The sequence below is a fragment of the Pongo abelii genome, chromosome 21 (genome assembly GCF_028885655.2).
Source record: "Pongo abelii isolate AG06213 chromosome 21, NHGRI_mPonAbe1-v2.0_pri, whole genome shotgun sequence".
In the NCBI taxonomy this organism is placed as follows: Eukaryota; Metazoa; Chordata; class Mammalia; order Primates; family Hominidae; genus Pongo; species Pongo abelii.
The window spans coordinates 18,769,276-18,913,454 of record NC_072006.2 but is presented as its reverse complement, the minus strand read 5'-3'; the positions used below and the strand labels follow the sequence as shown (position 1 = coordinate 18,913,454).

At 43.6% G+C, this 144,179-nt stretch overlaps 3 protein-coding genes and 3 long non-coding RNA genes across 6 annotated transcripts; 3 read left to right on the top strand and 3 right to left on the bottom strand.

Moving 5' to 3' along the window:
* Positions 1–574: 574 nt before the first annotated feature.
* On the top strand, positions 575–3,651 carry LOC129052278 (cystatin-SA-like). The gene is made up of 3 exons (XM_054542380.1): positions 575–802; positions 2,339–2,452; positions 3,568–3,651. Exons 1-3 carry the CDS (start codon positions 575–577, stop codon positions 3,649–3,651), a joined length of 426 nt encoding a protein of 141 aa, XP_054398355.1.
* A 2,304-nt stretch (positions 3,652–5,955) lies between these two features.
* Positions 5,956–7,404, bottom strand: LOC134760800 (uncharacterized). Its single transcript, XR_010138779.1, has 2 exons — positions 7,191–7,404; positions 5,956–6,616 (listed from the first exon to the last, which is right to left on the bottom strand). It is a non-coding gene; the product is annotated as an uncharacterized LOC134760800 (long non-coding RNA).
* A 960-nt stretch (positions 7,405–8,364) lies between these two features.
* LOC112131465 (uncharacterized) lies at positions 8,365–51,794 on the bottom strand. The gene is made up of 6 exons (XR_010138778.1): positions 51,550–51,794; positions 22,554–22,676; positions 21,737–21,862; positions 20,986–21,138; positions 9,382–9,444; positions 8,365–8,412 (listed from the first exon to the last, which is right to left on the bottom strand). It is a non-coding gene; the product is annotated as an uncharacterized LOC112131465 (long non-coding RNA).
* An 18,854-nt stretch (positions 51,795–70,648) lies between these two features.
* On the top strand, positions 70,649–74,047 carry LOC100440716 (cystatin-SN). Its single transcript, XM_054542379.2, has 3 exons — positions 70,649–70,938; positions 72,471–72,584; positions 73,700–74,047. The coding sequence occupies exons 1-3, from the start codon at positions 70,714–70,716 to the stop codon at positions 73,781–73,783; spliced, it is 423 nt and encodes a 140-aa protein (XP_054398354.1). The 5' UTR covers positions 70,649–70,713; the 3' UTR covers positions 73,784–74,047.
* An 837-nt stretch (positions 74,048–74,884) lies between these two features.
* Positions 74,885–126,267, bottom strand: LOC134760785 (uncharacterized). The gene is made up of 5 exons (XR_010138759.1): positions 126,067–126,267; positions 87,190–87,311; positions 78,396–78,605; positions 77,754–77,826; positions 74,885–77,129 (listed from the first exon to the last, which is right to left on the bottom strand). It is a non-coding gene; the product is annotated as an uncharacterized LOC134760785 (long non-coding RNA).
* A 4,266-nt stretch (positions 126,268–130,533) lies between these two features.
* Positions 130,534–133,703, top strand: LOC100451744 (cystatin-SA-like). Its single transcript, XM_054542378.1, has 3 exons — positions 130,534–130,761; positions 132,298–132,411; positions 133,527–133,703. Exons 1-3 carry the CDS (start codon positions 130,534–130,536, stop codon positions 133,608–133,610), a joined length of 426 nt encoding a protein of 141 aa, XP_054398353.1. The 3' UTR covers positions 133,611–133,703.
* The last annotated feature ends 10,476 nt before the right edge of the window (positions 133,704–144,179 follow it).

Here is a 144,179-nt window from a genome sequence, read left to right as displayed (position 1 = left end):
AAATTTGGCAAAGAAATTCTCCATATTAGGGTGTGGATAGGGTCTTCTGGAACCTTCTGAAATAACCTCTCTGCTCCAGAGATTTGGAGACCGTGACCAAGTGCTCCTGGATGCCTCTGATATCTGAAGACCCCGGGAGGCCAAACCCTGTATTTTTCCCTTTTCTGAGCAAACAGGAAGTCACATTGCTTTCACATTCAAAGGACCAGTGTCACCTCTGTGGAGACCCGGTGACTGAAGCTTGGAAGCACTGGGGAAGAGAGGCATGGCTCGGGGAGGCTGCAGTGAGGACAGGAGTGGGAAGGAGGGGGAGATGGAGGAGGAGGACTGGGAGGGGCAGGGGCAACTGAGGCAGGGAGGGAGCTTGTGTTGGCATAGGAGTGAAAGGAGAGATGGAGAAAGAGGGGATGGGCAGAAAGAGGAGGAGGAGTCAGGGGCGGGGCATGGAGGTGGGTGAGGCTGGGCTGCCAAAGCAGGATAAATGCACAGCTGCTTGCTGGTCTGGGCTCTCCGCCTCAGGCTCTCACCCTCATCTCCTGCAGCTCCAGCTCTGTGCTCTGCCTCTGAGGAGACCATGGCCTGGCCCCTGTGTACCCTGCTGCTCCTGCTGGCTGCCCTGGCTGGGGCCCTGGCCTGGAGCCCCAAGGAGGAGGATAGGATAATCCTGGGTCGCGTCTATGACCCAGACATCAATGATGAGTGGGTACAGCGTGCCCTTCACTTTGCCATCAGTGAGTACAACAAGGCGACCGAAGATGAGTACTACAGACGCCCGCTGCGGGTACTGAGAGCCAGGCAGCAGGTGGGTGCTGCCTCCACCCGAGGGGTCCTGAGTCTGTTTGTTGCCCGACCCCCAAGATCATTCCCAGCAAATCAACACTGACACATTCATGATGTAGTGCTCAAATTCATTCAGATTTCCCTGACTCTCCGCTGATGGCCTTCATGCCTAAGCATGCTCCCGGGCCATATACTGCAGCCACTGTCTGTCCTCTCAGCTTCCTTTAACCTGCAGCAGCCACTGTGTCTGTACCATGACCGTGGCATTTCCCACGGTCCAGCAGGTGTGGATGGAGACTGTGCTGACTCTGGGTGGGCTTGATGCTGCTCAGGATGAGATCCAGGCCCTGAGGCTCATCCTCATCCCTGAGTCCCATCCACAGGGGCCACACAGGAACCTGGCTCCCTGTTCTGTAGAGCCCTGCTTCCCTCCCCAAGTCATGCCCTTGGGCACAGCCCCTTAAGGCTAGTGGCCTTCACACTCAGGCGGGCTGACCACCCCCTACAGCCCAGGGCGGCTGAGTCCCTGCTTGGGTGGAACACACCTGACCCTTCCTCTAACAGCTGATGCAGAGTTAGACCTCAGCAAGATGAGGACAGCAGTCCCCCAGCAGAGCTGAGGAGGGTGTCAGGTCAGGAGGGAGCTTCAGCAGGGCTACTGGGCCCAGCTTCACCTGCATCCCATGGCAGAGCAGCAAATAGTGACACAGCCTTTAGAGCTCCTCCACCTTCTCCTGGAAATTCAAAGGAATCTCCATCAGCCCCATTTCTCCTCCTGTAGCTGTCAGCTGGGGCTCTCTCCCTGCATACGAGGCACACTCCCTGGTGCCGTGGTCCCCGCTGGCCTGCATCTCCCACTCAAGCAGGACAGTAACTTGGAGTGAAGCACAGGGCATTGCAGACCATCAGGCCTGGAAGCCTATTTTATACATGGGTAAACTGATACTTGAGGGATCTCAGCAGTTCCTCCTTGTTCCAAAGAATCCCTCATCCCAGGTTTCTCCACAGCTCTGCCATGTTGTGTCTGGGAGAGGCCCTGTGCAGGGAAAGGGTTCAATTCTAGTCTGCAATTGTAAGACACGCAGGTGTGCTGCTGACTTGAGAAATGTATCTTGAATCTCACACTTGAAATGGTGGCATCTGGGAGGCCCCATTGACCCAAAATATCTGTGTGTGTGAAGCATCTGATTTCCTACTCTAAGTGAAGTAATAAATCTAGGTTAAATGGAGGGAATGAGATTTTTGGAAGTTAGCTGAAATTTTGTCATCAGACAGACTTCCTAGTAAAGATTCAGTGTTCCCTCACCCCTGAGCCACAGGTAGCAGAATTCAATGAATTATTTTACCCAGCACACAGAAAACAATGTTTAAGGGCGGGCATGAGGCTCAGCACCCTGCCAGCTCACAGGAAGACGGGGCTTGTGTGCCTTGTAGTGACATGTGGACAGCTCAGGAAGCCCCTAAGCAAGTCCAGTGACTCAGCCACAGTGAAGTGCTTCTGAGTGCATGAAACTGATGGAGAGCGCTGTCCGTGTGTCCTGTTTTCTCATGTGTGTAGATCGTGGCCAGGACGAATTACTTCTTCGACATAGAGGTGGGCCGAACCATGTGTACCAAGTCCCAGCCCAACTTGGACACTTGTGCCTTCCATGAACAGCCAGAACTGCAGAAGGTACATTCCTGATGTGGGTCCTGGGCCACTCATGCACTGCAGAGGGGTGCATATGTGTCAGCCTCTGCCCTACACAAGTTTGGAGGGTGTGTGTGTGTGCAGGTGGGTATGTGGGGAGCCATGTATGCATGGATGTGTACGTGTTCATGTACTTGTGAGGGGGTGTACACGTAGGTGGGCGTGTGGAAAGGTGAACATGTATACACACATGTGCCATTGTATGCGGGGAGATCTATGGGAGAATGTGTGCCTGTGTGTGGGTGTGTGGGGGGAGTATGGGGCTTTGTACATAGATTCATGGTGATGAGGGGTCCAAGTGAGTTTACGTAGTTCTCTATGTATGTCCTTCCATGGTGAGGGAGGGGAGCAATGTGTTTGATTTACTAGGAAGGCTTTAGCTTGGGAATGGTTACTAGAAGGTCAACTCTGCCTGCTTTGGGGTGTTGCCTGTTGGACGGGAAGAAGCAGCTGTGGGGCTGTGTCCTAGGCAGGGAGAAGGGGCTCTGTCTAATCCCAGGCAGAGGCACCTGCATGCAGCCACAACCTTGATGATCACATTAGTGGGATCTAGAGGCCTGTTAGCTGGGAAGCCCTGGACCTGCGCCCCTCACCCAACACCAGCCTCTCCAAGGACCTGCTGGTTCTTGTGAAGTCTCCACTCAGGGGAGAGCCGCACTCTCCTTGTTGCCCTTTCCACATGCCCCAGCTCTTTGAGGGGGAGCTGCCCTGCCCTGGGTTCTTCCCTCTGGCCCCTCTTAGTGCTGGCCTGAGTGCTGGAGGTGGAAGGAGCTGGGGGAAGTGAGCCACCTCCCCATGTCCTGCACCCTTGCGGCTCCCAAGGCCTTGCACAGGCTGCTCCTCACAGGGTTGTGCTGGGACAGGACCCTGCAGGCTGGGGTGGGGGCCCAATTCCACCTGGTGGCTTGGAGCCTTGGGAGGGGCAATGGAACAGTCACTATTCATTCTAGTTCAGTGCTCTGGGACTCAGCAGGGGTGGGTGAGGGCCCAGTGTCTCACCTCCATCCTCCTCACCCAGGCTCTGACATTTCATGCCTGGGCATCTTCCCCTTTAACTGTAACCCACAGTGATTGGTGTTCTCTCTTCCCTTTCACAGAAACAGTTGTGTTCTTTCACGATCTATGAAGTTCCCTGGAATAAAAGAAGGTCCCTTGTGAAATCCAGGTGTCAAGAAGCCTAGGGATCTGTGCCAGGCCATTTGCACTGGCCACCTCCAACTCCTACCCCCTGTAGTGCTTCCACCCCTGCACTGGTGGCCCCCACCCTGCGGGAGGCCTCCCCATGCACCTGTGCCAGGAGACAGACAGAGAAGGCCGCAGGAGGCCTTTGTTGCTCAGCAGGGGGTTCTGCCCTCCCGCCTTCCTTCTTGCTTCTCATAGCCCTGGTACATGGTACACACACCCCCACCTCCTGCAATTAAACAGTAGCATCGCCTCTCTCTGAGTTCTTGGCTGTCTGCGGATGTGCACACAGGCAGGGTTTCTGCAGTTCCTTTATGAAGCCTCCTTATTCTGCTGGTGTGGAGATCAGAGGAGTATCTGGGTGCTGACGCCACAGCAAGGTCACCAGGGGAGCTGCTGCCACTTTCGGAGACCTGAGCTTCAGAACAGGGAGACAGCAGCCAGGGGCTGGGAACCCAGGCCTTCAGCTGCAGCAGCCCCTAGTGAGGGGGTCAGGGCGAGGAGGGTGGCCCAGGCAGCTGCCCCAGAAGCTGGATTGCTGCTTTGGTCTGAGGTCCTGGTCCGACCAGGAGGAGGGGGCTGGCTGTGTCCACAGGCAGGGGCCAGGCCTCGGTGGAGCTCGCCAGGCTGTAGATTCCATCTGTGCTTGCAGAGTGGAGCAAAGTCCAGGGACTGAGCTGCTCTCATGAAATCCCCTAGACACTAAATAGATAGCGATCGAAGTGTAGTTCTTTCCACAGGAGACTTTAGGCCCCTACATGGAAAGAAAGTCCAAAAGTGTGTGTGTGTGTGTGTGTGTGTGTGTGTGTGTGTGTGTGTGTGTGTAACTGGGAAAAATGCCACCCAAACCAAAGACGGGCAAGATTACCCAGAGGAAGCAGCGCCTGCTGGCATCCATCCTGGGAGGTTGCGCCCCAGGCTGGGAGGTTGTCTCCTACGCTAGGAAGCTGTGCCCTAGAAGAGTTTTACACTTTTTCATCCAGACGCCCTTTCGCTGGACTTGGGTTTAAAACGAGCACTCAGGTTAGGCTTCTTGACAGGGATGGAGAAGCTAAAACACAAATGGATGTGACATGCACTGGACACTCGATTTTTTCACAAAGGATATTTTAGTTAATAAATAACATCACCTTAGTGTCAAAACCATTCTGTAGAATAGTGGGTAGTTGCGCTGCAAACAAGAGGCTACAGTCCTAAGACCCCGCCCATTGCACCGCCTTTCCCATTGCCATTTCAGGGCAGAGGGGTGCAGCCCTCAGGGCAGTACCACTGGGAAGGGTTCTCAACTGTCTTCCATGCCTAGAGCTGTGTTGACCAAGAGTGGCTGCCATGAACACCGAGGGGGAAATGACAAAGGGGAAACTGCCCAAACAGCCCTGAGGCCAGCACCCCATGTGCCGCACATAGAAAGCCAGGAGGAGCATGGTTTGTTAGGGAGAGTGGGGAGCACCTGCTTCATTTCCCCTCCACCCCCACGGGATTTAACCAAGGTTTTGGGTTGAAAAAAGTGAAGCAGCGCCCAGGAGGCCATCACCTGAGGAGATTTGAGTTTGGGCCTTACCCGGTGTCGGGGGTTCGGGGGGTGCACACACTGATTTAGGCTTCTGTTGGAAGAGAGGGGCTGAGAGCAGAGCAGCATGTGCCCAGGAATCGTGGTCAGGAGCGCAGTCTTCCCTGCATGGAGATCCTCATGGTTCTCTACCTGGTGTAGGGTCTGTCTTCACATAAGCAACCACCATCCAAGGACAGAAGGAACAGGTGATTTTGTGTAAACCAGTAACTTTTCTGACAACTCTCTTCCCGGGGAAGTGGAGGGGGAAGTCTGGCCCTGTAGAGGGCTCCTTCCACCATCTCCCTGTGTGTCTGTACCCTAGGAGGGGAGCAGGGGACAGGGAAGCTTAAAGGTGAGCATATGGGTCTTCGTCTTCTGGACCAAGCTGAGAGTCTGGGCTCTCTCTGGAAGCTACCAGGTTTTGGGAGTAAAAAAGCCTCCTAGGGGTCATGTTTTGGAAATATTGCACCCCTTCTAAGAGTTTCTTTAGCAAAAATAATGTCACACATTCTTGCTAAAAGAGTAAAAACCACAGAGGTTAGAAACTCCACCTTCAGCCTAGACAAATCACTCTGGAAGGAGAGATAAGTCCATTGGAGGCCTGGGAAGTAGGAATCAGTGCGGTCATTCCTTGGGCAGGTGGATTCTCAACACTATGACCACAAGCAACCCAGGTTCCAAGAGGTCTAAGGCTTACATAATACAGACGGTTATCTGCATGAAAAATAGCACAATATAACCAAACAGAAACTAAGCACAAAAGTTAGTGTTTATTTAGGAAGAGGAAATAAGTCACAACAAATTAGTCACTTTAAAATCCTGAAAAATACTACAATCATCCCAAATTCTGGAAAATAATATACATCTTAGTGCGTTCAGTCACTAAAACAGATTTTGCAGTCAACAGACTCAGGATTATGGGCTTGTAGCAAAAAGGGAATAAATTCACATCAAGAAACCTGGGATGACTCAAAAAACAAAGCAAAGAGGTTATTATAAGACTATAGGGAGGGATTTTTAAGGCTGTAGTGATGGACTCACAGCATAGCAGTCGTTAGTGTAAAGCAGCCAGTGTCAAATCTGGTCTGCAAAGTGGACCTAGGTCCTGTGTCTCTAGAACCTATAAAGTCCAGCCAGATGTGGAATATTCCATCCAGAAACCCCTTCTCTGTAGCTCTGTGCTTCTGTGTAAAGCTGGATAGAGATCCTCCAGGCAGTGGGATATTCTTCTTACTGATAAGCAAAGTTCCTGACAGCCCATGATACTAGAGAACAAGGTCTTCCATTGAGTCAGAAAGCAGTCATCAGCCAAGGAAGAGGCTGCTTGACATTTCAAACCTGCAGCTTGAGAAAATCTTTGTTTCCAGTTCATGATGCCATCGACTTTGACCCCATCAGTCAATCCATTCATACTGCAGATGAAAGGGCAGATTTGCTCTTCCTAAATTTGTGTTCTTTTTACTTGCTAACATAACATTTGTATTAATTAACTACTTGACACAACAGTGTAACAAGTTATTTCTATGTCTTCATACTCAACTATTGAGTCACTATTTGCTTCATCACGACATTGATTTTATAATAGAATTTAATTTAAATATAGCAGAAAGATAAACCACTAATCACATTCCACTAAGTTTAATCACTTTAAAGTTCTGATAAACACTACAATCATCCAAAATTATGAAATACTACAGTTAATCCTACTTGTGGAAATCATGGTTTATAACATTGTCTTTCTGCTTCAAAACTCACATTGGTAATATTATGCAAATTTGTGTGATTCTTGTCTAATTTGGAAAAGCTTCCAGTTTTATTTTATGTGAGCACTAAGATTTTAGTATTTTCTAAATTTTCTTGACTTAAGATTGATGATCTTAAAGACTCTATTGACAGTGCTCACTAAACACAGCAATTTTAAAACTCTCACTTTTGCAGGGGGCTTCAAAATTGGGCAAATGTATAATTATATACTATATCAATTACCTTATGAATGTGCAGAAAGAGTTTGTCCTGAAAGAATTATTTCTTCAATCCATTTAGTGTTGGTCAAGGTTTTACACCTGTGTTGTCGTTGTCTGGAGATGTGAGATTTCATCAGGATAAGAGGAGGATGGAGGCCAAGTCTGATCCACTGGGTTTGTGCCACCTCACAGGCATACATCCTTGCTGTGAGTAGTTCACTACACAGGTCTGTACCCTACAAATGTGAAAATCAAGAAATTCTATCTCATTAAATTCCCATAAAAAATAAAACAATTTGGGTCTCACTTGGGTAAAATGAAAAACAAAATAACATAAAATAAAAACAAATTGCATGGTACACTAACTATTGTACCTACCATTTTAGTGAGTACATTTTCAGGAGGATGACACTTTCATTTTTGACTAGGTGTCAAAAAGAACCCAATCTTTTGCGGCCGATTTTCAGCCTTCTTAAAGACAATACATTCCAAACCAAATTTACTATCCCATCAAACTGAGCTTCATAAGAAAGTAGAAAAAAAAATCTTTTCCAGACAAGCAGTAATGAGAAAATATGTTACCACTAGACTAGCTTTACAAGAGATGCTTAAGGAATTTCTAAACATGAAAATAAGAGAATAATACCTACTGTTGCAAAAATACAGTTAAATACATAGCTCAGAGACAGTATATAGCAACAACACAATAGATACTACAAGGAAACCAGCTGTCACCTTCATGGTAGGATCAAAAACTCACATATAAATATTAACCTTGGCTGGGCACAGTGGCTCGCACCTGTAATCTCAGCACTTTGAGTGGCCGAGGCAGGCAGATCACAAGGTCAAGTGTTTGAGACCAGCCTGGCCAGCATGTTGAAACCCAGTCCCTACTAAAAATACAAAAAAAAAATGGCTGGGCATGGTGGTGCACGCCTGTAATACCAGCTACTTGGGAGGCTGAGGCAGGAGAATCACTTGAACCCAGGAGGCAGAGGTTGCAGTAAGCCGAGATCGTGCCATTGTACTCCAGCCTAGATGATAGAGCAAGACTCTGTCTCAAACAAACAAACAAACAAAGAAATATATTAACTTTGACTATAAACAGCCTAAATGCCCCACTTAAAAGGCACAGATTACAAGTTGTATTTAAAAATCCTGACCCATCCATCTGCTGTCTTCAAAAACATCCATCTCACTCATAATGACACCCATAGTCTCAATATAAAGGGTTGGAGGTAGATCTATCACACAAATGGAAAACAAAAAAGGGAGAGGTTTGTTATTTTTACATCAGATGAAACAGACTTTAAACCCAAAACAGCAATTTAAACAGTACAAAGGAGGGCATTACATGATGAGAAAGGGTTCAATTAATTGAGAAGACTTAATTATTCTTAAACATACATGCACCCAACATTGCAGCCCCCAGATTCATAAGCAAGTATGCCCAGGCCTACAAAGATAATTAGCCACAGAATAATAATGGGATACTTCAACATCCCACTGGCAGTGTTAGATAGATCATCGATGTAGAAAACTAACAAAGAAATTCTGGATTTAAATTTGATACTTGATCAATTAGACCTAATAGACATGTACAGAATACTCCACCCATCAAACACAGAACATACATTCTCCTCATGGGACCACAGAGCATACTCTAAGACAGACCACATGCTCAGCCATAAAACAAGTCTCAATAAACTAAAATAAGAAAATCATACTAACTGCACTCTCAGACCACAGTGGAATAAAAATAGAAATCAATACCAATAAGACAAAATGAAATAAAAATAGAAATCCATATCGAAGAGAGTTGCTGAAGCCACAATATTTCCTGAGTGATAGGAACTATGGCCAGGAACTGCTTTGCAGACTTGGACTTCTGTGTGGGTGTCATTTCTGGGTGCCCCAGCCTACCCCCTTTGTCAGTTGGGAGGTGTGTCCCAGCAGTTTTGAGCTGCTGGTCTGAATGGGGAGTGTGGGCCATAGCTCCCTTATCTTGCAAATAATTGGCAAAGCAACAACCCCCCTCAAGTCCAAGCCTCGGCATATTTCCCAGCATTCAACACTTCCACTTGCCTGAAATAAGGGCCTGGCACCCCTCCCATGCAAAGACCTTGTTGCAACAGCCATTTCTCCACTCTGCAGCAAATTTTTTTGTTCCTCACTGAGGGACATATTTCCAGGCATTTGGCCTATCTGCTCACCTAGATTAAGATCCTGGGTCACACCTCCATTGCTGTGAAGACATCTTGCTGCAGAAGCACCCTCTTCACTCCACAACCAGGCATAATTTCAAGAATTTGTAGGGAAAAGAAAGAGCGATCAGACTGTTACTGTGTCTATGTGGAAAGGGAAGACATAAGAAACTCCATGTTGACCTCTACTGTGAACAATTGCTTTGCCCTCAGATGCTGTTAATCTGTAACTTTGCCCCAACCTCTTTGCCCCAACCTTGAGCTCACAAAAGCAAGTGTTGTATGGAATCAAGATTTAAGGGATCTAGGGCTGTGCAGTATGTGCCTTGTTAACAAAGTATTCACAAGAAGTATGCTTGGTAAAAGTCATCGCCATTCTGCAGTCTCAATATACCAGGGGCACAATGCACTGCAGAAAGCCACAAGGACCTCTGCCCTGGAAAGCTGGGTATTGTCCAAGGTTTCTCCCCATGTGATAGTCTGAAATATGGCCTCGTGGAATGGGAAAGACCTGACAGTGCCCCAGCCTGACACCTGTGAAGGGTCTGTGCTGAGGAGGATTAGTAAAAGAGGAATGCCTCTTGCAGTTGAGATAGAGGAGGGCCACTGTCTCCTGCCTGCCCCTGGGAACTGAATGTCTTGGTATAAAACCCAGTTGTACATTTGTTGAATTCTGAGATAGGAGAAAAACCGCCCTATGGCGGGAGGTGAGACATGTTGGCAGAAATGCTGCTCTGTTACTCTTTACTCCACTGAGATGTTTAGGTGGAGAGAAACATTAATCTGGTCTATGTGCACATCCAGGCATAGTACCTCCACTTGAACTTATTTGTGACACAGATTTCTTTGCTTACATATTTTCTTGCTGACCTTCTCCCTAATATCACCCTGCTCTCCTACTGCATTCCTCTTGCTGACAGAGTGAAAACAGTGATCATTAAAACCTGAGGGAACTCAAGAGACCGGTGCTGGTGCAGGTCCTCTGTATGCTGAGCGCTGGTCTCCTGGGCCCACTTTTGTTTCTCTATACTTTGTCTCTGTGTCTTATTTCTTTTCTCAGTCTCTCATCCCACCTGACAAGAAATAACCACAGGTGTGGAGGGGCAGGCCCCCTTCAGAATTCAGTGCACACCCTCACATGGATTAGGAGCATAAATTGCCTTTTGCTTCTAATGCAGAGATCTTGGTGCATCTGTACTTTTCTACTCCTCTCCAGGACAGAGTTTCAAGCATTCAGCACACCTGCTCTACTGAACTGGAACCCTGAGTCACTTCTCTTGTCCTGTGCAGAAATCTTGGAACAGCAGTGCCCTCTCTGTCATGATCAGGGATATTTCCAGGCATGCTGACTACCCACTTAGCTGGAAAAGGAACCTGAGCTGCCCCTCCCTTTATATGAAGAGATCTTGGTGCAGCAGCAGCCTCTCCATTCCATGCTGTACACATTCCCAGGCATTTGGAGAACCTTCTCACCTGGATAAGGAGCCTCAGCCACCCCTCCCTTCAGGTGCATAGGTCTTGAATCAGCAGCACCCACTGTGCCCCATGCCTGGACATATCTTCAGGCATGTGGAGTATTGGCTTTTCTAGATTATGAGGGTAGGTTACCACTTCCTTTCCAGATAAAGAACACTGGGCAGCAGAGGATTATCCCCCCCATAACCAGGCACATCTCTGGACGTTTTGCAGCTGTCTTTTTATCTGCCCTCAGAGCTAGTGCTTTCACCTACCACTGGTGTACATGTAGACAAGTCTGCATTCTCTGGCCCAAGCCAGCTTGGTCCCTCAGTCCAGGAGTGTACAGGGAGCTCACACCACTGTGCATTCCACAACATAGCCCATTGCCTGAGTCAACAGAAAGCATCTTACCATAAACAAAGATAAAATATTATGCCCCATCTGAATCAACCTTAGCTGGTTCTTATCCATAAGCACCACCCACTGGCTTGCAAAATAAATGGCACAATCTAATAGAAAATCTACAGACAGAAATGCATTGCACTGGAGAATGAGATAAGCATCCTGAGACCTCGGCCATACTGGACTTGTAGGAGGCAGTGAACCCACTCATTCATCCCTACACCACTACTACAACCAACACCTAAGAAAGCCAGCATACAAAGACTATCTATAATCAAGGAACATACACAGAATCTTTGACAATGAAAGCACCCAGAACCAAAGTTGAACCCTACACAGCACACATTATACACATCCTCAAGGGAGAAAAGGAAAAAACCAAAACATCCCTTCCAAATGAAAGTAAATTTAAAAATTAGAAACAGAGATAGCCTTTGCAGATGAGAAGGAACCAGTGAAAAAATTCCAAAAGTATGGAAAAGCAGAGTGTAGCAATACCTCAAAAGGACCACACTAACTCTCCAGCAATTGTTCTTCATGAAAATAATTTTTTTGAAATGCCTGATAAAGAATTTAAAATACTGATTTTTAAAAAGCACAAAATAATCCAAGAGAAAGTTGAAAACCAACATAAATCAGAAATACAATTCAAGATATGAAAGAGGAGACAGATTTTTTAAAACCCATACAACTACTAGAAATAAAAAATGTATTGGTAAAATTAAAAAAATTCAGTTAAAAGCATCAGTAGCAGGCTTAATCAAAGCAGAAGAAATTATTTCAGAGATGGAAAGTAGGTCTTTCAAATTAACCCAGTCAGAAAAAAATAAAGGAAAACAAATTTTAATGATTAAAGCTTTCAAGAAATATGGAACCACATAAAAAGCATGTAAAACTAGGAGACATAGGTATTCCAGAGACAGAAGGAAAGGTAAAAAATATAGAAAAATCTATAAATGAGACAAAGAAGGTAATTATATAATGATAAAGAAATTTATTTGAGAAGATCTAACAATTCCAAATACATTTGCACCAAACATTGGAACACCTAGATTCATAAAACAGATACTACTTCACCTAAAAAAGAGATAGATACCAATACAGTATTAGTAGGGGACTTCAATATCCCACTGACAGAACTAGACAGTTCATTGAGGCAGAAAATCCACAAAAAAAATTGTGGAATTAAGTTGAACTCTAAAGCAAATGGACCTAACAGATGTTTACAGAATATTCTACCCTACAAACTCAGAATAAACAGTCTTATCACATATACATAAAACATTCTCAAAAGTATACCATATGCTAGGCCACAAGTAAAATCTCAATATATATAAAAAATTGAAATAACATCAAGTACCTTCTTGAACCACAGTGAGATAAAAATACAGATCAACACTAAACAGAATACTCAAAACTATACAAATACATGAAAAGTAAATGATCTGCTTCTGAATGACTGTTCGGTCAATGATGAAATTAAGACCCACATCAAAAAAATTGTAAATGAATAAAAGCAAAGATATGGCTTTCAAAAATATCTGAAAAACAACCAGATCAGTGCTAAGTGGGAAGTTTATAACATTAACTGCCTATATGAAAAAGATAGAAAGATCTCAAATAACCAACTTAAGGTTATAGGTGAAGAAACTTGAGAAAAAAGTGCTTAAAAGAGCTGATGGAGCTGAAAACCAAGGCTCGAGAACTATGTGAAGAATGCAGAAGCCTCAGGAGCTGATGCGATCAAATGGAAGAAAGGGTATCAATGATGAAAGATGAATTGAATGAAATGAATCAAGAAGGGAAGTTTAGAGAAAAAAGAATGAAAAGAAATGAGCAAAGCCTCCAAGAAATATGGGACTATGTGAAAAGACCAAATCTACGTCTGATTGGTGTACCTGAAAGTAACGGGGAGAATGGAACCAAGTTGGAAAACACTCTGCAGGATATTATCCAGGAGAACTTCCCCAATCTAGCAAGGCAGGCCAACATTCAGATTCAGGAAATACAGAGAACGCCACAAAGATACTCCTCGAGAAGAGCAACTCCAAGACACATAATTGTCAGATTCACCAAAGTTGAAATGAAGGAAAAAATGTTAAGGGCAGCCAGAGAGGAAGATCGGGTTACCCTCAAAGGGAAGCCCATCAGAATGACAGTGGATCTCTTGGCAGAAACTCTAGAAGCCAGAAGAGAGTGGGGGCCAATATTCAACATTCTTAAAGAAAAGAATTTTCAACCCAAAATTTCATATCCAGCCAAACTAAACTTCATAAGTGAAGGAGAAATAAAATCCTTTACAGACAAGCAAATGCTGAGAGATTTTGTCACCAGCAGGCCTGCCCTAAAAGAGCTCCTGAAGGAAGCACTAAACATGGAAAGGCACAACCCGTACCAGCCACTGCAAAATCATGCCAAAATATAAAGACCATCGAGACTAGGAAGAGACTGCATCAACTAACGAGCAAGATAACCAGCTAACATCATAATGACAGGATCAAATTCACACATAACAATATTATCTTTAAATGTAAATGGACTAAATGCTCCAATTAAAAGACACAGACTGGCAAATTGGATAAAGACTCAAGACCCATCAATGTGCTGTATTCAGGAAACCCATCTCATGTGCAGAGACACACATAGGCTCAAAATAAAAGGATGGAGGAAGATCTCCAAGAAAATGGAAAGCAAAAAAAGGCAGGGGTTGCAATCCTAGTCTCTGATAAAATAGAATTTAAACCAACAAAGATCAAAAGAGACAAAGAAGGCCATTACATAATGGTAAAGGGATCAATTCAACAAGAAGAGCTAACTATCCTAAATATATATGCACCCAATACAGGAGCACCCAGATTCATAAAGCAAGTCCTGAGTGACCTACAAAGAGACTTAGAGTCCCACACATTAATAATGGGAGATTTTAACACCCCACGGTCAACATTAGACAGATCAATGAGACAGAACGTCAACAAGGATACCCAGGAATGGAACGCAGCTCTGCACCAAGCGGACCTAATAGACATCTACAGAACTCTCCACCCCAAATCAACAGAATATACATTCTTCTCAGCATCACACTGAACTTACTCCAAAATTGACCATATAGTTGGAAGTAAAGCATTCCTCAGCAAATGTAAAAGAACAGAAATTATAACAAACTGTCTCAGGCCACAGTGCAATCAAGCTAGAACTCAGGATTAAGAATCTCACTCAAAACCACTCAACTACCTGGAAACTGAACAACCTGCTCCTGAGTGAACTACTGGGTACAAAAAGAAATGAAGGCAGAAATAAAGATGTTCTTTGAAACCAATGAGAACCAAGACATGACATACCAGAATCTCTGGGATGCATTCAAAGCAGTGTGTAGAGGGAAATTTATAGCACTAAATACCCACAAGAGAAAGCAGGAAAGATCCAAAATTGACACCCTAACATCACAATTAAAAGAACTAGAAAAGCAAGAGCAAACACATTCAAAAGCTAGCAGAAGGCAAGAAATAACTAAAATCAGAGCAGAACTGAAGGAAATAGAGACACAAAAAACCCTTCAAAAAATTAATGAATCCAGGGGCTGGTTTTTTGGAAGGATCAACAAAATTGATAGACCGCTAGCAAGATTAATAAACAAAAAAAGAGAGAAGAATCAAATAGATGCAATAAAAAATGATAAAGGGGATATCACCACCGATCCCACAGAAATACAAACTACCATCAGAGAATATTACAAACACCTCTATGCAAATAAATTAGAAAATCTAGAAGAAAAGGATAAATTCCTTGACACATACACTCTCCCAAGACTAAATCAGGAAGAAGTTGAATCTCTGAATAGACCAATAACAGGAGCTGAAATTGTGGCAATAATCAATAGCTTACCAACCAAAAAGAGTCCAGGACCAGATGGATTCACAGCCGAATTCTACCAGAGGTACAAGGAGGAACTAGTACCATTCCTTCTGAAACTATTCCAATCAATAGGAAAAGAGGGAATCCTCCCTAACTCATTTTATGAGGCCAGCATCATCCTGATACCAAAGTCTGGCAGAGACACAACAAAAAAAGAGAATTTTAGACCAATATCCTTGATGAACATTGATGCAAAAATCCTCAATAAAATACTGGCAAACAGAATCCAGCAGCACATCAAAAAGCTTATCCACCATGATCAAGTGGGCTTCATCCCTGGGATGCAAGGCTGGTTCAATATACGCAAATCAATAAATGTAATCCAGCATAGAAATAGAACCAAAGACGAAAACCCCATGATTATGTCAATAGATGCAGAAAAGGCCTTTGACAAAATTCAACAATGCTTCATGCTAAAAACTCTCAATAAATTAGGTATTGATGGGACGTATCTCAAAATAATAAGAGCTATCTATGACAAACCCACAGCCAATATCATACCAAATGGACAAAAACTAGAAGCATTCCCTTTGAAAATTGGCACAAGACAGGGATGCCCTCTCTCACCACTCCTACTCAACATAGTGTTGGAAGATCTGGCCAGGGCAATTAGGCAGGAGAAGGAAATAAAGGGTATTCAATTAGGAAAAGAGGAAGTCAAATTGTCCCTGTTTGCAGATGACATGATAGTATATCTAGAAAACCCCATTGTCTCAGCCCAAAATCTCCTTAGCTGATAAGCAACTTCAGCAAAGTCTCAGGATACAAAATCAATGTAGAAAAATCACAAGCATTCTTATACACCAAAAACAGACAAACAGAGAGCCAAATCATGAGTCAACTCCCATTCACAATTGCTTCAAAGAGAATAAAATACCTAGGAATCCAACTTACAAGGGATGTGAAGGACCTCTTCAAGGAGAACTACAAACCACTGCTCAAGGAAATAAAAGAGGATACAAACAAATGGGAGAACATTCCATGCTCATGGGTAGGAAGAATCAATATCGTGAAATGGCCATACTGCTCAAGGTAATTTATAGATTCAATGCCATCCCCATCAAGTTACCAATGACTTTCTTCACAGAATTGGAAAAAACTACTTCAAAGTTCATATGGAACCAAAAAACAGCCCGCATCGCCAAGTCAATCCTAAGCCAAAAGAACAAAGCTGGAGGCATCACACTACCTGACTTCAAACTATACTAAAAGGCTACAGTAACCAAAACAGCATGGTACTGGTACCGAAACAGAGATATAGATCAATGGAACAGAACAGAGCCCTCAGAAATAACTCTGCATATCTACAACTATCTGATCTTTGACAAACCTGAGAAAAACAAGCAATGGGGAAAGGACCCCCTATTTATTAAATGGTGTTGGGAAAACTGGCTAGCCATATGTAGAAAGCTGAAACTGGATGCCTTCCTTACACCTTATACAAAAATCAATTCAAGATGGATTAAAGACTTAAACGTTAGACTTAAAACCATAAAAACCCTAGAAGAAAACCTAGGCATTACCATTCAGGACATAGGCATGGGCAAGTACTTCATGTCTAAAACACCAAAAGCAATGGCAACAAAAGCCAAAATTGACAAATGGGATCTAATTAAACTAAAGAGCTTCTGCACAGCAAAAGAAGCTACCATCAGAGTGAACAGGCAACCTACAAAATGGGAGAAAATTTTCACAACCTACTCATCTGACAAAGGGCTACTATTCAGAATCTACAATGACCTCAAACAAATTTACAAGAAAAAAACAAACAACCCCATCAAAAAGTGGGCGAAGGACATGAACAGACACTTCTCAAAAGAAGACATTTATGCAGCCAAAAAACTCATGAAACAATGCTCACCGTCACTGGCCATCAGAGAAATGCAAATCAAAACCACAATGAGATACCATCTCACAACAGTTAGAATGGCAATCATTAAAAAATCAGGAAACAACAGGTGCTGGAGAGGATGTGGGGAACTAGGAACACTTTTACACTGTTGGTGGGACTCTAAACTAGTTCAACCATTGTGGAAGTCAATGTGGCAATTCCTCAGGGATCTAGAACTAGAAATACCATTTGTCCCATCCATGCCATTACTGAGTATATACCCAAAGGACAATAAATCATGCTGCTATAAAGACACATGCACACATATGTTTATTGAGGCATTATTCACAATAGCAAAGACTTGGAACCAACCCAAATGTCCAACAATGATAGACTGGATTAAGAAAATATGGCACATATACACCATGGAATATTATGCAGCCATAGTATTCATCAAAAATGATGAGTTCATGTCCTTTGTAGGGATATGGATGAAATTGGAAATCATCATTCTCAGTAAACTATCGCAAGAACAAAAAACCAAACACCACATATTCTCACTCATAGGTGGGAAGTGAACAATGAGAACACATGGACACAGGAAGGGGAACATCACACTCTGGGGACTGTTGTGGGGTGGGGGGAGGGGAGCGATAGCATTGGGAGATATCCCTAAAGTATAATAATAATAAATTTAAAAAAAGAAATTGAGATTAAAAAAAAGAATCAATGAAATGAAGTTGGTTGTTTGAAAAGATCAACAAAATCAATAAACCACTAGCTAGATTAACCAACAAAAAAAGAAGATTCAAACAAGTGTAAGCAGAACAGATAAAGGTGTCATTACAACTGATACAACAGGAATACAGAAGATTATCAAAGATTACTCTGAGCATCTCTATGTGATTAAATGAGAAAATCTAGAAGAAATAGATGGATTTTTGGAAATATACAACCCCCTAAGGTTGAACCCGGAAGAAATAGAAATTTTGAATAATAATGAGTAATAAAATTGAATTAATAAGATAATAAAACCTCCCAAAAACAACATAAAAGCCTAGGACCAGATGAGTTCATAGCCAAATTCTATCAGACGTACAAGACAGAACTGATGCCAGTCTTACTGGAATTATTCCAAAAAGGGAATCTTCTCTAATTTATTCTATGCAGCCAGCATTGCAATGATACCAAAGATATAGAAAGACACAACCAAAAACAACAGCAACAAAAAACTACAAACCAATATCACTAATAAACATAGAAGCGAAAAGCCTAAAGAAAATACTGCCACTCAAAATCCAACAGCGTAGAAAAGACATAATACACCAAGATTGAATGGGTTTTATTCCAGAGATGCAAGATTGATTCATCACATAAAAAACAAAAAATAGGATTCCCAAATAAACAGAATTAAAAACAAAAATCATGTGATCATATCAAAAGATTCAGAAAAAGGCATTCAACAAAATCGAGCATCTCTTCATAGTAAAGACCCTTACCAAACTATGGCATAGAAGGAACATACCTCAAAACAATAAATGCCTTATATGACAAACCCAAAGCCAACATCATTCTGAATGAAGAAAAGTTGAAACATTTTCCCTATGAATAGGAACAAAGCAAGGATAGCCACTATGACTGCTCCTATTCAACATACTACTGGAAGTTCTAGCTAAAGCAATGAGGCAGAAGAAAGGAATAAATTACATCCAAATTGTAAAAGAGGAAGTCAAATTTTCTGGTTTATTTATGATACGATCTTATACCTAGAAAATCCAACAGATTTGCCCAAAAGACTCTTCGATTTGATAAATTTCTTCATGAAAGTTTCAGGATACAAAATTATGTACAAATCAGTAGCACTTCTACATAACAATAAGGAGTAAGCTGAGAACCAAATCAGGAACTCAATCCAATTCATAATAGCTACAAAAAGTAATAAAATACCTGAAATACATTTAACCAAGGTGGTGAAAGATCTCCACAAAGAGAACTACAAAACACTGAAGAAGTAATAGATGGCAAAAAGAAATTTTTAAAATCCCATGCTTATAGATTGGGAGAATCAATATCATTAAAATAACCATACCACCCAAGCTATCTACAGATTCAATTGAATTACTATCAAACTACCAATGTCATTCTTCATAGAATTAGAAAAAAAATCCTAAAATTTACATGGAACCAAAAAAAGATCCTGAATACACAAAGTAAGGCTAAGCACAGAGAATAAAATTGGAGAGATCACATTATATTGCAAGGCTGTAGTAACCAAAACAGCATGGTCATGTTATAGAAATAGACACACACAGAAAAATAAAGCCACAAAGCTACAATCAACTGATCTTGACAAAGCTGACAAAATTATATAAAGGGAAATCACATTCTACTCGACAAATGGTGCTGGGATAATTGCTGAGCCATATGTAGATTCATGAAACTAGCCTCTTACCTTCCATCACATACAAAAATGAACTCGAGGTGGATTAAAGACTGAATTGTAAGAACTGAAACTTAAAAATCTTAGAAGACAACATAGGAAAAACTCTTCTAAATATTTGTCTAAGCAAAGAATTTATGATGAAGTCCTCAAAATAAAATACAACAAAAACCAAAACAGAGAAATGGGACTTAATAAAACTGAAAAGCTACTGCATAGCAAAAGAAATAATTCTCAGTAAACAAACAATCTACAGAATGGGAGAAAAGTTTTGCCAACAGTGTATCTGACAAAGAGCTAATATCCAGACTCTACAAGGAACTCAAACAACTCAACAAGTAAAACAAGAATGAACCCATTAAAAAGTGGGCATAGGGTATGAACAGACATTTTTAAATAAAAGACATACAAATGGCAAACATATGAAAATGCTCAACATAATTAAATATCAGAGAAATGAAAATTAAAGCCGCAATGCCATACCATCTTATACTAGTCAGAATGGCTATTATTAAAGAGTCAAAAAATGGCCAAGTGCAGGTTCATGCTTGTCATCACAGTATTTTGAGAGGCTGAGGTGGGTGGATCACTTGAGCCCAGGCATTCAAGATAAGCCTGGGCAACATAGTGAGACCTCGTGTCAACAAACAAGAAAAAAAAATCCAGGTGTGGTGGTGTGGGCCTGTAGTCCTTGCTACTCAGGAGGCAGAGCCGGGAGGATGCCTTGAGCCCAAGAGGTTGGGGCTGCAGTGATCTATGATCATGCCACTGCACTTCAGCCTGGGCAACAGAGGAAGACCCTGTCTCAATAAAGGTCAAAAAGCAAGATGTTGGAAAAGATGTATTGGTTGGTGTGTAATTAGTATGACCTCTATGGAAAACAGTATCATAATTTCTAGAAAACTAAAAATAAAACTACCCTTCAATCCAGCAATTCCATTAATGCATATGAATGCCCCAAAAAGAAAGAAATCATTATCTTAAAAAGCCTTCTGCATTTGTATGTTTTGTAGCACAATTCAGAATAGCAAAGATGTGAAATCGACTTAAGTGTCCATCAACGCATCATCGAATAAAACAATCTGGTAGATATATACCACGGAATACTATTCAGCCATAAAAGTGAATGAAATTATGACTTTTGCAGTAATGTGTATGGAACTGGAGGCCATTACCCTTAGTGAAATGACTCAGAAACAGAAAATCAAGAACTGCAGGTTCCCATTTATACATGGGCGCTAAACCATGGACATGGACTTACTGAGTGGAATGATAGACATTGGAGGCTCCAAACAGTGGGAGGATAGAATGAGTGTGAAAGTGAAATGCCACCTGTTGTGTACAATGTATATTATTGGGGTAATGTTATGCTAAAAGCCCAGATATCACTCTACACAATATATCCATGTAACACAACTGCACCTGTACCCCTAAATCCATCAAAAATCTAAAAAAAAAATTAGTTTTAAATAAATATATTTTTAAATGCTATGCATCCTATAATTCAACAATGTATAGCCGATCATTAGCCACTGTTATTTCTGCAAACCAATGAGAATTACTGACTAACAATTTTGTAATCATGCCTTCTCTTCATTTCTACAGTTTTTCCTTAAAAACTTGAGTTTCTTTTTTTTCTACAGAGCAGTCTCCAAGGCAACTTGAAAGTGTGTCCTGTACTCCACTCTGCTTGATCTCTTCATTTAAATAAACACTTGTTCAACTGGAAAAAAATTAAGAGAAATGAATGAATGAATGAATAAAAAAATAATTTCAAAACAAACTGTACAGTGTACACAGAAGCCTAAAGCAAGACTCAATGCTTATCTTATTATTAGTTATTAAAGTCTCTTCTTGGTTGTTTTCTTTTTCAGAATATAGGAGATCAAACTGAAACCAATAGGTATTCAGACAATACTTGGCTATAAATCTATAAAATGAATGTTGACAAATTATACCTTTTTAAATAAGGATAATTATGCAGAACAAAAGTCAATGTATAGTCTATAGTAGATGGGCAATATATTTGTATTTAGTGGAAAATGAATAAAACTCTGTTTTACAAAAAGCATGAGATATCCTGCAAAATTAATAGAAGATCCTCCTGCATTTTTTAAAATAAAACAAAGTTTTAAAAGGGAAGAAAATTCCAAGAAATTATAAAGATTACATGTGCTTGGTTCCTAGTTTATTTCTATTCCTCCTTACATATCTTCTTCCTCTCTGTTCAATTCTTTCTCCTTCTCTTGCTCTTAGTAAATAATCAAATGTTTCTGCCCTCATTTTGTCTGTATCTTAATTGTCAAAACTAGAACACATACCTATAAGGCAAGCACCATGGGTAGGAACACAATGTCCAATCTTGGGAAAATATCTTAATCTTTCTCAGTCTCATTCATTTCTTTTATCTTGAAATGGTGGCATCAGTCAGGATGAGCTGGGTTATGCTGTGGTAACAAAAAAAGTATCAGGGACTTAAGAAAGCAGTATACCATTCCATTATTTTGACTGTTATTTGTATAGATGCACTGCATGTGTGTTGGGGGTGCTGAACTATGTTGTACTCACTCTGGACCCCAAGATGATGGAGGAGACACCCTCACAATAGTATCAGGGGCCAAGCAATGAGCACCAGCTTTCCCCAACTGCAACTGGAAGTAACAGATGCCACTTATTCTTCTATTATGTTGACCAAAGCAGGTCATGACTACAACAAACTCAAAGGAAGGGGAAGGACAATCCCATCTTGTACCTATAAGAAACAGAAGCACTCAAGGGACAGCCCTAATGACTACCACAAATACCCACCCAATCACACCAGGCAGATGTCTGTGCTTCTGCCCGCAGCACCTGGGTACCAGGCAAGCAATAGCACAGCTCACATCCCGCTTTGTCCCTGCTCACCACCTCCGCTTCCCCAGACATTTTGGACATAGTGACCCTGAAACCAAATAACAGAAGTATAATAAAATATAGTAACCTCACAAGGGGGATGGCTCACGCCTACAATCCCAGCACTTTGGGAGGCCAAGGCAGGGGGATCACTTGATGTCAGGAGTTCGAGATCAGCCTGGCCAACATAGAGAAACCCTCTCTCTACCAAAAATACAAAAATTAGCCCGGCATGGTAGCACATACCTGCGGTCCCAGCTACTTGGGAGGCAGAGGCAGGAGAATCACCTGAATCTAGGAGGCGGAGATTGTAGTTAGCTGAGATCGCACGACTGTACTGCAGCCTGGGTAACAGAGTTGAGACTCCATCTCAAAAAAAAAAAAATATATATATATATGTATATTATATATATATTTTATATATATAAATATTATATATATCTTTTATATATATATTTTATATATATATAAAATATATATATCATCACCTAAGCAGAGTACCTTGATGATCATTTGTTCTTTCCACCCACTAAGTTCACCAAGATGCCAAGATTATTTTGCCCTGAACCCACTTGGAATTGTCTGGGTGCTGGCACATGGCTTTGGGTTGCCTCTCTTACCCAATTCCTTGTTTCATGGAAGGGAATGAGCTTCATAGCACCTGTGATTCATTTTCACCTTTACCTTATTTTACTTTTGGGCCTCCAAGCTAGTGATTACAATTTTCCTTGTCTCACATTTCCTTTATAGACATTTTAACTTTTCTGTGCGATTTTTTTTAAATGACATAAAGCTATTTACTTGTTGTTCCTGCAACCTTTATAAAATGTTTCTCTCTTAATTACTCCATAAATTAAAGTTGTTAAATAATGATTTATGGAAAATTTTCAGGCTTGTCCTAAAATGGGCCTAATTTTGCCCTCCTCCTGTATTCTTGAGCATGTGTTGTATGGTAGATGCTCAATTATGTGCTGGAGAAATCAAGGAGGAAGATCTGATTCTTCCACCCTCAATGGGTGTCAGGTCGGTGAGACAGGGAAGTGGAAATCAGAGGAGAGAATAGGGCACTGGAGAGCACAGAAAAGGGCACCAAACCCAAAGAGCGGCTGGGGAGGACGACAAGCTGCCCACATTCCTGGGTCCTCTCTACTTGAGCACCTATCAGCCCACCTGCCAATTGCCAGCATCTGTACCCATTTACCTGTACAAATAGGCCAAGTAAGTGCAAGATAACTAATTCCCTGGCACATTCTCCAACAAGGACTGACACCAGCTGACATGTTAAGCACTACCTCCCAGAAGTTCCCAGCAGAAATGAGCCACATAGCAGTAGCCTGACAACTCACACTCATACTATTGACCACCTTCTCATCCCTGCTTCATTTCCTCACTGTCCTAGGAGTGTACCCTGGGACTGCCTTCCAAATAAGCCACTTGCAATTGAAATCCGATTACAAGGTCTCCCTCTCAGTAGCTCAATCTAGACAGTCATCTTTATGGAGAATGTAATTTCTGTGGAATCACAAAAGTTGAAAAGGAATCAATAATGTGACATAGGGGAAGGGAATTCCAAAACAAAGGGTCTGGGCCAAAACACATTGGTATGTATAAATGTCAAGTACCATATGAGGAGAGATGACCCTGGAGTTTCAAACACTGAGCTCCAGCTCAAAAGCTGTCAAACTGGGCCCACGATAGAATTTGCCAAGTATCCAAAGGTATTGAGGAGTGAGGATTGCTGGGACATCTAACCTCATGCTGAAAGCATGAAACCAGACTACATGGGTTAAAAAGCCTGCTTCTTCCATTTCTAAGCTGCGCAGCTTTGTAATACCTAACTCTCTGTGGTTCCATTTCTTCATCTGTAAAATGGAGACAGTAATAGTAACTACTAAGTAGTTATGTGATGCTATAATAAATTATTGAATGTTAAGTTCATTGTAAGGTGATATTATGATTATTAGCTAGTTTTTGTTTGTGATTATCTCAGTGATCCCTGAAAGGTAAACCACATGGAGAAGAAACTCAGTCCTTGCTCTCCAGGACTTCTTGGACTGGTGGGGGACAGAAATAGACACACAAGTAAGAAAGACCATGCAAGGAGGATGATAAATGCCTATAGTGAACATAAAAGTGCTGTAGGAGACCAAAATCAAAAGGTTCACACCTGATTACATGGATCAGAGAAGGATTTATAGAAAAGGTTTGTGTAGAACTTGAGAAGCATGTTATATTTGAAGAGGCAAAGATCTAGGGTGGATGGGGAGCTACAGGTGCACTTCCCAGAAGGGCAAATTCATGTAAGCTTCGACAGGATGTGTCTGAGAACATCAAGGAAGTCCAGCTTCTCTAGATGCCAAGCTACATGATGGGCAAAAGTTGGAGAGCAGCCACAGAGGGCAAGTTTCCAAGGCCTCATGGGGCAGGGGATGTGGCTTTCAGAACATTTGAGAACCAAAGAAACAGAATCTAAGGGTGGAGACCAGTGGACCAGTGAGGGCTTCACTGTGGACGTCCAGACCAGACCTATCTAGACAGGATCCAGCAATGTGGGAAATGGGAAATAAAATGTCTTCTCTTTTATTGATTTCAAAACAGTTCTAAGAATAGAAGGCAGTTATAATTTTACAAAGCCAATTACCACCTTCTTTTGCTGTATAAAATATAGAATCAGAGTGACTGTAAAATCACACGAGGTTGATAAAAGGCAGAACACAATGTCCAATGCAGAGTAACTGCTGACACCTGGCAGTGACAGTGATAACGATGATGGTGATGATGATAGTATTGTGGAGATGGAGATGGTGATGGTGGTGAAGATGTTAATGATGATGCTATACCAGCAGTGGTGATTGTGATGATGATGATAGTAGTGGTGGTGATAGTGACAGTGATGATGGGGATTGTAGTGGTCATGTAGGTGATAATGGTCATAGCGTGGTGATGGTCGTGATGATGGTGGTGATAATGTTGGTGATGGTGGTGGTAGTGGTTATGACGTGGCAAAAGTGAGAATGGTGACGGTGATGGCAGTAATGGTGATGGTGATGATGATAATGGAGAAGGTGGTGCTGATGGTAGTGATGATGGTGGTGACATTGGCAGGGATTATGGTGATGATGATGGTAATGTAGATAGTGATGTGGTGATGATGGTGCTTATGGTGGTCATGTTGTTACTGGTAATGGTAGTCATGATGATGATGGTGTTACTGATGAGTATTCCCATGGTGATTGTTGTGGTGATGGTGATGGCAATGGTGGTGGTGATGGTAGCGATGATGATAATGGTGGTGTTTGTGGTGATAGAGGTGATGGTGATGTTAGTAGTAATAGTGATGGCAGTGGCAATGGTGTTGATAACGATGATGATGGTGGTAATGGTGATAGGGGCTGATAGTTATGGTAATAGTGGTGATGGGGGTGTTGATGACAATGGGGATAATGGTGCTGATGGTACTGATGGTGATGTTGGTGATATTGATGGAGATAGTGATGGTGATACTAATGATGATGGTTAGAGCAGTGGTGATAACGGTGATGGTAATGGGACAGTGGTGATTGTGGTGATGATAATGGTGATGTCTTGGATGGAGATGGTGGTGATATTATGTTTTATGGGAGAGGATGAAGCTGTTTGGAGCAGAATGTAAGCACCAGGCCTGAGCAGGTACCCGTAAGAGAGTTCTACTCTCTAGAGATTTATCAGGTCGGGACTCAGGTGAATCTTCTCCTTAGACTCCTCATCGTGGATGGAAAACTGTCTGTCACAAATGGATCATGTGTTCCTGATAACCACAGGAACAAAAGTAGATTTTTCCTGGCATTCATGCCTCTGACCTCCAGAATGGACCATGAACAAGAAGGAGATGGGAGATTGGTAGCTATAGTAAAGGGGGAGGTGAGGAAGAGAGTGAACAGGGAGATCAGCGGAAGGGGGAAGATTCAAAGAGAGGAAAGAAACCAGACTTGTCCACAGCGGTGTCAACGTGTCCGTCACCCACCCTGAGAGAGTCTCTGTCTTCTGAGAGGGTACATTCTGGGCTTGTCCAGCAGGGGCCGTGGGGACAGCTGCAGAAACAGGAGGCTGTGCCATCTACTGGCCATTGCTCTGATGGATAAAATCCTGCACACCCACGTAGCCAAGAGCAGCAAGGACAGAGCCAAGCAGAGGGGACTCTGCAGAACCCGTACAGCGCTAGGGATTATTTAGTCTGTAGAGTTTCTTCCTTCAAGGCAGACCCTATGTCTAACCCAGGGCCTATGTCAGACTCAGGGCCACCTTCAGAGCCTGCTCCCCAGGGTGAAGCTGGAGTAGAAGGCGCCTGAGGGGCTGGTCATCCGTGGGTGAATGTTGCCCTCTGGTGTTCAATGTGGTGAAGTGGAGGATGCAGGCTCCACCTTACAGAGGTTCTCTGCAAACTCATGAACCCAGCAGGATATACAGGGCAGGTGGCTGTGGGCACAGGAATTACCTTGTAGCTTTTGGTTTATCTGCCACCTTGGAGGAGTCTCTTCATGATGTCTTCATTTTCACTTGTCACATTTCAATATATTGTCTTCTTTTTCGTGGGGTTGGATGATTGTCACTCTGCGAACGTCTTCCCACCTTAGTTCCTGTCAGATGCCCTCTGTCTCTCAGAAATCAGCCAGCCACCCTGCCTGCCAACACTGACACAGCCCAGGATCCCTCTCAAACACCTTCCATGCCGTGGGTTAAAGACTCTGGGTTCCTGTAATCCATGTTTTTCTAGATTAAGAATTGCTAATGTTGATTTTCCAAATATGGTTGGCAAAGATTAAAACTATCACTATTTCACAATGGAAAACCATGTGGTACTGCCCCAAATGAAGGCCATGATCAAAATTGAGAGGTGCTCTCCCCTGCACTCTCATAAAACCTGAACCTCTAGGCTGGATCCAAGGAGTAGCATTTGAGATCCACAGTCCTACATGCATGACGTCCCAACACTCTGTGGAAACAGCTCTGGATTCCTCCCCAAAGCCCCAGCTCTGACAATCTGCTCATCCTCACCTCTGCCTTGACTCAGTAACCATCCTGTGACTTACTCAGGCCTGGGTTGGAGTTCTGTTTTTTCCTCCCCACTGCACCCTCAACCCAGCCCTCATCAAGTCCTGCACTGCCAACTCTCACAGGCATCCTGAGTCTCCTGTGCTCCACCTCCCGACCACTGCACAGGCCCAGGTCACTGACTTCTCTTTCCTGAGCAACTGCAATGTCCTCCTGACTGTTCTCTGCCCTCCCATTCTCACTGACTAGAAGCCTGTTTCTTCCCTGTGGCTATGCCAGCTTTCTAATGGTATAAATGGTGTCTGGTCATGTCCTAACATTTGAAAGACTTCTCATTTCATTTGGAGTAAAATAGAAATTCTTCAGCAGGGTGTGCAAGGTCTGGCAGAATTTATGTCCGCTCATCCACCAAACCCAGTCTTCTCACCTCTCCTGCCGGACGGTCCCTCACTCAATTTAGGAGATTCCACAGGTTAGGATCATTTCCAGCTAGGGGTCAGTTTATGATTTTTTTTTTTTTTTTGCTTTAAACACCCCTCTTGTTGGCCTTCTGCAGCTGGCTCTTTCTCTTCCTTAAAAGTCTGGCTCACATGTTATTTCCTCAAACCCGTTCTTCCTGATCATGCTCTGCAGTTAGAATTGGACTTGGCCACCAGTTCGTTTAAGGCAATGTTGTATCCATCTCATTCTCTGTAATGTGTCTGCACTTCTCAGAATTCTTGGAATGTGGAGGACACTCAGTGTGCATAGTGGATGAACATGCCTTTATGTGTGTGTCAGAGACTTTCCTAGTATGGATAAGATGATTCCATGTGGATAGCTTGCTGGCATCCCCCATGTGGTGATGATGACTACTTGTTAGAACGTTGTTTCAATGGCTAGTGTTTTAATTACTTTTGGATCTTTTGAAAAATAGTGAAATCCAAGAAGGAAATATCAAAATGCAACTGGGGAAGGATAAGAAATGAATCTGCAGAGGGTGGCAGGAAGCACAGGGTGTCCCAGAAGAAGAGTCCTGGAACCCAGCAAGAAAAGCCCCCACCAACAACACTGTCACCCTTTCTCCAGGGCTTCTCTGTGCCGTGCAGATTGTCAAACACCTCTTACACATCATCATTTTTTCTTCATGTATTCCCAAAATAAAGAGAGATTCTTTTTCTGATGAGAAGATAGTTCCTAGCATAAAATAGGCACACCATAACCTTATTTTGATGGAATGCATGGAGGCATCCCACATCCACTCTTAAGGAGAGGAGATGGCTGGAGAGTTCCAAGATTCCAGGCAGAGCTCAGCAGTGATGAGATCACAGTGTGGGGTCTGACAGTTTTTGTTGCAGTTTCCTGGTCTGAAAAATGTGGAAAACACATTTTATAAAGATTGTTGGAGAATGCATTCATTCACTCAACTAATTCCTTACTGAGTCCAGTGCTAGGGCTGAGACCACAGCATTGAGCAAGTAGACAGTGTGCCATGTGCATAGAACAAAGGAGGCAGAGAGGAACAGGCATGGCAGCTGATAGACACCCCCTTCTTTCCTTCTTGGCTTGTGAGTCTCAAGAGAACAGCATGCCTTGGAGTAGGGTGTGCCCACTGGTAGGAAGCACAGGAGGAAAAGTGAGTGCATCTCCAATGTGATGCTAGCCTAGGAAAATGCCAGGCTTCTGCTGAACTCTGACAGTCATAACAATTGGTGCAGTGTGACCCCAGAGACCTCAGAAAACAGCAATGAGGGGTTCTGGGGGAACACAAGAGCTGCTGAATGGAGTGAGTCATCAGCGGACCCATAGTGGGCAGCTCTGAGGCTCTTGAGGGATTGGTGCCTTTTTCAGGGACATGCACACACACACAGTCTCAAACACACATACACAGTCTCATGCAAGAGTGTACTAGTATATAGAAAGCCTACTGTATAAATATTTCTCAGTAATGAATTTCCTCACAAACACGAAACTCTTTATGTTCATGCAAAAATCTAGAAAAACTCCTTGCAGGGTGCAAAAAATCTAAAACAGTGTTTGCAAAGTGTTGCACACAGCACAAATGTGGCTATGAGTTAATACATGCTACTAATTACATTTTCAAAGATTCCCTGAAAAATATGTTGAAATTATTCTGTATACTAAAGCCTCCATTCAGAGATACCAATGCACATTAGAATATTCACTAAAACATAAAATACTTGCAATAAGAATCTGATTAATTCTCTTCCAAACTTCCTAGTCGATTCTGTTCCTCATACCCTTTGTATTTTGTGGGGAAGGGCTAATACGTATCAGCAACCATGAGAAAGAGTGTCCTGTGAAGATAAATTGGGAAACACTGATCTAGAAGTATGTTTCACTTTCTGTGAATTCTAACACACAGAAAACAAGTAAATATATTGATGATAATGGAATTAAGGTTTATAATTGTCCAAGAAAGGAGTCACAACTATAGAAAGGTGGGGACTGGAAAGAATCTCATTGCTTTCGGTTTGGTATCAATAATAACTCAGAGTTTTTAATACCTAAACAGGTAATAGAACAATAGCTATCTACACGTGGGTATGTTTTTGTGAGTTTTTTCTTAGCACTGACTAACAGGCAAGGCCAAGAACCAGGTTCCTCATCTTCTGCGCTGTGGCCATTTGAGACCTAGGAATTCTTTTTCTGGAAATGTCCTGTGCATTGCAGAATGTTGATCAGCATCCGTGCCCTCTCTCCCTAAATGCCAGTAGCACCTGCCTTACAAATTGGAAGAATCAAAAACATCCCTAGACATTACAAAATGTGCCCTGGGAAGCAAAACTGCCCCAGGTTGAGAACCACTGACTGAGGCCTCACGGCATTCCAGGAGCGGTGAGTACAGGCAGCACGCGGGAATTGCTTTCCACATTCACTGCGGATTCCAACCACTGATTTTCAGCTTGGATCAAGTAAGTAAAACACAAATCTGGAACTTCTTGTTATATCAGAAAGTAAGGACAGGCTCAAATAATGATGGAAATATGTCAAGAGGACACAGGAAGCAGCTTAAAGGGGCTCCCACTAGCCTACTCTGAGATAATTTTCACATTCTAATAAACAAGAGCAATAGATTCTAACTCACTGAGTAAAATAAGAAACTATGAGTTGGATAGACCTATAAAGGTTAGATGACTAACAGATATTTGGTTAGGTAGGTAAAAGAGAAAAGTGTTTCCTTGCAGTAGAATGAATGCCATTTATAAGTATTTTTTAAAAATGAAGTTAGGAATACAATTTGAACGCAATCATAATAACAATTGATACAAACAGGAATTATTATCATATGCTAAAGCTAGAAAGCAAAAGTGAAAACTTGATAAGTGAGACATAAATATATATTTCAAAGTATTACTCCATGAAACACTTACTAACTATAAAGGAGAGAAAAGTAAACTGTACTGTGGAGAGACCTCTCACATATCATCTGAACCTAGAGATCAAAGTTAGTGTCTATCAGCCATGGGACAGCATTGTTATAGCCTCCTGGTACGAGGTACTGAGGGACACAAGATCACATCTACAGTTCTCCTCTGAAAATCTGCATAGCCTGAATCTCATCTATTGACAAAGACTAGCTGAGGACATTCTATGAAATAGTTAGCCAGTTATCTTCAAAAATGACAAGATCACAAAAGATAAGAAAGACTGGGAAACGGTTTCAGATGAGAGGAGACTGAGGCAACCTGACAACGACACACGGTTGATGAATTGCATGGACGACAGATTAGAAGACAGTGTTGGCCCATGCTAGTGCTGTGATTCCTCTCACTGCACTGAGGCTGTGCTGGAGAATGTCCTTGGCCTTAGGGGACACACATGAGAATGTCTAAGGACAAAAGGAGTCATGCCTGCAACTTCCTCTGAAATGGCTCAGGAAACGCTGTAACAGTGCGTACACATACAGAAATAAGGAAAAGCGCACGAGACAGAATGTGAGGAGTGGGAGAGTCTGGGTGTGTACAGTAGCTCTTTATATTACTCTTGCTGCTTTTTGTAAGTTTGAAGTCACTTCAAAACTACAACTAAGAAGTTTATCATTACTTTTCTAATAAATGTAGAAAAATAAAATTGCTCCATTTTTTCTATATTTATTAATGGCATTATTTTTACTCCAAGGAAGAACTTTTCTCCTTTATCTGTATCTGTCTTTCCATCTCTCTATTTGTTAATCATCTATTTATCCATAGATCTAGATGATTCTTGGTTTCTTATTTTATTCAATGAGTTGTAATTTGTTACTATCGTTCATTTGAATGTTTAAATTATCTCACAGTTGGCTAGAGAGAGCTCCTTTAAGCTGCTTCCTGTGTCCTCCTGACATATTTTCATCATCTTTTATCTTTTACAAAAAATTAAAAATTAAATTACAGCAAAGTGCTGCCTCAGCACTGAGACCCCAGCCCCACCCAACATGCACATGCCTGTGGGCTCAGCTTGCTGGAAGATCCCAGCTCATGCTTCCAAGCCTAGCACAGACTTCCCAGCTAAGCCACAGAACCATGAAGCTACAGGCCAGCTGGTTACTAAGGATGTGCTTCACCAGTGTCCACACCCTGTACTGTTCCCTGGAGCAGAGAAATGGGGTGTGAGATGGCAGGGACTGGGGCAATGGAGAGAATGCATGGGCAGAGGCTGAGGAAGAAGCTCCCTCTGCTTCCACCAGATGTGTTGTTTCACAAGGGACAGCCACGTTCCCCAATCCTCACTCTACCTGCAACTTCTTCTGCAGTGCAGAGGGGTCACTACTGTTTGCCAGGCCCCTTCTTCTGTTTCCTACTAGGTTGTCACCATTAGCCCCCTCTCCAACATGCACAGCCCCACCAGGATGGGTTTATGAGCCTGGTATAACATTGCCAGCAGTGAGTAGAGGTGGGAATGGAGGTAAAGAGGGTGAATTCTTCATCCGGAGTAACACAGTAATCAACGGATCACAGACTATAGGCCAAAAAAGGACTCTCTGAAGCCATGGCCTTTGACCTGCTCACTTTTATAGAGAAGAAAGAGAGGTCTTGAAAAGGGAGCTGTCTCCACTTGGAGGACTCCTTAGAAGCCAATAATTCCCAGAAATCCTAGGATGGAAGAGAGGAGACAGAGAAAAGTCAGCCTCTATAGCAGGAGTTCAGCCAACCACTGCCAGCATGAAATCCACCAGCTTCCTGGGCACATATGTGCCATGTCACAGCAGGGTTTTTCCAAGATTCAGGGATGTGTGGCAGGATGGATGGACAGCTGGCTCCCTCGCTGGAACTAAAGTATACATGCATGCCCTCTGCCATGCGGTTAGCAGCGCCTCTCTCCAGAAAATGCAGAGTAGACACCCATTGCCATTGTGCATGGTCATGGGTCTTGCTTGGCCCATAGGATGTTAACACATGGGACAAGCACAGAGCCCTTAAACCTGCATGCGTGAGAGGCTGGTCCTCCTGCTCTCCTCTGAGCCTCCGTGAGAAGAACCTGACCCAGACAGGCACCACCCCTTCAGCATGGGCCCCAGCATGAAGACACAAGCCAAGCCAGCCCCAGACCCACTGACCACCAGCCCATGTGCAGGTTGCAGAGCAAGACAGGAATAGCTTGTTGCTGTCAGTCCCTGAGCATCCCTTGAGTCCCACATCTTCCCTGTGACACAGCTCACCCAAATGAGAAAGAAACAAAAAAAAATTCTGGTAATATGACAAAATAAGGTTATATAACACCCGTAAAATATTACATCAGCTCACCAGCCACGGATCCAAACCAAGATGAAATCTTTGAATTGCCAGAAAAGGAATTCAGAAGGTCAATTATTAAACCAACCAAGGAGGCACCTGAGAAAGGTGAAGTCCAACTTAAAGAAATTAAAAAAAAAAAAAAGTTGCGGCACATGAATGGAAAAATCTCTAGTGAAAATAGATGGAATAAACAAAATACAATCACAACTTTTGGAAATCAAAGACACACTTAGAGAAATGCAAAATCCACTGGAAAATCTCAGCAATAGAATCAAACAAGAAGAAAGAATTTCAGAACCCAAAGACAAAGTTTTCAAACTAAATCAGACCAACAAAGATAAAGAAAATATAATTTAAAAATAAACAAATCCTCCAACAGGTTTGGGATTGCGTTAAATGACCAAACTTAAGAATAATTTGTTTTCCCAAGGAAGAAGAGAAATCTAAAAGTTTGAAAAATATTATTTGGGGGAATGTTTGAGGAAATCTTCTTTGGCCTTGCTGGAGAACTAGACACACAAATACAAGAAGCTGATAGAAAACTTGAGAAATTCATTGCAAAAAGATCATCACCTAGGCAAATAGTTATCAGGTTAACTAAAGTCGAGATGAAGAGAAGAATCTTAAGAGCTGTGAGGCAAATCATCAGGTCACCGATAAAGGAAAACCTATCAGATTAACAGCAGATTTCTCAGCAGAAACCTTACAAGCTAGAAGGGATTACGGTCTTATCTTTAGCCTCTTTAAATAACAACAAAATATCAGCCAAGAATTTTGTATCAGTGAAACTAAGTTTATAAATGAATGAAAGATACAGTCTTTTTTAGACAAATGTTGAGAGAATTTGCCACTACCAGGCCAACACTAGGAACACTGCTAAAAGGAGCACTACATCTTGAAACAAATCCTCTAAATACACAAAATAGAATCTCCTGAAAGCATAAATCTCCAGGACCTATAAAAGAATACTACAATGAAAAACAAAGCACATGATATTCAGGAGAGAACTAGCATGATGACTAGACATCTCACTTCTTCTTCATGATCACAGCAAGTCATGACCACACCAAACTGAAAGGAAGAAGAAGGACAATCCTGCCTTGCACTTATGAAAAGAAACTGAAATACTCAGAAGATAGCCCTAATAATGACCACAAATGCCCATCTAACAGCACCAGGTAGATGTTTGTGCTTCTTCAGGCAGCACTAGGCTACCAGACAGGCACAAGCAGAACTCAGACCCCACTTTGTATCTGCTCACCTCTTCCTCTTTTCTGGATATCTTGGACATAGGGGTCCTAAAACCACATAAAGAAGTATAATGAAATGCAGGATCTTAACAATTCCTTAAACTACACAGAGAAATATTTTATCCATCTTTGGACAGTCAAGTATTCCTGGACAGGGTACCTGAGTGATCACTCACACTTTTCATCCTTTCACTTATCAAATTCACCGAAGTACCAAGAGGATCATTTTGCCTCGAACCCACTTGGAACTGCTCGGGTGCCAGCACATGGCTTCTGGTAGCATTTCTTACCCCATATCTTGTTCAGTGGAAGAGAATGAGCTTTGTAGCACCTGTGATTCATTTTCATTTCTACCTTATTTTACTTTTGGGACTCTAGGCTGATGATTACATTTTCTCTCTCTCACTTCCTTTTTATGCATTTTACATTTGGGGATGATTTTTCAAATTACACAAAGAAATTTTCTTTTTGTTCTTGGAAACTTATATAAAATATTTTTCTTTTAATTATTCAAGAGAATTTCTCCATAAATTAATGTTTCTAAATAAATATCTTTGAAGTTTTTCGTACTTTTCAAAAAATGGGTTTAATTTCAACACCCCTACTGTCTTTGTTGAGTATACATTTTATGCTAGAAACAAAATCTGGTGCTGGAGAAAAGAAAGTGAAAGAGCCAAGTCCTCCATCCTCAATGAATGTTCAGTATAGAATTCTGGGTTGTAGACAGGCAAGTGGAAATCAGAGGAAAAAAATATGGCAATGGAGAGTACAGAGAAGGGCTCAAAATGCACAGAAAGAGCTGGGGGAGGGGGAGAAGCTGCCCACATCCCTTGATTGGTCCTCACTGCCTTACCTCACTGCACTTACCAGTCCACATTCCAATTGCCACCATCCCCACCAATTTACCTGTGCACATGGCACAAGAAAGTATGAGAGAACTAATAGTCCTGTACATTCTTCATCCAAGGAATGACACCAGCAGACATGTTCTATGAAATCTCCCAGAAGTTTCCAGCAGAATTGAGCCCTAGGTGACCATAGCAGTAGCCTGAAAGTTCACACTCACTGTATTGAGCACCTTCTCTTCCCTGTATCATTTCCTCAATGCCCCAGGAGTGTGTCCTGGGACTACCATCCAAATAAATCACTTTCACTTGCATAATCTTGTCAGGGTTTTCTTCTGTCAATCTAGACAGTCACCTTTATGGAATATGTAATATCTACAGAATCACAAATGATGAAGAGAAATCAATGAGGTGACGTAGGAGATGGGAATTCCAAAAAGGAGAGTCTGGACCAAGACACATGGGTGGGAACTGTTCTCAAGTTCCATATGAGATGGTGATGACCTTGGCATATTAAATAACCCCATCCTCTGAGCTCCAGTTCAAAAGCAGCATAACTGTGGCTCGACATGAAATTTCTCAAATGTACAAAGTTTCAAGGACAGCAGACTGCTGAGGCATCTCACATCATGGCAATGACATGGAGTCAGACTACATGGGTAAAAATCCTGATTCTTCCATTTACAAGCTGTGTAAATTTGACATATTTCCCTAAACTCTCTGTGGCTCAGTTATTTCATCTATAAAATGAAGACAGTAATAGCACCTACTAAGTAGTTATTATGATGTTATAGCACATTACTGAGCAATATGTTCATTATTAGTGTTAGCTAGTTTTTATTTGTGATTATCTCAGTGATCTCTGAGAGGCAAATTACATGGGGAAGGGGACTCAGTCTTTATCTTCTAGGACCTCATGGCCTGGTGGGTGACAGAATTAGACACACAAGTAAGAACGACCCTAAGAGGAGGAGAGAAAATTCCTCTTGTGCACAAAAAAGTGCTATCAGACCCCAAAATCAAAAGGGTCACACCTGGCTGGCTACATGGACCAGAGAGGGATTCATAGACAGGGTTTGTGTAGACCTAAACCTGAAAAGCAGGTAGCAGTTGTGGAGGCAAAGATCTACGGTGGAGTGGGTATCTACAGGTAAACATTTGAGAAAGAATTATGTGAGCCTGGACAGTTCTGTGTCTGGAGAACATCAGAGTCCAGTTTCTCTAGGGGCCAGGCTATGTCATGGGCAAAAGCAAGAGTGCAGCCACAGAGAGCAAGATACCAATGCTTCATGTGGGAGGGGATATGAGTTTCTAAACATTTTAGAACCAGAGAAACAAAATCTGAGGGTGGAGACCAGAAAACCAGTGAAGACTTCACTGTGGATGTCCACATCAGACCCCTCTAGCGAAGATCCAGCAACGTGGGAGCTGAGAAATAAAGTGAGTCTTCTTTTCCATTGATTGCAGATAGTTCTGAGAGGAGAAAGCAGGTTCTCACACTCTTCTATCATGTTACGAAGCCAATTACCACCTTCTTTTTTTCCATAAAATACAGAATCAGCATGACTATGTAATCACATGAGGTTTATAAAGGGTGTGGCACAATGTCCTATGCAGAATGGCTACTGACAGACACCTGGCAGTGGTGCTGAAGATGATGATGGTGATGAGAATGGTATGCTGGAGATGAAACTGGAGATGGTGATGATGGTTTTGAAGGTGATGATGATGGTATGATGGTAATGCTGGTACTAGTAATGATGGTGATGGTGTTGATGATGATAGCGGTTCTCATGATGAGTATAATGATGGTGAGTATACTGATGGTGATAGCAGTAGTGGTGATGGTGACGTTGATGACAGCAGTAATGTTGATATTGTTAATGGTGATGGTGATTGTGATAATAGTGATGATGGTGGTGGTGGTGGTGGTTATAATGGTGGTGATGATGGTAGCTCTTGTAGTAATAATAGTGGTGATGGTAATAGTGGTGAAGTTGGTGATAGTGATAGTAGTAATAGTGGTGGTGGTGATGATGATGCACAGAGATGGTGGTATTGTTAATGATGGTGGTGGTGATGATAGTGATGATGACGGTGATAATGGTGTTGGTGGTAATGATGGTAGTGATGGTGGGGATTACGGTGGTACTGGTGTTGATGGTGATGGTCTTGGTGGTGGCAGTAATGGTGACAGTGATCATAATAGTGATGGTGATGGTAGTGATGATTATGGTGATGGTGATGATGATGGTGATGACCATGATGTTGAGGTTATGGTGATGGTAAACATGGTGGTGATGGTGATGATGCTGCTGATGATGATGGTGATCATGGGGGTGGTATCTATGTTGAGAGTGGTAAAGATAAGGGTGATAGTGGTAGTGATGATTGTGGGGATGGTGGTGGTGATGCTGGTGATAGTCGTTATGGAAGTGGCAATAGTTGTGAAGATTATGGTGATATTGATGATATAGTGGCGATGGTGGTGATATGATATTTGTGTGAAAAGATAAAGCTCTTTGGTGCAGAATAAAATCAGGAAGGCAGAGCAGCTATGATTAAGAGTTTTCCTCTGTTTGCAGGCTCATCAGATCTGGACTCAGGTGAATCTTGTCTTCAGACACCTTGCCTTGGATGGGAAACTGTTTTTCAGTAATAGATCATGTGTTCTTCCTAACCACAGCAGCAAAGGTGGTTTTTCCATGGTATTCATGCCACCGACTGAATTAAGTTGACCATGAAAAAGAAGGAGACGGGTAGTTTGAGAAAGGGGCAGGAAGCAAGAGAGGGAGCACCAGGAAATGTGTGAGGAGGCAGAGACTGGAAGAGAGGATAGAAACCAGACTTGTCCACAGGGGTGTCCACATGTTCATTGTCACCTGCCTTCAGAAGGACCCTGTCTTCCAAGAGAGTCAGTTCTGGGCCTGTCTCTCCTTCCTGGAAATATCCAGCAAGGGCCATGCGGAAAGCTGCAGAAACAGGAGGCTGTGCCATCTACTGGCCATCGCTCTGATCAATAAAACCACACATGCCCAGGTAGCCCAGGGCAGCGAGGACAGAGCCAAGCAGATGGGCCTCTGCAGAACTCGTACGGCACTCAGGGAGTGCTTAGTTTACAAAACCCCTTTCTCCAAGGCACATGCTATGACAACCCCAGGATTACCTTCAGAGCCTGCTTCCCAGGGTGAGGCTGGAGTACAGGCACACAAAGGGCTGGTCATCCATGGGTGAATGCTTCCCTCTGGTGGGCACCGTGGTGAAGTGGAACATGCAGAACCAGAGGTTCTCTGCAAACTCATGAACTGAGAAGGATTTACAGAGCAGGTGGCTGTGGGCACAAGAATTGCCCTGTAGCTTTGTGGTTTATCTGCCACATTTGAGCATTTTCCTTGTGATGTGTTCATCTTCACATGTTATGTTTCAGCATATCATTCCCTCCTTTATCATGGGTGAGGAGGTTGCCAACTCTGCAAGCCTCTTCCCACTTAGTACCCGTCAGATACTCTCCATATCTTAGGGCCCCAAAGCCCACCATTCCTGCCAACTCTGACATGGCTCAGGCATCCTTCTCAGACACCCCAAATGGCATGCACACCTGTGCATAAACACATTCATAAACTTCAGAGTACAATGGAGTTTCTACAAGCTCTCGATGAACACTCATATAAGTGACTTTGTTCTGGAGACCAGCCATTGTCAGTTCCTTTCCTCTTGACTGTCCCTGAGTGCAAACAGTGAAAGTATCAGGCAATGGATTTCCAGGCCTTCCTCACCCCTGGGGAAGTAGAGCTCAGGTCCAGCCAGCAACTGCTAAGCACTTGGCCAGGTTACTACTAAGAGAGTATCTGCTGGATAAACAGAGAAAAACCCCCTGAGGAGAGTTCTCTCTCTCTCTCTATCTTTCTCTCTCTCTCTCTCTATCTCTTTCTCTCTCTCTCCCCCAACCCTCCTCTCATGCCCTGTGACCTCCTCCTGCTCCGACTCCTCACCTTTCAGGTGTAGTGTGGGACAGGATGTGTAGGGCTATGGTGTCCACCTTTCACTCATGAGCCATGTGCCCAAGAACAAAAGCCCAAGGAATGATGGAGAAGATGGAATGAAACCACCTGGGCCCCTGCTGAGGATGCTGCAACTCTCTGAACACCACCCCCACAGCCTTTGTTAAATAACCAGTGTCATTTTGGGAGAGGCGGAAAGTGATTCTCAGGACTCCTGCTACCTGCGGCCAGGGTGCTCCTAGGAGCGATGGAGCTGACACATTACTTAGTGTCAGTCCCAGAGCCAGGGTGGCAAATGAAGCTTACTGTTTGACAAGAACATAATTAAGCTGAAAATTACATGACCTGACACTTTATCCTCAAACTACCTCCTACTTATTTTCTTAAGAATACAAAGGGTTTCTGGTACCTGCCCAACCTTCCTCAGCAGGTGGATCAAATGAAATTATATGATTGAAAATATTTCAGCAAGTCCAATATAGATGGACACTTTGGTTTGCATTTCACTAGGGATGAAGAGGGGAAAAAAAGACCCAGCTGAGTAAGAGATTTTTGGGAACAAGTAACTTTCGAGATGAAGCATTGGTTTTCTTCAGCAGGTCTCATGGGTGTGAAAACATTGGGATCATCTGTTGAAGGGAGATATCCAATCTCCTAGACAAAAATGTTCCAAACTTTCACAGACCTAACACCCACTGTGGTTTAAAAGTCAGGATATTTGTGGTGTGGGTCCTGACTCCACCATCTCTTGGTTAGGGTTCCTGGGAACCAACTCAGATGGAGATTCACAGGCAACAGCCTCACTGAGGCATGTGCTGGGAAGGCAGGGGCCCTCCCAACACTTTGAGAGGCTGAGGTGGGCAGATGATGAGGTCAAAAGTTTGAGACCAGCCTGACCAAAATGGTGAAATTCCGTCTCTACTAAAAAAAAAAATACAAAATTAGCTGGGCCTCGTGGCACATGCCTGTAATCCCAGCTACTCAGGAGGCTGAGGCAGGAGAATCACTTGAACCTGAGAGGTGGAGGTTGCAGTGAGCCAAGATCATGCCATTGCACTCCAGCCTGTGCAACAGAGTGAGACTCCATCTCAAAAAAAGTGGGCATAGAATGCCTAGGAATAAAACTTACAAGGGTGCTAAAGGACCTCTTCAGGCAGAACCTACAAACAGCTGCTCAAGGAAATAAGGCAGGACACAAACAAATGGAAAAAAATTCATGCTCATGAATAGGAAGAATCAATATCATGAAAATGGCCATACCGCCCAAAGTAATTTATCGATTCAATGCTATTCCCATCAAGCTATCATTGATTTTCTTTGCAGAATTACAAAAAAAACTACTTTAAATTTCATATGAAATAAAAAAAAATCCAATATAGACAAGCCAATACCAAGCAAAAAGAACAAAACTGCAGACATCATGCTACCTGACTTCAAACTATACTACAAGGCTGCAGTAACCAAAACAGCATGGTACTGGTACCAAAACAGAGATATACATCAAGGGAACAGAACAGAGGCCTCAGAAATAACATCAAACATCTACAACCATCTGATCTTTGACAAATCTGACAAAAAAAAGCAATGGGAAAGGATTCCCTATTTAATAAATGGTGCTGGGAAAATTGGCTAGCCATATGCAGAAAACAGAAACTGGGCCCCTTCCTTATATCTTATGCAAAAATTAACTAAAGGTGGATTAAAGACTTAAATGTAAAACCTAAAACCATGAAAACCCTAGAAGGAAACCTAGGCAATACCATTGAAGACATAGGGAAGGGCAAATACTTCATGACTAAAACATCAAAAGCAATTGCAACAAATGTCAAAATTGACAAATGGGATCTATTTAAACTAAAGAGCTTCTGCACACCAAAAGAAACTACCATTGGAGTGAACAGGCCACCTACAGAAAGGGAGAAAAATTTTGCAATCTATCCATCTGACAAAGATCTAATATCCAGAATCTACAAGGAACTGCAAGAGAAAACAACCCCAGCAAAAACTGTGCAAAGGATATGATGAGACACATCTCAAGACATTTATGCAACCAATAAACACATGAAAAAAACTCATCAGCATTGGTCATTAGAGAAATGTAAATCAAAACCACAATGAGATACCATCTCATGCCAGTTAGAATGGCAATCATTAATAAGTCAGGAAACAACAGATGCTGGCGAGGCTGTGGAGAAATAGGAATGCTTTTACACTGTTGGTGGGAATGTAAATTACTTCAACCATTGGGAAGACAGTGTGGTGATTCCTCAAGGATCTAAAACCAGAAATGCCATTTGACCGAGCAATCCAATTACTGGGTACATATCCAAAGGATTATAAACCATTCTACTATGAAGACACATGCACACATATGTTTATTGCACCACTATTTACAATAGCAAAGACTTGGAACCCAAATGCCCATCAGTGATAGACTGGATAAAGAAAATGTGACACATACACTATGCAGCCATAAAAGAGAGTGCATTCATGTCCTTTGCAGGGACATAGATGAAGCTGGAAACCATCATTCTCAGCAAACTAACACAGGAACAGAAAAACAAACACCACATGTTCTCACTCACAAGTGGGAGTTGACCAGGGAGAACACATGGACACAGGGAGGGGAAAATCACACATTGGGGCCTGTCAGAGACTGGGGGACAAGTGGAGGGAAAGCATTAAGACAAACACCTAAAGCATGTGGGGCTTAAAACCTAGATGACAGGTTGATAGGTGCAGCAAAACACCATGGCACATGTACACCTATGTAACAAACCTGCACATTCTGCACATGTATTCAAGAACTTAAGTAAAATTTTTAAAAGTGGGCATAGGACATAAACAGGTAATTTTCAAAAGAAGACATACAAGTGGCAAACAAGCATGTGAAATAATGCTCAACGTCACTAAATATCTGAAAAATGCAGATTAAAATCACAATGAAATATCATTGTACACCAGGGAGAAAGGGTGTTATTAAATGTCAAAAGACAGCAGAGTGCAGTGGTTCATGTCTATAATCAGAGCACTTTGAGAGACCAAAATGGGAGGATTGCTCGGGGCCAGGATTTCAAGACCAGCCTGGACAAAATAGTGAATCCCTGTCTCTACGAAAAATAAAAATGTCTTGCTATGGGCCTGCAGTACTAGCTACTCAGGAGGCTGAGGCAGGTGGATCATTTGAGCTCCGAAGTTTGAGGCTATAGTTAGGTATGATCGTGCCACTGCCTTTCAGCCCAGGTAAGAGTGTGAGACCCTGTCTCAAAAGAAAGTCAAAAAACAACAGACATTGGAGAAGATGTGGGGAAAAGAAAAAAATTATGCACTGTTTGTGGAAGCGTACAATAGTGCAACCTCTATAGAAAACTGATGATTTCTCAAACAACTAAAAGCAGAACTGCCCTGTGATCCAGCAGTTCCACTACTGGATAGGTACCCCCTAAAAAGAAATCATTATGTAAAAATGACACCTTCACTTGCATGTTTCTTGCGGCACTTTTCACAATTGAAAAGTCATGGTATCAATGGACAGATGGACAGTTGGATAAAACAAGGTGGTTTGTGTGTGTGTGTATGAATACTACTCCATATATATATACATACATACATACACACACACACACACCATGGAGTACTACTCAGCCACAAAAATGAATGAAATTACGTTTTTTTGCAGCAACATATATGGAACTGGAGGCCATTATCCTTATTGAAGTGATTCAAACTGAAAATCAAAAACTGCATGCTCTCACTTGTAAGTGGGAGCTAAACAAAGGGTACTCACGGACATGCAGAGTGGAATGATAGACAGTGGAGGCTCAAAGGTGGGAGAGTGTGATGGTGGTGAATGTGAAATAGCACCTAGTGGATATAATGTGCATTATCTGGTAATGGGTACCCTAAAAACCCAGATTTCACCTCTCTGCTATATATCCACATAACACAACTACATCTGTACCCTGAAATCCATAAAAATAAACAAATCCCCTAGGTTTGATATACATAATTAGGCATTTTATTGTATGTAAATTCTACCTCATTCAAGGCAATTTTTAAAAATCAAGTGAGTTTTCCAAGTAGTGCACAGAGGACCAGCGCCGGCAGCACGGCTCCCTGAGGGGAGGAGCAAGAGACACCCGTGGGTTCCCACATTCATCCCGCGGCTGCTGCTCCATTTCCTGACACCCCCACCACCAGCCAGCAGTCTCCCTGCACCTCCCACTGGGCCCCACCGACAGTTACCCTGAGACTCCAGGTCATTCCCTTCCCTGCTCACACCCCCTCCAGGAGCTTCCTCTTCTTGGAGCAGGCATGCTCAGCCCCACCTCAGGGCCTTTGCACTGGCTGTTCCTGCTGCCTGGAGCTCTGTTTCCTGTCTAGACAGGGCTTCTCACCTTTCCAATCTCCCTGACCAGGGTCCAGTGGCTCCATCTGTCTCTATCTCATACTCTTTCACTTCCAACAGAAAGACTAATTTCCTGCTATTAATTATTGATTATCGCTTTCTCATCCTCCTTACCCTAAGGAGCAGAACCACTGCCACCAGCCACATGTGGCCATGGGTCACTTAAAATGAGGCCAGTCCAAAATGACATTTGGTCTAAGTGTAAAAAAAAACACAGGGAATTTCAAAGACTTAAACACATTGAAAAGAATGTAAACTATCTCTTTAACAACTGTTCCCATGTGTTGAAATAATATTTTGGATACATTAGGTTAAACAAGAAATATTATCAAAATCACTCCCTCTGTTTCTTTTTCCTTTTCTAACGTGTCTACTATAAAGCTGAAAAGTGCTCATGGGTTTGTGTCGCATCTCTGTCCATGGCTCAGTCACCCATGCTCCCTCTCCTGGTCCTAGACCACCTGGTACCAGGAGGAGCTGGTGAAGGGTTTGTGTATTGAATAATGAGGACTCATGAAAAAAGAACCTAATGACCTTTTGCAAAACATTAATTCTTTTATGTCTGGCAAAGAAATTCCCCAGAGCAGGATGTGGAATAAGCCTTCCAGGAGCTCCTGAAATCATCTCTCTGTTTCATGGATTCCCAGACCGTGACCAAGCTCTCACTGATGCCTCTGAAAACTGAAGATCCCAGGAGGGCCCTGCACTTTTCCCTTTTCTGAGGAAACAGGATGTCATGTTGCTTTCACAGCCCAGGGAGCAGTGTCCCCTCTCTGGAGACAACTGTGAGCCAGCTTGGGAGCAATGGGGAGAAGGGTCAGGGCTGGAAAAGGGGTGGGAGTGAGGAGAGTAGTGAGGAGGAGGGGGAGATGGAGGAGCCGACTGGGGGATGGAGGGGCAGGGGCAGAGGGGCAGGGAGAACTTAGGCAGGGAGGGAGGATGTGGGGGGTGGTGTGGCAGGGTCGGGTAGTAGTGAAATGAGAGATGGAGAACGAGGGGGCTGGGCAGAAACAGGAGGAGGAGCCAAGGGCAGGCATGGAGTGGGTTGGGCTGGGGCTGCCGAAGCAGGATAAATGCACGGCTGCCTGCTGGTCTGAGCTCCCTACCTTAGGCTCTCACCCTCATCTCCTGCAGCTCCAGCTCTGTGCTCTGCCTCTGAGGAGCCCATGGCCCGGCCCCTGTGCACCCTCTGCTGCTCCTGCTGGCTGACCTGGCAGTGGCCCTGTCCTGGAGCCCTGAGGAGGAGGATAGGACAATTGGGGTGACATCTATGACACACACCTCAATGATGAGTGGGTACAGCGTGCCCTTCACTTCGCCATTAGCCAGTAAAACAAGGCCAACAAAGATCAGTACTACAGACACCCGCTGGGGGTGCTGCAAGCCAGAGAGCAGGTGGGTGCTGCCGCCACACCTAGGGATGCCATAGCCTCTGCTTTGCCCCTCTGAGAGCATTCCCAGCAAATCAGCACTGACACATTCATGATCTAAGGCTCAGACTCATTCAGCTTTCCGACAGTCCACTGATGGCCTTCAAGCCCAAGGACGCTCCCGGGTCGTGAGTGCTTGAGTTCAGCATTGTCGTGTCCACTTGGCCACCTTTAACCTGCAGCAGCCACTGGGTCTGTGCCATGATGTTAGCATTTCCCAGGGTCCAGCAGGTGTGAATGGAGACTGTGCAGACTCTGGGTGGGCTTGGTGCTGCTCAGGATGAGATCCAGGCCATGAGGCTCATCCTCCTCTCTGCAGGGGGCACAAAGGAGCCTGGCTCCTTGTCCTGCAAAGCCCTGCTTCCCTCCCCAAGTCACGCCCTGAGTACAGACCCTTAGGGCTACCAGCCTTCACCCTCAGACTGGCTGACTACCTCCTGCAGCCCAGGACTGCTGAGTTCCTGCTTGGGTGGAACACTCCTGATGACCCTCCCTCTGCCAGCTGACACAGAGTTAGACTCAGCCAGTGAGGACAGCAGTCACCCAGCAGAGCGGAGGAGGGAGTCAGGTCACGAGGGAGATTCAGCAGGTCTACCAGGCCCAGCTTGACTTGCATCCCGTGGCAGAGCAGCAAACAGTGACATAGACTTCAGAGCTCCTCCACCTTCTCTTGGAAATTCAAAGGAGTCCAGACCAGCCCCATTTCTCCCCCTGCAGCCATCAGCTGGTGCTCTCTGCCCGCACCTGAGGTGCATTCTCTTGTGTCACAGTTCCTCCTGGCCTGCACGTCTCTCTGAAATGTGACAGTAACTCAGAGTGAAGCAGTGGATGGTGTGAATTATTGGGCCCAGGATCCTAATTTACAGATGGGGAGACTGATGCCCTAGAGAACACACAACTTCCTCTTGGTTCCGCAGCCTGGTTCCCAGGGCACCTTCTCCTGTGCTTTCCCCCAGTTCTGACAACTTGCGCCTCCATGATGCCCTGTGCAGGGAAAGTATTCAATTCTCTTCTGCAATAGCAAGTTTAACACAAGTAGGTGTGTGACTCTAGAAATACTGGAGCCAAAAACCCACTCAGAATGGAGGCATTAGAGAGGAAGTCCCTTATTGGCCTAAAACATCCACTCAGAATGGAGGCATTAGAGAAGAAGTCTCTTATTGGCCTAAAATACACTCAGATTGGAGGCACTAGAGAGGAGGTGTCTTGTTGGCCTAAAACATCCATTTGTATGAAGTTTCTCATCTCCTACTGATAAATGAGGGAATAAACAAATCTGAGTTAAATGGAGGAAATAAGATGCTCAATGGGCTGAATGCTAGAAACTGGAAGTTAGCTGAAATTTCATCATCAGATGACAGCCTTCCTAGAAGAAATACTGTGTCCCTGTCCCTTGGGTCAGCAGAAGTCAGTTAATCCTTTGCACTGGCACAGAGAAAACAAGTTACCAGGGAGGCCTGGGGCATATCACCCCTGTCAGCTGGCAGGAGGTGACTGTGTGCCTTGCAGGTGGCAGTGTGGGCAGCTCATGAAGGCAGGAATGAAGCCCCAGGCAACTCCAGTGGCTCAGTCACAGTGAAGTGCCTGTGTGTGCATGAAACTGATGGAGAGCATTGTCCCTGCATCCTGCTCCTTCCCGTGTGTAGGTCGTGGCTGCGATGAACTAAATCTTTGATGTGGAGATGGGGCAAATCATACGTACCATGTCCCAGCCCAACTTGGAAAAGTGTCTGTTCCATGACCAGCCAAAACTTCAGGAGGTATGTGCATGATGTGGGTCAGGGGACAGTTGTGTGCTGCAGAGTGGTGTGTGTGTCTGTGTGTGCTCCTTCATATGTTTTGAAGGGTATGTGTGTAAGCGCATCGGTATGCCTAGAGCATGACATGCAGCCATGGGTACATTTACCCCATGTGTGTTTATGCACACATGGGCAGATGTGTGTTGGGAGAGACATGAATGTGTGTGCATATGAAGTTATATGTCTTTGCATGTACATGTGAGTAGGTGTGCAGGTGTTGTGTTGCTCATGGAAAGGGGCTTGTGTACACACACATGTGCAAGTGTGTGGGGAAGGTGCATGGGAGTGTGTGTGTGCATGTGGTTGTGTGTGGGAAGTATGGACGTTTGTGCATAGAACCATGTGGGTGAGGGTTGGGGTGAGTTCATGTAGATGAATATGTGTGTGCATGTAGGTGGGGTGGTGTGGAGAGGAGTGATGGATTTGATTTGCTAAGAGGGCTTTAGCTTGGGAATGGGGCTACTGGGAGCTCCACCTTGTGTGCTTAGTGTTGTTGCCTGTTGAACCATAGGAAGCAGCTGCAGGGCTGGGTGCTGGGCATGGAGATGGGGCTCTGTCTAATCCCAGCCTCAGGCACCTGCCCACAGCCACAGCCACACTGAGCACATTAGAGGGACCTAAAGGCCTGTTAGCTGCAAAGCCCTGGACCTGCCAAGCTCACCCAAAACCAGCCTCTCCAAAGACCTGCTTGTTCTTGTGAGGTCTCCAATCAAAGAAGACCCACACTCCCTTACTTGCCCACTCTCTATGCCCCAGCTCCTTGAAGGAGAACTGCCCTGCCCTGGCTTCCTACCTCTGGCCCCTCATAGTGCTGGCCTAGGCACAGGAGGTGGAAGGAGCTGGGGGCAGTGTGCTGCCTCCCCCTGTCCTGCACCCTCAGGGCTTCCGAGACCTTGCACAGGCTGCTCCTCCCAGGCTGTGCTGGGGCAGGAACCCTGCAGGCTGGAAATGGGGGCAATGCCACATGGTGAACTGGAGCCTTCCATCCCCGCCTGGGAGGGTGAATGGAGTCATCACTGCACAGTTTGGTTCAGTGTTCTGGGTCTCAGCAGGAGCAGTTGGGGACACAGTGTCTCACCTCCACCCATCCTTGCCCCCATCTGATGCCTCATGCCTGGGCATCTCTCTCTTTAACTGCAGCCCACACTGATAGTCCGTCTCTCTTTCCTTTCGCAGAAACAGTTCTGCTCTTTCCAGATCTATGAAGTTCCTTGGGAGGACAGAATGTCCTTGGTGAAATCCACATGTCAGAATGTCTAGGGGTTTGTACCAGGCCAGCTGCACAAACCACCTTCTACTCCCATGCCACTGTAGTGCTCTCACCCTTGAATTGGTGGTTTCTGCCGTGGGGGAGGTCTCCTCTGAGGGTCTGCACCAGGAGACAGGCAGAGAAGACATCAGGAGGCTTTTCTTCACAGCAGGGGTTTCTGCCCTGGCTCCTTGCTTCTTACAGCCCCGGTGTATGGTGCACATTCCCCCTTCTCCTGCAACTAAACAGTAGCATCGTCTCCCTCTGAGTTCTTGGCTGTCCAGGGCTGTGCAAACCAGAAGGGTTTTGGCAGACCCTTTATGAAGCTCTCCTTGTCCACCAGCCCCCTCCTCCAAGTCTGACCTCTTCCAAAGGGAGCAGCCCAGGTTCTAGTGTGAGAGTAGTGCCTCCTTTCATCAGTTCTATGTGGGTGTGCCCTATGCAGGGAGGTCATATCCTATGCTGGACAGGGAGATTGTGCATTACACTGGGAGGTAGGGCCCTGTGCTGGGAGGCTATGTGCTATGATGAGAGGTGGTGTCTTACGCTGAGAGATGGAACCCTATGCTGGGAGGCTGTGTCCTATGCTAACAGGTGGTGTCCTATCCTGGGAGATTTCGCCCTATGCTTGGAGGTTATGCCCTATGCTGAGAGACAGTACCCTGTGCTGAGAGGTTGCACCCTAGCAGCATTGTTCACATTCACACCCACTACTCCTTTCTCTGGACCTGAATTTAAAGCAAGTCGTCATGTCAAGCTTAACATAAACTATGTAGAAATTAAAACATTCAGGACTGTAAAGCAGTGGACGCTCTTCAGGTTTCAAGAAGGACATTTTCATTAATAAAGAACATCACTTCATTGTCACTAGCATTCCAAAGAACAGTGGGTATTTCTGCCCTGAACAGGAGACTACAGTCCTAAGTCACACAGCCCACCCTGCACAGCCCCCTTTGCCATTTCAGGGTACAGGGGGAAGCCTCATGGCCGGTGCCCTGGGCAGGGCTCTCCAATACCTTCCATGCGCAGAGTCACATTGAGCAAGGGCTGCTGCCATGAACACCGTGGAGGGCAGGGGCGCAAAATGATAAGAGGAAATCTGCCCAAATTTTCCAGAGGCCAACACCCATGCACCACACCAAGAAATCCAGAGTGGGAAACAGATGGACAGGGAGAGTGGAGAGCATCTACATCAATTTCATTTCCACTTGGACTTGATTTTACAGAAGTCTTTGGTATCTGGAAAGTGAAGCACCACCCAGAAGGCCATGACATGGGGGGACTTGAGTCTGGGCCTCATCCTCTTGGGGATAGGCAGGTGTAGTCACTCAGGCTTCTGGTGGGAGAGAGGGGTTGCATGCAGAGTAGGAGGTGCTCAGAGTGGTGACTGGGGTGAAGACATCTCTGCAGGGAGTTGCTCATGATTTTCCACCTGAATGGAAGATCTTTGACACAAGCAACCACCATCAAGACACACAATGAAGAGAAGATTTTGTGTAAACTAAGCCACTTCTCAGACACAATTCTCTCTCCCTTGAGAAAGTTGGGAGTAAAGTGGGGGCTGTATACTGGGCTCCCCCCAATTTCTCCCAGTGTGTCTGCTCTGTAGGAGGGAGGAAGTGGATAGGGATGCTGAGGGTGAGCAGGTATATCTTCTGAGCCAAATGAATTGTCTGAACTGTGTCCTGAAGCCACTAGATCTTTGTAAGAGAGTAAGACAGGGATTCACTAGACTGATATTTGCCTACAAATATCAAAAATTACAAAGTCCATATCACTGAATTTCCATTTTGGGTATTTTGTGCCTTTTCTAAGACTTTCTCTCCCAAAAATGATCTCACAAATCAGTGGTAAAAGATTGAAAATGAAGAGGTTAGAAAGGATTTTGAGGTGATACTGATGCACTCAGAGCATGGCAGGCCTTTGTGTAAAGCAGCCAGTGTCAAGCCTGGTCTGCAAAGTGGACCTAGGTCCTGTGTCCTTAGAAACCATAAAGTCCAGCCAGATGTGGAATGTTATGTCCATAAACCCCTTCTCTGTAGCTCAGTGCTTCTGTGTAAAGTTGGATAGAGATCCTCCAGGCAGTGGGATGTTCTTCTTACTGATAAGTGAAGTTTCTGACAGCCCCTGACTCTAGAGGATGAGGTCTTCCATTGAGTCAGAAAGCAGTCTTGTGTTGACCTCCTATCTCATCCTGTGACTTAGAATGCCTTAACCATCTGGGAATGCAGCACAGTAAGTCTCAGCCTCATTTTACCCAGACCCTACTCAAGATGGAGTTGCTCTGGTTCAAATGCCTCTGACATGCGCATGTAGATGGGATGGTGGGGAACAAATGTGATGAATTTGATTTGTTAAGTGGGATTTAACTTGGCAATGGGGGTACTGGGAGCTCCACCCTGCATCCTTTGAGATGTTGCCTGTTGGACTGGAGGAAGCAGCTGCAGGGTTGCGTGCTGGGCAGGGAGAATGGGCTCTGTCTAACCCCAGCCTCAGGCACCTGCCCAGAGTCAGAAATCAGTCATCAGCCAAGAAGAGGCTGTTTGACATTTCAAAGCTACATATTGAGAGAAACATTGTGTCCTGCTCATGATGCCACTGGCTTTGTTAACATCAGTCCATCTCTCCACTCTGCAGATGAAAGGGCAGATTTGCCCTTCTTAATCCACATGATTTTTACTTCCTCATATGATATTTTTATTAATTAGCTACTGACACATCTCATAATTTCATTCAATGTTTTTATACTCAACTAATGAATCACTATTTGCCTCATTGTAAGACATTTAATTTATCATAGGATTTTGTCATGTATAACAGAAGAATAAGTCATTCTTTCCACTAAAAGTTTTGATCACTTGTAAAATTGATGACACATAGCATCCTGATTCAAAACTCATACTTGGTCATATTGTGCACATTTTTCTGATTGTTTTCTAATTTGGAAAAGCCTCTTTCATTTTCCTTTCATCTGCAAGCTCTAAGATTTTAATACCTCTAAATTTTCTTGACTTAAAATTGAGGACCTTAACAAATCTTTCTATTGACAATACACACAAACACAGCATTTTAAAACTCTCATGGTTGTACTGAGCTTCAGAATTATCTAAAAATGTCGTTATGTGCTATATTTATTAGCTCATTGCATGTGCAGGAGGAGTTTGTCCTGAAGCAAGTATTTCTTTGAGCTGTCTTTCTGCTGGTCACAATTATATATCTGTGTTATGTGGAGCTCCCAGACTTGATCAGGATAAGAAGAGGTGGGAGGTCAGCCCCATTCATCAGTTCTGTCCTGCTTCACACACATATGTCCTTACCATGGGTGGTTTCACCACACAGATCTGTGCCCTACAAATGTCAAAAACTGAGACATTCTGTCTCATTCAATTCCTACAAAAAATAAAACAACTGCAAGATGCACTAATTATGCTTTATGCCATGTTACCAAATACATTTTCAATAGAATAAAACTTCCTTTTTTGACTAGGGTCAAAAAGAACCAAAACACTCACTTGAAATTTTCCATGTTTCTGCTGGGAATCATTATCCACAGATGGGCTTCTGGCTCCACACATTGCAAACCTTCTTTCCTCTCTGCTAATCACAGGCTTCCAATGTGAGTTGCTGGGGACATTTCTGATCAAGCTTCTACCCGTCCTCAATGCTTTAGGTAAAAACCAAGATGGTGGTAGGGCCTTGTCTGGGGCCTCTCCTACACCAGGACAGTTTGAGGCAACATGACTATGCACAGGAGTGACTGAGAATCATAGGAATGTGTTACGCTCACCCCAAGTTAAATGCATCCCAACACAACTTCCTGTTAGCCAGATCCCAAAATGCCTGTGTCCACCCTACACCATCAAGAGGGTGGTGAATGGGAAGAAGAAAGCCAGAGTAGAAAAAGCCAATGTTCGTAGCTGACTACAGTGAAAATACCACACATTTTTTACTGTACAAAACATCCAGCCAAGTAAACCTGTTGCTCAGGCCCACTTGGAGCCTTTTGTGGGGTTTTTGAAAAGCTCTGTATTTAAATGTCATTAGCATCATTGAAGATCTTCTGGATTTTTATGAGAAGACTTTACTATTTTTGTAAGAGTGGATGGGCCAAGAGGAAATGGGAAGGAGGCAAATCCACCAGCCACAAAAGTAGGAAGAGACATGGAGAAGAAGTGAGGGAAGGAGAAACTCATGCAAAGGAAACCTGCACGTGCATCGGGACCTGGCAAGAGGCTTTCCACTGCATGTAAGAAAGGCCCCAGTTAAAAATGGCTTGAATGCAAAAGGAGTGCTCTACCTTTCATGGTAACAAGGCCCTGGGTGAGACGGGCTTTAGGAACAGAACTCCAAGCATCTAGCTCTGCTTCCCTGGGATTCTCTCATCCTTACCACTCTGTTCATGATGCTTCAGCCTCAAGCTGGTAGCAAGGTGGTTGCCACAGCTCCAGACATCACATCATCAACACCAACATTCAGAGACAGAAAGATCCTAGGGAAAAGCCTCTGTTCCACCCGTCCTTCCTGAATGTGAGTAAGCTCCTCCTATGCACTCCTTAGCTCACTCCTTCTCATGCCTCATAGGCCAGGTCTGGATCACAGGCCCATCTCCTACACCAATCATACACTTAACAGATGTTAATGCATCTACAATTAAAAGATTTTAAGAATCTATTAATACATCATTGATAGTGTCACTAACACTCAGTGAAACCTGTGGATGACCATGGCAATTTCCCGGTAATAGCACAAACTTTAACATGATCAAAATGATGTCATCACTAGAGACTGCTCAAATAAATTATAGAGCACACACATGATGGAAGAGTGGTTAAGAATTAGATAGCAATATATGCATTAAACTGGAAATAATTTTAATATATCTTGAATATATTATTTTATTGAAAGCAAGGTATATATGAGTGGTTAATATAAAGCTTGTAAAAACAAAGTAAGCACACATGTGTTTGAGTGGCTATATAGACATTTAGACACACATTTACACATATGGATATACACATAAACATCTAAAATATGGGAAAGGACAGAGGCCAGCAGTCATCTGTATTTATTAACATTGGATATCACCAAAGAGAGGTGGTAGTATGGGTACGGAGATGGATAATTTGGCTTTTGCTTTTTTATATTTAGAATCTTTCTGTTCCATTTGAATATTACAAAAATATGTGTGTGTTCTTTCTCCCTCTTTTTTAGTGTCAGCTAGGAGTGTGTGTGTGATGAGATTGCAGGTTATTTCCCCTTGGATCCTCCTTATGTCTCTATTTTTAAAACTAACAAATACTATGGCTGAATGACCTATTGGTGTGGTTAATATGCCCACATATGCCTAACAGCTTATCAACTATGAGTTAATCAGCAGTTTATTTTCAGAAGAAGGTGTTCTCACAGGTGGGTACAGTGGCTCATGCCTGTATTCCCAGAACTTTGGAAGGTCGAGGCGGGTGGATGATTTGAGGTTGAGAGTTCAAGACCAGTCTGGCCTACATGGTGAAACCCCATCTGGCACGTGCCTGTAATCCCAGCTACTCAGGAGGCTGAGGCAGGAGAATCACTTGAACCTTGGAGGTGGAGGTTTCAGTGAGCCAAGATCATGCCATTGCACTGTAGCCTGGGCAAAAAGAGTGAAACTGCTTCCCAAGGGGGAAAAAAATTGTTCTCACATGCTCCCTGATTTATGAAAGCCACTTAGTATTTAAAAAGTGTTTCCTTGTTTTTCATGGCACTGAATGTTTTCAGATATATCCTCTGCCAGCTATACTCTGAACTTCTGGTGAAGAGAAGGTGTCTTAGGTCACATTCCCTACAAAGCCTTCACCACCAGAAAATACATCACTGCTATGGACTCAGTGACTGTGATTAGCAAGTGGACTTTGGCTTTGCTTTAGTGTGCTCGATTTCACCCTCTTTCATTCTCCTATATTCTACTTTCATTGAATGTAAAGAGGAGGCAGCCTGCTGCCCAGTTCAGTTGAAAGTAATGGACGTCTGAAGCTCAAGAGGTGAGTCTGCATTTAATTTCAGTGCAAACTCATGGCATTGCATTTACATCTCAGCATCGATACTTCAACATTAGAATGGTGTACCAGTCACTGATCCCATTAGGAATCAGATGAGTATTGTAGAAATGGTGTGTATGTATGTATAGGCACACCCCTGCACAAATGCACTTGTAACCTTTTAGTACCATGGAGTTTCTACAAACTCTTTGTGGACTCATATTAAGAAACTTTGTTCCAAAAATCACACCAGCCATTCCCTACTCCCTTTCTTCTGCCTGCCCCTGAGTGCAAAGGCTGAAAGCATCAGCCAATAAACTTCCAGGCCTTCCTCACCCCAGGAGGCATAGTACCCAAGTCCAGGCAATAACATCTAAGAAGGCAGCCAGGTCATTACAAAAAAAAAAAAAAAAGCAACCCTATACTGAAGAGAAAAGACCGAGGCCTTGGAAAGAAACTTCTCTCTCTCTTTCTCTCTCTCTCTCTCTCTCACACACACACACACACACATTCTCTCTCTCACTCACTCTCCACACCCTCCTCTCACCACCTGTGACCTCCTCCTGCTCCTACTCCTCTTCTTTCAGGCTGTAGTGTGGGACAGAATGTCCCAACTATGGTGTCTGCCTTTCTCTTATGAGCTGTGTGTCCAACAACAAGAGCCCAATGAATGATGAAGATGGAAGAAAACCACCTGGGCCACTGCTACGGATGCTGCAGCAACTCCGTGAACACCATCCCCATGGCCTTTGGTAAAGGACAAGTGTCATCACGGGAGAGGCAGCCAGTGTTTCTCAGGACTCCTGCTGTCTGCAGCCAGGATACTTCCAGGAATGATGGAGCTGACACATCACTAAGTGCCAGTCCCAGAGCCAGGGTAGCAAATGAAGCTTATTGTGCAATGTGAACAAAATGTATCTGAAAATTACATGACCTGGCTTATTGTCCCCAAATTCACTTCTACATATTTCCTCAAAATTACAAACGGTTTGTGTTACTTGCCTAGCCTTCCCCATCAGGTAGATCCAAAGAAATTTGGTAAGTGAAATATTTCACCAAGACCAATACAAATGGAAGCTTTGGTTTTCATTTTACTAAGGAGTAAGGAGGGAAAAATAGTCCTGCTGAGTAAGAGATTTTCAAGAACAGGTAACTTTCCAGATAAAACACCATTTTTCCAAACAAGTCTCAGGTCTGAATACATTTGGAACATCCTACCCTCGAATCCTGAGAAGTGAGACATCCAGTGTCCTAGACAAGAATTGCCCCATCCTCCAAACATTCACAGATCTAACACCCACTGTAGTTTAAAAGGCAGGATATTTGTGGTGTGGATCCTGACTCTAACATCTCTTGGTTAGGGTTCCTGGAAACAGACCCAGATGAAGATTCATGTGCAAGAGGTTCACTGAGGCATGTGCTGGGGAGGCAGGGGCATGGGGTGGGGCAGAGGGAGAAGTCAGGCAGGGGTGCAGCTCAGCAGATACCACAGCCAGGCCCATGGAGAGCTCTGCAATGGGGATGGCCTGAGAGCGGTAGCATATTAGGGCAAAAGAGTCAACATTTTGTACCCCCATATAGACCTATTATTTAAAATAGGCAATTCCAGGAGGGGCATGAACTTGGACAAAGCAGCTTCCTTTGACTCAGATCAATGCCCACAGAAAGACTCAGCTGTGAGCCATCAGTGGTGACACTCCCAGTAGCCGAGAGAATGAAGTCTCACTGGTAAAGGGGAATCTGGTGGATGGAGCCCCTACAGAGAGAGTGAGGGATGTCATCTTGAGGAGACTCAGTTAACTCATCTGTACAATGGGAAGAATTATAACTATGACTACATATGGTCATTTAAGAAATAAGTGAAATTTTGATCCTCTCATGAAGTTATTAGCTGGTTGCTTTGTAGTTTCTATGGCATAGTTGCTTTACAAGGTCTGTAGACTATGTACTTAAGTTTGTTTTTATGGTAGCAGGGATCTTTTGTTTCCATGTGTAGTACTTCCTTAAGAATCTCATGTAAGGCTGGTCTAGTGTTAACAAATTTCCTTAGTGATTGTTTGCCTGAAAAAGATTTTATTTCTCTTTGCTTATAAAGCTTAGTTTGACAGGATATGAAATTCTTGGTTGAATTTTCTTGTCTTTAAAAATGCTGAAAATAGGCTCCCATCACTTCTGACTTGTACAGTTTCCACTGAGATCTTTGCAGTTAACCGGATGGGGCTTCCTTTGTACATTATCTGACATTTTTCTCTAGATGCTTTTAAGATTTTTTATTTAATTGACTTTGAAAAGCCTGGTGACTATAGGCATTGATGTTCATTTTGTGTAGTATCTTTCATGCGCGTCTGTGTGAAGAGACCACTAAACAGGCTTTGTGTGAGCGATAAAGCTTTTAATCACCTGGGTGCAGACAGACGGGCTGAGTCTGAAAACAGAGTCAGCAAAGAGAGATAGGGGCAGGGCCGTTTTATAAGATTTGGGTAGGTAAAGGAAAATTACAGTCAAAGGGAGGTTGTTCTCTGGTGGGCTGGAGTGGGGTGGTCACATGGTGCTCAGTAGGGGAGCTTTTGAGCCAGGATGAGCCAGGAGAAGGAATTTCACAAGACAATGTCATCAGTTAAGGCAGGAACAGGCCATTTTCACTTCTTTTGTGGTGGAATGTCACCAGTTAAGGCAGAAACCAGCCATCTGGATGTGTACCTGCAGGTCACAGAGGATATGATGGCTTATATTTGGCTCAGAGCCCTGATAGTATCTTGCAGGTGTTCTCTGAATTTTTTGTGTCTGGATGTCTACGACACTAGCAAGACTAGGGAAATTTTCTTGGATTACCTCAAATATGTTTTCCACATTGTTTATGTTTTCTCTTTGTCTCTCAGGAATGCTAACAATTCAGAGGTTTGGTCATTTTATATAATCTCATATTTCTCAAAGACTGTTCATTTTTTTGTCTGACTGGGTTAGTTCAAAGTACCAATCTTCAAGCTCTGAAGTGGAGTGTTTTGTTTGGTCTAGTCTAATAATAAAGCTTTCAATTGTATCTTGAAATTCCTTAAGTGGAGTTTATCAATTACACAGGCTCTGATTGATTTCTTTTTAAAATGTGTATCTCTTTCTTCATCTCCTGGATTGCTTAAGAAATTTGTTTTTGTTGATTTTCAGTATTGTCTTGGATCTCATTGAGCTTCCTGGCAATGTATGCTTTGAATTATTTATCTGTCATTTTTGAGTTTTCACTTTGGTTAGGAACCATTGCTGGAGAGATAATGAGATCCTTTGATGGTGTCACAACATTCAGATATTTCATGATGCCAGGATTCTTGTGCTGCTTGTTTCTCATCTGGACACATAGGTACTTATAATTTTTGAAATTATATTCATGCAGACAGAATTTTTTTCTATCTTTCTCCATGTCATTGTTTTTCTTTCCACTTCTACCCCTTCCTAGGGTGTGTGACTATAGGGTTTTTGGCTTTGCTTCTATAACCCTATGCACTTTTGTCAGCATGTTTTATATTGGGCCATGCTGTTTGTCCACAGGCCAATAGATGGTGCTTGTCTGTAAGAGTCAGCTGTGGCTGATGCAGGTGGGTATATACTTGATTCTTGTTTACTGGGAGAAGCTTTCTGTTGCCTCTGGCATTGGGCTGATCCTGAAGTGCACCATGGTGTGAGCTCCCTGCTTATCCCTCGATGAGGGGACCAAGATGGGCAGGTATAACTACAGGTGAACCAATAGCAGGTACAAGCACCAGCATTGAGTGGGAGTCCAGTGGGCATCAATTGAGCAGGCAGACATATGCCTAGGCCTGGATGTGAGAAACCTCCTTAGACTCAAATTCTCTGCAGGGGGTAGAATGCCTCAATTCCTCATCCAGGGGAGTCAGTGCTCCAGATGCCTGGATAACTGCCTGAGCATGGAGTGCAGCGGGTGCTGCTAAACCACAATCTCTGCACAGGAATGTTGGTGCAGCTCAGGATGTTGTTCCAGGTGAGCAGGTGCTATACATGTCTGGAGGTCTGCCTGGGCATGGAGAAGAGAGGGCCCTGCTTCACCACTGTCTCTGCACAGGAAGGGTAGGGCAGAAAAGGCTGCTGATTTAGGCACATGTGTGCTCTGAATGCCTGGAGATCTACCTGGGTATGGAGTACAGAGGGCCCTGCTACACCACAGTCTATACATAGGAAGGGTGGGGGTGTTTAGGCTGCTGATCTAAGTGAGCAGGTGCTCTGAATGCCTAGAGATCAGCCCGTGTATGGGGCAGAGAAGATCCAGCTGCTCCATGATCTCAAGGAAGAAGTCTGGTGCATCCAGCATCGATACACAGAGACCAGTTCCAGGTACCAAGATGACCTTGGCGGCAAGTCTCATCACCCAGGAGAAATCATGGCTGCAGCAACCCTCCTGTGGCTGCAGACTTGCAACAAGGGTGAACAGAATTCCAATACCTATTACTAGGGCATTTTTCACAGTCACTATTCAGTTCTAATATGGAGAACCCTACCCCATTCTAGCACAAGCACTCCAATCTGGCCGAAGACTAAAATGAGTTTGTGGGCAAGCTGCAGGGTCACCTAAGAATGACTGACTTATGAGCCCAGATTAAAAATAGCATACTGCTCTTAGTCCTAGGTCTAAGAAAATGGCAGCAGTTTTTCCAGTGTCTTTCCCACTCAGAGTGTCCAAGCATCTCCCCAAGTTAGCTCCAGGGCTTGGGAGAAACAAAGTGCTCTCCCTTGGCCTGGTTCCATGGAATCCCCAGTGGAAGGGTACATCACAGAGGAAGACTCTCTGCCCCCTCACATTCTGGGACATCACTCACTTTTATCAGGTACACATTGTCTTAGGGGCTATTGGCCTACATTCTCCTCCTCAGAATCTGAGGTGTCCTTCAGGATTCCAGTGGATTCCCACTCTCCTTCTTGAGTTAAAACTCGCAGAGCTGATCACTCTGTACTATTTTGCTATTTCCACGTGCTTGAGGCACACCAAAAGCTTCTAATCTACCACTGCGGGGAAAAATGCACAATGTTTATCAGAATCCCTGACCTCTGTCCACTAAATGCCAGTAGCATGTCCTCCCAAGTAGAAACAACCAAAAATGTCCTAGAACTTACCAGTGTGCCCTGGGAAGCAAAATTGCCCCAGGTGAATAACTACCAACAGAGGCAATATGGCCTCCCTGTAGCAATGAATAAGCACAGGCACCACTCGGAATTGCTTTCTGAACTCACCACAGATTTCAGCCAATACTTCTAGAGTTGGATGAAGGAAAGTATAAAATAGATCTAGAACTTCTTGTTATTAATACATGAGAAGGTAAGGATAGGCTCCAATAATAATGGAAACATGTCAAGGGAACAGAAGAAGCTGCTTAAAGGAGCTCTCGGTAGCCAACTGTGAGATAATCTACACATTTAAATAATAGTGGTAACAGATTATAACTTCTTCAATAAAATAAGTAACCATGAGTTAGATCTATCGAGAGACAGAAGCTAGGTAGGTAGGTAAGTAGATAAACAGACAGATGAGAAAAGCAAGCTTTCCTTACAGTGGAATGAATGCCATTAATAAATATAGAAGAAATGATGAAGTGGGAAAAAAATAGTCACAATAATCATAATAACAATTGATTCAGGAAAGAATTATCATTATATGCTAATGGTAGAAAGTAAAAGTTTAATAAGAAGTAGAACATAAAGCTATTTTCTAAGTATTGCTCCCTGAAATACTTATTAATTATATAACAAATAAAGTAACTTTAGAGTGGAGAAAGCTGGAAGATGCTATCTAAATCTAGAGATTAATATTAACATCTATCAGCAATTAGACAACGGTATCGTGGCCTCCTGGAATGATGTACTGAGGGACTCGATATCACTTCTATAATTTTCATCTAAAAAATGCATAACCTGAATCAAATCCATTGATGACCCCAACAGAAAAATTTCATTCTACAAAACAGCCAGTTATTGTCAAAAATGACAGGATAACAAAGACAAGAGAGAATGAAGAGCTTTACGAGATTAAAGGAGACTAAAGAAGCTTGGCAAATAAACACCATTGATAAACTGTCTGAACAATAGACTAGACAAAAGCATGTATCCACACAAGCATCATGGTTTTGCTCATTGTGCTGAGGTTGTGTTAGAGAATGTCTTTGTCCTTAGGACACACACAAGAAAGTATCTGAGGACAAAAGAGGTCATGTGTGCAATTTGCACTCAAATGACTTGGAAAAACCTATAATACCTTGTACACACATAGAAAGAGAATGAAAAAGCATGAGATACAATGTTATGATTGGGAGAATCTGAGTGTATACAAGTGCTCTTTATATTACTCTTCCCACGTTTTGTAAGTTTGAAATCACTAGGCCGGGCGTGGTGGCTCACACCTGTGATCCCAGCACTTTGGGAAGCCAAGGCAGGTGGATCATGAGGTTCAGAGATCGAGACCATCCTGGCTAACACGGTGAAACCCCGTCTCTACTAAAAAAAATACAAAAAATCAGCCGGACGTGGTGGCGGGCCCCTGTAGTCCCAGCTACTCAGGAAGAAGGAGAATGGCGTGAACCCGGGAGGTGGAGCTTGCAGTGAGCCGAGATCTTGCCACTGCACTCCAGCCTGGGCAACAGAGCAAGACTGTGTCTCAAAAAAAATAAAATAAAATAATAAAATCACTACAAAATAAAAGGTGCAAAAAATAAAAATTCAAAATACAGCAAAGTTCTATGTAAGGATCACCTGGCATGCACAGCCCTGTGTTGTCAGCTAGTTGGGAAGTCATGGAAACACCTAACTTCTCAGCCTAGCATAAATGTGTCCGGGGAATGGCCAAGCCATCGCGTGATGCAGCTGCAGGCGGGCTGGTTACTAAGAACACGTTTCACCAGCATCCACAATTTACTGTTCCTTAGAGCAGAGACAGAGTGTGAGACAGAAGGGACTGGCTCACTGGAGGGGATGCAGGGACAGAGGCTGAGGAGGAAGTTCCCTCCACTTCCCCCAGATGTTGTCAGCTCACAAGAGATGGCCACGTTCCCCACCTAATCCTACCTGCACCTCCCTTTGCAGTTCAGGGGGTCACTGTTGTTTCCCAGCCCCCTTCTTCTATTTCATCTTGAGTTTTCCTCATAAAACACTATCCTGCACATTGCACACCTTCACAATTATTTGGCTATGATTTTGATACTATGTGAACCACACTGGGTGGGAGTAGAAATGAATTCTCTATTAGTAAGAACTCAGCAATTAGTATATAACAAAATGTAGGCCAAAAAAGGCTCTACCAGGCCATACCTTTTGAGCAGCCTGTTTTTATAGAGAATAAACACGGGCTTTTGGAGTAGAGCTTTCCTCATATGGAGGATCCCTTCTAGGGAGCCAGCATTTCCCAGATACCCCAGGAGGAACTCAGGAGACTGAAAAAATCACCCTTGTTAGCAAAAGTTTAGACAGCCAATGGCAGCACGAAAGCCACAGGCTTCCTGGAAGCATGTGCCATGTCATGGCACAGAGAAGAGGGGTTTTCCTAGATTCAAGGGGGTATTCCAGGATTGATGGACAGCTGTCTCCCTTTCTGGAACAAAACTGTACATGCATGCCCCCTCTGCCATGTGGCTAGCAACAACTCTCTCCAAAAATTGTAGCATAAACCCCCATTGCCTTTGTGTATGGTCATGGGTATTGCTTGGGCCTTAACAGATGTGACAAGGACAGAAACCTTAACCCTGCATATGTGAGAGTTGGGTCCTCCTGCTCCCCTCCTCACCATCATGAAGAAAACCTGATCCAAGCAGACACTGCCCCTTCAGCTTGGGCCCCAGAATGAAGACACAAGGCAAGCCAGACCATATCTGCTAAGCCCCAGCCCATCTGCAGGCTCCAGAGCATGAAAGGAACAGTTCCTTGCTTTTAGAGCCTAAGATGTTAAGGGTTTTTCCTGTGGAACAGAAACTGACTCATACATGATTTATTCCATTTTCCGCTGTACTCCTTCTCCCCTGTGTTCCCAAATGAACTCTTTACTGCCCCCATGACAACCTACATCACATAAGTAACGAAGCTGCTGGCTGTAAAGAAACAGAAGCTTTAAAAGTTTCCTTTTGGCAAATCCTAAGAGCCGCCCATATATCAGGGATCCAGGACAGCACTTAACTCTTCCCAGATACAAATAAGCCATCCAGGAGGTCTGTGGGGCACAGAATGCTGGTCCTCCACACTGCCCGGCTTCTGGCTCTTTACTGTAAGTCAAGACAGCACCTCGGTGAGGAAAGGGGAGGATCCCAGTTCACCCTGTCAAACAGCACCCTAACACTCAAGTGATATGCTGAAGAGAGGCAAAGGAGAATGCAAACGACCACTGAATGGTCCTTCCTTTAGAGCAAAACAGAATAATCACAGAGGCTGGAATCCACTTTTAGCTTTTATAATCTGAGGCACACGACAAACAACACAAGTACACAGGTAGGACTGGGGACTCCCAGGTTGGCTACCCTATTTTGGTTTGATTATTTCTCAGATATTTAGAACTTTCTCTTTCTTTTTTTAGACTTTAAGTTCTAGGGTACATGTGCACAATGTGCAGCAGTTTTCTTACATAAGTTTACATGTGCCTTATTGGTTTGCTGCACCCATTAACTCATCATTTACACTAGGTTTTCTCCTAATGCTATCCCTCCACCATACCACCACCCCATGACAGGCCCCAGTGTGTGATGATCCCCGCCCAGTGACCAAGTGTTCTCATTGTTCAATTGTCTCTCTGTTGGTCTGTTATCGGTGTATGGGAATTCTTGTGATTTTTACACATGGATTTTGTATCCTGAGACCTTGCTGAACTTACTTTTCAGCTTAAGGAGATTTTGGGCTGAGATAATGGGGTTTTCTAAATATATAATCATGCCGTCTGCAAACAGGGTCAATTTGACTTCCTCTTTTCCTCATTGAATACCCTTTATTGCCTTCTCCTGCCTGATTGCCCTGGCCAGAACTTCCAACACTATGTTGAATAGGAGTGGTGAGAGAGGGCATCCCCGTCTTGTGCCAGTTTTCAAAGGGAATGCTTCCAGTTTTTGCCCATTCAGTATGATATTGGCTGTGGGTTTGTCATAAATAGTTCTTATTATTTTGAGACACGTTCCATCAATACCTAGTTTATGGAGACTTTTTAGCATGCAGCACTGTCGAATTTTGTTGAAGGCCTTTTCTGCATCTATTGAGATAATCATGTGGTTTTTGTCTTTTGTTCTGATTATGTGTTGGATTACACTCATTGATTTGTGTATGCTGAACCAGCCTTGCATCCCAGGGATGAAGCCAACTTGATCTTGGTGGATAAGCTTTTTGATGTGCTGCTGGATTCGGCTTACAGTATTTTATTGAGGAGTTTTGCGTTGATGTTCATCAGGGATACTGGTCTAAACTTCTCCTTTTTTTGTTGTGTGTCTGCCAGGCTTTGGTATCAGGATGATGCTGGCCTCATAAAATGAGTTAGGGAGGATTCCCTCTTTTTCTGTTGTTTGAATAGTTTCAGAAGGAATGGTACCAGCTCCTCTTTGTACCACTGGTAGAATTCGGCTGTGAATCTGTCTGGTCCTGGACTTTTTTTGGTTAGTAGGCTCGATTTCAGAGCCTGTTATTGGTCTATTCAGCAATTCGACTTCTTCCTGGTTTTGTCTTGGGAGGGTGTATGTATCCAGGAACGTATCCATTTCTTCTAGATTTTCTGGTTTATTTGCGTAAAGCTGTTTATAGTATTCTCTGATGGTAGTTTGTATTTCCATGGGATCACTGGTGATATCCCCTTTATCATTTTTTATTGGGTCTATTGATTCTTCTCTCTTTTCTTCTTTATTAGTCTTGCTAGTGGTCTATCAATTTTGTTGATCTTAAAAAAAAAAAACAGCTCCTGGATTCATTGATTTTTTGAAGGGTTCTTTTGTGTCTCTGTCTCCTTCAGTTCTGCTCTGATCGTAGTTACTTGTTGCCTTCTGCTAGCTTTTGAACTTGTTTGCTCTTGCTTTTCTAGTTCTTTTAACTGTGATGTTAGGGTGTCAATTTTAGGTCTTTCCTGCTTTCTCTTGTGAGCATTTAGTGCTATAAATTTCTCTCTACACACTGCTTTAAATGTGTCCCAGAGATTCTGGTACGTTGTGTCTGTTCTCATTGGCTTCAAGGAACATCTTTATTTTTGTCTTCATTTTATTATTCACCCAGTAATCATTTAGGAGCAGGTTGTTCAGTTTCCATGTAGTTGCGTGTGGGGAAAAGAAAGAGACTTCAGACTGTTACTGTGTCTATGTAGAAAGAAGTAGACATAAGAGACTCCATTTTTTTCTGTACTAAGAAAAATTCTTCTGACTTGAGATGCTGTTAATCTGTAACCCTACCCCCAACCCTGTGCTGGCAGAAACATGTTCTGTGTTGACTCAAGGTTTAATGGATTTAGGGCTATGCAGGATATGCTTTGCTAAACAAATGCTTGAAAGCAGCATGCTTGTTAAAAGTCATCACCTCTCCCTAATCTCAAGTACCCAGGGACACAAATCACTGCAGGAGGCCGCAGGGACCTCTTCCTAGAAAAGCAAGGTATTGTAAAAGGTTTCTCTCCATGTGAAAGTCTGAAATATGGCCTCCTGGGAAGGGAAAGACCTGACCATCCCGTAACCCCACACCTGTAAAGGGTCTTTGCTCAGGAGGATTAGTAAAAGAGGAAGACCTCTTTGCAGTTGAGATAAGAGGAAGGCATCTGTCCCCTGCTCCTCCCTAGGCAATGGAATGTCTCGGTGTAAAACCCAATTGTATGTTCCATCTACTGAGATAGGAGAAAACCACCTTCAGGCTGGAGGTGAGACATGCTGGTGGCAATACTGCTCTTTAATGCACCAGATATGTTTATGTATGTGCACATCAAAGCACAGCACATTTTCTAACCTTGTTTATGACACAGAGACATTTGTTCACATGTTTTCCTTCTGACCCTCTCCCCACTATTACCCTATTGTCCTGCCACAGCCCCCTCTCTGAGATGGCAGAGATAATGATCAATAAATACTGAAGGAACTCAGAGACCTGTGCCAGCGCACGTCCTCCCTATGCTAAGTACCGGTCCTCTGGGCCCACTTTTCTTACTCTATACTTTGTCTCTGTGTCTCTTTGTTTTCTCAGTCTCTTATCCCACCCAATGAGAAATGCCCACAGGTGTGGAGGGGCTGGCCACGCTTTCATCTGGTGAACATCGTGGGTGCTTTCCTCTAGGGTGAAGGTATGCTCGAGTGTGGTCACTGAGGACAAGTCGATGAGAGATTCCTGAGTACGTCTACAGTCAGCCTTGAAGTAAGCTTGTATGGTCGGAAGAAGCCAGGGTAACAATGGGGCAAACTAAAAGTAAATATGCCTCTTATCTCAGCTCTATTAAAATTCTTGTAAAAAGAGGGGGAGTTAGAGTCTCTACAAAAAATCTAATCACGCTTTTTCGAACAATAGAACAATTCTGCCCATAGTTTCTAGAACAGGGATCTTTAGATCTAAAAGACTGGAGAAAAATGGGCACAAAATTAAAACAAGTAAGTAGGGAGGGTAAAATAATCTCACTTACAGTATGGAATGATTGGGTCATTATTAAAGTACCTTTGGAACCATTTCAAACAGAAATACTAAGCAGAAACATCAAAGGTAGGAAGTTCTAGATAAACTGACCTAAAAATATTGTTGCTAAAGGCAGGACAAAGCCTTAGACATTAAAGTTAAGGAATGAAGAACTTGGTCAGATGTTGAGGGTGATCAGATACCAAGGGTGTGGGAGTCTTTCTAAACTGACTTAGCAGGATTCTTTCCTAAAACTGGGCAATGCAGCACTCACAAGAACAGGAGGTCCAGGGCTGGGGACTAGGGTGGAGGATTAGGGCAGAGGAAGGCTCAGAGGAGCCTAACAAGGATTTGGTCAAGGTGAGTCTTGTCACTGGATCCAGCTCCTCTGTGACAGGAGGAGAGGGCAGGCAGGGCCACAGGAGGGAGCAGGGCTGTCCTGATGGCCTCTGGCACCAGTTCCAGCACTCAGTGATTGAGTTGAACAGGATTCCAACCAGGAAGAGGAACCACTCTCCAGAGTCACTGCACTTTGCTAAAGGAATTGATATTTAAGATTACACAAACAGTGACAGGGAAGTCCCAGCAGTGACCCAAACAGGATAAGAAAGTCTGACCACCCAGAGATGTCAAGGAGATGACTCACCTCCTCAGAGTCATCTGTTTTCCTCATTACCAGGCCTTTGCAAACTGAAGCCCAGGGAATCAGATGGATCTCTGGCTGCAGCAGCCAGCAGCCTGAGTTCCGGAGGCCGCCCCTACTCCCCTCCATTCATACGTGGTTCTTCAGTCAGTGAATCTGCACTGACAAATGCTCTTTTTGAAAAATAAATGTTAACTTGCACTCCAAAACCATGAATACCGTTCACATTCTGGTCCCTGATAGAAAGGATTCTCTTTCTCCCCATGGAGTGCAAAACAATCAGACCTCAGACACTGGGCTCTGCCATCTCTCGCCTTTCCTAGTTGGGGCTACCAGCAGGATTCCCCATGAGTATCACAGTTTCCTAATGATGTGGAAGAGCCAAATGTGTTATCAACATGGGCCCATAGTTTAGAAGCATCCACATGTTCTAGCAGGGCCAAATGTGTTACCAACATTGGCCCATAGTTTAGAAGCATCCACGTGTCCACCATGTTTGAGGAAAGGGAGAAAAGAAGGAGGGATAGAGTGTGAAAGTGATGAGTTTGACCCCAGAGAATTCCAGGCGCTCCATAAAGGAGGCTCATGGGCTTCCCATTTGAGAAGCCACCAAATCCTGTGGCTGCTCAGTCCCAGCTCCTACCATAGACCAAAGTGTTAGTTGCTCAAAACCCAGTTGTGCAGAATCTCAACTCTTGGCCAGCTTGTCCTCACCACTTGCACTTTTACGTGATGTTTTCTGTGCTTGGTCATTTATTATGGTATTGTTTAGTGTTCACTTATTATTGGTCATTTATTGCAGAGAACTTCTGCCACTCACATAATTTCTCATCCTACTAATTCAGATAATCGGATCAGTAGTCACCCATGCAGCCTAGGGGAACACAGCTTTCTCTTTTGTCACCTGGCAGAAGGAAAACATGCCCCCTCCTGGGCAGCTGGACTCCTCCAGGTTACATGGGTGCTGGAAGGCCCAAGCTTGTTCCTCAGTCCATGGTTGCTATCTGGCCCCTTCCTAGTGTGTCCTTAAAACTGTGGACTATAGAAATCAGGGAACAAAGTGATCTGTCCTTTTTTTTTTTAGATGGGGGTTTCACTGTGTTGCACAGGCTGAAATTGAACTTCTGGACTGAAGGAATCTTCCTGACTCACTCTCCAAATTAGCTAGGATTACATGTGCACCACCACATCTGGCTACTCCATCATTTTTAACCATGTTGATACATCACTGCAGACGTCTGCTCATCTCTGCTGGTCTGAACTCCTAGATACTATGCTTTAGAAAGTAGCCTCTTTCTCCAGATGCGTGACAGACACAACATTTGCCTAAGGTCATTAAACATCGGGAGGAGCTGCCCAGCTACCTCAACCTGCCACTTCCTATCACTACATTCTGGACATCACACTTGTACCTCCTCCTAAGAGCAACCTACACTGGTATCTTTCCTACTGGGATTAGAGAGCTTGCTGCATCAGAACAGCTGACCCTCCCTGCAGTGCATGCCAGTGTCCTGACAGAAGATGACCACTGGTCGTGTCATCACATACAGGGCACAGGTCAGCACTCTGGCATCCCTTCCTCACACTCCACCCACCAGCACATTCTCGCTATTTGGGTTACCTGCATCTCGTTTCTGATGATTCAAAACAAAACAAAACAAAACAAAACAAAACAAAACAAAACAAACAAACAAAAAAAAGAAACAAGAGGATTGCTTGACCTTCAGCTTACCCTCTGCACAGCATGTCTTCCTGAGTCTGGACTCCCACCTATCCCAGGAAGGTGGAAGCCACAGAGAAGAACTAACTCCTACCTTTTGAAATGAACATTCTGCTCACAAACACCTGGTAAGGGACTTCCCTCTCTTTCCCTTCTCTGGGAATCTCCCACCATTTCCTGTCTAACTAGGAGGCATATATGTAGCTCTGTTTGAAGACCTTTCCTCCATCACCCAGCAGTAAACACCATTGGGACACCTGCTGTATCTGCTGGGCTACACGGCTATTCTAGGGGTGCCAGATTCACAGTGGGGTGAGATGGTCACCAGGCCTCAGGTAACAAGGTCCCCTGTCCTAATACTGAACATGAGCACCCATGAATAATATGGTTCCCGCTGCCAGGTTCCTGCTGATCCAGCCCTAGCCATGTCCAAGCCCAGGATGACTCTCGGCCAGGTTGTCCTCATCACTTGCACTTTTATGTGATGCTTTCTGCACTTGATCATTTGTTTATTATAGTATTGTTCAGTGTTGTAAACTAGTCTGGGCTGACACTGGCCTACCCTCACCTCCACCACTCCCAGGAGAGTCCTCTGGGTATCCTGCTAAGGCCCAGGGTTTCCTGGTGCTTCTGGCCAAGCCTGCCACCTCACCATAAGGGCATTTGCCACAGGGTCACCATCAGGCATGGAGGGTGGGGTTGAGAGAACAAAGGGAGCAGCTCTCTGTTCAGAGCCTCCTTTCACCCTCCCCACTACTGGAATCACATTCCAGCCCGGGCTCTCAGCATCCCGAGCTGGGGGCTTTGTCAGCCCACAGGGCACCCAACGGACCACATCCTCTCAGTCTGTGGAGAAGGAGAACTCACAATCCTGGCAATTAAGCAACTCGGGGGCCACTGGAAAGCCACACTGAGCAAAGGACGAAGACACACCAGGGCTCGATCTGCAGGACTCCATTCCTGGGAAGCTCAAGGACAGGCAACAAAGGAATCTGTGGGCTGCCAGGGTGGGGTGGGCACGAGGGTGGCTGGAGAGGCAGGAGGATACCGTCTGGGGCAAGGCAGATGTCACAGGTCTGGACAAAATGGTAACACAAGTGTATGCATTTATGAAATCCCTCAGATTGGGCACATACTATTAGGCATTTTATTGTATGTAAATTCGACCTCATTTAAGGCAATTTTTAAAGTATCAGGTGAGTCTTCCAAGCAGTGCACGGAGCAAAGGAGCCCGAAGCATGACTGCCTAGGAGAGAAGCAAGAGAGGCCTGTGTGTTCCCACATTCCTACCGCAGCTGCTGCTCCCTCTCCTGACATTCCCACTGCCTCCCAGGAATCTCTGTGCACCTTCCACCGGGCCCCACACACACTTTCCGTGAGACTCCAGGTCATTCCCTTCCCTGCTCACATCCCCTCCAGGAACTTCCTGTTCCTGGAGAAGGCATGCCCAACCCCAATTCAGGGCCTTTGCACTGGCTGTTCCCCTCTGCCTGGGGCTTCTCAACCTCTCCAGTCTCATAGAGAACTCCCTGACCAGGATCCAGTGGTCTCTCTCTAGTCCCTGTTCTATTTCACTTCCAACAGAGTGAGTATAACTCCCTGATCCTAATTGTTGATCATAACCTACCATCCCCTACACACACTGTGTAGGAATTTACTGTGCATTTCCGTAGCCGCCTGCCACATGTGTGCAACAGGACACTTGAAATGGGGCCAGTCCAAAATGACTTCTGGTCCAAGTTTAAAAAATACACAGGGAACTTCAGAGAATTACAAACCAAAAAAAACAAACAAACAAACGCATAAACGATCTCGTTAATAATTGTTCCCATTAGCTGAAATAATATTGTGGCTATATTAGGTTAAATAAATCTTTTAAACATTACCTTCACCCATTTATTCGCATCTTTTAAAATGCATCTACTAGAAATTTTCAATTGCTCATGGGTTGGTGTCACATCTCTGTTGGGCAGCAGCTCTCCAATGTCACCTTCATGGCTCATCATCCAGGTTCCATCTTCAAGCCCTAGACCTCCTGGCACAGGGAGTAGCTGGTGATAGGTTTGCTTATTGAACAATGAATTATGAAAAGAGAAGCCAGTGACCTTTTCCAAAAAGGTTAATTCCCTTAAATTTGGCAAAGAAATTCTCCATAGTAGGGTGTGGACAGGTTCTTCTGGCACCTTCTGAAATAACCTCTCTGCTCCAGATATTCAGAAACTGTGATCAAGTGCTCCTGGATGCCCCTGATATCTGAAGACCCCGGGAGGTCAAACCCTGTATTTTTCCCTTTTCTGAGCAAACAGGAAGTCACATTGCTTTCACAGTCAAAGGACCAGTGTCACCTCTGTGGAGACCCGGTGACTCAAGCTTGGGAGCACGGGGGAAGAGAGGCATGGCTCGGGGAGGCTGCAGTGAGGACAGGAGTGGGGAGGAGGGGGAGATGGAGGAGGAGGCCTGGGAGGGGCAGGGGGAACTGAGGCAGGGAGGGAGCTTGTAGTGGCTGGGGAGTGAAAAAAGAGATGTTGTAAGAGGGGAAGGGCAGAAACAGGAGGAGGAGTCAGGGAGTGGCGAGCATGGAGGGGGGCGGGGCTGGGCTGCCGAAGCAGGATAAATGCACAGCTGCCTGCAGGTGTGGGCTACCTGTCTCAGGCCCTCACCCTCCTCTCCTGCAGCTCCAGCTCTGTGCTCTGCCTCTGAGGAGACCATGGCCCGGCCCCTGTGTACCTTGCTGCTCCTGCTGGTTACCCTGGCTGTGGCCCTGTCCTGGAGCCCTGAGGAGGACAGGATAATCCCGGGTGGCATCTATAAAGCAGACCTCAATGATGAGTGGGTACAGCGTGCCCTTGACTTCGCCATCAGCGAGTATAACAAGGCCACTGAAGATGACTACTACAGACGCCCGCTGCGGGTACTGAGAGCCAGGCAACAGGTGGGTGCTGCCTCCACCCGAGGGGTCCTGAGTCCCAGCCGATTTGTTGCCCAACCCTCAAGAGCATTCCCAGCAAATCAACACGGACACATTCATGATCTAGTGCTCAGATTCATTCAGATTTCCCTGATTCTCTGCTGATGGCCTTCATGCCTAAGCATGCTCCTGGGCCATATACTGCAGCCACCGTCTGTCCTCTCAGCTTCCTTTAACCTGCAGCAGCCCCTGTGTCTGTACCATGATCATGGCATTTCCCAGGGTCCAGCAGGTGTGGATGGAGACTGTGCTGACTCTGGGTGGGCTTGATGCTGCTCAGGATGAGATCCAGGCCATGAGGCTCATCCTCCTCCCTGAGACCTCTCCGCAGGGGCCACATAGGAACCTGGCTCCCTGTTCTGCAGAGCCCTGCTTCCCCAAGTCACACCCCTGGGCACAGACCCTTAGGGCTAGCGGCCTTCACACTCAGGCAGGCTGACCAACCCCTACATCCCAGGGTGGCTGAGTCCCTGATGGGGTGGAGAACGCCTGACCCTGCCTCTACCAGCTGATGGAGAGTTAGACCTCCACCAGATGAGGACAGTGGTCACCCTGCAGAGCGGAGGAGGGGTCAGGTTGGGAGGGAGCTTCAGCAGGGCTACCGGGCCCAGATTGACCTGCATCCCATGGCAGAGCAGCAAATAGTGACACAGCCTTTAGAGCTCCTCCACCTTCTCCTGGAAAATCAAAGGAATCCCCACCAGCCCTGTTTCCCCTGCAGCTGTCAGCTGGGGCCCTCTCCCTGCACAGGAGGTACACTCCCTGGTGCCATGGTCCCCGCTGGCCTGCATCTCCCTCTTAAACATGACAGTAACTTGGAGTGAAGCACAGGACATTGCAGACCGTCAGGCCTGGAAGCCTATTTTAGACAGGGTAAACTGATACTTGAGGGACCTCAGCAGTTCCTCCTGGTTCCCATGAATCCCTCATCCTAGGTTTCTCCACAGCTCTGCCACGTTGTGTCTGGGAGAGGCCTTGTGCAGGGAAAGGGTTCAATTCAGGTCTGTAATTGTAAAACACATAGGTGAGCTGCTGACTTTAGAAATGTAGCTTGATTCTCACGCTTGAAATGGTAGCATCTGGGCGGCCCCATTGACCCAAAATATCTGTGTGTGTGAATCATCTCATTTCCTACTCTAAATGAAGTAATAAATCTAGGTTAAATGGAAGGAATGAGATTTTCGGAAGGTAGCTGAAATTTTGTCATCAGACAGCCTTCCTAGAAAAGATTCAGTGTTCCCTCACCCCTGAGACACAGGTAGCAGAATTCAACGAATCCTTTTACCCAACACAGAGAAAACAATGTTTAAGAGCAGGCATGAGGCCCAGAACCCTGCCAGCTGACAGGAAAAGGGGGCTTGTGTGCCTTGTGGTGACATGTGGGCAGCTCATGAAGCACCAAAGCAAGTCCAGTGACTCAGGCACAGTGAAGTGCCTGTGAGTGCATGAAACTGATGGGGGCGCTGTCCGTGTGTCGTGTTTTCTCATGTGTGTAGATCGTGGGCGGGGTGAATTACTTCTTCGACGTAGAGGTGGGCCGAACCATATGTACCAAGTCCCAGCCCAACTTGGACACTTGTGCCTTCCATGAACAGCCAGAACTGCAGAAGGTACGTTCCTGATATGGGTCCCAGGCCAGTCATGCACTGCAGAGTGGTGCATATGTGTCACCCTCTGCCTTACAGATGTTTGGAGGGTGTGTGTGTGTGCAGGTGGGTATGTGAGGAGCCATGTATGCACGGATGAATACATGTTCATGTACTTGTGGGGGGGGGTGTGCATTTAGGTGTGCATGTGGAAAGGGAAACGTGTACACACATGTGCCAGTGTGTGCGGGGAGGTGTATGGGAGCATGTGTGCCTGTGCATGCATGTGTGGGGGTGTATCGGGCTTTCTACATAGATCCATGGGGATGAGGGGTCCAAGTGAGTTTACGTAGTTGTCCATGTATGTGTAGATGGGGTGGTGAGGGAGGGAGATGATGTGTTTGATTTGCTAGGAAGGCTTTATCTTGGGAATGGTTACTAGAAGGTCAACTCTGCCTGCTTTGGGGTGTTGCCTGTTGGATGAGAAGAAGCAGCTGCAGGGCTGTGTGCTGGGCAGGGAGAAGGGGCTCTGTCTAATCCCAGGCTCAGGCACCTGCACGCAGCCACAGCCACAGTGATCAGATTAGTGGGACCTAGAGCCCTGTTAGCTGGGAAACCCTGGACTTGCCCAGATCACCCAACACCAGCCTCTCCAAGGACCTGCTGGTTCTTGTGAGGTGTCCACTCAGGGAAGAGCCACACTCCCCTTGTTACCATTGCCCCCTGCCCCAGTTCTTTGAGGGGGAGCTGCCCTGCCCTGTGTTCTTCCCTCTGTCACCTCTTAGTGCTTGCCTGGGTGCTGGAGGTGGAAGGAGCTGGGGGAAGTGAGCCACCTTCCCATGTCCTGCACCCTTGGGGCTCCCAAGGCCTTGCACAGGCTGCTCCTCACAGGGCTGTGCTGGTACAGGACCCTGCAGGTTGGGGTGGGGGCCCAATGCCACCTGGTGACTTGGAGACTTGGGAGGGGTAAAGGAACAGTCACTATTCATTCTAGTTCAGTGCTCTGGGACTCAGCAGTGGTGGGTGAGGGCCCAGTGTCTCACCTCCATCCTACTCACCCGGGCTCTGACATCTCATGGCTGGGCATCTTCCCCTTTAATTTAACCCACGCTGATTGCCCCTCTCTCTTCCCTTCACAGAAACAGTTGTGCTCTTTCAAGATCCATGAAGTTGCCTGGGAGGACAGAATATCCCTGGTGAATTCCAGGTGTCAAGAAGCCTAGGGGTCTATGCCAGACCAGTCACACCGACCACCTCCTACTCCTACCCCCCTGTAGTGCTCCCTCTGCTGGACTGGTGGCCCCCACGCTGAGGGAAGTCTCCCCATGTGGCTGCACCAGGAGACAGACAGAGAAGATGGCAGGAGGCCTTTGTTACTCAACAGGGGACTCTGCCCTCCCGCCTTACTTCTTGCTTCTCATAGCGCTGGTACATGGTACACACACCCCCACCTCCTGCAATAAAACAGTAGCATCACCTCCCTCTGAGCTCTTGGCTGTCTGGGGATGTGCACACCGGCAGGGTTTCTGCAGTTCCTTTATGAAGCCTCCTTGTTCTGCTGGAGTGGAGATCAGAGGAGTACCTGGGAGCTGACGTGGCCACAGCAAGGCCATCAGGGGAGTTGCTGGCACTTTCAGAGACCTGAGCTTCAGAACAGGGAGAGAGCAGCCAGGGGCTGGGAACCCAGGCCTTCAGCTGCAGCAGCCCCTGGTGACGGGGTCAGGGAGAGGAGGGGGCCCAGGCTGCTGCCTGGGAAACTGGGCTGGTGCTTTGGTCTGAGCTCCTGATCTGATCAGGAGGCGGGGGATGGCTGTGTCCACAGCCAGGGGCCGGGCCTCGATGGAGCTCACCAGGCCATAGATTCCATCTGTGCTTGCAGATTTGAGCAAACTCCAGGGACTGACCTTCTCTCATCAAACCCCCTAGACATGAAATACATAGTGATCGACATGTGGCTCTTTCCACAGGAGACTTTAGGCCCCTACATGGAAACAAAGTCCAGAAGTGTGTGTGTGTGTGTGTTTGTGTGTGTGTGTGTGTGTGTGTGTGTAACTGATTGGGAAAAATGCCACCGAGACCAAAGACAGGCAACATCAACAGAGAAAGCAGCACCTGCTGTCATCCATCCTTGGAGGGTGTGCCCCAGGCTGGGAGGTTATCTCCTATGCTAGGAAGCTGTGCCCTAGAAGAGTTTTACACATCCACATCCAGCCGCTTTTTCTCTGGACTTGGATTTAAAACGTGCACTCAGGTCAGGCTTCTTGGCAGGGATGGAGAAGCTAAAACACAAATGGAAGTGACATGCAGTGGACACTCATTTTTTTCAAAAAGGATGTTTTAATTAATAAATAACATCATCTTAGTGTCAAAACCATTCAGTAGAATATTGGGTAGTTGTGCTTCAAAGAAGAAGCTACAGTCCTAAGTCCTCGCCAACCCTTCACAGCCCTTCCCTTTGCCATGTCAGGGCAGAGGGTTGCAGCCCTCAGGGCAGGTGCCTCTGGGAAGGGCTCTCAACTATCTCCCATGCCTAGAGCTGCATTGACCAAGGGTGGCTGCCATGAACACCGAGGGGGAAATGACAAAGGGGAAACTGCCCAAACAGCCCTGAGGCCAGCACCCCATGTGCCACACTTAGAAAGCTAGGAGGAGAATGGTATGGTGGGGAGAGTGGGGAGCATCTCCTTCATTTCCTCTCTACCACCACGGGATTTAACCAAGGTTTTAGGTTTAGGAAAATGAAGCAGCGTCCAGGAGGCCATGAGCTGAGGAGATTTGAGTTTGGGCCTCACCTGGTGTCAGGGGGTCGGGTGTCGCACACACTGATTCAGGCTTCTGTTGGAAGAGAGGGGCTGAGAGCAGAACAGCAGGTGCCCGGAAATGGTGGTCAGGGGCGACGTCCTGCATGCATGGAGATCCTTATGGTTCTCTGCCTGGGGAAGGGCCTGTCTTGACATAAGCCACCACCATGCAAGGACACAAGGAACAGGTGATTTTGTGTAAAGCAGTAACTTTTCTGACATCTCTCTTCCTGGGGAAGTGGAGGGGGAAATCTGATTCTGTAGAGGGCTTCCTCCACTATCTGGGTACCTGCCCCGAAAATCATGTAGGTTCTTTTCTATTTTCCTAAGCATTGGCTAGCTTGAGAAATAAAGGGACAGAGTACAAAAGAGAGAAATTTTAAAGCTGGGCGTCCGGGGGAGACATGACACATTGGTAGGATCCGTGATGCCCAATAAGAAGCAAAACCCAGCAAGTTTTTATTAGGGAGTTTCAAAAAGGGAGGGAGTGTGTGAATAGGTGTGGGTGACCGACATCAAGTACTTAACAGGGTAATAGAATATCACAAAGCAAGTGGAGGCAGGGTGAGATCACAGGACCACAGCTCAGGTGAAAAATTAAAATTGCTAATGAATTTTGGCCACCATTGTAACTGATAATATCTTATCAGGAGACAGAGTTTTGAGATCAACCAGTCTGACCAAAATTTATTAGGCGGGAATTTCCTCTTCCTAATAAGCCTCGGAGTGCTATGGGAGACTGGAGTTTATTTCACCCCTGCAGTCTCAACCATAAGAGACAGGTACGCCTTGGGGGGGCCAGTTCAGAGACCTACCCCTAGGTGGGCATTCTCTTTCTCCGGGATATCCCATGCTGAGAGAAAGAATTCAGTGATATTTCTCCCATTTGCTTTTGAAAGAAGAGAAATATGTCTCTGTTCTGCCCGGCTCACCGGAGTCAGAGTTTAAGGTTGTCTCTCTTCTTCCCTGAACAATTGCTATTATCCTGCTCTTTTTTCAGGGTGCCCACATTTCATATTGCTCAGACACACATGCTTTACAATTTGTGTGGTTGATGCAATTATTACAGGGTTCTGAGATGATATACATCCTCCTCAACTGACAGAATTAAGAGATTAAATTAAAGACAGGCATAGGAAAGCTCAAGGTTATTGATTGGGGAAGTGATAAGCGTCCATGAAGTCTTTCCAATTTATGTTTGGAGATTGCAGTAAACATAGGCATAAGAAATTATAAAAGTATTAATTTGGGGAACAAATAAATGTCCATAAAATCTTCACAATCCACATTCTTCTGCTATGGCTTCAGCCAGTCCCTCTGTTTGGGGTCCCTGACTTCCTGCAACACTTCACCATCTCCAAGTGTGTCTGTTTCCTAGGAGGGGAGCAGGGGACAGGGAAGCCTGAAGATGAGCATGTGGGTCTTCATCTTCCTGACCAAGCTGAAGGTCTGGGCTCTTCTGGAAGCTACCGGATTTTGGGAGTAAAAAAGCCTCCTGGGTGTCATGTTTTGGAAATATTGCACCCATTCTAAGAGTTCCTTTAGCAAAAATAATGTCACACATTCTTGCTAAAAGAGTGAAACCACAGAGGTTAGAAACTCCACCTTCAGCATAGACAAATCACTCTGGAAGGAGAGGTAAGTCCATTGGAGGCCTAGGAAGCAGAAACCAGTGCAGTCATTCTTTGGGCAGGAGGATTCTCAGCACTATGATCAGAGGCAACCCAGGTTCCATGAGGTCTGAGGCTCACATAATTCAGAGGATTACCTGCATGAAAAATAGCATAATATAACCAAATAGAAAATAAGCACAGAAGTGAGTGTTTATTTAAGAAGAGGAAATAAGTCACAACAAATTACTCATTTTAAAGTCCTGATAAATAATACAATCATCCAAAATTCCAGAAAAATGATGTACATCCTAGTGTTATCAGTCATCAAAACTGATTTTGCAAGTCAACAGACTTAAAATTATTGGCTTGTAGCAAAAAGGGAATAAATTCACAAAGCAAACCTGGGATGATTCATAAAACAAAGCAAAGAGGTTATTATAAGACAATGGGGAGGGATTTTTGAGGCTGTAGTGATGGACTCAGAGCATAGCAGGCCTCAATGTTAGCAGCCAGTGTCAACTCTGGTCTGCAAAGTGGACCTAGGTCCTGTGTCCTTAGAATCCATAAATTCCAGCCATATGTGGAACGTTCCATCCAGAAACCCCTCCTCTGTAGCTCTGTGCTTCTGTTTAAAGGTGGATATAGATCATCCAGGCAGTGGGATGTTCTTCTTACTCATAAGCAAAGTTTCTAACAGCCCCTGGCACTAGAGAACAATGTCTTCCACTGAGTCAGAAAGGAGTTGTCAGCCAAGGAAGAGGCTGCTTGACTTTTCAAACCTGCAGCTTGAGAGAAACATTGTTTCCTGTTCATCATGTCACTAGCTTTGTCCTCGTCAGTCCATCCATCCACCTTGGAGAAGAAAGGGCAGATTTACCCTTCATTAATTTGTGTTCTCTTTACTTGCTAACATAACATTTTTATTAATTAGCTACTTGACACAACAGTGTAATAAGTTATTTCTATGTTTTCATACTCAACTATTGAGTCACTATTTGCTTCATCACATAACATTGATTTTATAATAGAACTTTCTATAAATATAGCAGAAAGGTAAACCAGTCTTTCCACTCAGTTTGATCACTTTAAAATTCTGATAAATACTACAATCATCCAAAATTATGAAACACTACAATCAGTCCTACTTGTGAAAATCATGGTTTATAACATTTTCTTTCTGCTTCAAAACTCACATTGGTAATATTATGCAAATTTGTCTGATTGTTGTCTAATATGGAAAAGCTTCCAGTTTTCTTTCATGTGAGCTCTAAGATTTTTGTATTTTCTAAATTTTCTTGACTTAAGATTGATGATCTTAAAGACTATTGACAATGCTCACTAAACACAGCATTTTAAAACTCTCACTGTTGCAGTGGGCTTCAAAATTGTGCAAATGTATAATTATATACTATATTGATTACCTTATGGAATGCGCAGAAAGAGTTTGTCCTGAAAGAAGTATTTCTTCAAGCCATCTTATTGTTGGTCAAAGTTTTACATCTGTGTTGTCTGGAGCTGTGAGATTTCATCAGGATAAGAGGAGGATGGAGGCCAAGTCTGATCCATCGGGTCTGTGCCACCTCAAAGGCATACATCCTTGCTGTGAGTAGTTCACTACACTTGTCTGCACCCTACAAATGTGAAAATCAAGAAATTCTATCTCACAAAATTCCCATAAAAAAATAAAACAACTTGGGTCTCACTTGGGTAAAATGAAAAACAAAATAACATAAAATAAAAACAAACTGCATGGTACACTAACTATTGTTCATACCATATTAGTGAGTACGTTTTCATGAGGATAACACTTTCATTTTTCACTAGGTGTCAAAAAGAACCCAATCTTTTGGGGCCTATTGTCAGCCTTCCTAAAGACAATAAATTCTGAACAAAATTTCCTATCCCATCAAACTAAGCTTCATAAACAAAGAAGAAAAAAAAATAATTTGCAGACAATCAGTCACTGAGAAAATGTGTTGCCACTAGACTAGCTTTACAAGAGATGCTTAAAGGAGTTCTGAACATGGAAATAAGAGAACAATACCTACTTTTGCAAGAATACAGTTAAATACATAGCTCAGAGACAGTATATAGCAACAACACAATACATACTACAAGGAAACCAGCTGTCACCTTCACGATAGGATCAAAAACTCACATATAAATATTAACCTTGGGCCAGGCACAGTGGCTCTGCCTGTAATCCCAGCACTTTGGGAGGCAAAGGTGAGTGGATCGTAAGGTCAAGTGTTCGAGAACAGCCTGGCCTGCATGGTGAAACCCAATGTCTACTAAAACTACAAAAAGTAAGCTGGGCATGGTGATGCATGCCTATAATACCAGCTACTTGGGAGGCTGAGTCAGGAGAATCACTTGAACCCAGGAGGCAGAGGTTTCAGTAAACTGAGATCGTGCCATTGTACTCCAGCCTGGGCAATAGAGCAAGTCTCTGTCTCAAACAAACAAACTAACAAAGAAAAAATATTAACCTTGAATATAAACAGCCTAAATAACCTACTTAAAAGGCACAGATTACAAGTTGCATTTAAAAACCCAGACCCATCCATCTGCTGTCTTTGAAAAGATCTATCTCACACATAATGACACCCATAGTCTCAACAAAAAGAGTTGGAGAGAGATCTATCACACGAATAGAAAACAAGAAAGGGACAGGCTTGCTATTTTAACATCAGATGAAACAGACTTCAATACAACAATAGGAATTTAAAAAGGACAAAGAAGGGCATTACATGATGACAAAGGGTTCAATTAAACAAGAAGACTTAATTATTCTTAAACATATATGCACCCAACATTGCAGCCTCCAGACTGATAAACAAGAATGCCCAGGCCCACAAAAAGAATTAGTCACAGAATAAAAATGGGGTACTTCAACATCCCAATGGCAGTGTTAGACAGATCATTGACGTAGAAAACTAACAAAGAAATTCTGGATTTAAATTTGATACTTCACCAATTGGACCTAATAGACATCTACAGAATACACCACCTATCAAACACAGAACACACTTTCTTCTCATGGGACCACAGAGCATACTCTAAGACAGACCACATGCTCAGCCATGAAGCAAGTCTCAATAAATTAAAAAAAGAAAATCATACTAACTGTACTCTAAGACCACAGTGGAATAAAAATAGAAATCAATACCAATAATGCTAAATGAAATAAAAATAGAAATACATACCGAAGAGAGTTGCTGAAGCCACAATTTTTCCTGAGTGATAGGTACTATGGCCAGGAACAGCTATGCAGTCTTGGACTTGTGTGTGGGTGTCATTTCTGGGTGCCCCAGACTGCCCCCTTTGTCAGTTGGGAAATGTGACCCACCAGTATTGAGCTGCTGGTCTGAATGGGGAGTGTGGGTCAGAGCTCCCCTATTTTGCAAATAATTTGGCAAAGCAACAACCCACTCAAGTCCAAGCCTGGGGATATTTCCCAGCATTCAACACTTCAACTTGCCTGAAATAAAGGCCTGGCAACTCTCTCATGAAAAGACCTTATTGCAACAGCCATTTCTCCACTCTGCAGCAAATTTTTTTGTTGCTTACTGAGGGACATACTTACAGGCATTTTGCCCATCTGCTCACACAGATGAAGATACTGGGTTACCCCTCCATTGCTGTGCAGACATCTTGGTGCAGAAGCACCCTCTTCACTCCACAACCAGGCATAATTTCAAGAATTCAGTACACCCCCCTCACCTGGATTAGGAATATAAGTTGCATTTCCCTTCTAATGCAGAGATCTTGGTGCATCTGTACTTTTCTACTCCTTTCCAGGGCATACTTCCAAGCACTCAGTGCACCTGCTCTACTGGACTGGAACCCTGACTCACTTCTCTTGCCTGTGTGGAAATATTTGTTCAGGAGTGCCCTCTCTGTCATGCTCAGGGATATTTCCAGGCATGCTGATTACCCATTTACCTGGAATAGGAACCTGAGCTGCCCCTCCCTTCTCATGCAGAGATCTTAGTGCAAGAGCACCATCTCCACTCCATGCAGGGCACATTCCCAGGCATTTGGAGAATCTTCTCACCTGGATTAGGTGCCTCAGCCACCCCTCCCTTCAGGTGCATAGGTCTTGAATCAGCAGCACCCACTGTGCTGCATGCCTGGACATATCTTAATGCACGTGGGGTACTCGCTTTTCTAGATTACTACTCCCTTTCCAGTCAGAGAACTTTGGGCAGCAGAGGGTTGTCCCCTCCATACCCAAGCACATCTCTGGATGTTTTGCAGCTGCCTCTTTATCTGCCCCCAGAGCTAGTGCTTGCACCTACCACGGGTGGACATGTAGGCATGTCTGCATTCTCTGGCCCCAGCCAGCTTGGTCCCTCAGTCCAGGACTGTACAGGGAGCTCACACCACTGTGCATTCCACAGCATAGCCCATTGCCTGAGGCAACAGAAAGCATCTCATCATACACAAAGATCAAGTATATGCCCCATCTGCACCAGCCTTAGCTGGTTCTTATCCATAAGCACCACTCCCTGGCTTGGAAAACAAATGGCACAGTCTAATAGAAAATCTGCTGGCAGAAATGCATAGCACTGGAGAATGAGATAAGCTTCCTGAGACCTCAGCTACACTGGACATGTAAGAGGAAGTGAACCCACTCATTCTTCTCTTCACCACTACTACAACAAATATCTAAGAAAGCCACCATACAAAGACTATCTATAACCAAGGAACATACACAGAAACTTTGACAATGAAAGCATCCAGACCCAAAGTTGAACCCTACACAGCACACATTATACACATTCTCAAGGGAGAAAAAGAAAAAATAAAAACATCCCTTCCAAATGAAAGTAAATTAAAAAATTAGAAATAGAGATAGCTTTGAGGATGAGAAGGAACCAGAGAAAAAATTCCAAAAGCATGGAAAAGCAGAGTGTAACAATACCTCAAAAGGACCATACTAACTCTCCAGCAATGGGTCTTCATGAAAATAACGCTTTTGAAATGCCTGACAAAGAAATTAAAATACTGATTTTTAAAAAGCACAATATAATCCAAGAGAAAGTTGAAAACCAACATAAATCAGAAATACTATTCAAGTATCAAAAAAGATAGATTTTTAAAAACCCATACAACTACTAGAAATAAAAAATGTATTGGTGAAATTTTAAAATCCAGTTAAAAGCTTCAAGAGTACGCTTGACCAAAGCAGAAGAAATTATTTCAGAGATGGAAAGTAGGTCTTTGAAATTAACCCAGTCAGACAAAACTAAAGGAAAAAAAATTAATGATTAAAGATTCCAAGAAATGTGGGACCATATAGAAAGCATGTAAAACTAGGAGTCATACATATTTCAGAGACAGAAGAAAAAGGAAAAAAATAGAAAAATCTATAAATGAGACCAAGAAGGTAATTATATAATGATAAAGAAATTTATTTGAGAAGATCTAACAATTCCAAATACATTTGCACCAAACATTGGAACACCTAGATTCATAGAACAAATACTGCTACACCTAAAACAAGACATAGATACCAATACAGTATTAGGAGGGGACTTCAGTATCCCAATGACAGAACTAGACAGTTTATTGAGGCAGAAGATCAACCAAAAAATTCTGGAATTAAGTTGAACTGTAGATCAAATGGACCTAACACATACTTACACAATATTGTACTTTAAAACTTCAGAATACACAGTCTTCTGTTGTATGCATAAAACATTCTCAAAAATTTACCATATGCTAGGCCAAAATGAAAATTTCAATACATGTAAAATATTGAAATCATATCAAATAACTTCTTGAACCACAGTGAAATGAAAATAGAGATCAACACTAAGAGGAATACTCAAAACTATGCAAATACATGAAAATAAAATGATCTGCTTCTGAATGACTGTTGGGTCAATCATAAAATTAAAATCCACATCAAAAAATTGTAAATGAATAAAAATAAAGATATAGCTTTCAAAAATGTCTGAAAAACAACCAAATCAGTGCTAAGAGGGAAGTTTATAACACTAACTGCCTACATGAAAAAGATAGATCACAAATAAGCAACTTAAGGTTATACCTCAAGAAACTTGAGAAAAAAGAACAAACCACATCAAAGACTAGTAAAAGAAAAAAAATAATGATCACAAAAGGTCTAAATGAAATTGGGACCAAAAAAAAAAAAAAAAAAAAGAAATGAAGTTAGTTCTTTGAAAAGATAAACAAAATCAATAGACCACTAGTTAGATTAACCAACAAACAAAGAGAGAAGATTCAAACAAGTGCAACCAGAAGTGATAAAGGTGTCATTACAACTGATACAACAGAAGTACAGAAGATTATCACAGACTACTCTGAGAATCTCCATGTGAACAAATGAGAAAATCTAGAAGAAATAGATGGATTTCTGGAAATATACAACGCCCTAAGTTTCAACCAGGAAGAAACAGAAATTTTGAACAGACCAGTAATGAGTAATAAAATTGAATTAGTAAGAAAAAAAACAAACTCCCAACAACAACAAAAAAGTCTAGGACCAGATGAGTTCACAGCCAAATTCTATCAGATGTACAAGACAGAACTGCTGCCATTCTTACTGAAACTTTTCCAAAAAGGGAATCTTCTCTAATTTATTCTATGCAGCCAGCATTGCAATGATACCAAAAATAGACAAGGACATAACCAAAAACAACAACAACAACAACAAAAAAATACAAACCAATATATCTAATAAACATAGAAGAAAAATCCTCAACAAAATGCTACCACACTAAATCCAACAGCATATCAAAGACATAATACACCAAGATTGAATGGGTTTTATTCCAGAGATGCAAGATTGATTCAACATACACATCAAAAAAGAGGATTCACCACGTACACAGAATTAAAAATAAAAATCATGTGATCATATCAAAAGATTCCAGAAAAGGCATTTACCAAAATCCAGCATCCCTTTCTAATAAAACCCTTACCAAACTAGGCATAGAAAGAACATACCTCAAAATGATAAATGCCATATATGACCAACCAAAAGCCAACATCATTCTGAATGAAGAAAAGTTGAAAGCATTTTCCCTGAGAATAGGATTAAGGTCAGGATACCCACTATGACTACTGCTATTCAACATACTACAGGAAGTTCTAGCTAAAGCAATCAGGCAGAAGAAAGAAATAAGTACATTCAAATTGTAAAAGAGGAAGTCAAATTTTCTGTTTTCTTTTATGACATGATCTTATACCTAGAAAACCCTAAAGATTCCCCCAAAGACTCTTCAATTTGATAAATTTCCTCATGAAAGTTTCAGGATACAAAATTAATGTACAAAAATCAGTAGCATTTCTACATAACAATAATGACCAAGCTGAGAACCAAATCAAGAATTCAATCCAATTCATAATAGCTACAAAAAGTAATAAAATACCTAGAAACACATTTAACCAAGGAGGTGAAAGATCTCTACAAAAAGAACTACAAAACACTAAAGAAGGGAATAATAGATGGCAAAAATAAATTTTTAAAATCCAATGCTTATAGATTGGGAGAATCAATGTCATTAAAATGTCATACTACCCAAGCTATCTACAGATTCAATTAAATTACTATCAAACTACAAAGGTCATTCTTCATAGAATTAGGAAAAAAATCCTAAAATTCATATGAAACCAAAAAAAGATTCTTAATACCTAAGGTAATGCTAAGCAAAGAGAATAAAATTGGAAAGACCACATTATATTGAAAGGCTGTAGAAATCAAAACAGCATGGTCATATTGAAGAAATAGACACACACTGAAAAATAACGCCACACAGCTACAGTCAACTGATCTCTGACAAAATTGACAAAATTATATAAAGGGAAATCATATTCGATTCAACAAATGGCACTGGGATAATTGGTGAGCCATATGTAAATTCACAAAACTGACCTCTTACCTTCCATCACATACAAAAATTAACTCAAGGTGGATTAAAGACTTAAATGTACGAACTGAAACTAAAAAAATCTTAGAAGACAACATAGGAAAAACTCTTCTAAATATTGGTCTAGGCAAGGAATTTATGATGAAGTCCTCAAAATAAAATACAACAAAAACCAAAAAAGAGAAATGAGACTTAATAAATCTATAAAGCTTCTGCAGAGAAAAATAAATAATTCTCAGTAAACAAACAACCTACAGAATGGGAGAAAAGATTTGCCAATGGTGTGTCTGACAAAGAGCTAATATCCAGACTCTACAAGGAACTCAAACAACTCAACAAGAAAAACAAGAATAAACCCATTAAAAAGTGGGCATAGGGTATGAACAGACATTTTTGAATAAAAGATATACAAATGGCAAATATATGAAAATGCTCAACATAATTAAATATCAGAGAAATGAAAATTAAAGCCGCAATGCCATACATCTTATACTAGTCAGAATGGCTATTATTAAAGAGTCAAAAAATGGCCAAGTGCAGGTTCATGCTTGTCATCACAGTATTTTCAGAGGCTGAGGTGGGTGGATCACTTGAGCCCAGGCATTCAAGAAAAGCCCGGGCAACATAGGGAGACCTTGCGTCAACAAACAAGAAAAAAAATATCCAGGTGTGGTGGTGTGGGCCTGTAGTCCTTGCTACTAAGGAGGCAGAGCCAGGAGGATGCCTTGAGCCCAAGAGTTTGGGGCTTCAGTGACCTATGATCATGCCACTGCACTTCAGCCTGGGCAACAGAGAGAGACCCAGTCTAAAAAAAGGTCTAAAAACAAGATGTTTGTGTGTAATTAGTATGACTTCTATGGAAAACAGTATGATAATTTCTAGAAAACTAGAAATAGAACAACCCTTCAATCCAGCAATTCCATTACTGCATATGTACCCCACAAAAAGAAAGAAATCATTATGTAAAAAAGGCTTCTGCATTTGTATGTATGTTTATTGTAGCACAATTCAGAAGAGCAAAGTTGTGAAATCGACCTAAGTGTCCATCAACACATCATTGAATAAAACAATCTGGTAGATATATACCATGGAATACTATTCAGCCATAAAACTGAATGAAATTATGACTTTTGCAGCAATGAGTATGGAACTGGAGGCCATTACCCTTACTGAAATGACTCAGAAACCGAAAATCAAGAACTGCATCTTCCCACTTATCCGTGGGTGCTAAACCATGGACATGGACTTACTGAGTGGAATGATAGACATTGGAGGCTCCAAATGGTGGGTGGGTAGAATGAAGGTGAAAGTGAAATGCCGCCTATCAGGTACAATGTAACTTCTTTGGGTAATGGTACACTAAAAGCCCAGATTTCACCTCTTCGCAATATATCTATGTAACACAACTGCACCTGTACCCCTAAACCCATCAAAACTCTTTAAAAAATAGTCTGAAATAAATATATTTTATATATCATACATCCTAAAATTCAACAATGTGTAGCCAATCATTACCCACTGTTATTTTTGCCTACCAATGAGAATTACTGATCAATAACTTTTGTAATCATGCCTTCTGTCATTTGTACTTTTTATTCCTTAAAATCTTGAGTTTCTTTTTTGTTCTACAGAGCAGTCCCCAAGGCAACTTGAAAGTGTGCCCTGTGCGCCACTCTTGCTTGATCTCTGTGCTTAAATACACTCTCTTTTGACTGGAAAAAAAATTAAGAGAAATGAATGAATGAATGAATACAAAAATAATTTCAAAACTAACTGTACAGTGTACACAGAAGCCTAACACAAGACTCTTAATGTTTATCTTATAATTAGTTATTAAAGTCTGGATTGTTTTCTTTTTCTGAATATAGAAGATCAAAGTGAAACCAATAGGTATATGGACAATACTTGGCTATAAATCTATGAAATGAATGTTGACAAATTATACCTTTTTAAATGAGGAGAATTATACAGAAAAAAAGTCAACGCATAGCCTATAGTAGACGGGCAATAAATGTTTGTATGTAGTGGAAAATGAATAAAACTCTTGTTTTACAAAAAGCATAGGATGTCCTATAAAATTAATGGAAGATCCTCCTTCCTATTTAAAAATAAAGCAAAGTTTTAAAAGGGAAGAGAATTCTAAAGAAATTGTAAAGATTGCATGTGCTTTGTTCCCAGTTTTTTGCTTTTCCTCCTTACATATTTTCTTCTTCTCTTTTTAATTCTCTTTCTCCTTCTCTTGCTCTTCGTAAATAATCAAATGTTTCTGCCCTCATTTTATCTATATCTTGATTGTCAAAACCAGAACACTTACCTATAAGGCAAGCATGATGGGTAGGAACACAATGTCCAATCTTGGGAAAATATCTTAATCTTTCTCAGTCTCATTTCTCTTTTCTTGAAATGGTGGCATCAGTCAGAATGAGCTGGGTTATGCTGTAGTAACAAAAAAAGTATCAGAGACTTAAGACAGCAACATACTGTTCCATTATTGTGACTGCTATTTGTATAGATGCACTGCATGTGTGTCGGGGGTGCTGTACTATGCTGTGCTCACTCTGGACCCCAAGATGATGGAGAAGACACCCTCACAACAATATCGGGGCAAAAGCAATGAACATCGTCTTTCCGCAAGTGCAACTGGAAGTAACAGATGTCACTTATTCTTCTATTATATTGACCAAAGCAGGTCATGACTACAACAAACTCAAAGGAAGAGGAAGGACAATCCCGTCTTGTACACATAAGAAACAGAAGCACTCAAGGGACAGCCCTAATGACTACCACAAATGGCCACCCAATCACACCAGGCAGATGTCTGTGCATCTGCCCATAGCACTAGGGTACCAGGCAAGTAATAGCACAGCTCAGATCCCAATTTGTCCCTTGAATCCAGTAGTTGGAGATCATGCCACTGCCCTGAGAGATCATGCCACTGTACTGCAGCCTGGGTGACACAGTGAGACTCCATCTCAAAGAAAAAAAAAATATATATATATATGTATATATACAGTATCCTAAAAATGTCTTAAAGTACACAGAAAAACATTTTACCCAGCTTTGGGCAGTTAAGCTTCACCTAGGCAGAGTACCTTGATGATCACTTGTTCTTTTCACCCACCAAATCCACCAAGATGCGAAGAATATTTTGCCCTGAACCCACTTGGAACTGCCTGGGTGCTGGCATGTGGCTTCGGGTTGCCTCTGTTACCCAATTCCTTGTTTCATGGAAGGGAATGAGCTTCATAGCACCTGTGATTAATTTTCACCTTTACCTTATTTTACTTTTGGGCCTCCAAGCTAATGATTACAATTTTCCTTGTCTCTCATTTCCTTTATAGACATTTTAACTTTTCTGTGTGATTTTTTTAAATTACATAAAGCTATTTGCATTTTGTTCCTGCAACTTCTATAAATTGTTTCTCTTTTAATTATTCAAGAATATTTGTCCATAAATTCATTACTAATAAAGATTTATGGAAAATTTTCAGGCTTGTCATAAAATGGGCCTAATTTTGTCCTCCTCTTGTATTCTTGAGCATGTGCCCTGTGGTAGACACTCGATTGGATGCTCGAGAAATCAAGGAGGAAGATCCGAGTCTTCCACCATCAATGGGTGTCAGGTCTGCTAGACAGGGAAGTGGAAATCAGAGGAGAGAATAGGGTACTGGAGAGCACAGAGCAGGGCACAAAACCTACAGAGAGGGTGGGGGAGGAGGACAAGCTGCCCACATTCCTGAGTCCTTTCTACCTCAGCACCAATCAGCCCACTTTCCATTTGCCATCATCTGTACCCATTTACCTGTGCAAATAGCCCAAGTAAGTGCAAAATAACTACTTCCCTGGTATATTCTCCAACAATGACTGACACCAACTGACATGTCAAACACAATCTCCCAGAAGTTCCTAGCAGAAATGAGCCACATAGCAGTAGCCTGACAGCTCAAGCTCATAGTATTGACCACCTTCTCATCCGTGTTTCATTTCCTCACTGTGCTAGGAGTGTACCCTGGGATTGCCTTCCAAATAAGCCACTTGCAATTGAATTCTGATTACCAGGTCTCCCTCTGGGTAGCCCAATCTAGACAGTCATATTTCTGGAGAATGTAATTTCTGTGGAATCACAAAAGTTGAAGAGGAATCAATGAGGAGACATAGGGGAATGGAAATCCAAAACAGAGCCTGGGCCAAGACACATAGGTGTGAATAAGTGTCAAGTTCCATATGAGGAGGGAGGATCCTGGACTTTCAGGGGTTTCAAACACTGAGCTCCATCTCAGAAGCTATCCAACTGGCCCCAACATAGAAGTTGCCAAGTATCCAAAGGTACTGAGGACTGTGGACTGCTGCGACATCTAACCTCATGCCAAAATCATGAAACCAGTCTGCATGGGTTAAAAGCCTGGTTCTTCCATTTATAAGCTGTGCGACTTTGTAGTACTTGCCTCTCTGTGGTTCAATTTCTTCATCTCTAAAATGGAGACCGTAATAGTAACTACTAAGTAGTTATGTGATGCTATAATAAATTATTGAATGTTATGTTCATTGTAAGGTGACATTATTATTATTAGCTAGTTTTTGTTTGTGATTCTCTCAGTGATCTCTGAAAGGAACATCACCTAGGGAAGGAGACTCAGTCCTTGCTCTACAGGACCTCATGGACTAGTGGGGGATAGAAATATACACACAACTAAGAAAGACCACGAGAGGAGGATGATAAATGCCTATAGTGAACATAAAGTGCTGTAGGAGACCAAAATCAAAAGGCTCACATGGACCAGAGAAGGATTTATAGAAAAGGTTCGTATAGACCTGAACTTGAGAAGCATGTTATATTTGAAGAGGCAAAGATTTAGGATGGATGGGGAGCTACAGGTGCACTTTTCAGAAGGGCAAATTCATATAAGCTTGGACAGGATGTGTCTGAGAACATCAAAGAAGTCCAGCTTATCTAGTGACCAAGCTAGGTGATGGGCAAAAGTTGGAGGGCAGCCACAGAGGGCAAGTTTCCAGAGCTTCGTGTGGCAAGGGATATGGCTTTCAGAAAATTTGAGAACCAGAAAAACAGAATCTAAGGGTGCAGACCAGTGGACCACTGAGGACTTCTCTGTGGATGTCCAGACCGGACCTATCTAGACAGGATCCAGCAATGTGGCAGATGAGAAATAAAATAAGTCTTCTATTTTATTGATTTCAAAAGAGTTCTGAGACTAGAAGGCAGGTTATCATACTCTTCTATCATGTTACAAAGCCAAATACCACCTTCTTTTTCTGTATAAAATATAGAATCAGAGTGACTGTATAATCACACAAGGTAGATAAAGGGCAGAACACAATGTCCAATGCAGAGTAACTGCTGACATCTGGTAGTGACAGTGATAATGGTGATGGTGATGGTGATGGTATTGTGGAGATGGAGATGGTGATGGTGGTGAAGATGCTAATGATGATGCTATAGCAGCGGTTGTGATTGTGGTGATGATGATAGTAATGGTGGTGATAGTGACAGTGATGATGGGAATTGTAGTGGTCAAGTTGGTGATAATGGTCATAGTGTGGTAATGGTAGTGATGATGTTGGCAATAATGTTGGTGATGGTGGTGGTAGTGGTTATGATATGGCAAAAGTGGGGATGGTGATGGTGGTGGCCGTAATGGTGGTGGTGATGTTAATGGAGGTGGTGATGATAATGGAGAAGGTAGTGCTGATGGTAGTGATGATGGTGGTGACAGTGGTGGTGATTATGTTGATGATGATGGTAATGAAGACAGTGATGTGGTGATGATGGTGGTTATGGTGGTCATGTTGATACTGGTAATGGTAGTCATGATGATGGTGGTGTTACTGATGAGGATTACCATGGTGATTGTGGGGTGATGGTGATGGCAATGGTGGTGGTGATGGTGGTGATGGTAATGATGATGGTTGTGGTGGTAGAGGTGATGGTGATGTTAGTAGTAATAGTGATGGCAGTGGCAATAGTGTTGATAATGATGGTGTTTGTGGTGATGGTGATGGTGGTTGATAGTGATGGTAATAGTGGTGATGCGGGTGTTGATGATAATGGGGATAATGGTGCTGATGGTACTGAGGATGATAATGGTGATGTTGTTGGAGATAGTGATGGTGACACTAATGATGATGGTTACAGCAATGGTGATAACGGTGATGCGGATGGGACAGTGGTGATTGTGGTGATGATAATGGTGATTGCTTGGATGGAGATGGTGGTAATATTATGTTTTATGATAGAGGATGAATCTATTTGGAGCAGAACATGAGCACCAGGCTGGAGCAGGTACCAGTAAGAGAGCTCTACTGTCTAGAGATTTATCAGGTCAGGACTCAGGTGAATTTTCTCCGTAGACTCCTCATTGTGGATGGAAAACTGTGTCTGTCACAAATGGATAATGTATTCCTGTTACCACAGGAACAAAAGTAGATTTTTCCCTGGCATTCACGCCTCTGACCTCCAGAAGGGACCATGAACAAGAAGGAGATGGGAGATGGGTAGCTTTATTAAAGGGGGAGAGGAGGAGAGTGAACTGTGAGATCAGTGGAGAGGGGGAAGAGTGAAAGTTCAGAAAGAAACCAGAATTGTCCCCAGAGGTGTCCACATGTTCACCCACCTTAAGAGAGTCCCTGTCTTCTGAGAGGGTCCCTTCTGGGCCTGTCCAGCAGGACCCAGGGGAGAGCTGTAAGAACAGGAGGCTGTGCCCTCTACTGGCCATTGCTTTGATCAATAAAACCCTGCACACCCAGGTAGCCCAGAGCAGCAAAGACAGAGCCAAGCAGAGGGGCCTCTGCAGAACCCGTACAGCACTCAGGGAATGTTTAGTCTGTAGAGCTTCTTCCTTCAAAACAAACCCTATGTCGACCCCAGGGCCACCTTCAGAGCCTGCTCCCCAGGGTGAAGCTGGAGTAGAAGGTGCCTGAGGGGCTGGTCATCCGTGGGTGAATGCTCCCCTCTGGTGGTCACTATATTCAAGTGGAGGATGCCGGCCCCACCTTACAGAGGTTCTCTGCAAACTCATGAACTGAGCAGGATTTACAGGGCAGGTGGCTGTGGGCACAGGAATTGCCCTGTAGCTTTGTGTTTTATCTGCCACCTTGGAGGGTTCTCTTCATGATATCATCTTCACATGTCATATTTCAACATATTGTCCTCTTCTTTGTCGTGGGGTAGGAAGATTGCCGCTCTGCGAGACTCTTCCCTCCTTAGTTCCCACCTTAGTCAGACACCCTCCGTCTCTCAGAGGTCAGCCACCCACCCCCTCTACCAAATCTGACACAGCCAAGGATCCTTCTCAGACACCTTCCAAGCCATGGATTATAGACTCTGGGTTCCTGTAATCCGTGTTTTTTAGACTAAGAATTGCACATGTTAATTTTCCAAATATGGTTGGCAAAGATTAAAATTGACTATCACTATTTCATAATGGAAAACCATGTGGTACTGCCCCATATGAAGGCCATGATCAAAATTGAGAGGTACCCTCCCCTGCACTCTCATAAAACCTGAGCATCTAGGCTGGATCCAGGGAGTAGCATTTGAGATCCACAGTCCTACATGCATGACGTCCCAACACTCTGTGAGGACAGCTCTGGATTCCTTCCCCAAAGCCCCAGCCCTGACAATCTGCTCATCCTCACCTCTGCCTTGGCTGAGTAACCATCCTGTGACTTACTCAGGCCCGGGCTGGAGTTCCATTCTTTCCTCCCCACTGCACCCTCACGCCAGCCCTCAGCAAGTCCTGCCCCACTGCCTCTCACAGGCATCCTGAGTCTCCTATGCTCCACCTCTCGGCCACTGCACAGGGCCAGGTCACTGTCCTCTCTTTCCTGAGCAACTGTCCTCCTGACTGTTCTCTGCCCTCCCATTCTCACTGAAGAAAAACCCGTTCCTTCCCTGTGGCCATGCCAGCCTTCTAATAATAGAAAAGGTGTCTGGTCATGTCATGGTAAAACCTTTCAAAGGCTTCTCATTTCACTTGGAGTAAAATAGAAATTCTTCAGCAGGGTGTGCAAGGTCTGGCAGGAATTGATATCTGCTCATCCCCCAAACCCAGTCTGCTTACCCCCTTGCCTGCCGGTCCCTCACTCAATTCAGGAGCTTCCACAGGTTAGGATCATTTCCACCTAGGGGTGGGTTTATGATTTTCTTTGCATTAAACATCACTCTTGTTGGCTTTCTGCAGCTGGCTCTTTCTCCTCCTTAAAAGTATAGCTCACATGTTATTTCCTCAAATCAATCCTTCCTGATTATTCCCTACAGTTAGAATTTGACTTGGCCACCCATTCGTTGAAGGCAATGTTGTATCCATCTCATTCTCTGTAATGTGTCTGTGCTTCTCATAATCCTTGGAATGTGGAGGAAACTCAGTGTGCATACTGGATGAACATTCCTTTATGGGTGTGTCAGAGACTTTCCCAGTGTGGATAAGATGATTCCATGTGGGTAGCTTGCTGGCAGCCCCAGTGAGGTGATGATGACTTCTAAGATGACTTGCTAGAACTGCCATTTCAATGGCTAGGAATGTAATTACTTTTGGAGCATTTGAAAAATTGTAAAATCTTGGAAGGAAATATCAAAATGCAACTGGGGAAGGATAAGAAATGACCCTGGGGAGTCTGGCAGGAAGCACAGTGTGTCTCAGATGTAGAGTCCTGGAACCCAGCCAGCAGAGCCCCCACAAGCAACACTGTCACCCTTTCTCTAGGGCTTCTCTGTGCTGAGAAATTTGGCAAGAACCTCTTACACATCATGATTTTGTTCTTCACATAGTCCCAACATATAGAGCTTTTCTCTTTCTGATGAGAAGATAATTCCTGTCATACAACAGGCACAACATAACCTTATTTTGATGGAATGCATGGAGGCATCCCACGTCCACTCTTTGTTTTTATAATTGAAAATTACAATTGATTTTTTATTTTAAAGGGAAAAATTGAAGACCTTGAAACATCACATATATCCATGCCACTCTTGAATGAATCACAGAGCTGGTGAACTGCACTGACTATAGATAGGTATCAATGTCTAATAGTATGGTGGGTCCATTTTTTTTGTTTTTTGTTTTTTTAATTTTATTATTATTATACTTTAAGTTTTAGGGTACATATGCACAATGTGCAGGTTTGTTATATATGTACACATGTGCCATGTTGGTGTGCTGCACCCATTAACTCGTCATTTACCATTAGGTATATCTCCAAATGCTATCCCTCCCCTCTCCCCACACCCCACAACAGTCCCCGGAGTGTGATGTTCCCCTTCCTGTGTCCATGTGTTCTCACTGTTCAATTCCCACCTTTCAGTGAGAACATGCGGTGTTTGGTTTTTTGTCCTTGCGATTGTTTGCTGAGAATGATGGTTTCCAGCTTCATCCATGTCCCTACAAAGACATGAACTCATCATTTTTTATGGCTGCATAGTATTCCATGGTGTATATGTGCCACATTTTCTTAATCCAGTCTATCGTTGTTGGACATTTGGGTTGGTTCCAAGTCTTTGCTATTGTGAGTAGTGTTGCAATAAACATACATGTGCATGTGTCTTTATAGCAGCATGATTTATAATCCTTTGGGTGTATACCCAGTAATGGGATGGCTGGGTCAAATGGTATTTCTAGTTCTAGATCCCTGAGGAATCACCACACTGACTTCCACAATGGTTGAACTAGTTTACAGTCCCATCAACAGTGTAAAAGTGTTCCTATTTCTCCACATCCTCTCCAGCACCTGTTGTTTCCTGACTTTTTAATGATTGCCGTTCTAACTGCTATGAGATGGTATCTCACTGTGGTTTTGATTTGCATTTCTCTGATGGCCAGTGATGATGAGCAGTTTTTCATGTGTTTTTCGGCTGCATAAATGTCTTCTTTTGAGAAGTGTCTGTTCATATCCTTTGCCTAATTTTTGTTGGGGTTGTTTGTTTTTTTCTTGTAAATTTGTTTATCTTCATTGTAGATTCTCGATATTAGCCCTTTGTCAGATGAGTAGGTTGTGAAAATTTTCTCCCATTCTGTAGGTTGCCTGTTCACTCTGATGGTAGTTTCTTTTGCTGTGTAGAAGCTCTTGAATTTAATTAGATCCTATTTGTCAATTTTGCCTTTTGTTGCCATTGCCTTTGGTGTTTTAGAAATGAAGTCCTTGCACATGCCTATATCCTGAATGGTATTGCCTAGGGTTTCTTCTAGGGCTTTTATGATTTTAGGTCAATGTTTAAGTCTTTAATCCATCGTGAATTAATTTTTGTATAAAGTGTAAGGAAGGGATCCAGTTTCAGATTTCTACATATGGCTAGCCAGTTTTCCCAGCACCATTTATTAAATAGGGAATCCTTTAACCATTTCTTGTTTTTGTCAGGTTTGTCAAAGATCAGATGGTTGTAGATATGCAGCATTATTTCTGAGGGCTCTGTACTGTTCCATTGATCTATATCTTTGTTTTGGTAGCAGTACCTTGCTGTTTTGGTTACTGCAGCCTTGTAGTATTGTTTGAAGTCAGGTAACGTGATGCCCCCAGCTTTGTTCTTTTGGCTTAGGATTTACTGGGTGATGCAGGCTCTTTTTTGGTTCCATATGAACTTTAAAGTAGTTTTTCCCAATTCTGTGAGGAAAGTCATTGGTAGCTTGATGGGGATGGCATTAAATCTATAAATTACCTTGGGCAGTATGGCATTTTCATGATATTGATTCCTCCTACCCATAAGCATGGAATGTCCTTACATCTGTTTGTATCCTCTTTTATTTCATTGAGCAGTGGTTTGTAGTTCTCCTTTAAGATGTCCTTCATGTCCCTTGTAAGTTGGATTCCAAGGTATTTTATTCTCTTTGAAGCAATTGTGAGTTGGAGTTCACTCATGATTTGTCTCTCTGTTTGTCTGTTATTGGTGTATAAGAATGCTTGTGATTTTTGCACATTGATTCTGTATCCTGAGACTTTGTTGAAATTGCTTATCGGCTTAAAGAGATTTTGGGCTGAGACAATGGGGTTTTCTAGATATACAATCATGTCATCTGCAAACAGGGACAATTTGACTTCCTCTTTTCCTAATTGAATACAATTTATTTCCTTCTCCTGCCTAATTGCCCTGGCCAGAACTTCCAACACTACGTTGAATAGAAGTGGTGAGAAAGGACATCCCTGTCTTGTGCCAGTTTTCCAAGGCAATGCGTCCAGTTTTTGCCCATTCAGTATGATATTGGCTGTGCGTTTGTCATAAATAGCTCTTATTGTTTTGAGATACATCCCATCAATACCTAGTTTATTGAGAGTTTTTATCATGAAGCGTTGCTGAATTCTTTCAAAGGTCTTTTCTTCATTTATTGAGATAATCATGTGGTTTTTGTTTTTGGTTCTTTTTATATCCTGGATTACATGTATTGATTCACGTATGTTGAACCAGCCTTGCATCCCAGGATGAAGCCCACTTGATCACAGTGGCTAAGCTTTTTGATGTGCTGCTGGATTCTGTTTGCCAGTATTTTATTGGGGATTTTTGCATCAATGTTCATCAATAATATTGGTCTAAAATTCTCTTTTTTTGTTGTGTCTCTGCCAGGTTTTGGTATCAGGATGATGCTGGCCTTATAAAATGAGTTAGCGAGGATTCCCTCTTTTTCTATCCTTTGGAATAGTTTCAGATGGAATGGTACCAGCTCCTCCTTCTACCTCTGGTAGAATTCGGCTGTGAACCCATCTGGTCTTGGTCTTTTTCTGGTTACTGACCTATTGATTATTGCCACAATTTCAGAGCCTGTTGTTGGTTTATTCAGAGATTCAACGTCTTCCTGGTTTAGTCTTGGGAGGGTGTATGTGTTGAGGAATTTATCCATTTCTTCTAGATTTTCTAGTTTATTTGTGTAGGGGTGTTTGTAGTATTCTCTGATGGTAGTCTCCATTTCTGTGGGATTCGTGGTGATATCCCCTTTATAATTTTTTATTGTGTCTATTTGATTCTTCTCTCTTTTCTTCTTTATTAGTCTTGCTAGCGGTCTATCAATTTTGTTGATCTTTTCAAAAAAACCAGCTCCTGGATTCATTAATTTTTTGAAGGGTTTTATGTGTCTCTATTTCCTTCAGTTCTGCTTTGATTTAAGTTATTTCTTGCCTTCTGCTAGCTTTTGAATGTGTTTCCTCTTGCTTTTCTAGTTCTTTTAATTGTGATGTTAGGGTGTCAATTTTGGATCTTTCCTGCTTTCTCTTGTGGGCATTTAGTGCTATAAATTTCCCTCTACACACTGCTTTGAATGTGTCCCAGAGACTCTGGTATATTGTGTCTTTGTTCTCGTTGGTTTCAAAGAAAATCTTCATCTCTGACTTCACTTCATTATGTACCCTGTAGTCATTCAGGAGTGGGTTGTTCAGTTTCCATGTAGTTGAGCAGTTCTGAGTGAGTTTCTTAATCTTGAATTCTAGTTTGATTGCACTGTGGTCTGAGAGACTGTTTGTTATAATTTATGTTCTTTTACATTTGCTGAGGAGTGCTTTACTTCCAATTATGTGGTCAATTATGGAATAGGTGTGGCGTGGTGCTGAAAAAATATGTATATTCTGTTGATTTGGGGTGGAGAGTTCTGTAGATGTCTATTAGGTCCGATTGGTGCAGAGCTGAGTTCAATTCCTGGGTATCCTTGTTAACTTTCTGTCTCATTGATCTGTCTAATTTTGACAGTGATGTGTTAAAATCTCCCATTATTATTGTGTGGGAGTCTAAGTCTCTCTGTATGTCACTAAGGACTTGCTTTATGAATCTGGGTGCTCCTGTATTGGGTGCATATATATTTGTGATACTTAGCTCTTCTTGTTGAATTGATCCCTTTACCATTATGTAATAGCCTTCTTCATCTCTTTTGATCTTTGTTGGTTTAAAGTCTGTTGTATCAGAGACTAGGATTGCAACCCCTGCCTTTTTTAAGTTTTCCGTTTGCTTGGTAGAACTTCCTCCATCTCTTTATTTTGAGTCTATGTGTGTCTCTGCAAGTGAGATGGGTTTCCTGAATACAGCACAATGATGGTTCTTGACTCTTTATCCAATGTGCCAGTCTGTGTCTTTTAATTGGACCACTCAGCCCATTTACATTTAAAGTTAATATTATTATGTGTGAATTTGGCCCTGTCATTATGATGTTAGCTGGTTATTTTGCTTGTTAGTTGATGCGGTTTCTTCCTAGCCTTGATGGTCTTTACATTTTGGAATGTTTTTGCAGTGGCTGGTACCAGTTGTTCCTTTCCATGTTTATTGCTTCCTTCAGGAGCTCTTTTAGGGCAGGCTGGTGGTGACAAAATCTCTCAGCATTTGCTTGTCTGTATAGTATTTTATTTCTCCTTCACTTATGAAGCTTATTTTGGCTGGATTTGAAATTCTGGGTTGAAAATTCTTTTCTTTAAGAATGTTGAATATCGGCCCCCACACTCTTCTGACTTGTAGTTTCTGCCGAGAGATCTGATGTTAGTCTGATGGGCTTCCCTTTGTGGGTAACCTGACCTTTCTCTCTGGCTGCCCTTAACATTTTTTCCTTCATTTCAACTTTGGTGAACTGACAATTAGGTGTCTTGGAGTTGCTCTTCTCAAGGAGTATCTTTGTGGTGTTCTCTGTATTTCCTGAATCTGAATGTTGGCCTTCCTTGCTAGATTCTCCTGGATAAAATCCTGCAGAGTGTTTTCCAGCTTGGTTCCCTTCTCGCTGTCACTTTCAGGTACACCAATCAGATGTAGATTGGGTCTTTTCACATAGTCCCATATTACATAGAGGCTTTGTTCGTTTCTTTTTATTCTTTTTTCCCTAAACTTCCCTTCTCACTTCATTTCATTCATTTCATCTTCCCTCACTGATACCCCTTCTTCCAGTTGATCGCATCAGCTCCTGAGGCTTCTGCATTCTTCACACAGTTCTCGAGCCTTGACTTTCAGCTCCGTCAGCTCTTTAAGGACTTCTCTGCATTGGTTATTCTAGGTATTCATTCATCTAATTTTTTTTTAAAGTTTTTAACTTCTTTGCCATTGGTTTGAATTTCCTCCTGTAGCTCAGAGTAGATTGATCTTCTGAAGCCTTCTTCTCTCATCTATACAAAGTCATTCTCCGTCCAGCTTTGTTCCATTGCTGGTGTGGAGCTGCGTTCCTTTGGAGGAGGAGAGGCACTCTGCTTTTTAGACTTTCCAGTTTTTCTGCTTTGTTTTTTTCCCCATCTTTGTGGTTTTATCTACTTTTGGTCTTTGATGATGTTGATGTACAGATGGGTTTTTGGTGTGGATGTCCTTTGTGTTTGTTAGTTTTCCTTCTTACAGACAGGACCCTCAGCTGCAGGTCTGTTGCAGTTTGCTAGAGGTCCACTCCAGACCCTGTTTGTCTGGTTAGCAGCAGCAGTGGCTGCAGAACAGTGGTGGCTGTAGAACAGCGGATATTGGTGAACTGCAAATGCTGCCGCCTGATCATTCCTCTGGAAGTTTTGTCTCAGAGGAGTACCTGGCCATGTGAGGTGTCAGTCTGCCCCTACTGGGGGATGCCTCCCATTTTGGCTGCTCAGGGTTCAGGGACCCACTTGAGGAGGCAGTCTGCACGTTCTCAGATCTCCAGCTGCCTGCTGGGAGAACCACTACTCTCTTCAAAGCTGTCAGATAGGGACATTTAAGTCTGCAGAGGTTACTGCTGTCTTTTTGTTTGTCTCGGCCCTGCCCCCAGAGGTGGAGCCTACAGAGGCAGGAAGGCCTCCTTGAGCTGTGGTGGGCTCCACCCAGTTGGAGATTCCTGGCTACTTTGTTTACCTAATCAAGCCAGGGCAATGGCAGGTGCCCCACCCCCGGCCTCTCTGTCAGCTTGCAGTTTTGATCTCAGACTGCTATGCTAACAATCAGCAAGACTTCGTGGGTGTAGGACCCTCTGAGTCAGGTGTGGGATATAATCTCCTGGTGTGCCATGTTTTAAGCCCGTTGGAAAAGCGCAGTATTAGGGTGGGAGTGACCCTATTTCCCAGGTGCAATCTGTCACCCCTTTCTTTGACTAGGAAAGGGAACTCCCTGACCTCTTGCACTTCCTGAGTCAGGTAATGCCTCGTCCTGCTTCTGCTCATGCATGGTGTGCTGCACCCACTGTTCTGCACCCACTGTCTGGCACTCCCTAGTGAGATGAACCCAGTACCTCAGATGGAAATGCAGAAATCACCCATCATCTGCGTCGCTCATGCTGGGAGCTGTAGACCAGAGCTGTTCCTATTCGAGCATCTTAGCTCCACCCGCACCACCCCCTGCACAGGTCCCCTCTTAAGGAGAGGAGATCGCTGGAGATTTCCAAGATTCCAGGCAGAGCTCAGCAGTGATGAGATCACAGTGTGGGGTCTGACACTTTTTGTTGCAGGTTCCTTGTCCGAAAAATGTGGAAAACATATTTTATAAAGATTGTTGGAGAATCCATTGATTCACTCAACTAATTCCTTACTGAGTTCAATGCTAGGGCTGAGAACACTGCAGTGAGCAAGTAGGCAGTGTGTCATGTGCATGGGACAAAGGAAGCAGAGAGGTACAGGCACAGCAGCTGAGAGACACCTCCTTCTTTCCTTCTAGGCCTGTGAGTATTACAAGAAGTGTGTGCCTTGGAGTATGGTGTGCCCACTGGCAGGAAGCATAGGAGGTAAAGTGAGTACATCTCCAATGTGATGCTATACTAGGAAAATGCCACGGTTCTGCTGAACTCTGACAGTCATAACAAATGCGGCAGTGGGACCCCAGAGACCTCAGAGAGCAGCAATGAGGGGTTCCGGGGAAACACAAGAGCTGCTGAATGGAGTGAGCCATCAGGGGACCCGTAGTGGGCTGCTCTGAGGCTCCTAAGGGATTGGTGCCTTGTTCAGGTGCATGCACACAGGGTCTCCAACACACATACACAGTCTCATGCAATAGTGCACTAGTACAGAGAAAGCCTGCTGTATAAATATTTCCCAGTAATGAATTTCCTCAAAACACTAAACTCTTTATGTTCATGAGAAAATCTAGAAAAGCTCCTTGCAGGGTGCAAAAGATCAAAAACAGTGTTTGCAAACTGTTGCACACAGAACAAATGTGGCTATGAGTTAATGTATGCTCCTAATTACATTTTCAAAGATTCCCTGAAAAATACATTGAAATTATTCTTTATACAAAGCTTCCATTCAGAGATACCAATGCACATTAGAATATTCATTAAAACATAAAATACTTGCAATAACAATCTGATTAATTCTCTTCCAACTTTCCTAGATGATTCTATTCCTCATACCTTTTGTGTTTTGTGGGGAAGGACTAATATGTATCAACAACCATGAGAAAGAGTGTCCTGTGAAGATAAATTGGGAAACACTGATCTAGAAGGATGTTTCACTTTCTGTGAGTTCTAGTACACAGAGAGCAAGTAAATATATTGATGATCAAGGAATGAAGGTTTATAATTGTCCAAGAAAAGAGACACAACTCTGGAAAGGAGGAGACTGGAAAGAATCTTCTTGCATTGGGTTTGATGTCAATATTAACTCAGAGTTTTTAATACCTAAATAGGTAATAGAACAATAGCTATCTACACGTCGGTATGTTTTTGTGTGTATTTTGCAGCACTGACCTACAAACAAGGCCTAGAACAAGTTTCCTCACCCTCTGCACTGTGGCCATTTGAGACCTAGGAATTCCTTTTCTGGAAATGTCCTGTGCATTGTAAAATGTTGATCAGCATCCCTGTCCTCTCTCCTTAAATGCCAGTAGCACCTGCCTTACAAATTGCAACAACCAAAAACATCCCTAGACATTACCAAATGTGCCCTGGGAAGCAAAATTGCCCCAGGTTGAGAACCACTGACTGAGGCCTAATGGTATTCCAGGAGTGGTGAGTACAGGCAGCATGCGGAAATTGCTTTCCACATTCACTGAAGATTGCAACCACTGATTTTCAGCTTGGATCAGAGAAAGTAAAACATAAATCTGGAACTTCTTGTGATATCAGAAAGTAAGGATAGGCTCAAATAATGATGGAAATATACCAAGAGGACACAGGAAGCAACTTAAAGGGGCTCCCACTAGCCTACTCTGAGGTAATTTTCACATTCTAATAAACAAGAGTAATAGATTCTAACTCCTTGAGTAAAATCAGAAACCATGAGTCAGACACATCTATGGAAAAATCGATGACTAACAGATAGATGGATAGATAGTTAAAGGAGAAAATGTTTTCCTTGCAGTAGAATGATGGCCATTTATACGTATTTTTAAAAAATGAAGTTAGGAATACAATTTGAAAGCAATCATAATAACAATTGATTCAAACAGGAATTATTATTCTATGCTAAATCTAGAAAGCAAAAGTGAAAACTTGGTAAGTGAGACATAGATATATATTTCAAAGTATTGCTCCATGAAACACTTACTAACTATAAAGGAGAGAAAAGTAAACTGTACTGTGGGGAGACTTGTCAGATACCATCTGAACCTAGAGATCAAAGTTAGTGTCTATCAGCCAGGGGACAGCAATGTTATGGCCTCCTGATAGGAGATGCTGTGGTACACAAGGTCACATCAACAATTCTCCTCTGAAAATCTGCATAGCCGGAATCTCATCCATTGACAAAGACTAGCTGAGGACATTCTATGAAATAATTAGCCAGTCATCTTCAAAAATGACTAGATCACAAAGATAAGAAGGACTGAGAAACTGTTTCAGATGAGAAGAGACTGAGGTGGCCTGACAATAACACACGGTTGATGAATTGCATGGATGACAGATTAGATGACAGTGTGGACCCATGCTAGTGCCGTGATTCTGCTCACTGCACTGAGGCTGTGCTGGAGAATGTCCTTGGCCTTAGGGGACACACATGAGAATCTCTAAGGACAAAAGGAGTCATGCCTGTAACTTGCTCTCAAATGGCTCAGGAAACGCTGTTACAGTGCGTACACATATAGAAAGAGGGAAAAGCACACGAGACAGTATGTGAGGAGTGGGAGGGTCTGGGTGTGTACAGGAGCTCTTTATATTACTCTTGCTGTGTTTTGTAAATTTGAAGTCTCTTCAAAACTACAATAAAAAAGTTTATTTCTTCTTTTCTAATAAATATAAAAAACTAAAATTGATTCTTTTTTTCTATATTTATTAACGGCATTCTATTTACACCAAGGAAGAACTTTTCTCCTTTATCTGTATCCATCTTTCCATCTCTCTACTTGTTAATCATCTATTTACCCATAGATCGAGAAGACTCATGGTTTCTTATTTTATTCAATGAGATGTAATCTGTTACTATCACTTATTTGAATGTTTAAATTATCTCAGAATTGACTATTGAGAGCCCGTTTAAGCTGCTTCCTGTGTTCTCCTGACATACTTCCAACATCTTTTTATCTTTTACAAAAAATTAAAAACTAAAAATACAGCAAAGTGCTGGCTCAGCACTGAGACCCCAGCCCCATCAAGCAAGCACAGGCCTGTGGGTTCAGCTCGTTGAAAGGTCCTGGCTCATGTTTCCCAGCCTAGCATGGATTTCCCAGCCAAGCCACAGCACCCTGAAGCTACAGGCCAGCTGGTTACTAAGGCCCCCTGGTTACAGACCAGCTGGTTACTAAGGTTGAGCTTCATCAGCTTCCCCACCGTATACTGTTCCTTGGAGCAGAGAAACAGGGTGTGAGATGGCAGGGACTGGGGCACTGGAGAGAATGCATGGGCAGAGGCTGAGGAATAAGTGCCCTCGGCTTCCACCGGACGTGTTGCCTCACAAGGGACAGCCACATTCCCCACCACTCACTCTACCTGCACCTCTCTGCAGCTCAGGGAGATCACTGCTATTTCCCAGCCCCCTTCTTCTGTTTCCTCCTGGGTGTTCACCATACGCCCCCTCTCCCACATGCACACCCCCACCAGGATGGGCCTGTGAGTCTGGTACCACAATGCCACCAATGGGTAGCAGTGGGAATGGAGGTAGACGGGGGTAAATTCTTCATCTGGAGCAACACAGTAATCAATGGATCACAAACTATAGGCCTAAAAAGTACTCTCTGTAGCCATGGACTTTGATCTGCTCATTTTTATAGGGAAGAAAGAGAGGGCCTGAAAAGAGAGCTGTCCGCACTTGGAGGACTTCTTAGAAGCCAATACTTCCCAGACATCCCAGGATGGAACAGAGGAGACAGGTAAAAGTCAGCCTTGATAGCAGTTCAGCCAACCACTGCCAGCACAAAATCCACCAGCTTCCTGGGCACATATGTGTCATGTCACAGCAGTGTTTTTCCAAGACTCACGGGGGTATGGCAGGATGGATGGACAGCTGGATGGTTCCCTTGCTGGAACTAAAGTATACATCCATGCCCTGTGCCACGCAGTCAGCAGTACCTCTCTCCAGAAAATGCAGAGTAGACCCCCATTGCTGTTGTGCATGGTCATGGGACTTGCTTGACCCATAGGATATTAGCACATGGGACAAGCACAGAGACCTTAACCCTGCATTTGTGAGAGGCTGGTCCTTCTGCTCTCCTCTGAGCCTCCATGAAAAGAACCTGGCCCAGAGAGGCACCACCCCTTCAGCATGGGCCCCAGCATGAAGATACAAGCCAAGCCAGCAGCAGACCTGCTGTCCCCCAGCCCATGTGCAGGAGGCAGAGCATGACAGGAATAGCTTGTTGCTCTCAGCCCTGGAGTCGCCGTTGAGTCCCACATGTTCCCTCTGACATAGCTTACCCATTTTTGAAGGAAACCGAAAAACAATTCTGGTAGTATGACAAATTAAGGTTATTTAACACCCCAAAAAATTGCATCAGCTCACCAGCCAGGGATCCAAACCAAGATGAAATCTCTGAATTGCCAGAAAAGGAATTCAGAAGGTCACTTATTAAATCAACCAAGGAGGCACCTGAGAAAGGTGAAGTCCAACTTAAATTAAAAAAAAAAATAAGATGCAGCATATGAATAGAAAGATCTCCAGTGAAAACAGATGGAATAAACAAAATACAATCACAACTTTTGGAAATCAAGGACACACATAGAGAAATGCAAAATCCCCAGGAAAGTCTCAGCAATAGATTCAAATGAGTAGAAGAAAGAACTTCTGAGCTTGAAGGCAAACTTTCAAATTAACTCAGTCCAACAATGACGAAGAAGATAGGATTAAAAAATAAACAAAACCTCCAACAAGTTTGGGATTTTGATAAATGACCAAACCTAAGAATTATTGGTGATTCTGAGGAAGAAGAAAAATCTAAAAGTTTGAAAAATATGTTTGAGGGAATGATCGAGGAAAATTTCTTTGACCTTGTTGGAGATCTAGGCAAACAAATACAAGAAGCTGATAGAACACTTGGGAAATTCATTGCAAAAAGATAATCACCTAGGCACATAGTTATCAGGTTAAATAAGTCAAGATGAAGAAAAGAATCTTAAGAGCTGTGAGGCAAATCATCAGGTCACCTATAAAGGAAAACCTATCAGATTAACAGCAGATTTCTCAGCAGAAACCTTACAAGCTAGATGGGATTAAGTTCTTATCTTTAGCCTCTTTAAACAACAACAACAAAAATCAGCCAAGAATTTTGTATCTCGTGAAACTAAGCTTTATAAATGAAGGAAAGATACAGTCTTTTTCAGACAAATGTTGAGAGAATTTGCCACTACCAGGTCAGCACGATGAAAACTGCTAAAAGGAGCTCTACATCTTGAAAGAAATCCTCTAAATACACAAAATAGAATCTCCTTAAAGCGTAAATCTCACAGGACCTATAAAAGAATACCACAATGAAAAAAAAAAAAAGAAAGCACATGGTATTCAGGCAAGAACCAGCATGATAACTAGACATCTCAATTCTTCTTCATCGCCATAGCAATTCATGACCACACCAAACTCAAAGGAAGAAGAAGGACAATCCTGTCTTGCACTTAAGAGAAGAAACTGAAATACTTAGAAGACAGCCCTAATAATGACCACAAATGCCCACCTAACAGCAACAGGTAGATGTTTGTGCTTCTTCAGGCATCACTAGTCTACCAGACAGGCACAAGCAGAACTCAGACCCCACTTCGTACCTGCTCACCTCTCCCTCTTTTCTGGACATCTTGGACATAGGGGTGTGAAAAAACACATAAAGAAGTATAATGAAATTTAAGATCTTAACAGTTCATTAGAGTACGCAGAAAAACATTTTATCCATCTTTGGGCAGTCAAGTATTCCTGGACAGCATAACTGGGTGACCACTCACACTTCTCATCTACTCACTTATCAAGTTCACCAAAGTACTAAGAGGATCATTTTGCCCTGAATCCACTTGGAACTGCTCGGGTGCCAGCACATGGCTTCCAGTTGCATTTCTTGCCCAAATCCTTGTTCAGTGGAAGAGAATGAGCTTTGTAGCACCTGTGATTAATTTTCATTTCTACCTTATTTTAATTTTGGGGCTCTAGGCTGATGATTACATTTTCCCTCTTTCACACTTCCTTTTTACGCATTTTATATTTGGGCCAAGACACATTTGTGTGAATCATTGTCAAGTTCTGTATGAGGTGGTGATGATCTTGGCATTTTAAATGACCCCATCCTCTGAGCTCCAGTTCAAAAGCAGCATAACTGTGGCTTGATATGAAATTTCTCAAATGCACAAAGTTTTAAGGACAGCAGAGTGCTGAGGCATCTCATATCATGACAATGACATGGAGTCTGACTACACAGGTTAAAACCCTGATTCTTCCATTTACAAGCTGTGTAAATTTGACATATTTCCCTAAACTCTCTGTGGCTCAGTTATTTCATCTCTAAAATGAAGAAAGTAATAATACCTAATAAGTAATTATAAGGTTATAATACATTATTGAGTGTTATGTTCATTATTAGTTAGCTAGTTTTTTTTGTGATTACCTCAGTGATCTCTGAGAGGCAAATCACAGGGGAAGGAGATTCAATCTTTATCTTCTAAGACCTCATAGCCTGGTGGGTGACAGAAATAGACACACAAGTAAGAACGACCCAAAGAGGAGGAGAGAAAATTCCTCTTGTGCACACAAAAGTGCTATCAGACCCCCAAATTAAAAGGGTCACACCTGGCTGGCTACATGGGTGAGACAGGGATTCATAGACAGGATTTGTGCAGACCTAAACTTGAGAAGCAAGTAGCCTTTGTGGAGGCAAAGATCTATTGTGGAGTGGGCATCTGTAGGCAAATATTTGAGAAAGAATTATGTGAGCCTGGACAGTTCTGTGTCTGGAGAACATCAAAAAGTCCAGTTTCTCTAGAGGCCGGGCTATGTGATGGGCAAAAGCAAGAGTGCAGCCACAGAGAGCAAGATGCCAATGCTTCATGTGGCAGGGGATATGGGTTTCTAAACATTTTAGAACCAGAGAAACAAAATCTGAGGGTGGAGACCAGCAAATCAGTGAAGACTTCACTGTGGATGTCCACATCAGACCTCTCTAGGGAAGATCCAGCAATGTGGGAGCTGAGAAATACAGTGATTCTTCTCTTTCATGGATTGCAGATAGTTCTGAGAAGAAAAACCAGATTCTCACACTCTTCTATCATGTTACAAAGCCAATTACCACCTTCTTTTATTCTATAAAATATAGAATTAGCATGACAATGTAATCATATGAGGTTTATAAAGGATGTGGCACAATGTCCAATGTAGAACAGCTACTGACAGACGCCTGGCAGTGGTGCTGAAGATGATGATGGTGATGAGAATGGTATGCTGGAGATGAAAATGGTGATGGTGATGATAGTTTTGAAGGTGATGATGATGGTATTCTGGTAATGCTGGTAATGGTAATGATGGTGATGGTGTTGATGACAAAAATGTTAATGGTGCTCATGATGAGTATAATGACGGTGAGTATACTGATGGTGATGGTGGTAGTGGAGATGGTGATGGTGATGACAGTAGTACTGTTGGTATTGATAATGGTGATGTGATTGCGATAATAGTGATGATGGTGATGGTGGTGGTTATAATGGTGGTGATGATGGTAGCTCTTGTAGTAATAATAGTGGTGATGGTAATAGTGGTGAAGTTGGTGATGGTAGTAATAGTGGTGGTGGTGATGGTGATGATGACAGAGATGGTGGTATTGATAATGATGATGGTGGTTGTGACGATAGTGATGATGGTGGTAGTGGTGATGGTGTTAATGATGCTAGTGATGGTGGGGATTATGGAGGTACTGGTGTTGGAGATGGTCCTGGTGGTGACAGTAATGGTGACAGTGAAGATAATAGTGATGGTGATGGTAGTGATGCTTATGGTGTTGGTGGTGATGATGGTGATGACCATGGTGTTGAGGTTTTGGTGATGGTGTCTTATGCCTAAGCATCTCCAGCTTTAACTGCAACCCACACTGATTGTCCCATTCTCTTTCCTTTCACAGAAACAGTTTTGCTCGTTCCAGATCTATGAAGTTCCATGGGAGGACAGAATGTCCTTGGTGAAATCCATGTGTCAGAATGTCTAGAGGTTTGTAATAGGCTAGCTGCATCAACCCCCTCCTACACCCATGCCACTGTAGTGCTCTGACCCTTGGATTGGTGGTTCCTACCTTGAGGGAGGTCTCCTCTTCCGGTCTTCACCAGGACACAGGCAGAGAAGGCCTCAGGAGGTTTTTGCACAGCAGAGGATTCTGCCCTCGCCCCTTGTTTCTTACATCCCCGGTGCATGGTGCACACGCCCCCTTCTCCTGCAACTAAACAGTAGCATCAGCTCCCTCTGAGTTCTTGGCTGTCTGGGGCTTTGCACACAGGAAGTTTTTTAGCAGTCTGTTTATGAAGCTCTCTTTGTCCACCAGCCCCCTCCTCCAAGTCTGACTTCTTCCAAAGGGAGCAGCCCAGGTTCTAGTATGAAAGCAGTGCCTCCTTTGATCAGTCCCATGAGGGTGCACCCTACGCAGGGAGGTAATGCCCTATGCTGGACAGGGAGGCTGTGCCCTACACTGGGAGGTAGTGCCCTGTGCTGGGAGGCTATGTGCTATGATGAGAGGTGGTGTCCTATGCTGGGAGGCTGTGTCCTATGCTAAGAGGTTGTGTCCTATCCTGGGAGATTGTGCCCTATGCTTGGAGGTTATGCCCTATGCTGGGAAGCAGTGCCCTGTGCTGGGAGGTTGTACCCTAGGAGCATTGTTCACGTTCACACCCACTGGTCCTTTCTCTGGACTTGGATTTAAACCAAGTCGTTATGTCAAGCTTAACATAAAGAATGTAGAAATTAAAACATTCACGACTCTAATGCAGTGGACGCTCTTCAGTTTTCAAGAAGGATGTTCTCATTAATAAAAAACATCACTTCATTGTCACTAGTATTCCAGACAACAGTGCATATTTCTGACCTAAACAGGAAACTACAGTCCTAAGTCACACAGCCCAGCATGCAGAGACTCCTTTGCCATTTCAGGGTACAGCGGGGCAGCCTCATGGTAGGTGACCCGGGCAGGGCTCTCCAATACCTTCCATGCTCAGAGTCACATTGAGCAAGGGCTGCTGCCGTGAACATGGCGGAGGGCAGGGGTGCAAAATGATAAGAGGAAATCTGCCCAAATTGTCCAGAGGCCGACACCCATGTGCCACACCTAGAAATCCAGAGTGGGGAACACGTGCAAAGGGAGAGTGGAGAACATCTACATCCATTTCATCTCCACTTGGACTTGATTTTACAGAGATCTTTGGGATCTGGGAAGTGAAGCACCACCCAGGAGGCCATGACCTGGGGGACTTGAGTCTGAGCCTCATCCTCTTGGGGGTGGGCAGATGTAGTCACTCAGGCTTCTGGTGGGAGAGAGGGGTTGCATGCAGAGTAGGAGGTGCTCAGATTGGTGATTAGGGGTGAAGACATCACTGCAGGGAGATGCTCATTATTTTCTACCTGAATGGAAGATCTCCTTTGACACAAGCAACCATCCTCAAGACACACAATGAAGAGATGATTTTGTGTAAACCAGCCACTTCTCAGACACAATTTCTCCCTTGAGAAAGTTGGGAGTAAAGTGGGAATGTATACTGGACTTCCCCCACCTACTCCCTGTGTGTCTGCTCTCTAGGAGGGAAGAAGTAGATAGGGATGCTGAGGGTGAGCAGGAATATCTTCTGAGCCAATGAATTGTCTGAACTGTGTCCTGAAGCCACTAGGTCTTTGTAGGAGAGTAAGACAGGGTATCAATACACCTATCTGTGCCTACAGATATCGAAATTATAAAATTCCATATCATTCAATTCCCATTTTGGAAACTTTTCTAAGACTTTCTTTCCCAAAAAAAAGTCACAAATCAGTGGTAAAAGACTGAAAATGAAGAAGTTAGAAAACCCTAATCCAGCATAGAGAACTCACTCTGGAAGGAAGGTTGACTGCATCTGAGGCCAGAGAAGCACAACACAGCACAGTCTTTCCATGGGCAGGCAGACAGTTGTCATAACAAGGACAAGAGAACCAAGGAGCTGCAGGGTCTGAGAAGCATACATATGGGCTCTCTGTGGAAAAAAATCAAAATAAAAATAAAAAAGCACTATGTTAGCAATACAAAACTAAGCACAAAAATTAACGTTTATTAAGGAAGAGAAAATAAATCATGGAAATTATATGTATGAAAATGCTGAAAAATACTGTGAAAATCACAAAGTCCAGAAAAATAACACATATCCTCTTACAATCAGTCACTAACACCGATTCTGCAGTGAACAGATTCACGTCTATTGGCTTGTTGCAATAAGGGAATACATTCATGCCAAGAAATCTGGGATGACACAAAAAAGAAAAGAGGTTTTTCTAGGACCAGGGGAAAGGATTTTGAGTTGATATCGATGCACTCAGAGCATGGCAGGCCTCTGTATAAAGAAACCAGTGTCAAGCCTGGTGTACAAAGTTGACCTAGGTCCTGTGTCCTTAGAACCCATAAAGTCCAGCCAGATGTGGAATGTTCTGTCCATAAACCCCTTCTCTGTAGCTCTGTGCTTCTGTGGAAAGGTGGATAGAGATCCTCCAGGCAGTGGGATGTTTTTCTTACTGATCAGCAAAGTTTCTGACAGCCCCTGACTCTAGAGGATGAGGTCTTCCATTGAGTCAGAAAGTAGTCTTGTGTTGACCTCCTATCTCATACTATGACTTAGAATGCCTTAACCATGTCAGAATGCAGCACAGTAGGTCTCAGCCTCATTTTACTCAGCCCCTACTCAAGATGGAGTTGCTCTGGTTCAAACGCCTCTGACATGAGCATTTAGATGGGGTGGTGGGGGAAAAATGTGATGAATTTGATTTGTTAAGAGGTATTTAACTTGGCAATGGAGGTACTGGGAACTCCACCATGCATCTTTTGGGATGTTACCTGATGGACTGGAGGAAGCAGCTGCAGGGCTGGGTGCTGGGCAGGGAGAAGGGGCTCTGTCTAACCCCAGCCTCAGGCACCCGCCCAGAGTCAGAAAGCAGTGGTCAGCCAGCAAGAGGCTTTTTGACATTTCAAAGCTGCATCTTGAGAGAAACATTGTGTCCTGATCATGATGCCACTGGCTTTGTTAACATCAGTCCATCTCTCCACTCTGCAGATGAAAGGGCAGATTTGCCCTTCTCAATCCACATGATTTTTACTTCTTCACATGATATTTTTATTAATTAGCTACTGACACAACTCATAATTTCATTTGATGTTTTTATACTCAACTAATGAATCACTGTTTGTCTCATTATAAGACATTTAATTTATCATAGGATTTTGACTAAGTATAGCAGAAGAATAAACCAGTCTTTCCACTAAAAGGTTTGATCACTTGTAAAATTGATGGTACATAACATCTTGATTCAAAACTCATAATTGGCCATATCATGCACATTTTTCTGATTGTCGTCCAATTTGGAAAAGCCTCTTTCATTTTCCTTTCATATGCAAGCTCTAAGATTTTAATAACTCTAAATTTTCTTGTTTTAAAATTGAGGACCTTATCAAATCTTTCTATTAATAACGGATGCAAACAAAGCATTTTTAAACTGTCACTGTTGTACTGAGCTTCAGAATTGTCTAAAAATGTCCTTATGTGCTATATCTATTAGCTCATTGACTGTGAAGGAGGAGTTTGTCCTGAAGCAAGTATTTCTTTGTGCTGTCTTACTGCTGGTCACAATTTTATATCTGTGTTATGTGGAGCTCCCAGACTTGGTCAGGATAAGAAGAGGTGGGAGATCAGCCCCATCCATCGGTTCTGTGTCACTTCACATACATATGTCCTTACTCTGGGTATTTCCACCACACAGATCTGTGCCCTATGAATGTCAAAAATTGAGAAGTTTTATCTCATTCAACTCTCATCAAAAATAAAAACAACGGCATGATGCACTAATTATGTTATATGCCATATTACTGACTACATTTCCAATAGAATAAAACTTCCTTTTTTGACTAGGGTCAAAAAGAACCAAACACTCACTTGAAATTTTCCATGTTTCCACTGGGAATCATTTTCCACAGATGGGCTTCTGGCTCCACACATTGCAAACCTTCTTTCCTCTCTGCTAATCACAGGCTTCCAATGTGAGGTGCTGGGGACATTTTCTGATCAAGCTTCTACCTCTCCTCGCTGCTTTAGGTAAAAACTGAGGGGGGTTGTAGGGCCTTGTCTGGGGCCACTCCTACACCAGGGCAGTTTGAGGCAACATGACTATGCACAGGAGTGACTGAGAACCATGGGAATGTGTTCCCCTCACCCCAGGTTAAATGCATCCCAACTCAACTTCCTGTTAGCCAGATACCAAAATGCCTGTGTCCACCCTACATCATCCAGAGGGTGGTGAATGGGAAGAAGAAAGCCAAAGTAGAAAAAGCCAATGTTCTGAACTGACTACAGTGAAAATACCACACACTTTTTATTGTACAAAACCTCCACCCAAGTAAACCTGTTGCTCAGGCCCACTTGAAGTCTTTTGTAGGGTTTTTGAAATGCTCTGTACTTAAAAGTCATTAGCATCTTTAAAGATCTGGATTTTTATGAGTAGACATTAATATTTTTGTAAGAGTGGATGGGCCCAGAGGAAATGGGAAGGAGGCAAATCCACCAGCCACAAAAGTAGGAGACACGGAGAAGAAGTGAGGGAAAGAGAAACTCATGCAGAAGAAACCTGCATGGGCATTGGGAACTGGCAAGAGGCTTTCTGCTGCATGTAAAGAAAGGCCCCAATTAAAAATGGCTTGAGTTCAAATGGAGTGCTCCACCTTTCATAATAAGAAGGCCCTGGGTGAGGCAGGCTTTAAAAACAGAACTCTCAGCATCTTGTTCTGCTTCCCTGGGATTCTCTCATCCTTACCTTTCTGTTCATGATGCTTCAGCCTCAAGCTGGTAGCAAGGTGGTTGTCACAGCTCCAGACATCACATCATCAACACCAACATCCAGAGGCAGGAAGATCCTAGGGAAAAGCCTCTGTTCCACCCATCCTTCCTGAATGTGAGTAACCTCCTCCTATGCACTCCTTGGCTCACTCCTTCTCACGCCTCATAGACCAGGTCTGGATCACAGGCCCATCCCCTACACCAATCATACACTTAATAGATGTTAATATACCTACACTTAAAATATGTTAAGAATCTATTAATATATCATTTATAATGTCACCAACACTCTGTGAAACTTGTGGATGACCATGGCAATGTCCTGGTAATAGCACAAACTTTAACATGATCAAAATGTTGTCATCACTAGAGACTGCTCAAGTAAATTATAGAGTATACACATAATGGAAGAGTGGTTAAGAATTAGATAGCAACATATGTGTTAAACTGGCAGTAATTTTAATATATCTTGAATATATTATTTCATTGAAAGCAAGGTATATGTGGTGTGCTAATATAAAGCTTGTAAAAACGAAAGCAAACATGCATGTGTATGAGTGGCTATATAGACATTTAGACACATATTTACACATATGGATATACACATAAAAGTCTAAAATATAGAAAAGGAGACAGGCAGTCTGTCATTTGTATTTATTAACAGCGGATATCACGGAAGAGAGGTGGTAGTGTGGGTAGGGCGATGAATAATTTGCTTTTGCTTTTTTTTATATTTTGAATCTTTCTTTTCCATTTGAATATTACAAAAATGTGTGTGTGTTCTTTCTACCTCTTTTAGTGTCAGCTAGGAGTGTTTGGGTGATTAAATTATAGGTTATTTCCCCTTGGATCCTCCCTATGTCTCTATTTTTAAAACTGAACTAACAAATACTATGGCTGAATGACTTATTGGTGTGGTTGATATGCCCATATATGCCTCACAGCTTATCAACTATGAGTTAATCGGCAGTTTATTTTCAGCATAAGGTGTTCTCACAGCTGGGTGCAGTGGCTCAGGCCTATAATCCCAGAACTTTGGGAGGCCAAGGCGGGTGGATGATTTGAGGTCAAGAGTTCAAGACCAGCCTGGCCAACATGGTAAAACCCCATCTCTACTAAAAATACAAAATTAGCTGGGTATAGTGGTGTACGCCTGTAATCCCAGCTACTTGGGAGGCTAAGGCAGTACAATCGCTTGGACCTGGAAGGCAGATATTGCAGTAAGCCATGATCACACCATCGCACTGTAGCATGGGCAAAAAGAGTGAAACTCCTTCCAAAGTGGGAAAAAAATTGTTCTCACATGCTCCCTGAGTTCTGAAAGCCACTTGGTATTTAATAAGTATTTTCTTGTTTTTCCTGGCATTGAATGTCTTCAGATATATGCTCTGTCAGCTATACTCCGAGCTCCTGGGGAAGAGAGGATATCTTAGGTCACATTCCCTACAAAGCCTTCACCACCAGAGAAATCATCACTGCTGTGGACTCAGTGACTGCGATTAGCAGGTGGGCTTTGGCTTGGCTTTAGAGTGCTCCATTTCATCCTCTTTCATTCTCCTGTATTCTACTTTCATTGAATGTAGAGAGGAGACAGCCTGATGCCCAGTTCAGTTGAAAGTAATGGACATGTAAATCTCAAGAGGTGAGTCTGCATTTGATTTCCGTGCAAACTCATGGCATTGCATTTACAACTCAGCATCCATAATTCAACATTAGAATAGTGTAATAGTCAGTGATCGCATTAGGAATCAGAAGATTATTGTAGAAATGGTGTGTATGTATGCGTATGCACACTCCTGCACAAACATGCTTGTAATATTTGGAGTACAATGGAGTTTCTACAAACTCTTTGTGGACTTTCATATTAAGAAACTTTGTTCTGAAAACCTCACCAGCCATTCCCTACTACCTTTCCCTTCCCCTCAGTGGAAAGTCTGAAAGCACCAGGCAACTTCCTGGCCTTCCTCACCCCAGGGGGCATAGGACGCAAGTCCAGGCAATAACATCTAAGAGGGCAGCCAGGTCATTACAAAAAAAGAAAAAAGAAAAAGAAAAGAAAAGAAAAGCCTGTACTGAAGAGAAAATGCAGAGTCCTCGGAAAGTATCCTCTCTCTCTCTCTCTCACACACACACACACGTACACACACACACTCTCACACTCACTCTCCACACCCTCTTCTCACCCCCTGTGACCTCCTCCTGCCCCTACTCCTCACGTTTCAGGCTGTAGTGTGGGACAGAATGTCTCCAACTATGGTGTCTGCCTTTCACTTATGAGCCATGTGCCCAACAACAACAGCCCAACGAATGATGGAGAAGATGGAAGGAAACCACCTGGGCCCCTGCTAAGGATGCTGCACCAATTCTGTGACGACCACCCACATGGCCTTTGGGAAATGACCAGTGTCATCATGGGAGATTTTGCCAGTGTTTCTCAAGACTCCTGCTATCTGCAGCCAGGATAACTTCCAGGAATGATGGAGCTGACACACCACTGAGTGCCAGTCCCAGAGCCAGGTGGCAAATGAAGCTTATTGTGCAATGCGAACAAAATTTATCTGAAAATTACATGACCTGCCTTATTGTCCCCAAATTCCCTTCTACATATTTCCACAAAATTACAAGGGGTTTATGTTACCTGCCTAGCCTTCCCCATCTGGTGGAGCCAAAGAAATTTGGTAAGTGAAATATTTCACCAAGTCCAATACAAATGGAAGCTTTGGTTTTCATTTTACTAAGGAGTAGAGGGAAAAGTAGTCCTGGCTGAGTAAGAGATTTTCAAGAACAGGTAACTTTCCAGATAAAAACCATTTTTCCAAATAAGTCTCAGGTCTGAAAACATTTGGAGCATCCTACCCCTCGAATCCTGAGAAGAGAGACATCCAGTCTCCTAAACAAGTATTGCCCCATCCTCCAAACATTCACAGACCTAAAACTCACTGTAGTTTAAAAGGCAGGATATTTGTGGTGTGTGTCCTGACTCCACCATCTCTTGGTTAGGGTTCCTGAAAACAGACTCAGATGGAGATTCATGTGCAAGAGGTTCACTGAGGCATGTGCTGGGGAGGCAGGGGCATGGGGTGGGGCAGAAGGAGGTCAGACAGGGGTGCAGCTCAGCAGAGGGGCATGGGGTGGGGCAGAGGGAAATATCAGGCAGGGGTGCAGCTCAGCAGAGGCCAAAGTCAGGCCCATGGAGACTTCTGCAATGGGGATGTCCTCAGAGTGATAGCGTATGAGGGCAAAAGAGTCAACAGTTTGTACCCCCTTATAGACCTATAATTTAAAATAGGCAATTCCAAGAGAGACATGAACTTGGACAAAGCAGCTTCCTTTGACTCAGATAAATGCCCACAGAAGGACTCAGCTGTGAGCCATCAGTGGCCACACTCCCAGTAGCTGAGAGAATGAAGTCTCACTGGTAAAGTGGGAAACTGATAGATGGAACCCCTAATGAGAGAGCTAGGGATGTCATCTCTAGGAGACCCAGTTAACTCATCTGTACAATGGGAAGACTTATAACTATGACTACATGTGGTCATTTAAGAACTAAATGAAATTTCGATCCTCTCATGAAGTTATTAGTTGGTTGCTTTGTAGTTTCTATTGCATAGTTGCTTTACAAAGTCTATGAACTATGTACTTGTTTGTTTTTATGTTAGCAGGATCTTTCTTTGTTTTCATGTGTAGTACTTCCTTAAGAATCTCTTGTAAGCCTGGTCTAGTGGTAACAAATTTCCTTACTAATTGTTTGCCTGAGAAAGATTTTATTTCTCTTTGCTTATAAAGCTTAGTTTAACAGGATATGAAATTCTTGGTTGAATTTTCTTGTCTTTAAAAATGCTGAAAACAGGCTCCCATCACTTCTGACTTGTACAGTTTCCACTGAGAACTTTGCAGTTAACCTGATGGGGCTTCCTTTGTACATTATCTGACATTTTTCTCTAGATGCTTTTAAGATTTTTTATTTCATTGACCTTGAAAAGCCTGGTGACTATACGCATTGATGTTCATTTTGTATAGTATCTGGCAGGTGTTCTCAGAATTTTTTGCGTCTGGATGTCTGTGACACTAGCAAGATTAGGGAAATTATCTTGGATTACCTCAAATATGCTTTCCACATTGTTTATGTTTTCTCCTTCTCACTCAGGAATGCTAACAATTCAGAGATTTGGTCATTTTATATAATGTCATATTTCTCAAAGACTGTTCATTTTTTTTTTCTGACTGGGTTAGTTCAAAGTACTACTCTTCAAGCTCTGAAGTGATTTTTTTTTTTTTTTGGTCTAGTCTAGTGATAAATCTTTCTATTGTATTTTGAAATTTCTTAAGTGGAGTTTATGAATTCCACAAGCTCTGACTGATTTCTTTTAAAATGTGTATCTCTTTCTTCATCTCCTAGATTGCTTAAGAAATTTGTTTTTGTTGATTTTCAACCTTTTCTTGGATCTCATTGATCTTTCTTGCAATGTATACTTTGAATTCTTTATCTGTCATTTTTGAGTTTTCATTTTGGTTAGGAACCATTCTGGAGAGATAGTGCGAACCTTTGATGGTGTCACAACATTCAGATGTTTCATGGTTCCAGGAATCTTGTGCTGTTTTTTTCTTCTCTGGACACATTGGCACTTCCAATTTTTGTAATTATTTTCGTACAGACAGAATTCTTTTTCTTTCTTTCCCTACATCATTGTCTTTCTTTCCTTTTCAAACCCTCTCTAGGGGGTGTGATTATAGGGTTTTTGGATTTGCTTCTATAACAGTATGCACTTTTGTCAGCATGTTCTATATTGGGCTATGCGATTTATCTACAGGCCAATGGACGGTTCTTGTGTGTAACAGCCAGTTGTGACTAATGCAGATGGGTATATACTTGATTCTTGTTTACTGAGAGAAGCTTTGTGTTGCCTCTGGCATTGGGCTGATCCAGAAGTGCACCATGGTGTGAGCTCCCTGCTTATCCCTGGGCAAGGGGAACAAAAAGGGCAGGCATAACTACAGGTGCTCCAATAGCAGGTACAAGCACCAGCATTGAGTGGGAGTCCATTGGGCATCAATTGATCACCCAGAGAGGTGCCTAGGCATGGATGTGAGAAATCTCCTTGCACTCAGCTTCTCTGCAGGAGGTAAAACGCCTCAAATCCTAATCCAGGGAGTGCGTGCTCCAGATGCACATATATCTGCCTTGGCATGGAGTGCAGCGGGTGCTGCTACAACACAATCTCTACACAGGAATGTCAGGGGAGCTCAGGCTATTGTTCCAAGGGAGCAGGTGCCCTAAATATCTGGAGGTGTGCCTGGGCATGGAGCAGAGAGGGCCCTGCTTCACCACTGTCTGCACAGGAAGGGTAAGGCAGCAAAGGCTGCTGATTTGGGCACACAGGTGCTCTGAATGCCTGGAGATCTACCTGGGTATGGAGTACAGAGGGCCCTGCTTCACCACAGTCCATACATAGGAAGGGTGGGCTGCTTAGGCTGCTGATCCGAGGGAGCAGTTGCTCTGAATGCCAAAAGATCAACCCAAGTGTGTGGCAGAGAGTATCCAGCCACTCCACGATCTCAGGGAAGAAGTCTGGTGCATCCAGCACTCATACACAGAGACCAGTTCCAGGTACCAAGATGACCTTGACTGCAAGTCTCATCAACCAGGAGAAACCATGGCTGCAGCAGACCTCCTCTGGCTCTTGACTGGCAGCAAGGGTGAGCACAAATCCAACACCTACTCCTGGGGCATTTTTCACAGTCACTGCTTAGTTCTAATGTGGAGGCCCCTACTCCATTCTAGCACAAGCACTCCCATATGGCCCAAGACTAAAATGAGTTTGTGGGCAAGCTGCTGGGTCACCTAAGAATGATTGACTTATGAACCCGGATTAAAAATAGCTTGCTTCTCTTTGTCCTAGGTGTAAGACAATGGCAGCAGCTTTTTCCAGTGTGTTTTCTTCTCAGAGTGTCCACGCGTCTCCCCAAGTTAGCTCCAGGGCTTCAGAGAAACAAAGTGCTCTCCCTTGGCTTGGTCCCATGGAATTCCCAGTGGAAAGGTACAACACAGAGGGAGACTTTCTGCCCCTCACATTCTGGGACATCACTCACTTTTATGAGGAACACATTGTCTTAGGGGCTATTTGCCTGCATTCTCCTCCCCAGAATCTGAGGTGTCCTTCAGGATTCCAGTGGATTCCCACTCTCCTTCTTGAGTTAAAACTCACAGAGCTGACCATTATGTACTATTTTGCTATTTCCAAGTGCTTGAGGCACACTGAAAGCTTCTAATCTACCACTGGGGGAAAAAATGCACAATGTTTATCAGAATCCCTGACCTGTGTCCACTAAATGCCAGTAGTACATCCTCCCAAGTAGGGACAACTAAAAATGTCCTAGACATTACCATTTTGCCCTGGGAAGCAAAATTGCCCCAGGTGAATAACTACCAACAGAGGCACCATGGCCTCCCTCTAGCAATGAATGAGCACAGGCACCACTCAGGATTGCTTTCTGAACTCACCACAGATTTCAGCCAGTACTTCTAGTGTTGGATGAAGGAAAGTATAAAATAGATCTAGAACTTCTTTTTATTAATACATGAGAAGGTAAGTATAGGCTCCAATAATAACAGAAACGTGTCAAGAGAACAGAGGAAGCTGCTTAAAGGATCTCTTGGTAGCCAACTGTGAGATAATCTACACATTGGAATAATAGTGGTAACAGATTATAACTTCTTCAATAAAATAAGAAACCATGAGTTAGACCTGTTGAGAGACAGAAGCTAGATAGGTAGGTATATAGATAAATAGACAGATGAGAAAAGAAAGTTTTCCTTACAGTGGAATGAATGCCGTTAATAAATACAGAAGAAATGATGAAGTTAGGAAAAAATAGTCACAATAATCATAATAACAATTGATTCCGGAAAGAATTATCATTATATGTCAATGGTAGAAAGTAAAAGTTTAATAAGAAGTAGAACATAAACCTATTTTCTAAGTATTGCTCTGTGAAATACTCGATAATTCTACAAACAAAAAAAAGTAACTTAAGAGTGGAGAAACCTGGAAGATAGTATCTAAATCTAGAGATTAATGTTAACATGTATCAGCAACTGGACAATGGTATCCCGGCTTCCTGGAATGATGATGTACTGAGGGACACAATATCACTTGTATAATTTTCATCTGAAAAAAATGCATCACTTGAATCTAATCCATTGACGACCCCAACAGAAAACATTGTTCAACATAGCCAGTTATCTTCAAAAATGACAGGATAACAAAGACAAGACAGAATGAAGAGCTTTATGAGATTAAAGGAGACCAAAGAAGCTTGGCAAATAAACACCACTGATAAACTGAACAATAGACTATATAAAAGGATGTATCCACACAAGCATCATGATTTTGCTTATTGCACTGAGGTTGTGTTACAGAATGTCCTTGTCCTTAGGACACACACATGAAAGTATCTGAGGACAAAAGAGGTCATGTCTGCAATTTGCACTCAAATGACTCAGAATAACCTATAATAGCTTGTACATATAGAAAGAGAAGGAAAAAGCATGAGACAAAAGGTAAAGAGTGGGAGAATCTGAGTGTATACAGGAGCTCTTTATATTACTCTTCCCACTTTTTGTAAGTTTGAAATCACTACAAAGTAATAGGTGCAAAAAATAAAAATTCAAAATACAGCAAAGTTCTGCATCAGGATCACCTGAGATACACAGGCCTGTGTTGTCAGCTAGTTGGGAAGTCATGGAAACACCTCCTAACTTCTCATCCTAGCATACATGTGTAGGGGAAATGGCAAAGCCATCGCGTGATGAAGCTTCAGGCTGGCTGGTTACTAAGAACACATTTCACACTCTGTACTGTTCTTTGAGCAGAGAGAGAATGTGAGGTGGAAGGGACTGGGGCACTGGAGAGGATGCAGGGACAGGGGCTGAGGAGGAAGTGCCCCCACTTCCCCCAGATGGTGTCACCTCACAAGAGATGGCCACTTTCCCCATCTCATTCTACCTGTACCTCCCTTTGCAGTGCAGGGGGTCATTGTTGTTTCCCAGCCCCCTTCTTCTATTTCATCTTGAGTTTTCATCATAAATTCCCATCCTGCACATGCACAACTTCACAAATATTTGGCTATGATTCTGAAACCACGTGAACCACACTGGGTGGGAATAGAAGTGAATTCTCTATTAGGAAGGACTCAACAATTAATGTATAATAAAATGTACGCCAAAAAAGTCTCTACCAGGCCATACCTTTTGAGCAGCCTGTTTTTACAGAGAATAAACACAGGCCTTTGGAAAGGAGCTTTCCTCATCTGGAGGATCCCTTCTAGGGAGTAAGAACTTCCAAGATACCCCAGTTGGAACTCAGGAGACTGAAAAAATCATCATTGTTAGCAAACGTTTAGACAGCCGCTGCCAGCATGAAAGTCACAGGCTTCCTGGAAGCGTGTGCTGTGTCCCAGCACAGAGAAGAGGGGTTTTCCTAGATTCAAGGGGGTGTGCCAGGATTGATGGACAGCTGTCTCCTTTGCTGGAACAAAACTATACATGCATGCCCCCTCTGCCATGTGGCTAGTAGCAACTCTCTCCAGAAAATGCAGCATAAACCCCCCTTGCCTTTGTGCATGGTTATGGGTCTTGCGTGGGCCTTAACAGATGTGACAAGGACAGAGACCTTAACCCTGCAGATGTGAGAGATGGGTCCTCCTGCATCCCTCTTTACCATCATGAAGAAAACCTGATCCAAGCAGACACTGCCCCTTCAGCATGGGTCCCAGGATGAAGACACAAGGCAAGCCAGACCAGATCTGCTAAGCCCCAGCTCATCTGCACACTCCAGAGTGTGACAGGAACGGTTTCTTGCTTTTAGTCCCTAAGATGTTAAGGGTTTTTCCTATGGAACAGAAACTGACTCATACATGGTTTATTCCATTTTCCGCTGTACTCCTTCTCCACTCTCTTCCCAAATGAACTCTTTACTGCCCCCATGACAACCTACATCCCATAAGTAATGAAGCTGCTGGTTGTAAAGAAACAGAAGCTTTAAAAGTTTCCTTTTGGCAAATCCTAAAAGCAGCCCATATATCAGAGATCCAGGACAGCACTGAACTCTTCCCACATATGAAGAAGCAATCCAGGAGGTCTGTGGGGCACAGCATGCTAGCCCTCCACACTGCCCAGGTCCTGGCTCCTGACTGTAAGTCAAGACAGCACCTCAGTGAGAAAAGGGGAGGATCCCAGTTCACCCTGTCAAACAGCACCCTAACCCTAAAGTGACATGCTGAAGAGAGGCAAAGGAGAATACAAACAACCACTGAATGGCTGTTCCTTTAGAGAGCAAAACAGAATAATCACAGAGGCTGGAATCCACTTTTAGCATTCATAATCTGATGCACAAGACAAACAACACAAGTAGGACTGGGGACTCCCAGGTTGGTTGCCCTATTTCTGTTTGATTATTTCTCAGATATTTAGAACTTTCTCTCTCTTTTTTTATACTTTAAGTTGTAGGGTACATGTACACAACGCGCAGGTTTGTTACATATGTATACATGTGCTATGCAGCTTTGCTGCACCCATTAACTCATTGTTTACATTAGGTATTTCTCCTAATGCTATCTCTCCCCCATACCCCCACCCCAGGACAGGCCCCAGTGTGTGTTGTTCTCCACCTGTGTCCTAGTGTTCTCATTGTTCAATTGGCTCTCTGTTGGTCTGTTATTGGTGCATAGAAATTCTTGTGATTTTTGCACATGGATTTTGTATCCTGAGACTTTGCTGAAGTTGCTTCTCACCTTAAGGAAATTTTGGGCTGAGTCGATGGGGTTTTCTAAATATGCAATCATGTCATCTGCAAACAGGGACAATTTGGCTTCCTCTTTTCCTAATTGAATACGCTTTCTTTGTTTCTCTTGCCTGATTGCCCTAGCCAGAACTTCCAACACTATGTTGAATAGGAGTGGTGAGAGAGGGCATCCTTGTCTTGTGCCAGTTTTCAAAGGAAATGCTTCCAATATTTGCCCATTCAGTATGATATTGTCTGTGGGTTTGTCATAAATTGCTCTTATTATTTTGAGATACCTTCCATCCGTACCTACTTTATTGAGACTTTTTAGCATTAAAAGCTGTTGAATTTTGTCAAAGGCCTTTTCTGCATCTATTGAGATAATCATGTGGTTTTTGTCTTTTGTTCTGATTATGTGATGGATTACGTTTATTGATTTGTGCATGTTGAAGCAGCCTTGCATCCCAGGGATGAAGCCAACTTGATCTTGGTGGATAAGCTTTTTGATTTGCTGCTGGATTCAGTTTGCCAGTATTTTATTGAGGAGTTTTGCATTGATGTTCTTCAGGGATATTTGTCTAAAATTGTTTGTGTGTGTGTCTCTACCAGGCTTTGGTATCAGTATGATCCTGACATCATAAAATGAGTTAGGGAGGATTCCCTCTTTTTCTGTTGTTTGGAATAATTTCAGAAGGAATGGTACCAGCTCCTCTTTGTACCGCTGGTAGAATTCGGCTGTGAATGCGTGTGGTCCTGGACATTTTTTGGTTAGTAGGCTATCGATTATTGCCTCAATTTCAGAGCCTGTTATTGGTCTATTCAGCAATTTGACTACTTCCTGGTTTAGTCTTGGAAGGGTGTATGTATCCAGGAATTTATCCATTTCTTCTAGATTTTCTAGTTTATTTGCATAGAGCTGTTTATAGTATTCTCTGATGGTAGTTTGTATTTCTATGGGATCGGTGGTGATATCCCCTTTATCATTTTTTATTGCATCTATTGATTCTTCTCTCTTTCCTTCTTTATTAGTCTTGCTAGTGGTATATCAGTTTTGTTGACCTTTTCAAAAAAAGAACCAGCTTCCGGATTCATTGATTTTTTGGAGGCTTTTTTGTGTCTCTGTCTCCTTCAGTTGTGCTCTGACCTTAGTTACTTCTTGCCTTGTAGCTTTTGAATTCTGGCTTTTGAATTTGTTTGCTCTTCCTTCTCTAGAACAAATTCTAGATTTGGAATTTGTTTGCTCTTGCTTCTCTAGTTCTTTTAATTGTGATGTTAGTGTGTGGATTTTAGATCTTTCCTGCTTTCTCTTGTGAGCATTCAGTGCTATAAATATCACTGAATAGTAGTGATATTTATATCTTGTGAGCATTCAGTGCTATAAATATCACTGAATATAAATATCATCACCACTCTGTAATCTCAAATACCCAGGGACACAAATCACTGCAGGAGGCTACAGGAACATCTTCCTAGGAAAGCCAGGTATTGTCCAAGGTTTCTCCCCATGTGAAAGTCTGAAATATGGCCTCCTGGGAAGGGAAAGACTTGACCATCCCCCAGCCCCACACCTGTAAAGGGTCTGTGCTGAGGAGGATTAGCAAAAGAGGAAGGCCTCTTTGCAGTTGAAATAAGAGGAAGGCATCTGTCTCCTGCTGGTCCCTAGGCAATGGAATGTCTCCCTGTAAAACCCAATTGGATGTTCCATCTACTGAGATAGGAGAAAACTGCCTTAAGGCTGGAGGTGAGACATGCTGGCGGCAATACTGCTCTTTAATGCACCAGATATGTTTACGTATGTGCATATCAAAGCACAGCACATTTTCTCAACTTGTTTATGACACAGAGACATTTGTTCACATGCTTTCCTGTTGACCCTCTCCTGACTATTACCCTATTGTCCTGCCACATCCCCCTCTCCAAGATGGGAGAGATAATGATCAATAAATACTGAGGGAACGGAGAGAGAAGTGCCAGCTCAGGTCTTCCCTATGCTGAGCGCCAGTCCCCTGGGCCCACTTTTCTTTCTCTATACTTTGTTTCCATGTCTCTTTCTTTTCTCAGCCTCTCATCACACCTGATGAGAAATGCCCACAGGTGTGGAATGGATGGCCACCCCTTCATCTGGTGGCCAACGTGGGTGCTATTCTCTAGGGTGAATATATGCTCCAGTGTGGTCATTGAGGACAAGTAGACCAGAGATTCCCGAGTACGTCTACAGTCAGCCTTGAAGTAAGCTTATACGCCCGGAAGAAGCCAGGGTAACAATGGGGCAAACTAAAAGTAAATATGCCTCTTATCTCAGCTCTATTAAAATTCTTGTAAAAAGAGGGGGAGTTAGAGTCTCTACAAAAAATCTAATCACGCTATTTCGAACAATAGAACAATTCTGCCATGGTTTCTAGAACAAGGTACTTTAGATCTAAAAGACTGGGAAAAAATTAGCAAAGATTTAAAACAAGCAAGTAGGGAGGGTAAAATCATTCCACTTATAATACGGAATGATTGGGCCATTATTAAAGTAGCTTTAGAACTGTTTCAAACAGAATTACTAAGCAGAGACACCAAAGGTAGGAGTTTCTAGATAAACTGACCTAAGAATATTGTTGCTAAAGGCAGGAGAAAGCCTTAGACATCAAAGGCAAGGAAAGAAGAACTCGATCAGGTGCTGAAGGTGATCAGATATGAAGGGTGGGGGATTCTTTTTAAACTGACTTAGCAGGATTCTTTCCTAAAACTGGGCACTGCAGCCCTTGCAAGAAAAGGAGCTCCAGGGCTGGGGACTAGGGATGAGGACTGGGGAGAAGAAGGCTCAGAGGAACGTAACTAAGGTTTGGTCAAGGTGAGTCTTGTCAGTGGATCCAGCTCCTCTGACAGGAGGAGAGGACAGGCAGGGCCACAGGAGTGGGCAGGGCTGTCCTGATGACCCCTGGCTCCAGCTCCAGCACTCAGTGATTGAGTTGAACAGGATTCCAAGCAGGAAGAGGGACCACTCTCCAGAGTCACTGCACTTTGCTAAAGGAATTGATATTTAAAGTTACACAAACAGTGACAGGGAAGTCCCAGCAGTGACCCAAACAGGATAAGAAAGTCTGACCACCCAGAGATGTCAAGGAAATGACTCACCTCCTCAGAGTCACCTGTTTTCCTCATGGCCAGGCCTCTGCAGTCTGCAGCCCAGTGAGTCAGATGGATCCCTGGCTGCAGCAGTCAGCAGCCCAAGTTCCTGGAGGCCACCCCTACTCCTCTCCATTCATATGTGGTTCTTCAGTCAGTGAATCTGCACTGACAAATGCTCTTTTTGAAATATAAATGTTAAATTGCACTCCAAAACCATGAATACTGTTCACGTGCTGGTCCCCAAGAGAAAGGATTCTCTTTTTCCCCATGGAGTGCAAAACAATCAGACTTCAGACACAGGGCTCTGCCCTCTCTCGCCTTTCTTAGCCGGGGCTACCAGCAGGCTTCCCCATGAGTATCAGTTTCTTAATGATGTGGAAAAGCCAAATGTGTTCCCAAGGTTAGAAGCATCCACATGTCCTAGCACAACCAAATATGATACCAACATTGGCCCATAGTTTAGAAGCATCCACATGTCGTAGCACAGCCAAATGTGTTACCAACATTGACCCATAGTTTAGAAGCATCCACGTGTCCACCATGTGTGAAGAGAGGGAGAAAAGAAGGAGGGATAGAGTGTGAAAGAGATGAGCTTGAAGCTAGAAAATTTCAGGCACTCCATAAAGGAGGTTCCTGGGCTTCTCATTTGAGAAGCCACCAAATCCTGTGGCTGCTCAGTCCCAGCTCCTACCATAGACCAAAGTGTCAGTTGCTCAAAACCCAGTTGTGCAGAATCTCAACTCTTGGCCAGCTTGTCCTCACCACTTGCACTTTTACGTGATGCTTTCTGTGCTTGGTCATTTATTATGGTATTGTTTAGTGTTCACTTATTATTGGTCATTTATTGCAGAGAACTGCCACTCACCTAATTTCTCATCCTACTAATTCAGATAATCGGATCAGTAGTCACCCATGCAGCATAGGGGAACACAGCTTTCTCTTTTGTCACCTGGCAGAAGGTAAACATGCCCCTCCTGGGCAGCTGGACTCCTCCAGGTTACATGGGTGCTGGAGGCCCAAAGCTTGTTCCTCGGTCCATGGTTGCTATCTGGCCCCCTCCTAGTGTGTCCTTAAAACTGTGGGCTATAGAAATCAGGGAACAAAGTATTCTGTCATTTTTTTAGATGGGGGTTTCACTGTGTTGCACAGGGTGAAATTGAACTTCTAGACTCAAGGAATCTTCCTGACTCACTCTCCTAATTAGCTAGGATTACAGGTGCAGCACCACACCTGGCTACTCCATCATTTTTAACCATGTTGATACATCACTGCTGAAATCTTCTCATCTCTGCTGGTCTGAACTCCCAGACACTATGCTTTAGATAGTAGCCTCTTTCCCCAGATGCATGACAGACACAACATTTGCCTAAGATCATCAAACATCTGGCGGAGATGGCCAGCTACCTCAGCCTGCCACTTGCTATCACTCCGTACTGGATATCACACTTGTACCTCCTCCTAAGAGCAACCTACACTGGTATCTTTCCTACTGGGATTAGAGAGGTTGCTGCTTCAGGACAGCTGACCCTCCCTGCAGTGCATGCCAGCGTCGTGACAGAAGATGACCACTGGTGGTGTCATCACATATGGGGCACAGGTCAGCACTCTGGCCTCCCTCCGTCACACTCCACCCACCAGCATATTCTCACTATTTGGGTTGCCTACATCTCCTTTCCAACGATAAAACAAAAACAAAAACAAAAACAAAAAACAAACAAAAAAAAAAAACAAGAGGATTCCTTGACCTTCAGTTTACCCTCTGTACGGCATGTCTTCCTGAGTCTGGACTCCCAGCTGTCCCAGGAAGGTGGGAGCCACAGAGGAGAACTAACTCTTACCCTTTGGAGATGACCATTCTGCTCACAAACACCTGGTAAGGGACTTCCCTCTCTTTCCCTACTCTGGGAATCTCTCCCCATTTGCTGTCTAATTAGGAGGCATACATGCATCTCTGTTTGAAGGTCTTCCCTCCCTCACCCAGCAGTAAACACTATTGGGACACCTGCTGTATCTGCCAGGCTGCACAGCTATTCTAGGGGTGCTGGATTCACAGAGGGGTGAGATGGTCACCAGGCCTCAGGTAACAAGGTCCCCTGTCCTAATACTGAACATGAGCACCCATGAGTAATATGGTTCTGGCTGCCAAGTTGATGCTGATCCAGTCCCATCCTTGTCTGAGCCCAGGATGACTCTTGGCCAGCTTGTCCTCATCGCTGGCACATTTACATGATGCTTTCTGCGCTTGGTCATTTGTTTATTATAGTACTGTTTAGTGTTCTAAATAGGTTTGGGCTGACACTGGCCAACCCTCACTTCCACCACTCCCAGAAGAGTCGTCTGGGTGTCTTGCTAAGGTCCAGGGTTTCCTGGTGTTTCTGGCCAAGCCTGCCACCTCGCCATAAGGGCATTTGCTACAGAGTCACCTTCAGGCATGGAGGGTGGGGTTGAGAGAACAAAGGGAGCAGCTATCTGTTCAGAGCCTCCTTCCACCCTCCCCACTCCTGGAGTCACTTTCCAGCCTAGGCTCTCAGCATCCCAAGCTGGGGGCTTTGTCAGCCCACAGAGCACCCAATTAACCACATCCTCTCAGTCTCTGGAGAAGAACTCACAATCTTGGCAATGAAGCAACTCGGGTGCCACTGGAAAGCCACACTGAGCAAAGGACGAAGACATACCCGGGCTAGCTCTGCATGACTCCATTCCTGGGAAGCTCAAGAACAGGCAACAAAGGAGTCTACAGGGCTGGATGTGGGCTGCCAGGGTGGGGCGGGCACGAAGGTGAGCTGGAGAGGCAGGAGGATACCGTCTGGGGCAAGGCAGATGTCACAGGTCTGGACAAATTGGTAACACAAGTGTATGCACTTATGAAATCCTTCAGATTGGGCACATACTATTAGGCAGTTTATTGTATGTAAATTCTGCCTCATTTAAGGCAATTTTTAAAATGCCAGGTGAGTCTTCCAACCAATGCACAGAGGAAAGGAGCCCGAAGCATGGCTGCCTAGGAGAGAAGCAAGAGAGGCCTGTGTGTTCCTACATTCATCCCGCGACTGCTGCTCCCTCTCCTGACACCCTCACTGCCTGCCAGGGGTCTCCGTGCACCTTCCACTGGGCCCCACACACAGTTACCAGGAGACTCCAGGTCCTTTCCTTCCCTGCTCACATCCCCTCCAGGAGCTTCCTCTTCCTGGAACAGGCACGCTCAACACCACCTCAGGGCTTTTGCACTGGCTGTTCCCCTCTGCCTGGGGCTTCTTAACCTCTCCAGTCTCATAAAGACCTCCCTGACCAGGGTCCAGTGGTCTCTCTCTAGCCCCTGTTCTATTTCACTTCCAACAGAGTGAGTGTAACTCCCTGATCCTAATTGTTGATCATAACCTACCATCCCCTACACACACTGTGTAGGAATTTACTGTGCAGCCATAACCACCAGCCACATGTGTCAAGGGACACTTGAAATGGGGCCAGTCCAAAATGATTCCTGGGCTAAGTATAAAAAATACACAGGGAATTTCAAAGATTTACAAAACCAAAAAAAAAAAAAAACCACACACATAAATGATCTTATTAATAATTGTTCCCATTAGCTGAAATAATATTGTGGTTGTATTAGGTTAAATAAATACTTTAAACATTACTTTTACCCATTTATTCTCTTCATTTAAAATGTTGCTCATGGGTTCATGTCACATCTCTGTGGGCAGCAGCTCTGCAATGTCACCTCTATGACTCATCAACCAGGTTCTGTCTTCAAGCCCTAGACCTTCTGGCATGGGGAGTAGCTGGTGATAAGTTTGTTTATTGAATAATGAGTTATGAAACCCGAGGGGTCCTGAGTCCCAGCCTGTTTGTTATGAAAACAGAATCCAATGACCTTTTCCAAAAAGGTTAATTCCCTTAAATTTGGCAAAGAAATTCTCCATATTAGGGTGTGGATAGGGTCTTCTGGAACCTTCTGAAATAAACTCTCTGCTCCAGAGATTTGGAGACCGTGACCAAGTGCTCCTGGATGCCTCTGATATCTGAAGACCCTGGGAGGCCAAACCCTGTATTTTTCCCTTTTCTGAGCAAACAGGAAGTCACATTGCTTTCACATTCAAAGGACCAGTGTCACCTCTGTGGAGACCCGGTGACTGAAGCTTGGAAGCACTGGGGAAGAGAGGCATGGCTCGGGGAGGCTGCAGTGTGGAAAGGAGTGGGGAGGAGGGGGAGATGGAGGAGGAGGCCTGGGAGGGGCAGGGGGAACTGAGGCAGGGAGGGAGCTTGTGTTGGCAGAGGAGTGAAAGGAGAGATGGAGAAAGAGGGGATGGGCAGAAAGAGGAGGAGGAGTCAGGGACGGGGCATGGAGGTGGGTGAGGCTGTGCTGCCAATGCAGGATAAATGCACAGCTGCCTGCTGGTCTGGGCTCCCCGTCTCAGGCTCTCACCCTCCTCTCCTGCAGCTCCAGCTCTGTGCTCTGCCTCTGAGGAGACCATGGCCTGGCCCCTGTGTACCCTGCTGCTCCTGCTGGCTGCCCTGGCTGGGGCCCTGGCCTGGAGCCCCAAGGAGGAGGATAGGATAATCCTGGGTCGCATCTATGACGCAGACCTCAATGATGAGTGGGTACAGCGTGCCCTTCACTTTGCCATCAGTGAGTACAACAAGGCGACCGAAGATGAGTACTACAGATGCCCGCTGCGGGTACTGAGAGCCAGGCAGCAGGTGGGTGCTGCCTCCACCCGAGGGGTCCTGAGTCTGTTTGTTGCCCGACCCCCAAGATCATTCCCAGCAAATCAACACTGACACATTCATGATGTAGTGCTCAGATTCATTCAGATTTCCCTGACTCTCCGCTGATGGCCTTCATGCCTAAGCATGCTCCCGGGCCATATACTGCAGCCACTGTCTGTCCTCTCAGCTTCCTTTAACCTGCAGCAGCCACTGTGTCTGTACCATGACCGTGGCATTTCCCAGAGTCCAGCAGGTGTGGATGGAGACTGTGCTGACTCTGGGTGGGCTTGATGCTGCTCAGGATGAGATCCAGGCCCTGAGGCTCATCCTCCTCCCTGATTCCCATCCACAGGGGCCACACAGGAACCTGGCTCCCTGTTCTGTAGAGCCCTGCTTCCCTCCCCAAGTCATGCCGTTGGGCACAGCCCCTTAGGGCTAGTGGCCTTCTCACTCAGGCGGGCTGACCACCCCCTACAGCCCAGGGCGGCTGAGTCCCTGCTGGGATGGAACACACCTGATCCTTCCTCTAACAGCTGATGCAGAGTTAGACCTCAGCAAGATGAGGACAGCAATCCCACAGCAGAGCTGAGGAGGGTGTCAGGTCAGGAGGGAGCTTCAGCAGGGCTACTGGGCCCAGCTTGACCTGCATCCCATGGCAGAGCAGCAAACAGTGAGACAGCCTTTAGAGCTCCTCCACCTTCTCCTGGAAATTCAAAGGAATCTCCATCAGCCCCATTTCTCCTCCTGTAGCTGTCAGCTGGGGCTCTCTCCCTGCATACGAGGCACACTCCCTGGTGCCGTGGTCCCCACTGGCCTGCATCTCCCACTCAAGCAGGACAGTAACTTGGAGTGAAGCACAGGGCATTGCAGACCATCAGGCCTGGAAGCCTATTTTATACATGGGTAAACTGATACTTGAGGGATCTCAGTAGTTCCTCACATTTCCAAAGATTCCCTCATCCCAGGTTTCTCCACAGCTCTGCCACGTTGTGTCTGGGAGAGGCCCTGTGCAGGGAAAGGGTTCAATTCTACTCTGCAATTGTAAGACACACAGGTGTGCTGCTGACTTGAGAAATGTATCTTGAATCTCACACTTGAAATGGTGGCATCTGGGAGGCCCCATTGACCCAAAATATCTGTGTGTGTGAAGCATCTGATTTCCTACTCTAAGTGAAGTAATAAATCTAGGTTAAATGGAGGGAATGAGATTTTTGGAAGTTAGCTGAAATTTTGTCATCAGAGAGACTTCCTAGTAAAGATTCAGTGTTCCCTCACCCCTGAGCCACAGGTAGCAGAATTCAATGAATTATTTTACCCAGCACACAGAAAACAATGTTTAAGGGTGAGCATGAGGCTCAGCACCCTGCCAGATCACAGGAAGACGGGGCTTGTGTGCCTTGTGGTGACATGTGGACAGCTCGTGAAGCCCTTAAGCAAGTCCAGTGACTCAGCCACAGTGAAGTGCCTCTGAGTGCATGAAACTGATGGAGAGTGCTGTCCGTGTGTCCTGTTTTCTCATGTGTGTAGATCGTGGCCGGGACAAATTATTTCTTCGACATAGAGGTGGGCCGAAACATATATACCAAGTCCCAGCACAACTTGGACACTTGTGCCTTCCATGAACAGCCAGAACTGCAGAAGGTACATTCCTGATGTGGGTCCTGGGCCACTCATGCACTGCAGAGGGGTGCATATGTGTCAGCCTCTGCCCTACACATGTTTGGAGGGTGTGTGTGTGTGCAGGTGGGTATGTGGGGAGCCATGTATGCATGGATGTGTACGTGTTCATGTAGTTGTGGGAGGGTGTCCATGTAGGTGGGTGTGTGGAAAGGTGAACATGTATACACACATGTGCCATTGTGTGCTGGGAGATCTATGGGAGCATGTGTGCCTGTGTGTGGGTGTGTGTGGGGAGTATGGGGCTTTGTACATAGATTCATGGGGATGAGGAGTCCAAGTGAGTTTACGTAGTTGTCTATGTATGTCCTTCCGTGGTGAGGGAGGGGGTCAATGTGTTTGATTTGCTAGGAAGGCTTTAGCTTGGGAATGGTTACTAGAAGGTCAACTCTGCCTGCTTTGGGGTGTTGCCTGTTGGACGGGAAGAAGCAGCTGTGGGGCTATGTGCTGGGCAGGGAGAAAGGGCTCTGTCTAAACCCAAGGCTCAGGCACCTGCATGCAGCCACAACCTCGAGGATCACATTAGTGGGACCTAGAGGCCTGTTAGCTGGGAAGCCCTGGACCTGCGCCACTCACCCAACACCAGCCTCTCCAAGTACCTGCTGGTTCTTGTGAAGTCTCCACTCGGGGAGAGCCGCACTCTCCTTGTTGCCCTTTCCTCATGCCCCAGCTCTTTGAGGGGGAGCTGCCCTGACCTGGGCTCTTCCCTCTGGCCCCTCTTAGTGCTGGCCTGAGTGCTGGAGGTGGAAGGAGCTGGGGGAAGTGAGCCACCTCCCCATGACCTGAACCCTTGTGGCTCCCAAGGCCTTGCACAGGCTACTCCTCACAGTGTTGTGCTGGGACAGGACCCTGCAGGCTGGGGTGGGGGCCCAGTGACACCTGGTAGCTTGGAGCCTTGGGAGGGGCAATGGAACTGTCACTATTTATTCTAGTTCAGTGCTCTGGGACTCAGCAGGGGTGGGTGAGGGCCCAGTGTCTCACCTCCATCCTCCTCACCCAGGCTCTGACATTTCATGCCTGGGCATCTTCCCCTTTAACTGTAACCCACAGTGATTGGTGTTCTCTCTTCCCTTTCACAGAAACAGTTGTGTTCTTTCACGATCTATGAAGTTTCCTGGAATAAAAGAAGGTCCCTGGTGAAATCCAGGTGTCAAGAAGCATAGGGATCTGTGCCAGGCCATTTGCACGGGCCACTTCCAACTCCTACACCCTGTAGTGCTCCCACCCATGCACTGGTGGCCCCCACCCTGCGGGAGGCCTCCCCATGCACCTGTGCCGGGAGACTGACAGAGAAGGCCCCAGGAGGCCTTTGTTGTTCAGCAGTGGGCTCTGCCCTTGCTCCTTCCTTCTTGCTTCTCATAGCCCTGGTACATGGTACACACACCCCCACATCCTGCAATTAAACAGTAGCATCGCCTCTCTCTCAGTTCTTGGCTGTCTGTGGATGTGCACACTGGCAGGGTTTCTGCAGTTCCTTTATGAAGCCTCCTTATTCTGCTGCTGTGGAGATCAGAGGAGTATCTGGGAGTTGACGCCACAGCAAGGCCACCAGGGGAGCTGCTGCCACTTTCGGAGACCTGAGCTTCAGAACAGGGAGACAGCAGCCAGGGGCTGGGAACCCAGGCCTTCAGCTGCAGCAGCCCCTATTGAGGTGATCAGGGAGAGGAAGGGGCCCAGGCAGCTGCCCCAGAAGCTGGGTTGCTGCTTTGGTCTGAGGTCCTTGTCCGACCAGGAGGAGGGAGCTGGCTGTGTCCACAGGCAGGGGCCAGGCCTCGGTGGAGCTCGCCAGGCTGTAGATTCCATCTGTGCTTGCAGAGTGGAGCAGAGTCCAGGGATTGAGCTGCTCTCATGAAATCCCCTAGACACTAAATAGATAGCGATCGACGTGTAGTTCTTTCCACAGGAGACTTTAGGCCCCTACATGGAAACAAAGTCCAAAAGTGTGTGTGTGTGTGTGTGTGTGTGTGTGTGTAACTGATTGGGAAAAATGCCACCCAAACCAAAGATGGGCAAGATCACCCAGAGGAAGCAGCACCTTCTGTCATCCATCCTGGGAGGGTGTGCCCCAGGATGGGAGGTTGTCTCTTACGCTACGAAGCTGTGCCCTAGAAGAGTTTTACACTTTTTCATCCAGACACCCTTTCGCTGGACTTGGATTTAAAACGAGCACTCAGGTCAGGCTTCCTGACAGGGATGGAGAAGCTAAAACAAAAATGGATGTGACATGCACTGGACACTCGATTTTTTCACAAAGTATATTTTAGTTAATAAATATCATCACCTTAGTGTCAAAACCATTCTGTAGAATAGTGGGTAGTTGCGCTGCAAACAAGAGGATACAGTCCTAAGACCCCGCCCATTGCACCGCCTTTCCCATTGCCATTTCAGGGCAGAGGGGTGCAGCCCTCAGGGCAGTACCACTGGGAAGGGTTCTCAGCTGTCTTCCATGCCTAGAGCTGTGTTGACGAAGGGTGGCTGCCATGAACACCGAGGGGGAAATGACAAAGGGGAAACTGCCCAAACAGCCCTGAGGCCAGCACCCCATGTGCCGCACATAGAAAGCCAGGAGGAGCATGGTTTGTTAGGGAGAGTGGGGAGCACCTGCTTCATTTCCCCTCCACCCCCACGGGATTTAACCAAGGTTTTGGGTTGAAGAAAGTGAAGCAGCGCCCAGGGGGCCATGAGCTGAGGAGTTTTGAGTTTGGGCCTTACCCGGTGTCGGGGGTTCAGGGGGTGCACACACTGATTTAGGCTTCTGTTGGAAGAGAGGGGCTGAGAGCAGAGCAGCATGTGCCCAGGAATCGTGGTCAGGAGCGCAGTCTTCCCTGCATGGAGATCCTCATGTTTCTCTACCTGGTGCAGGGTGTGTCTTGACATAAGCAACCACCATCCAAGGACACAAGGAACAGGTGATTTTGTGTCAACCAGTAACTTTTCTGACAACTCTCTTCCTGGGGAAGTGGAGGGGGAAGTCTGGCTCTGTAGAGGGCTCCCTCCACCATCTCCCTGTGTGTCTGTTCCCTAGGAGGGGAGCAGGGGACAGGGAAGCTTAAAGGTGAGCATGTGGGTCTTCGTCTTCTGGACCAAGCTGAGAGTCTGGGCTCTCTCTGGAAGCTACCAGGTTTTGGGAGTAAAAAAGCCTCCTAGGGGTCATGTTTTGGAAATATTGCACCCCTTCTAAGAGTTCCTTTAGCAAAAGTAATGTCACACATTCTTGCTAAAAGAGTAAAAACTACAGAGGTTAGAAACTCCACCTTCAGCCTAGACAAATCACTCTGGAAGGAGAGATAAGTCCATTGGAGGCCTGGGAAGTAGGAATCAGTGCGGTCATTCCTTGGGCAGGTGGATTCTCAGCACTATGACCACAAGCAACCCAGGTTCCATGAGGTCTAAGGCTTACATAATACAGACGGTTATCTGCATGAAAAATAGCACAATATAACCAAACAGAAACTAAGCACAAAAGTTAGTGTTTATTTAGGAAGAGGAAATAAGTCACAACAAATTAGTCACTTTAAAATCCTGAAAAATACTACAATCATCCCAAATTCTGGAAAATAATATACATCTTAGTGCGTTCAGTCACTAAAACAGATTTTGCAGTCAACAGACTCAGGATTATGGGCTTGTAGCAAAAAGGGAATAAATTCACATCAAGAAACCTGGGATGACTCTAAAAACAAAGCAAAGACGTTATTATAAGACTATGGGGAGGGATTTTTAAGGCTGTAGTGATGGACTCACAGCATAGCAGTCGTTAGTGTAAAGCAGCCAGTGTCAAGTCTGGTCTGCAAAGTGGACCTAGGTCCTGTGTCTCTAGAACCTATAAAGTCCAGCCAGATGTGGAATATTCCATCCAGAAACCCCTTCTCTGTAGCTCTGTGCTTCTGTGTAAAGCTGGATATAGATCCTCCAGGCAGTGGGATATTCTTCTTACTGATAAGCAAAGTTCCTGACAGCCCGTGATGCTAGAGAACAAGGTCTTCCATTGAGTCAGAAAGCAGTCATCAGCCAAGGAAGAGGCTGTTTGACATGTCAAACCTGCAGCTTGAGAAAAACATTGTTTCCAGTTCATGATGCCACCGACTTTGACCCCATCAGTCAATCCATTCACACTGCAGATGAAAGGGCAGATTTGCCCTTCCTAAATTTGTGTTCTTTTTACTTGCTAACATAACATTTGTATTAATTAACTACTTGACACAACAGTGTAACAAGTTATTTCTATGTTTTCATACTCAACTATTGAGTCACTATTTGCTTCATCACAAGACATTGATTTTATAATAGAATTTAATTTAAATATAGCAGAAAGATAAACCACTAATCACATTCCACTAGGTTTAATCACTTTAAAGTTCTGATAAATACTACAATCCTCTAAAATTATGAAATACTACAGTCAATCCTAGTTGTGAAAATCATGGTTTATAACATTGTCTTTCTGCTTCAAAACTCACATTGGTAATATTTTGCAAATTTGTCTGATTCTTGTCTAATTTGGAAAAGCTTCCAGTTTTATTTTATGTGAGCGCTAAGATTTTAGTATTTTCTAAATTTTCTTGGCTTAAGATTGATGATCTTAAAGACTCTATTGACACTGCTCACTAAACATAGCCATTTTAAAACTCTCACTCTTGCAGTGGGCTTCAAAATTGGGCAAATGTATAATTATATACTATATCGATTACCTTATGAATGTGCAGAAAGAGTTTGTTCTGAAAGAAGTAGTTCTTCAAGCCATTTAGTGTTGGTCAAAGTTTTACGCCTGTGTTGTCTGGAGCTGTGAGATTTCATCAGGATAAGAGGAGGATGGAGGCCAAGTCTGATCCACTGGGTTTGTGTCACCTCACAGGCATGCATCCTTGCTGTGAGTAGTTCACTACACAGGTCTGTACCCTACAAATGTGAAAATCAAGAAATTCTATCTCATTAAATTCCCACAAAAAATAAAACAATTTGGGTCTCACTTGGGTAAAATGAAAAACAAAATAACATAAAATAAAAACAAATTGCATGGTACACTAACTATTGTACATACCATATTAGTGAGTACATTTTCAGAAAGATAACACTTTCATTTTTGACTAGGTGTCAAAAAGAACCCAATCTTTTGGGGCCGATTTTCAGCCTTCTTAAAGACAATAAATTCCGAACAAAATTTCCTACCCCATTAAACTGAGCTTCATACGAAAGTAGAAAAAATAAATCTTTTCCAAACAAGCAGTCACTGAGAAAATGTGTTACCACTAGACTAGCTTTACAAGAGATGCTTAAGGAAGTTCTAAACATGAAAATAAGAGAATAATACCTACTTTTGCAAAAATACAGTTAAATACATAGCTCAGAGACAGTATATAGCAACAACACAATAGATACTATAAGGAAACCAGCTGTCACCTTCATGGTAGGATCAAAAACTCACATATAAATATTAACCTTGGCCGGGCACAGTGGCTCACGCCTCTAACCTCAGCACTTTGAGTGGCTGAGGCAGGCAGATCACAAGGTCAAGTGTTTGAGACCAGCCTGGCCAGCATGTGGAAACCCAGTCTCTACTAAAAATACAAAAAAATTAGCTGGGCATGGTGGTGCACGCCTGTAATCCCAGCTACTTGGGAGGCTGAGGCAGGAAAATCACTTGAACCCAGGAGGTAGAAGTTGCAGTAAGCCGAGATCGTGCCATTGTACTCCAGCCTAGATGATAGAGCAAGATTCTGTCTTAAACAAACAAACAAAAAGAGAAATATATTAACTTTGACTATAAACAGCCTAAATGCCCCACTTAAAAGGCACAGATTACAAGTTGTATTTAAAAATCCTGACCCATCCATCTGCTGTCTTCAAAAACATCCATCTCACGCATAATGACACCCATAGTCTCAATATAAAGGGTTGGAGGGAGATCTATCACACAAATAGAAAACAAAAAAGGGAGAGGTTTGCTATTTTTACATCAGATGAAACAGACTTTAAACCCAAAACAGCAATTTAAAGAGTACAAAGGAGGGCATTACATGATGAGAAAGGGTTCAATTAAATGAGAAGACTTAATTATTCTTAAACATATATGCACCCAACATTGCAGCCCCCAGATTCATAAGCAAGTATGCCCAGGCCTACAAAGATAATTAGCCACAGAATAATAATGGGATACTTCAACATCCCACTGGCAGTGTTAGATAGATCATCGATGTAGAAAACTAACAAAGAAATTCTGGATTTAAAATTGATACTTGATCAATTAGACCTAATAGACATGTACAGAATACTCCACCCATCAAACAGAGAACATACATTCTCCTCATGGGACCACAGTGCATACTCTAAGACAGACCACATGCTCAGCCATAAAACAAGTCTCAATAAATGAAAATAAGAAAATCATACTAACTGTACTCTCAGACCACAGTGGAATAAAAATAGAAATCAATACCAATAAGACAAAATGAAATAAAAATAGAAATCCATATCGAAGAGAGTTGCTGAAGCCACAATATTTCCTGACTAATAGGAACTATGGCCAGGAACTGCTTTGCAGACTTGGACTTGTGTGTGGGTGTCATTTCTCGGTGCCCTAGCCTACCCCCTTTGTCAGTTGGGAGGTGTGTCCCAGCAGTTTTGAGCTGCTGGTCTGATTGGGGAGTGTGGGCCACAGCTCCCTTATCTTGCAAATAACTTGGCAAAGCAACAACCCCCCTCAAGTCCAAGCCTCGGCATATTTCCCAGCATTCAACACTTCCACTTGCCTGAAGTAAGGGCCTGGCACCCCTCCCATGCAAAGACCTTGTTGCAGCAGCCATTTCTCCACTCTGCAGCAAATTTCTTTGTTCCTCACTGAGGGACATATTTCCAGGCATTTGGCCTATCTGCTCACCTAGATTAAGATCCTGGGTCACACCTCCATTGCTGTGAAGACATCTTGTTGCAGAAGCACCCTCTTCACTCCACAACCAGGCATAATTTCAAGAATTTGTAGGGAAAAGAAAGAGAGATCAGACGGTTGCTGTGTCCATGTGGAAAGGGAAGATATAAGAAACTCCATGTTGACCTGTACTGTGAACAATTGCTTTGCCCTCAGATGCTGTTAATCTGTAACTTTGCTCCAACCTCTTTGCCCCAACCTTGAGCTCACAAAAGCATGTGTTGTATGGAATCAAGATTTAAGGGATCTAGGGCTCTGCAGCATGTGCCTTGTTAACAAAATATTTACAAGTAATATGCTTGGTAAAAGTCATCGCCATTCTGCAGTCTCAATAAACCAGGGGCACAATGCACTGCAGAAAGCCACAGGGACCTCTGCCCTGGAAAGCCGGGTATTGTCCAAGGTTTCTCCCCATGTGATAGTCTGAAATATGGCATCATAGGATGGGAAAGACCTGACAGTGGCCCAGCCTGACACCTGTGAAGGGTCTGTGGTGAGGAGGATTAGTAAAAGAGGAATGCCTCTTGCAGTTGAGATAGAGGAGGACCACTGTCTCCTGCCTGCCCCTGGGAACTGAATGTCTTGGTATAAAACCCAGTTGTGCATTTGTTGAATTCTGAGAGAGGAGAAAAACCACCCTATGGCAGGAGGTGAGACATGTTGGCAGCAATGTTGCTCTGTTACTCTTTACTCCACTGAGATGTTTGGGTGGAGAGAAACATAAATCTGTCCTACGTGCACATCCAGGCGTAGTACCTCCACTTGAACTTATTTGTGACACAGATTTCTTTGCTTACATGTTTTCTTGCTGACCTTCTCCCTAATATCACCCTGCTCTCCTACTGCATTCCTCTTGCTGACAGTGTGAAAACAGTGATCATTAAAAACTGAGAGAACTCAAGAGACCAGTGCTGGTGCAGGTCCTCTGTATGCTGAGCGCCGGTCTCCTCGGCCCACTTTGCTTTCTCTATACTTTGTCTCTGAGTCTTATTTCTTTTCTCAGTCTGTCATCCCACCTGACAAGAAATAACCACAGGTGTGGAGGGGCAGGCCCCCTTCAGAATTCAGTGCACACCCTCACATGGATTAGGAGCATAAATTGCCTTTTGCTTCTAATGCAGAGATCTTGGTGCATCTGTACTTTTCTACTCCTCTCCAGGACAGAGTTTCAAGCATTCAGCACACCTGCTCTACTGAACTGGAACCGTGAGTCACTTCTGTTGTCCTGTAAAGAAATCTTGGAAGAGCAGTGCCCTCTCTGTCATGATCAGGGATATTTCCAGGCATGCTGACTACCCACTTAGCTGGAAAAGGAACCTGAGCTGCCCCTCCCTTTTTATGCAGGGATCTTGGTGCAGCAGAAGCCCCTCCATTCCATGCTGTACACATTCCCAGGCACTTGGAGAACCTTCTCATGTGGATAAGGAGCCTCATCCACCCCTCCCTTCAGGTGCATAGGTCTTGAAACAGCAGCACCCACTGTGCCCCATGCCTGGACATATCTTCAGGCATGTGGAGTACACGCTTTTCTAGATTACGAGGGTAGGTTACCACTCCCTTTCCAGACAGAGAACACTGGGCAGCAGAGGATTATCCCCTCCATAACCAGGCACATCTCTGGATGTTTTGCAGCTGTCTTTTTATCTGCCCTCAAAGCTAGTGCTTGCACCTACCACTGGTGGACATGTAGACAAGTCTGCATTCTCTGTCCCAAGCCAGCTTGGTCCCTCAGTCCAGGACTGTACAGGGAGCTCACACCACTGTGCATTCCACAACATAGCCCATTGCCTGAGGCAACAGAAAGCATCTCGCCATAAACAAAGATAAAGTATATGCCCCATCTGAATCAACCTTAGCTGGTTCTTATCCATAAGCACCACCCACTGGCTTGGAAAATAAATGGCACAATCTAGTAGAAAATCTGCAGACAGAAATGCATTGCACTGGAGAATGAGATAAGCATCCTGAGACCTCAACCATACTGGACTTGTAGGAGGCAGTGAACCCACTCATTCATCCCTACACCACTACTACAACCAACAGCTAAGAAAGCCAGCATACAAAGACTATCTATAATCAAGGAACATACACAGAACCTTTGACAATGAAAGCACCCAGAACCAAAGTTGAACCCTACACAGCACACATTATACACATCCTCAAGGGAGAAAAGGAAAAAACCAAAACATCCCTTCCAAATGAAAGTATATTTAAAAATTAGAAACAGAGATAGTCTTTGCAGATGAGAAGGAACCAGTGAAAAAATTCCAAAAGTATGGTAAAGCAGAGTGTAACAATGCCTCAAAAGGACCACACTAAGTCTCCAGCAATGATTCTTCATGGAAATAATTTTTTTGAAATGCCTGATAAAGAATTTAAAATACTGATTTTTAAAAAGCACAAAATAATCCAAGAGAAAGTTGAAAACTAACATAAATCAGAAATACAATTCAAGATATGAAAGAAGAGATAGATTTTTAAAAGCCCATACAACTACTAGAAATAAAAAATGTATTGGTAAAATTAAAAAATCCAGTTAAAAACATCAGTAGCGGGCTTAATCAAAGCAGAAGAAATTACTTCAGAGGTGGAAAGTAGGTCTTTCAAATTAACCCAGTTATAAAAAAATAAAGGAAAAAAAATTTTAATGATTAAAGCTTTCATGAAATATGGAACCACATAAAAAGCATGTAAAACTAGGAGACATAGGCATTCCAGAGACAGAAGGAAAGGTAAAAAAATATAGAAAAATCTATAAATGAGACAAAGAAGTTAGTTATATAATGATAAAGAAATTTATTTGAGAAGATCTAACAATTCAAAATACATTTGAACCAAACATTGGAACACCTAGATTCATAAAACAGATACTACTACAACTAAAAAACAGATAGATACCAATACAGTATTAGTAGGGGACTTCAATATCCCACTGACAGAAGTAGACAGTTCATTGAGGCAGAAAATCAACAAAAAAAATTCTGGAATTAAGTTGAACTCTAAACCAAATGGACCTAACAAATGTTTACAGAATATTCTACCCTACAAACTCAGAATAAACAGTCTTATCACATATGCATAAAACATTCTCAAAAGTATACCATATGCTAGGCCACAAGTAAAATCTCAATATATATAAAAAATTGAAATAATATCAAATATCTTCTTGAAACACAGTGAGATAAAAATACAGATCAACACTAAACAGAATACTCAAAACTATACAAATACATGAAAAGTAAATGATCTGCTTCTGAATGACTGTTCGGTCGATGAATTTAAGACCCACGTCAAAAAAATTGTAAATGAATAAAAACAAAGATATGGCTTTCAAAAATATCTGAAAAACAACCAGATCAGTGCTAAGCGGGAAGTTTATAACATTAACTGCCTATATGAAAAAGATAGAAAGATCTCAAATAACCAACTTAAGGTTATAGGTGAAGAAACTTGAGAAAAAAGTGCTTAAAGGAGCTGATGGAGTGGAAAACCAAGGCTCGAGTACTATGTGAAGAATGCAGAAGCCTCAGGAGCTGATGCGATCAAATGGAAGAAAGGGTATCAGCGATGGAAGATGAAATGAATGAAATGAAGCGAGAACGGAAGTTTAGAGAAAAAAGAATAAAAAGAAACGAGCAAAGCCTCCAAGAAATGTGGGACCTTGTGAAAAGACCAAATCTATGTCTGATTGGTGTACCTGAAAGTAACGGGGAGAATGGAATCAAGTTGGACAACACTCTGCAGGATATTATCCAGGAGAACTTCCCCAATCTAGCAAGGCAGGCCAACATTCAGATTCAGGAAATACAGAGAATGCCACAAAGATACTACTCGAGAAGAGCAACTCCAAGACACATAATTGTCAGATTCACCAAAGTTGAAATGAAGGAAAAAATGTTAAGGGCAGCCAGAGAGGAAGATCGGGTTACCCTCAAAGGGAAGCCCATCAGAATAACAGTGGATCTCTTGGCAGAAACTCTAGAAGCCAGAAGAGAGTGGGGGCCAATATTCAACATTCTTAAAGAAAAGAATTTTCAACCCAAAATTTCATATCCAGCCAAACTAAAATTCATAAGTGAAGAAGAAATAAAATCCTTTACAGACAAGCAAACGCTGAGAGATTTTGCCACCACCAGGCCTGCCCTAAAAGAGCTCCTGAAGGAGGCACTAAACATGGAAAGCCACAACCGGTAACAGCCACTGCAAAATCATGCCAAAATGTAAAGATCATCGAGACTAGGAAGAGACTGCATCAACTAACGAGCAAGATAACCAGCTAACATCATAATGACAGGATCAAATTCACACATACCCATATTAACTTTAAATGTAAATGGACTAAATGTTCCAATTAAAAGACACAAACTGGCAAATTGGATAAAGAGTCAAGACCCATCAGTGTGCTGTATTCAGGAAACCCATCTCACGTTCAGAGACACACATAGGCTCAAAATAAAAGGATGGAGGAAGATCTACCAAGCAAATAGAAAACAAAAAAAGGCAGGGGTTGCAATCCTAGTCTCTGATAAAATAGAATTTAAACCAACAAAGATCAAAAGAGAGAAAGAGACCTTTACATAATGGTAAAGGGATCAATTCAACAAGAAGAGCTAACTATCCTAAATATATATGCACTCAGTACAGGAGCACCCAGATGCATAAAGCAAGTCCTGAGTGACCAACAAAGAGACTTAGACTCCCACACATTAATAATGGGAGACTTTAACACCCCACTGTCAACATTAGACAGATCAATGAGACAGAAAATCAACAAGGATACCCAGGAATGGAACGCAGCTCTGCACCA

Bases quoted from the DNA above. Each gene is read 5' to 3' on its own strand.
- LOC129052278 (XM_054542380.1), top strand. From the start codon at position 575: ATGGCCTGGCCCCTGTGTACCCTGCTGCTCCTGCTGGCTGCCCTGGCT. The intron at 803-2,338 runs GTGGGTGCTGCC...TCATGTGTGTAG, and splicing joins TACTGAGAGCCAGGCAGCAG to ATCGTGGCCAGGACGAATTA. The intron at 2,453-3,567 runs GTACATTCCTGA...TCCCTTTCACAG, and splicing joins AACAGCCAGAACTGCAGAAG to AAACAGTTGTGTTCTTTCAC.
- LOC100440716 (XM_054542379.2), top strand. From the start codon at position 70,714: ATGGCCCGGCCCCTGTGTACCTTGCTGCTCCTGCTGGTTACCCTGGCT. The intron at 70,939-72,470 runs GTGGGTGCTGCC...TCATGTGTGTAG, and splicing joins TACTGAGAGCCAGGCAACAG to ATCGTGGGCGGGGTGAATTA. The intron at 72,585-73,699 runs GTACGTTCCTGA...TTCCCTTCACAG, and splicing joins AACAGCCAGAACTGCAGAAG to AAACAGTTGTGCTCTTTCAA.
- LOC100451744 (XM_054542378.1), top strand. From the start codon at position 130,534: ATGGCCTGGCCCCTGTGTACCCTGCTGCTCCTGCTGGCTGCCCTGGCT. The intron at 130,762-132,297 runs GTGGGTGCTGCC...TCATGTGTGTAG, and splicing joins TACTGAGAGCCAGGCAGCAG to ATCGTGGCCGGGACAAATTA. The intron at 132,412-133,526 runs GTACATTCCTGA...TCCCTTTCACAG, and splicing joins AACAGCCAGAACTGCAGAAG to AAACAGTTGTGTTCTTTCAC.